Source organism: Monodelphis domestica, chromosome 3 (assembly GCF_027887165.1).
Source record: "Monodelphis domestica isolate mMonDom1 chromosome 3, mMonDom1.pri, whole genome shotgun sequence".
NCBI classification, from domain to species: Eukaryota; Metazoa; Chordata; class Mammalia; order Didelphimorphia; family Didelphidae; genus Monodelphis; species Monodelphis domestica.
In genome coordinates, this window is record NC_077229.1 from 88,852,921 (window position 1) to 88,962,579 (window position 109,659).

The following is a 109,659-nucleotide window of genomic DNA, read 5'->3' on the forward strand; positions in this document are numbered from 1 at the left end:
TACATATCCTGGGTATATCATTCAACCTCCCTATGCCTCAGTTTCCTCTTCTATAAGATGAGTCAAGTTGGGCTCAATGGCTTCTGAGGTCCCCCCCCTCTCTAAACCTATGATCCCAAGTTCCAAGGTCTATAAGCAAAAGGCCATGAAAGCAAAGAGGCTCCAGCAAACTTGTGTCAATGAAAACATCTACGTCTGACCATTTTTTGCCAACTTCATGAAAATGGGAATTGGTGGATTCTGAAACATTTCAGAAATAAAAGCTATCTTGCCCCTTACCACAGCTACCAGTGACTTTGGGCTCTTGGAGGCTGGGCCCTCAGAACCCAAGCCCTGGTAAGTGCTCCCAAGCCAGAAAAGGCTTTGAAGGCTCAGCCTGGATGGTCAATTTTTCAGCTTCACAGACTTGTTTTATGAAGAAAATGTTTGGATAACTTTAAAATATGGAATCATGTTGCCTGTAGAGAAACAGGAATCTTTTGCAGGCTCTTTCCTAAGGAAGTAAACTTGGGCTCAAGTGAAAACACTGTCAACTAGGAGATGATTTTTGGTTTAGCCATGGAAACTCATAAAGACTACCTGCTAAGGTAAAAAGGAACTGAATTGGCCTGAGTAGAAGAAAGCCCAGATCTCTGAAGTAGTAAAACCCAAGGAAAGTCTAAAAGGCTATGTCTACACCTCATAGAGTCATGACATTTGGAGCTAGCCATACTGTTAGAACATAAGCCACAGATTCTCGGTACTGAAAGGGACCTTAAGAGTCTTCTAATCAAACATCCTCTTTCTTCAGTTGAAGAAACTGACATCCAGAGATGGTGAGTTGCCCAATATCATACAGGTCAACAACAGTTCCAGTGCTCCAAATATGGGCTCTTTTCCACTATTCTGTGCTGCTCTTCAAGGACTGAAGAAATAGGGTTTATAGCATCTTGCCATATCTATAATTCAGGCTAATTCATACTCATTATCCTTTACTGTTTGACATGATCAACTAAACTAGTTCTCTTCTTGTGACATTCTGAATTCTTTATTCTAAGGAATCTTTTCACTCAGACATTCTCTGTTGTTCTAAGGCCTCTCCCAACTCTGACATCATCTGTTCTTAGATTCCTGAGTTCTGAGTTCTGACATTCTTGGTTCTAAGAGCCCTCCCAGCTCGGACATTCCATGTTCTAAGGGTCCTTCTACTACTGTCTTAAGGGCCTTCCTAGATCTGACATTCTGTGTTCTAAGGACCATCCCAGCTTGGACATTCCCTATTCTAAGGCCTTTTACAGCAATGACAGCCTATGTTCTAAATTCTAGGATTCCTTCAAGCTCTGACATCCCCTTGTTCTGACATTTCATATTCTGAGATCCCTCTTAGCTCTAACATTGTGTGTTCTAAGGTCCCTCCCAACTCGAACATTCCCTATTCTAAGGCCTTTTACAGCGATGACAGCCTATGTTCTAAATTCTAGGATTCCTTCAAGCTCTGACATCCCCTTGTTCTGACATTTCATATTCTGAGATCCCTCTTAGCTCTAACATTGTGTGTTCTAAGGTCCCTCCCAACTCGAACATTCCCTATTCTAAGGCCTTTTACAGCGATGACAGCCTATGTTCTAAATTCTAGGATTCCTTCAAGCTCTGACATCCCCTTGTTCTGGCATTTCATATTCTGAGATCCCTCTTAGCTCTAACATTGTGTGTTCTAAGGTCCCTCCCAACTCGAACATTCCCTATTCTAAGGCCTTTTACAGCGATGACAGCCTATGTTCTAAATTCTAGGATTCCTTCAAGCTCTGACATCCCCTTGTTCTGGCATTTCATATTCTGAGATCCCTCTTAGCTCTAACATTGTGTGTTCCAAGGTCCCTCCCAGCTCAGATATTCCCTATTCTAAGGTCTTTTACAGCAATGACAGCCCATGTTCTAGATTCTAAGATCCCTTCTAGCTCTGATATTCCCTGTTCTAACATTTCATATTCTAGGATCCCTTCCAGCTCTGAAATCCTAGGTTCTGAGGGCCCTCCCACCTCTCACAAGCTATTGCCATGTCTCTGGAAGACAACGGTTTCCACAACATGATCTAATTTCATCCAACTTGGTGATTTTTAGCTGGGTATATATTTCTTCTTTTTAAAGAGAAATACTTTTGAGGAAAGATTTCACAGTCCTCTGGACATTCAGAATCACTATCCATGGACACGAGGCCACCAACCTCAGCTGGTTCTTTGGATTGGGGGATAACTGGTTATATCATCCTATCCCAAAATGCTGTCCCTTCCTGTTGATAGGTCATTGCATGGAATTTAAATGTCAGTTGTATAATGTATATACTGTATATTGGAAAGTCTAAATGTGTAAGGGAAGGCTTAAGCCTATAATTTTTTTTAAATGTGTCCTTACATATAACAGTACTGATTTTATATTACTCGAAGGTTTACAAAGCACTTTTTGCCTCCCCAGCCCTTTGAGGCAAGGGTTGCTGGGATCCTTAGCCCCAGTGGAGTAAGGATCAGAGATCTATAATGATTTTTTCCAGGCACTCACGGTGGTCTAGCTTGGCTTCTTATCCAAGTTTTGTGAATTCTGGTTCTCTGGGACTCATTCCACTACATGTAGCAAAATTAGAATTAATGATAGAGCAAAGCTCTATCACCAACCCTTTGTGTGACCCTAGGCAGTTCATTTCTTCTCTCTGACCTCAATTTCTTCATCTGTACATTGGGAAGACTGGACCAAATGACCTTTAAGTTCTTTTCCAGCTCTAAATCTGTGATCCTACAATTCTCTCTGCAATAATTCACGATGACAGAGCTCTTTAAGGTTTGCAAAATATTTTCTTCACAAAAACATGCAATATGGGTCATACAAGTCTCATCCCCATTTGACAGTTAAGGAAACAAAGGCCTAGAGAGGTAAGTAACGTTAAAAAAATGATCTTTGGTTTTCGGAATAACTACTTTGAAATAATGCCCTACTGAGTCAGACCCATGGGCTATCCATGACAGTCCAGGATTCCATATTTGACCAAAGCATTAAGAAATAGATTGTAGGAGAGATTAGAGTTTCCCTTCATAACAGTGACCTCAAATACAGGATGTATGTTAGACATCCTTAAATTTCTCCTCAACAAACAACAAATGAGAATTAACCAATACTTAGACATATTAACTCAGATTTCTTTAACACTTTGTGGTCTACAAAACATTTTCTTCACAATTATCTGCTTTACCAATGAGGAAACTGAGGCTGAGATGCGCACAGCCATACAGTAAGGAAATATACTTAAGAAATTCCACCCTTTATCAGAGCAGTAGCTCATTTGTTGAGGGATTTAGTGGCTATCCTATTTTTCAGTCTAAAAGAAATGCACAAGGTAACACAACATATGTTCGGAATCAAGGAATGAAAAAAAGTAGAAACCTGGAAGTTATTTAATCCAACCTCCCTCGTTTTTCTGAGTTCAGATCTAGCCCCTGACACTTACTAGCTATGTAGCCCTGGGGAAGCCACTTAATCCTGTTTGACTCAGTTTCCTTATCTGTAAAATGAGCTGGAGAAGGAAATGGCAAACCACTCCAGTATCTGCCCCCAAAAACCCTCAAATTAGGTCACAAAGATTCGGATGGGACTGAAAAATAACTCTCATTTTACAGATGAGAAAACTTGTCCAGATAGGAGTATGGGGAGTTTGAGGAGGAATGAAGAAAATTAAAATAGAGGAAAAGATCTTTATTCCCACCACTTCCCTCTTCCCCATCCCCCTCTCCTTGTCCTATTTCTCTGTTTCCTTTTGCTCTTTTGTTGTATATCCTTCCTTATGCTTCCATCTGCAAAAGTTTAAAAAGTCTTAAATAAATGTTTGCTGAACTTCTAAGCAAAGCACTTACAGGATATAGGGCAGAGAGTGATTTGGCTCTTGCATCTATCAGGTGGAACCCCCCCTCGCCCCCCAAAAAATTAAACCTCCAAGAACCCTGGCTGTTTTTTACCACAAAGTCACAGCTTAAGCACAATTCTCTACCTGGAAAGAGCAGAAAAATGGTAGGCCCATGAGATCCAGACCAAAATTTCTTCTCCTCCCCTTCTAAACTTTATCCTTGAACCCCATCCCAGAATCTATCCAAATATAAATAGTAAAACAGACTATCACCACCATCCCAATCCAGAAGATGAACAAGATATGATTAAAAAAACTAGAAAACTTCATTTTGGTCCTAGCAGGGAGTTATCATCTTATCCCCAAGACCATGAACATCCCCTGGGTGGGAAGAATGAAATATAATAAGAAAAGAATGAAAAAAGCCTGAAAAAATAGAAACCACCCCCAAGGACAACATAGTACAGGAAAGAGGCAGTGTGGTGTAATGGGACAAAAAGTACTTTGGGGACTGGATGTATTTCAGTCTGGGAAATGACAGGAAGGAGGGACCAGATCACAAGGCAATTGATTGGCCAGGAATGGAAGAGTTGATTTTAAACCTTCCCAGAGTTAAAGGGAATGGAAAGCCAAGAAACACAAGGGAAGCAAATGTGTGTGATCTAGAATGTATTGTGAAGATGGAAAGAGAAGAACAAAATGGGTCTGGCTTTGGCCAAATGTGGTGAGCACTCATCCATCATGTGAACAGGGATCCAGGGATTGACTCCATCTGAGTTTCTGTGAGACTGAAGTTTCATAGAGTGAAGATGACCAGAGAAGGTTTGTTTGCATTAGCCTAGAAATGGGGACCCCTCACCCATCAGGAACATGGTGCACAGAAGAAATTCAGAAAACAACAAAAATGGGGGAAGAATCAAAAGGGGGGGGGGAAGTCACATATCTGGAGGCTGGGATCAGAAAGGGGAACATCCAAATTACTAGTATCCTAGAACACCCCCCCCCAAAAGATAATAGTCTTGGGGGCAGCTGGGTGGCTCTGTGAATTGAGAACCAGGTCTAAAGGCAAGGTCCTGGGTTCAAGTTCAATCTCAGACACTTCCTAGCTGTATGACCCTGGTCACATCACTTAACCCCCATTGCCTAGCCCTTACCACTCTTCTGCCTTGGAGCCAATATACAATATTGATTCCAAGATGGAAGGTAAGGGTTTTTTATAAAAAATTTTTAAAAGATAATAATCTTATTACTATTTTTGAGGAAATAAGATACTCTAGAATCTAGTCTCATTCTAGAATCTTATTGGTGTAGGCATTCCCTTCACTAGTACAGACTATTTCTCTATGCCTTCTCATCCTATGTCATTCTCTTTCTTTTATGTCTTTCTTTCTTTTTTTTTAAACCCTTACCTTCCATCTTGGAGTCACTACTGTGTATTGGCTCCAAGGCAGAAGAGTGGTAAGAGCTAGACAATGGGGGTTAAGTGACTTGCCCAGGGTCACACAGCTGGGAAGTGGCTGAGGTCAAATTTGAACCCAGGACCTCCCATCTCTAGGCCTGGTTCTCCATCCACTGAACTACTTAGCTGCCCCCTATGTCTTTCCATAAATTGCAACATAGGATTATGGTTTAATCAGTTTGACCTGAGCCATAGGGACCTGGAGTGGCCCATGTTTCAGGGATATTTTTAGATAAATATGAGCTGATCTGGGATCTGGCCCAGGAAAACTGATTTCTTACCTTTGGGCAGAGCAGGAGGGCTGGACTCTTACTCCTCTACTCTCCTCTTTCCAAGAGAGATCTTAGGCTACACTTTATTATATCCAGCTCTACTACACATCAGCTATTTGCAGTCTAGGGGTATTGGGCTCTTTTTCAGAGGATAAGACAAGACCAATTCCCTGGTCTTTCAAAAGGGAAGGAAAACAGCTTACTGTTGACCAGCTTAGCTCCCTCTCACCAAATGCAGATTTCCCAAAAGACAATCACAGATATCAAACAAATATATCTATCCAAGCAATAGAAAATTGGACAAAACAGAAATAAGAGAGGGTAAAGATTCAGGTGGATAATAGAATAATATGAATAAATAAGTTCTTCAACTCAAGAGCAAAATCAAATCTCAGTCCAACCAGGGAGATAACTACCTCCCTCAGGCAGTCTGCTTTCAGCAATCTCTAAAGGTACAGATGGCAGAAATAGAAGGTCACATAAGGAGATCCAGCTTTCTTTTTTTTTTTTTAACTCTTATCTTCTGTCTTAGAATCATTTCTCTGTATTGGTTCCAAGTGGTAAGGGCTAGGCAATGGGGGTTAAGTGACTTGCCCAGGGTCATACAACTATATCCAACTTTCTTACAGCTCCAAAAATTCCCCATTTTTGCCATTCCAAAATTAATGCTTTCTCTCTCATCCTGATTCTCTGATTCCTTCCCTCTGAAGTCTTTCTCCCTAATATATGCCATCTGCCATAGACTCAGAAGCCTTTGAGCCAATGAGGAGTCACATCACCCCCACACATATACAGTATCACAGGGCTGACTTTCAGAGGACCAATTAACCCACTTGGGCACAGATATCAGTATAAAATCACAAACTTAGATCTGGATGGTACCTCAGAAGCATCTAGTCCATAAGGAACGAGGGTCCACTCAGGTTTCACAAATGATCAGTGGCAGAACCGGGACTCAAACCTATGTCATAGGACTCAAAATCTTAGAACATTCCCATTAGAAGGTGGTAGGTGGCCTTTCCCTGGTTCTTTGCCTATTTGGGAGGCATCAGGGAAGGACTCAACCTGAACCAAATAAAATGCTCCATGTATAGAATACACATGCACCAAATTATACACCAGTTTGTAGGATTGGGTCAAGGAAAAACTTACATCTTCACATGCTGAAATTGTTAGAAAAAGTAAATATTCTGAAAAGGTTCAAGCAGCCAGCTATGAGAATAGTGTGACCAAGCAAAAATAGATAAGAAATATTACAAATGTGAACAAGTCCTTAATTCCAGCTTGATTTGAGAGAGAGAACAGAGAGGAACAAAAAGAGAGAGAGATCAGGAGAGTGAGAGATGGGGATAATGAGAGAGAGAAGATAGAAAATAGGGAAAGAGATATGAGAAAGAGAGGAAAAAAGAGAGTGGAAGAAAGAAAGAGAGGGGGGACAATAGGAGGAAAGAGAGATAGAGATAAAGAGAGAGAATTTAATGGAAAAAATAGGGAAATATATACATTTATCAAATACACACTGGAAGGTTCACAAAAATTATATTCTTTAGCACACAAGAAGTCCCAGATAAATTTAGAAGGCAAGAAATTTCTTTTAGTATATTAGAGTCTTCTGAAATCAAAGTAGAAATACTTCCATCATCCATTGATCCATGGTGCCTCCACCTAAGCAGATCACATCCATCTGTACCTATTCTTTCTGTGCAGGTTTTGTCCATACCTGTTACCATCTACCCTGTTACTACCCCACTTCCCCTACCTGTGACATCTATCCTCTGTATCTGACCTCTAGATACCATACTTTCACTCCCTCCTTCCAACTACTCCTCTCAGCTTTGGAACTTGGCCCTAAGGCTCAGCTGCCCTAACAGATGAGTGAGGACAAACTCACCTGGCCCACTATATGTAACTGATCCAATATTTTGTGTTACACAGCATGATGTCATTCGCCAATATCTTGCTACCTACCACCCTGCCAGAGAACATACCTTCTCATCTCTTACTCTGGACCCCTTCAGCCCAGTGTTTTGGACACAGTATTAAATTAATATAATATTGTTTCTGGAAAGAATGTGTCATTTGACAGCTCTATGGGCCTCTCTAGCCCTGTGACTTCCAGGACTAAAGATCCCATCTCTGCCCATCTCTCTTCAATATGTCTTATCTCCTACTATCAGAGTGTAAGCTCCTTGAAGACAGGGACTTTTCCATTTTTATATTTGTATTCCTTAGGACAGAGGGGTACATAGTAGGTGCTTAATACATTTTTTTTCCATTCATTCATCTCCCCTAATTCCTCCATAAAGGACCTAACCAACATGATTAGGCCATTTTCTCTGGGGTTTTTTAAAAAATATTTTGTAGACATCAGTACAACACTCAAGCTGTTCATCTATTTTCTTCAGGCCCACTACCTAAACAGCCCACCTCCTTTCTGCTTATCCATGCCCTTGATAGAATCCCTAATACCACCTCTCCTTCACCAGTGATCATTGGGAATAGACAGCTTGAATCTACCATTTGTCCTTTCAAAAATGTTTTATTGGTTTCCTTTGTTACATAATTATTACTAGTAACCACTCATCCCTGAGTCTTTGCTTTGTAAGTAAATCAAAACAATTCAACATATAGGCAATGTCTGAAAATGGAAGCTCCATTCCACACCTGGAACTCAGCACCTCTCTGCAGAAAGGCAGGAGACTTGACCTCAGAAGCCTCCATCATCCATGTTCACCAGTGAGCCTTCCATTGGACAGGGTTCTGAAGTTTTCCCCTGTTGCTTCTCTTTACATTATTGCAGTCATCACAGAAATCCTCCTCCTTGTCCTGTTCACTTTGTTCCATACTGGTTTGTGCAAATCTAGCCAAGTCCCTCTGAATGTCTTCAGTCTTCCATTTCTCATGATTCAATAATATCCCATTGCATTCTCATACCACAATTTATTACCACTCGTCTTTCCATTGCCATTGGATCACCGGCTGTTGTGGTTGGTCTGCAATTATTTGTGATTCCACTAGAAAGAAACAATAATATTATAACCAAAAGGCATTGGCTTAAATGGGAATTACCAAACGATTTGCTCAACAAGAAATGGATTAATGAACGAATTACAAAAATACTAACAAATTACTTAAATGCCACACACAACACAAACAACCAAAGCAAAACTTAGTGGCAACATCAAAGCACTAAATGCCTTGACTGGTAAATTTTTTAAAAGAAAAATTAAATTAATTGAATCTACATTTAGAGAAACTAGAAAAGGAACAAATTAATAAACTAAAAGAAAGCAGAAGATGGAAACATTTTACTAAAGAAGAAAATAAGTAAAAATAGAAGTAACCAGGGCAAGCAAGGTGACTCCGTGGATAAAGAGCCAGACCTGGAGATGAGAGGACCTGGGTTCAAATTTGGCCTCAGACACTTCCCAGCTATGTGAGTGGCCATGTCACTCAGCCTCCATTGTCTAGCCCTCTCTTCTGCCTTGGAATTTATATTTAGTATTTATGCAGAGACAAAAGGTAAGGGCTTTAAAAAATAGATGTATCCCCAACCCCCACCCCCAGATAGTATGACCCCTTGTCAATTGCATCACTCCTACCCACTCCCACCCAGGTACCTGGGACAACTGGGTTAGTCTCTCTCTCTCACTCTTTTTTTTTTTTAACCCTTACCTTATGTCTTAGAATCAATACTGTTTATTGGTTTAATGGTTCCAAGGCAGAAGAGTAAGTCTTGGAAGAAGTCTTTGGAACTCATTTGCCCCTTGCCTCATAGTTTATATGTGTCAGAGGCAAAAGAGAAGTCCAGGGTCTTTCTTAGTCTAGGCTGAGCACTCCTACTGCACACAGGAGCTCTGGACTCATTCCCAAGGAACCCCTTAAACTCCTTAACCCAGAAAGAAAGGACTGTATTAGCACTCACTTGCAAGCTGGGCAGATTCCCTAGAGCTTCAGGCCCCACTGCTGACCTAATCCCCAGCTCAGCACCTGGCTTGCTCTCCAGACTCTGGTTACTTCCACTCTTGCTCCCATCTCTAGTTGCAGAACACACACCCCCTCCAGCCATCCATCAGGCACACCTGACCCTGGCTTGGACTCTCAGCACCCAAGACTCAACTCTCCCCAGCAAGATTTCTGTTGTCCTTTTCCTTTTCAAACTGGGTATGCTAAAATTTGCTCAGCAACATACAGACTTCTGGGGAGAGCAACTGGAGATTTGCATGCTCCAAAATTAATCATGGTGTCCATTTTCCAGGCTTTCCCCTAAAACAGAAAATAAAGTAATAAATGCAACCAAATTTAGGATGTCTTTAACACCAAAAAATGTTTAAATGATTAGTAAATGTACTTTTTTAAGAGGAAAAAACCTCAAATGACCAGAAATAAAAATAAGTAAGAGAAGATCATGATGAAAATAAAATCAAGCAAGAAAATTATCCGTGACTACCATATATATTTTTTTTTCTTTTTTTAAACCCTTACCTTCCATCTTGGAATCAATACTGTGTATTGGTTCCAAGACAGAAAAGTGGTAAGGGCTAGATAATGGGGGTTAAGTGACTTGACCAGGGTCACACAGCTAGGAAGTGTCTGAGGCCAGATTTGAACCAAGGACCACCTGTCTCTGGGCCTGTCTCTCAATCCACTGAGCTACCCAGCTACCCTCACTACCATATATTTTTAAAATTCAATTTTTTTTTTAACCCTTACCTTCCGTCTTGGAGCCAATACTGTGTGTTGGCTCCAAGACAGAAGAGTGGTAAGGGCTAGGTAATGGGGGTTAAGTGACTTGACCAGGGTCACACAGCTAGGTAGTATCTGAGGCCAGATTTGAACCTAGGTCCTCCTGTCTCTGGGCCTGGTTCTCAATCCAATGAGCCACGCAGCTGCCCCCTTTATTTTGTTTTTAAGATTTGACTTCTCTCCCTCTCATCTTTACTCCCTCTTCCCCACCACTGAAAAAGCAAGAATGACAAAACCTGTTTTTTTAAACCCTTACCTTCCATCTTGGAGTCAATACTGTGTATTGGCTCCAAGGCAGAAGAGTGGTAAGGGCTAGGCAATGGGGGTCAAGTGACTTGCCCAGGGTCACACAACTGGGAAGTGTCTGAGGTCAGATTTGAACCTAGGACCTCCAGTCTCTAGGCCTAGCTCTCAACACACTGAGCTACCCAGCTGCCCCCTGACAAAACCTGTTTTACAAAGATGTATATTCAAGAAAAACAAATTTCCACAATGACCGTGTCCAAAAATATATATATGCCATGTGCATATATATTTTTACATATAATTTATATATATAATATATACTCCAAAATATTTGTATGGCACCTGAGCTATCCATCTGTCATTTCTTTCTTGAATCTTCTATAGAAAATTAATGGAAAATATAGAGAATACTGAATACTAAATACTAAAAAAAGTAAACAAAATATATTATTGGCCAAATAATATAACATGATATAATATAGTTATGATAGAATTATAGACAAGTGGGATTTCTTCCAATTCAATGCTGATTCAATATTGGGGAATTTATGAAAATAATAAAACACATTAATAACATTTATATTATATCATATAAAGAGATGCAAAATATGCAGTCCATTTATAATTTCTGAAAATGCAAAAAAAAAAAAGAGTATGCAAATACACATTTTTTCCCTTAAAAAGATAAGTATTGAAATCAAGAACTAGTATTATGTGGAGAAAACATTCGAAGTATTCTGATGAAGAAAGATAAACAGCGTGATTGTCCACTTTCACTCCTTGAATTTAATTTAAGCTGTAATGCCTCAACGGATCCATTGCTTATTGAGACAGGCATTTTCTCCACCTGTGCACATCACAGTCTATCTACATTTTTTCATCCCATTGCAATTCTTGTCTCTGGCTTTCCAAAGATCATTGCATGGATGATGTATTCAACGTGGCAAAGGCCTTCCTCTGGCTCATTTAATATTCTCATCATTACCAGTATAATTACATTACAGACATAGACAGTCTCTTACTTGGACTATTTGTCATTCATGCCGTATGATCCATCACTTCTCCCCTTTTTCCAGTCATACACACTCCTTGCCTTTGAAGTCTTCTGCAGTGCTTTTTATGATCTAAGCTTCCCCAAGAAACAAAACCTATCTTTTTTACATCACTATCATTCTAGTGATATAATGATAAATATGCAAAGCACAGAACACCACAGTCTATAAAGCATAAAAGCTGTGGGTCATCCAAAGCAGCCTCCAAGTCTGGTCCATACAAAGAATATGGACCAATCGTGCTAAAAGCAAGCAAATGACAATAAATAAAAAATTTTTGCAAAAAAGCAAAATAAAAGCAAATGACAAACCATGAGCTCCACTGGTAAACTCAGTGATAAAAAGATCCAAAGCAAGGCCACCAGCATATTCAGGGGGCACATTATGGAAGAATTCTAGGGCATGGAGAATAGTTGTACAAAATAAGAAAATATGGATGGCCTGCAATTTTTGCCATTGGAGGAAGTATCCAAAAGATGAAAACCACTAACCCTTTGAGGTATGGAAGAAGTTCAAAGCATTAAAATTCCAAACTGCCAGACACACTAGTACATTGTTGGCAGAATTGTAAATTAGCTCAATCTTTTTGGAGAACAATCTGACATTATATAATAAGAATTACAAAAGTTATGTCCTTTGAGCCAATGGTCCATGAGAAGGATAATATCCTTGAGATGTAATCATTTAAAGATTTCTCTGCACTAAAATATTTTAGCTAATTTATTCATTATGAGAGAGAGACAGAGACACAGAGAGAGACAGAGACACAGAGAGAGAGGAGGGGAAGGGAAACCCCTTTATGTCCAATGATTAGGAAATAACTGAATAAATCATGGTTTGTAAATGAAATGGAACAATATAGTATTCAAAGCTATTAATCTGAGAAATACAAAGACAACTAAAAATACTTTCTGAAGTTAACTTCTCTTCTATCTTACACAAAACTAGTTATTGACAAGTTGTCTCCCTCATTAGATTGCAAGGTTCTTAAGGGCAGGGGCTATTTTTTGTCTTTCTTTGATTCTCCAGCATTTAGTACAATATCTGTTAGTCAATTGATAAATATTTACTAAGCACCTAATATATTATTAGTGCTTAATAAATGCTGGTTAACTGCCTAAAATGATGCAAATCAAAAAAAATTTTAATACAAGAACAATATTATCCCAGATAAGGGCTACATAAGACTAGATAAAACTTTGGGAGAACTTGAGATTAAAAGGGAACATTAAATTAAGTTTTTTTAAGATATTCTCAATGCAGCTCAGTGGCACAGCAGATAGAGAACCAGGCCTAGAGATGAGAGGTTCAAATCTGACTGCAGACACTTCCTAGCTGTGTGACCCTGGGCAAGTAACTTAACCCGGATTGCCTAGTCTTTATAACTCTTCTGCCTTGGAACCAATCAATCCATAGTATCGATTCTCTTTTTTTAAATGTCAGTAGTATCAGTGTACTTACAGTTTTATTTGGGGATTTTGGTTATGTATAAGTATGTTCTTTTAACAATGACCAATATGGAAGTGTATTTTGCATGATAACAAAAATTAAAAAAAAAAATTTTAATGTCAGTAATTCTGATTAAATTATCTAGAGTGCAAGTGCACTCAACTAGAAATCAGAAGACATGGGTTCTAGTCTTGGTCATGCCACTTATTAGTTCTGTGATTTTGAGCAAATCACTATCCATCTATGAGCCTCAATTACCTCCTCTTTAAAATGGACATGAAGATATTTGTCCTACCAACTTCTCAGGGTTGTTGAGAGGAAAGCAAATAGTTGAGAGAAATGCTAGTAGTATAATGAGCAGTGCTATTATTGAGGCTTTTGTTTCTACACTTCCTCAATTACTTGGCTTGTACCCACGAATTTCTTGTTGAGTTTATAGATTTTTTTTAAGTTTTTATAAAGAAGCAAAAAAACCTAGCGTTCAGGACACCAACGTTCTACTTTAGGTCCCACCACCAAATCCTTCTTTGACTTTGGGTAAGTCATTTCCCCTTGAGTATTTCCTTTTTCCCCTTTGTAAAAGGATGTAATTGTACTACATGAGGGAGAAGGTATCCAACCACCCCACCCCAACCCTCACATCCTACATATGGGATTTGTAGCAGGGAGATAGCCAATCCAATGAGGAGAGGATAGGCAGTAAGATGATCAAGGATTCAGTGATGAGGAAAACCATTGGTCCCAACCCCATTCCATATTAAGGAGATTGGGATGCTAGAGACCCAATCCTGCCCATAGCTTCTGGGCTGGAGAAGGACTGCCAGAGTAAAAGGTTTGCTCAGCCTTGACCTTTTGGCTGAACCTGACTGTCAAACTGACCCAGCAGGATTGTTTACCAAAGCATATTTTCCTTCTAAAAGGGACTGTACCAGATAAGCCTGGAGAAAATATTGTCATTGTTTTTCTGCATCTTGGTTGCCCCCTCAACATGAAACACGGGTTTATTTGAGGAGGAGGGTTGGGGGTGGTTATGGGTAGGTAGGGCAGGGTTTCAGCTTCTAAAGTACAAGCAGCCTATTTTTGGATCTGGAGTCCTAATCCAACCATGTAAACAGATAAGAGAGGCAGTTTGGTTACTGTCCTGTTAATTTTAATAGAGAAAGAGATAAGGACTGAACCTGTGGTTTGTTGATATAAGAAGCAACCCAGTGAAGAAATTCCTTCTATCTGTGCAGGTAGGCACTTCCTTAGCAACTTTAATAGTCAACAGAGTTGGGTTCTAAAAAGCCCTGGATCACATAGCAAATACCTGTCAGAGGCAGGACTGGAACTCTAGGTCTTTCTGGCTTTAAAGCTGATTTTCTCCAATTTGCCACACAGCCCTTCATTGGAATTTAACATACACTGCCCCCCAAAAAAATATTAAACATAGTATTCTCTATAATATTGCTGATGAGGGGTCCTCCAGACTCAAGTCTTGAACTCTGACTGCTGGAGGCAGTCCATGCCATCTTTGGATAGCTCTGACTCATATAAGTTCTTCTTTATGTCAAGCCAAGATCTTCATCCCTGTGACACTCCATATCACCACCCATGACCCTAGTTCTGCCCTCTGGGACCAAGATGAACCTTCGCATACCCTGAAGACTCTGATCATGTCCCCTAAGTCTTCTCAGTTATCTTCAACTGATCCTTGGATAAAATGGTTTGTAATCCTCACCCTTCTCTGGATGAGGTTAGTCCAGCTTGTTCTACCTGAAATATGACTCTCAGAACCCTCCAGATATAGTGTATTCAGAGAAGAAGACAGTGAAACTATCAGTATCCTTAATAAAATCTCCCCACTGACTATGCCTAAAGGTTATAAAACTGTGCATACCCTTTAATCCTATAACATCACTATTGGGTCTGTATCCCAAAGAGATCATAAAAAAGGGGAAAGGACCTACTTGTACAGAAATATTTATAGCAGCTCTTTTTTGTGGTGGCAAAGAACTGGAAATCAAGGGGATGCCCATCCATTGGAGAATGGCTGAACAAATTGTGGTACATGTTGGTGATAGAATACTATGGTGTTATCAGAAATTATAAGCAAGATGGTTTCAGAAAAAGCTGGGGGCATTTCTGAGTCAAAATGGCTCCAGAGTAGAAGTAGAGCTCTTATCCTCTCCATTGATCAAGACATAGTGCCTCAAAATGACAAAACCAAAGTCAAACGAGTGAAGGAGTTCCACAGTAGGGCACAGCACGGAAGGTAGGCAAAGTGAGGGCATTTCCATGCTAAAAGGGAGCAAAATTCCCCCCTCCACCCCCCACCCCCCATCATGGGACAAACTTCTAAGTTCTAGGAGGGAGGCTAACTGAGGTCAACACAGACTTACCCCTAAGAGAAACTAGACTCAGAACACTGGGAGGCAAAGGAAACATGGAGATAGAGGGCAGAGCTTGGGGAGAGGGTGTGGCTCACAGCAAAATACCACAGAGAATTGAAAAAAGCCCTTGGGCAAAAACCTCTTTAACCCTCAATACATAGTCATGCCTACCCTCCACACCCAGACCTCTGTGAGGCAATCTGGACACTGTTGAGGACTGGTAAAAATATTCTCAGGGCAAAAACCTCTCCAGAGCCCAATACAAAGATCACCCACATTCCTCACTTAGACATCTGACCAGGAAGGAACAAGGCAATGGCCACCAACTCCCAGGAACTAAAATCCACAAACACGGGGGGGGGGGGGGGGGGGGGGGGGGAAGAAGAAGAAAACCCTAACCCTTGATAATTTTTATGCAGAAAAACCCAGACTAAAGAAGAGACAGCAGAAGATGACAAATAATTAAATACAACCAAACCTTCAAAAAAATGGAAATTGGTCACAAGTTCTTGAAGACTTTAAATCTGAGATTGTGAGAAAAATGGAAGAGATGTGGCAAGAAAAGTGGGAAATAGGTCAAAAAGAAAATAAAAGTTTAAAAGCCAGGATCTCTCACTTGGAAATTGAAGTCCAGAAATCAAATTAAATAATAAGCAAATTGAAGACCATAAATGACCTGCTGGAAGCCATGAATAGCAGAATAGATCACACCAAAAAGGAAAATCAAAAGATCTTAGCTAAAAACCCATCATTATAAACTAGAATTGGGCAAGTAGAAGCCAATGATCTCACAAGACAGCAAGAACTAATAAAGCAAAGTCAAAAGAATGACAAATTAGAAGGCAACACAAAATATCTCATTGAGAGGGTGGTTGACCTGGAAAACAGATCTCAAAGACACAATTTGAGAATCATAGGCCTACCTGAAAACCTGGAAACAAACAGAAACCTTGACATCATACTACAAGAAATTATCCAAGAAAACTTCCCTGAGGTTTTGCAACAAGAAGGAAAAATAAACATAGAAAGAGTCCATAGATCCCCTGCTACACTACATCCTGGAAAAGACAGCCCCCAGGAAAGTAGCTGCAAAATTCAAGAGCTTCCAAGCTAAGGAAAATATTACAAGAAGCCAAAAAGAGACAATTCAGACAGCAAGAAGCACCAATAAAGATTACACAGGATCTAGTAGTCTCCACACTAAAAGACTGCAAGGCTTGGAATACAATATTCAGAAAGGCAAGAGAATTGGGTCTACAACCCACCAAAATTGACTATATACTTCCCAGGCAAAGTATGGGCATTCAACAAAATAGAAGATTTCCAAATATTTGTAAAGAAAAGACCAGGACTAAACAGAAAATGTGACATTGAAATACAAAAACTAAGAGAAATATGAAAAGGTAAATAAGAAAGAGAGGGGTCTTATTTTTTTTCTCTTTAAGGGCCTCAATAAGGCCAAATTGTTTATATTCCTATATGGGAAAATGTTATTTGTAAATCTTGACAATTGTATTCACTATTATAGTAGTTAGAAGAATTATCCATAGATAGAGATGGGGGTACTAAGTGGTTTAAAATCATATATAAAAAGGAAGAAAGAAAGAGAAGCTTGAAGGAATAAGAAAATTAGGATAATCTATACTACACAAAAAGGTACATGGGAGTGGGAGGGGAAGAATACAACTATAATATGGAGAAGAAGAGAGTGCTAAAAGGAAATACATCTAGATCCATTGGGGTATCAAATTCTATCTTACCCTATAGGGAAGTTGAGAGGGGAAAACTAAGGGGGGAAATGGGGAGAGTTTTTAAAAGTAAGGGAAAGAGAGGGGGAAAGGAATTTAATAGACCCTAAAAAATAAAAGAGAAATAAAAAGGAAGGGGGCAGAAAGGGAGGGTGAGGAAGGAAGCAATACTAGGGAGGGAGAGTGTGTGGGTAGCTTTAAAAGACTCCAAAAGAAAAATAAGAGAGGAATAAGAAGGGAGGGGGGAGAAAGGAAAATTAAATAAGGGTAGGGAATAGGGGAGTTGATTAAAAACAGAACACTGGTTTAGAAGGAAATAATGAAAGAAGAAAGGGCAGGACAAGGAGAGAAAATCAAAATGTTGGGGAATACACAGGTAGTAATCATAACTTTGAATGTGAATGGGATACTCACTGATAAAGCAGAAGCAAATAGCAGAGTGGATTAGAAACCAAAATCCTACCATATGGTGTTTACAAGAAACACACATGAGGCAGGTAGACACACACAGGTTAAGGGTCAAAGGCTAGAGCAAAATCTATTGGGCTTCAAATGAGAAAAAGAAGGCAGGAGTTGCAGTCATGATAGCTGACAAAGCCAAAGTAAAAATAGATATGATTAAAAGAGATCGGGAAGGTAATTACATCTTGATAAAAGGCAGTATAGACAATGAGGAAATATCAGTACTAAACATGCATGCACCAAATGGTATAGCATTCAAATTTCTAAAGGAGAAATTAGTGGAGTTGAAGGAGGAAATAGATAGTAAAACTATACTAGTGGGAGACCTGGACCTTCCTCTATCAGATCTAGATAATCAAACCAAAAAATACATAAGAAATAGGTAAGAGATGTGAATGAAATCTTAGAAAAATTAGAGTTAGTAGATATGTGGAGAAAAATATATAGGAACAAAAAGGAATACACCTTCTTTTCAGCAGCATATGGTACATTCATAAAGATTGACCATATACTAGAGCATAAAAACATTGCAAACAAGTACAAAGAGCAGAAATAATAAATGCATCCTTTTCAGATCATAATACAATAAAAATAACCATTAGTAAGGGTACATGGAGAGGCAAATGAAAAATTAATTAGAAATTAAATAATATGATTCTCCAAAATCAGTTAATGAACAAATCATAGAAACAATAATTTCATTTTTAAAAATGATAATGATGAAACCTCCTTTCAAAATCTATGGGATGCAGCCAAAGCAGTACTAAGGGGGAAATTCATATCCTTGAGTTCATATATTAACAAATTAGGGAGGGCAGAAGTCAAAGAATTGGGCATGCAAATTAAAAAACTAGAAAGTGAGCAAATTAAAAATCCCCAGATGAAAACTAAATTAGAGATCCTAAAAATTAAAGAAGAAATTAATAAAATTGAAAGTAAAAGAGCTATTGAATTAATAAACAAGACTAGAAGCAAAAACAAATAAAATAGACAAAGTACTGGTCAATCTAATAAAAAAAAGGGAAGAAGAAAACCAAATTAACAGTATCCAAGATGAAAAGGGAGACCTCAAGTCTAATGAAGAGGAAATTAAGACAATCATTAAAAACTATTTTGCCCAATTATATGGCGATAAATATGGCAATTTAGGTGATATAGATGAATATTTACAAAAATATAAATTGCCTAGATTAACAGAAGAAGAAATAGACTACCACTACCTAAACAGCACCATATCAGAAAAAGAAATTGAACAAGCCATCAAAGAACTCCCTAAGAAAAATCCCCAGGGCCTGATGGATTCACAAGTCAATTCTATCAAACATTCAAAGAACAACCAATCCCAATATTATACAAACTATTTGACATAATAAGCAAAAAAAGAGTTCTAACAAAATTTTTTGTAACACAAATATGGTACTGATTCCAAAGGTAGAAAGATAAAAAATAGAGAAAGAAAATTATAGACCAATCTCTTTATGAATATAGATGCAAACATCTTAAATAGAATACTAGCAAAAAGACTTCAGCAAATGATCACGAGGGTTATTCATTATGATCAAGTGGCATTTATACCAGGAATGCAAGGATGGTTCACTATTAGGAAAACCATTCACATAATTGACCTTATCAACAAGCAAACCAATAAAAATCACACGATTATCTCAATAGATGCAGAAAAAGCCTTTGACAAAATACAACACTTGTTCCTATTGAAAACACTAGAAAGTATAGGAATAGATGGACCTTTTCTAAAAATAATAAACAGTATATATCTAAAACCATCAGCAAGCATCATGAGCAATGGGGATAAATTAGAAGCATTGCCAATAAGATCAGGAGTGAAACAAGGATGCCCATTATCACCCCTATTATTTAACATTGTACTAGAAACACTAGCAGTAGCAATTAGAGAAGAAAAAGAAATTTTAGGTGTTAAAATGAGTAATGAAGAGACCAAGCTATCATTCTTTGCAGATAATATGATGGTCTACTTAAAGAATCCTAGAGAATCAACAAAAAAACTAGTGGAAATAATCAACAACTTAAGCAAAGTAGCAGGAAACAAAATAAACTTACATAAATCATCAGCATTTCTATATACTTCCAACTCAACCCAGCAGCAAGAGTTAGAAAGAGAAATTCCCTTTAAAATCGCCATAGACAATATAAAATACTGAGGAATCTATCTGCCAAGACAAACACAGGAACTATATGAACACAACTACAAAACACTCTCCACACAATTAAAACTAGGTCTAAATAATTGAAAAGAACATTAATTGCTCATGGGTAAGATGAGCTAACATAATAAAAATGACAATCCTACCCAAACTAATTTATTTATTTAGTGCCATACCCATCAAACTACCAAAAAACTTTTTTTACTGAATTAGAAAAACAATAACAAAGTTTATTTGGAAGAACAAAAGATCAAGAATATCAAAGGAAATAATGGAAAAAAATGCAAAGGAAGGTGGCCTAGCAGTACCAGCTCCTAAACTGTACTATAAAGCAGTGGTCATCAAAACAATATGGCATTTTCTATGAGACAGAAGGGAGGATCATTGGAATAGAGTTGGAGTAAGTAATCTCAGCAAGACAGTCTATGATAATTCCAAAGATACTAGCTTTTGGGACAAAAATCCACTATTTGACAAAAACTGCTGTGAAAATTGGAAAACAGTATGGGAGAGATTAGGTTTGGATCAACACCTCACAACCTACACCAAGATAAATACAGAATGGGTGAATGACTTGAACATAAAGAAGGAAACTATAAGTAAATTGGGTGAATACATAATAGTATACTTGTCAGATCTTTGGGAAAGGAAAGATTTTAAGACCAAGCAAGAGTTAGAAAAAAATTACAAAATGAAAAATAAGTAATTTTTATTACATTACATTAAAAAGGGTTTGCACAAACAAAACCAATGCAAGGAAAATTAGAAGGGAAGCAATAAATTTGGAACAATTTTTATAACAAAAACCTCTGACAAAGGTCTAATCACTCAAATTTATAAGGAGCTAAATCAAATGTACAAAAAAACTAAGTCATTCCCCAATTGATAAATGGGCAAGGGACATGAAAATAGGCAATTTTCAGATTAAAATCAAAACTATTAGTAAGCACACGAAAAAGTGTTCTAAATCTCTTATAATCAGAGAAATGCAAATCAAAATAACTCTGAGGTACCACCTCACATCTAGCAGATTGGCTAACATGACAGCAAAGGAAAGTAATAAATGTTGGGGTAGATTTGGCAAAATTGGGACATTAATTCATTGCTGGTGGAGTTGTGAATTGATCCAACCATTCTGGAGGGTAATTTGGAACTATGCCCAAAGGGTGCTAAAAGACTGCCCTTTGATCCAGCCATAGCACTGCTAGGTTTGTACCCCAAAGAGATAATAAGGAAAAAGACTTGTACAAGAATATTCATTGCCACACTATTTGTGGTGGCAAAAAATTGGAAAATGAGGGGATGCCCTTCAATTGGGGAATGGCTGAACAAATTGTGGTATATGCTGGTGATGGAATACTACTGTGCTAAAAGGGATGATAAACTGGAGGAATTCCATGGAGACTGGAACAACCTCCAGGAATTGATGCAGAGTGAAAGGAGCAGAAGCAAGAGAACATTGTATACAGAGACTGTTGATACACTGTGGTAAAATCGAATGTAATGGGCTTCTCTACCAGTAGCAATGCAATGATCCAGAACTATTCAAAGGGACTTATGAGAAAGGACACTATCCACATCCAGAGGAAGAACTGTGGGAGTAGAAACACAGAAGAAAAACAACTGCTTGATCACATGAGTCGATGGGGATATGACTGGGGATGTAGACTCTAAATAATCACCCCAGTGCAAATATTAATAATATGGAAACAGGTCTTGATCAATGACACATGTTAAATAAACCCAGTGGAATTGCACATTAGATATGAGAAGGGGTTGGGAGAGGGGAGGGCAAGAACATGATTCTTGTAACCATGGAAGAATATTCTAAACTATCTAATTAAATAAATTTTTCAAAAAGAAAAGAAAAGAAAAAGCTGGGGAGATCTTCATGAACTGATGCAGAGTGAAATGAACAGAACCAAGAGAATATTATACATAGTAACAGCAATATTGGGAAATTATTATCTATGAAAACTTGGCTACTCTCAGCAACACGGTGCTCTGGAACAATCCTGAAAGATTTATGACAGGGAATGCTATCCACCTCTAGAGAAAGAACTGTTGGAATTGTCTTTCACATCAGTGTATTTATGATTTTATCTTGGGGTTTGGGTTTTGCATGAGTGTGCTCTTACAGCAATGACCAATATGGAAGTATGTTTTGCATGATAATAAAAATAAAATAAAAATGAGTAATAAAGTCTCACCACCCATACCAGCTCCAAAATATAACTGGAGGCTCTCTACAAGGTTGCAAAATAGGAAACAAACATAGGAAACAAATCACATAATAACTCCATCACCAAGTCTACTTCTGAAGTCTTAGCAGGATGAGTCCCATCACCAGCAGACATCAGAGAAAGACTCTGCTGGAAACAAGATTCCCTTCCTAAACGCAGTGTGTCCATAATGCAATCCAACACTTCCAGTATGGTCTGACCAAGGCAGAGGGCTTCCTTTCTGGATATTAGGCATCTATGAATGGTGTCTATAATACTAATCACTCTTTTGGCTTACAAGCTCACACCATTGATAGCACATTGAGTGTATAGTCTATTTACAAACTCCAGATCTTTCTTTCACACAAACAGCTCCCTAGTCATACCTACCCCCACCCAATATGATTTTTTTTAACCCTTGATTTTTTTTTAAATAAGCCTTTACCTTTCCATCTTAGAATCAATACTGGGTATTGGTTCCAAGGCAGAAGAGTGGTAAGGGCTAGGCAATAGGGGTTAAGTGACCTGCCCAGGGTCACACAGTTGGGAAGTGTCTGAGGTCAGATTTGAACCAAGGACCTCCCATCTCTAAGCCTGGCTCTCAATCCACTGAGTTACCCAGCTGCCTCCAACCCTTGATTTTTTAAAAACCCTTACCTTCTGTCTTAGAATCAGTACTAAATATTGGTTTCAGGTCAGAAGAGCAGTAAAGGCTAAGCAATTGGGGTTAAGTGACTTGCCCAGGATCCAAAGTAAACAACTTTATATTTGCCCCAATGAAAATCTGCTGAATAGGGCCCGTTTTTCTAAATCAGGGGCTTTTCACTTGGGGCTTACAGACTGGCCCTCCTCCAAAGGATACATGGATAGATCTTAGTGGGACAGGTGGAGGGGGCGGAACACTGATTTTGTTTTTTTTAATATTTTATAACTTTTTCCATGTGATTACTTTTCTTTGCAAGCCTATTATTTCTCTTTTTGTATTTAAAAACCTTATTCTGAGAAGGGATCTATAGGCCTTACAAGACTGTTAAATGGGTCTATGACAAAAATGCTAAGAATCCCTATTCTGGTCTTAAAAAAAGGTATTTTTGACTCCTGTTTCTATCACCCAACATGTTAACTAGCCTTACTTTCATTTGACCCAAGAGAAATAGTATTGGTTTGGGAGTCAGAGGACCAATATTCGAATCCAGTTTCTGTCAGTTTAAGTAAACTCTCTGGACTTCGATAACCATAATATCCTATAAAATGAAGGAGACAATTTCAATGACTTCTAAAATCCCCTCTAGCTCTAAATCTATGATCCCAACATTCTGCGATCCCCACTTTCATCCAAGTCACTGGAGTTAAAAAGAGCATTAAGTTGAGATATTTAGTTTGCTTAATTTAAGCTCTAAGCAATATATTTTGAATCAATAAATTTTTCATTCCAGTTTTTTTTAATGCTATGATAATACATATATAACACAGATCAAATTGCTTACAATCTCTGAGAGGAGGTAGGGAAAGAGACAATTTGGATCTTATAATTTTGGAAAAGGTATGTTGAAAATTGTCATTACATGTAATTGGAAAATAAAATCTTTTTTTTTTTTAATGCTGAAAGACAAAACCAAGGCCAAAATCTTATCTTGGGCCAAAACCTCCACAAGGGGGTATCCTGGCTCCACAAATCTGAGCAAGCAACTTTACCCAACTAGGTCTCCATTTTCTCTATATAAGAATAACAACTCCCTTGCTATTCCTATCTCCTACTTCTATAGTGAGGAAGTGATTCAGAGCAGCAAAATAATGCAGTGGTTAGAAGAATACGCCTAGAAGATCTGAGTCAAATGTGAACTCAGACATTCACTAGCTGTGTGACCTTGGGCAAATGATATAATCTCTGTTTGCCTCAGTTTCTTCATCTATAAAATGGGAATAATAACAGAACCTACCTCTCAGAGTTGCTATGAGGATCAGATGAGATAATAATTATAAAGCACTTAGCACAGTGCCTGGCACATAATAAATGCTATATAAATATTAGTTTTTATCATTTGTAAACCTTAAAGTGTTATCAATACAGGCATGGCCAATGAGAAGGAGGCTGATAGGTAGAGCAATGTTTGTCCATAGTGATTATTAAAACAGATATACCCCAAGGCTAGAGGCAGTGGAGGGTTTGTCCAGAGGAAGAGAAGGAAATAAGGTTGGAAAAATAAACAAAGTAAGGCATTTAGACTTCATTCCAAAAGAAAAGAGGTACCTGGAGTTGGGAGGTCCTTGGTTCAAATCTGGCCTCAGACACTTCCCAGCTGTGTGACCCTGGGTAAGTCACTTGACCTCCATTACCTAGCCCTTATCTCTCTTCTACCTTGGAATCAATACACAGGTTTAATTCTAAGACAGAAGGTAAGGGAGAAAGAAAGAAAGAAAGAAAGAAAGAAAGAAAGAAAGAAAGAAAGAAAGAAAGAAAAGAAAGAAAGAAAGAAAGAAAGAAAGAAAGAAAGAAAGAAAGAAAGAAAGAAAGAAAGAAAGAAAGAAAGAAAGAAAGAAAGAAAGAAAGAAAGAAAGAAAGAAAGAAAGAAAGAAAGAAAGAAAGAAAGAAAGAAAGAAAGAAAGAAAGAAAGAAAGAAAGAAAGAAAGGAAGAAAGAAAGGAAGAAAGAAAGGAAGAAAGAAAGGAAGGAAGAAAGGAAGGAAGAAAGGAAGGAAGAAAGGAAGGAAGAAAGAAAGGAAGAAAGAAAGAAAGAAAGAAAGAAAGAAAGAAAGAAAGAAAGAAAGAAAGAAAGAAAGAAAGAAAGAAAGAAAGAAAGAAAGAAAGAAAGAAAGAAAGAAAGAAAGAAAGAAAGAAAGAAAGAAAGAAAGAAAGAAAGAAAGAAAGAAAGAAAGAAAGAAAGAAAGAAAGAAAGAAAGAAAGAAAGAAAGAAAGAAAGAAAGAAAGAAAGAAAGAAAGAAAGAAAGAAAGAAAGAAAGAGGGCACCTTTGAAGATGCCTGACTCAACAACACCCCAGGAATCTCTAAGGACAAACTAAAAAAAAATTAAAATGAAAGCTAACTATCCAATACAAAATTACTTTTAATTCAATATTAATATGTACAATTATGTGTCGTGTTATTTTTCCTTCACTACAATTCAATATTCTTGTATAAGTGAATTAAAAGTAATATATGATTATAGTAACTCAGTAAAACAAAATTACATATATGCCCCAATTAGTCCTTAGTGGTATCTGGTGTCCCCACAACCATCTCACCTACTTAGGATTTTTGTGGGGTTTATATGCCTTCACACAGGTTCTTGTCCCACAAGACCATCCCATCTGCTGGGCAGCCAAGGCATGAGGCTTAGGAATTTGGCAGAGGCGGCCTCACCCAGCAGTCTGACTAATCCTGGTGACTTCATCTACTCGTGAATTTTAGCAATCTCTCATGGCCCAAGCCTCGTGCTCTTGTGAAGAGGCTCTCAGGGAAATCTCCTCTCGACTCTCCCTTCCCTTCTTCATAACTGTGGCAGAGGTCAGAGCTGGGGACTGGAATCTCCGACTTTCTCCTCCAGTGTAAAGCATTGGCTCATAGACCATACAGAATTTCAGAGCTGGAAGAGTTCTTAAAACACAGAACGTAGAATGTCCAAGCTGAAAGGAAGCTTAGGACATGCCAGATCAGAGATGTCAGACCTGGGAGGGTCCTGAGAACATAGAATCGCAGAGCTGGAAAGGAACTTATATCACAGAGCCCTAAATGGTAGAGTTGGGGGGAATCTTAGAGATTATGTAGTCTAAACTCCTCATTTTAGAAGAAACTGAGATCCAGAGTAACCTCTCTGAGGACCAAAGATGAAGTTCCTCATCCTAGTTAATAATAATTAGCAGAGTTCTGATTCAAACCAAGTCTCCTGACTTTAAAATCCAGTGACATTTACAGTACCAAGTATAGAAATGGGGAGAAAGTGATTAGTGAGCTTGGGGGAATTATTTAAAATCTCTGAGAGATTAACTGAGGCTAATAAGCCTCAGTTTCCTTGTTGGCAAAATGGGAATAATGCTCTATACAGTTCCTACCCCTCAGGATGGTTGTCAGAATGAAGTGAGATAATATAAAGGGTGTCCCCAAAGACTTAGGGTAATGTTAACCTCTCACAGCTTAAAAATTGTCCTAAGACTTGAGGAACACTCTATACAGTATAAGTGCTTTGAAACCATTAAAATGGAAAGAGAAGGGGCAGCTGGGTAGCTCAGTGGATTGAGAACCAGGTCTAGAGATGGGAGGTCCTAGGTTCAAATCTGGCCTCAGACACTTCCCAACTGTGTGACCCTGGGCAAGTCACTTGACCCCCATTGTCTAGCCCTTACTGCTCTTCTTCCTTGGAACCAATACATAGTATTGATTCCAGGATGGAAGGTAAGGGTTTTAAAAAAATGGAAGAGAACAGGCATTTATTAAGCACCTTCTATGTACTAGGCACTCTAAGTGCTTTACAAATATTATTTCTTTAATCCTCACAACTCTCCTGACTAGTCGGTGCTATTATGTTCCCATTTTACAGTTGAGGGAACTGGGGTAGACAGAGAATGATCATATAACTGGGATCATATAACTAGGACATATCTGGGGCTGGATTCAGGTCTTCCTGGTCCAGAGTTCTATCCATTGTGCCACTAACTTCCTCAAGTACTATACAAATGTCCACTCTTAGGACTGTGGATCCTGACTAGAGAAAATTTAGGATGTGGACAGTTCCGTGGCCAGCCTGAAGTAGACAAGAAGAATGGAGGAGGCAAAGGTGGTCTTTGAGTACTGGCTTCCCCTTTCTTCCTCATTCTTTTCTTGACCATCATTTCAAGATCTTCCATCACCTTCACTCTCTACTCCTTCCCCTCCCTCTTCCTTCAAAGAAACGGAGAGCTATTGGTGGGGGAAAGAAGGAAGAAGATGGAGAGGTAGGAAGGAATGGAATGGAAGACAGCCACAGGTCAGCGGAAAACCCCCTACGAGGTAACAGCCAGGATACCTGAGCTCCACTCTTGTTCTGCCAGCTCCATGTTCTAAACTCCTCCCTATCGTTCTATTTTCGGAAGTACAAGAAACTTTGGGAAAGCCACTTCCCCTGCCCCCTTTCCTGCCTGTAATATGAGGAGGGATGAGGGTTCTAGGGTCCAGTTCCAATATTCAAAGTTCTATATTCTAAGAATCCTCCCACCCACCCGTTCTAGCATTCTGTGTTCTAAGGTCCAGCTCTAATATTCTGTGTCCTAAGATTCCACCCACCCACCCAACTCCAGCATTCTGTGTTCTACAGTCCGGCTCTACATTCTAAAATCCTCCCCTAGCTTTAGTTCTAAGGTCTGTGCTCCAAGTTCTCAGATCCTCCCTCACTAACACTCTATTTTGGGAGGTGCAAGAGTTGACACTTTAAAGCAACAACCGAAAGGAAACGCTGCTGATGTCCCAGACGGGCTCCCGGGACAAGAAAGGCCAATCTTATTTCTAGCGCCGAGCCTCTGGATGCGATGAGTGAGTTGTGCCACGCTCCCTGCTCCAGTAACCCCTTCTCCCCGAGGAGCCAGCCAGGGTGACTGACATTTCTCCCCTGCCCTGTGACTAATTTAGGCAAAGGGAAGCTATTTCTAAAAGGGGCTGAGGAACAGGTGCAGCTGCCACAAGACATTCTCCTGCCCCCAGAAATGGCCCTGCCTTCCTGATTGGTCAGGAGCAGGAGGGGACCCCCTTCTTAGCTCCGCCCCGCAGAGGCCCAAGGTGAAATTCCTGGAGCTATAAAGTCAGGCCAGGAGGTTTTCTCAATGAAGTAGTAAAGGGGGGGCACGGAGCGGCCGAGGAGAAGGAGAGAAGGCCAGGAGGGGAGCCCAAGGAGACTTCACCAGGAGGACAGGCTTGACAATCTAGTCTTTTCTTTTGTTCAGGTGGCCTCCCACTCCTCCTGCCCCCTGGCACCGCCCCGCTCCATCTCTGCCACCACTCCCCACCCACAGCGGGAACAGAGGATGAAGTACATCATTGGCATTGGAGGGTGAGTGTCGCTCAGACCTGGCTTTTCCCCCTCAGGCATGCTCAAGACTTAGGGAAATTCATGGGCTGGGGTGGAGGGGGAAGAAGAGAAGGCTGGGAAGATGCTTGGATCCGTTAGAGAGCTCCCATCGTTCAGGAGGTCCCGTTCAAGGACCACCTCCGTGTGGTCTTCAGCAAGCCCCTTTCACCCTCTGGACCTCATTTTCCTCATCTGTATAATGAAAAGATTGAACTAAGATCATAAATTTAGAACTGGAGAGGAAAGGGCAAATAGGTTGCTCAGTGGATGGAGACCCAAGACTAGGGATGAGAGGTCATGGATTCAAATATGACCTCAGATACTTCCTAGCTGTGTGACCCTGGGTAAATCACTTCCATTGCCTAGCCCTTGCCACTTTTTCTGCTTTGGAACCACTATATGCTATTGATTCTAAGGCAGAAGGGAAGGATTAAAAAAAAAAAAACTAGAAAGGAATCCAGAGATAATTCTTGTCCAATCCCCTCAGTTTACAAATGAGGTCCCTAGAAGGAAAGAGACTCTCTCCCAAGGTGACACAGAGAGTAAATGACAAAGGTGGGATTCAAACCCAGCTCCTCTGATTTCAGACCTGCCATCCTCTCCACTGCCCCCTCACTCCTATTCCCCACTTACTGACTCTAATCAGAAACTTTCTCAGGCTCCTTCTGGCTCGTTCAAGCTGTGTGTCTTTGGGTTGATTGCTTTCCTTCTCTAAGACTCCATTTTATCACCTACATTAAGGGGATAATAATATCTAGACTACCCAGCTCAGAAGGACCAGGGAAGGAATGAGCTTGGGAAAGCTTTCAGTGCTATAGAGAAAGGTGAGCTGGCATGAAGGCAATCTGCCAAAATGATGCCGGAGCTGAATATCAGGACCCTAGAGAGGGATTTCATTGGAATTTCACAATTCCATTAGGGAGGGTATGCTGGTATGGTTTGGGGGGACTTTTCCCCCACAACTGACACCATCGAGGGCTAAGATAGACACTCTGGAGTCTGGGAAATTATTGAAAGTGGAGGTAATTGGGTGGTTCAGTAGATAGAGAACCCATCCTGGAAACAGAAGTTCAAATCTGGCTTCAGATACTTCCTAGCTCTGTCACCCTGGGCAAGTCAATTTATAACCCCATTTGCCTAGCCCTTGCCCTTCTTAGAGTTGTTAGTAGAATAGAAAGTAAGGGTTTAAAAAGAAGGTACTCTGAGGAGGATAAGAAGAGGAGTGAGGGTCCCGTTGGATCAGAGGAGCTCTTTGGGGGGAAAGAAGAAAGAGTAGAGGGTGGAACAGGAGTCTCACTACAGGGTTGAAGGGGTTGCTCTGGGGAGAATATTAAAAATATCAAGTGGGGAGGGCAGGGGTGCTGGGGGGTCAAGGAAGGGCAGAGCAGGTGATGTGGTCCCCAGACAGAGCCATCTCCTGGGATGAGGAGGTTAATGGGGGAGTCCTTTAGTCTCCAGGAGCCAGAGGATTCAGTGGATGGAGTCAGGGCAGGGGATGCTTTCCTAACAGGGAGACAAGAACCTCTTAGATGGAGAGAGAGGAAGGGAAGAGATAGATGTAAAAGGGAAAGGCTCAGCGGTCAGCCTCACTGAGGCTCCTTCCATCTAGATTCAGAGAAGGCAGGGGGAGTGCTCTGAAAAAGGCAGGAGATCCCAGAGGTGGGGGTGACGGTGTCCCAGTTGGCCATGCGGACTGTTAAGATACTGATCTGTCCCTCCCTGGGACAAGATGCAGCTTTTCACTCTAGTCAGTGCAGCAGGACCAGTGAGGGAAAGGAGCTGAGCTAGTCTCCATTTTTATTTAGTGTAGAATACTAGAATCTAAGGAAAGAAGGGGGAAGGAAGGTGCTCGGAAGCAAGGTAGATAGATATTCAGTCAATCCTTCCTCAGATACTCTAGCTGTGTGGTCTTGGGCAAGTCTCTTAGCTTCCCTCAGCCTCAGTTTCCCCATCTGTAAAAGAGAGTTAATAATAGCACTTAACTCCCAGAGTTATGGTGAAGATCAAATGAGATAATATTTGTAAAGCATTTCATAAAGCTAAAAAATATTTTAAGAAAGAAATAGTTTTTAGGGTAACAGATTCAAATTACACACACTTTACGTGGTGCTGGGCACATAGTAGGTACTTCATAAATATTTGTTTCCATCTTTCCTTTTACTCCATACTTGAAAAAGTACAGTTAGGAGGAAAGAGCACTGAATCCAGAGTCAGAAGTCAAATTCTGGATCTGATATTTCCCATGTGACCTTGGTCAAATCACTTAACTTCCCTGGACCTCAGTTTCCTCATCTGTAAAATGGCCACTTCTGAGACCCTTTCTTTCTAGCTCTAATTCTGTCATCCTATTTTCTCTATGCATCTATAATATCCAATAATATTTTATTTTATTATTAACTTATATATTATATTATATTTTTATTTTATTATTTTTTCTTTTATTATTTGATTTTTATTACACATTATATAATGGCAGTTAGGTGGCACAGTAGATAGAGCTCTGGACCTAGAATCAGGTTCAAATCTAGCCCCACATATGTACTAGCCATGCAGACTTAGGCAAATCAGTTAAACCTTATTTGCCTCAGTTTTCTCATCTGTAAAAACATTTATATAGCCTTTTAAAGTATGTAAAGCACTTTACACATATGCAAAAAATACATATAAAATCTCAATTAACCCTAACAATAACCTTGATTAGTAGGTGCTATTATTATCTTCATTTTACAGATAAGAAAACTGAGGGGGCAGCTGGGTGGCTCAGTGGATTGAGAGTCAGGAGATCCTAGAGACAGGAGATCCTAGGTTCAAATCTGGCCTCAGACACTTCCCAGCTATGTGACCCTGGGCAAGTCACTTAACCCCCATTCTAGCCCTTACCACTCTTCTGCCTTAGGGTTAAAAAAAAGAAAAGAAAGAAAGAAAACTGAGGCTGACAGAGGTTAAGTGGCTTGTTCCATGGCATACAGGTAGTATTAAACTTAATATAAAATAAAATAAAAGTGAGAGAAGTCATCTAAAAAGTGAAAACTTGGTGATGTGGCAACCTTTCCCATCAAATTTGTATGACAGAATTAGAAACAGATTCTTTTTAAGTAGGTGTTGTTCTGAACACAAAAAGCCTTTAGTTAGCTTTTCTTAAACATTTGGCTCAGAAGATGGGATTCTGTTGTGTTGGGTAGCCACCTGTTACTCTTTCTGCTTTTTAATAGACCAATGACTTCTTTGGGAGAGTCGGATAGCAAAGTAGATAGAGTGCTAAACCTAAAGTCAGGAAGACTCATTTTGAGTTCAAATCCAATCCTAGACTTACTAGCTGTGTAATCCACTTACCCCTATTTGCATTAGTTTCCTCATCTGTAAAATGAGCTAGACAATCCACTTAACCCTGTTTGCCTCAGTTTCCTCATCTGTAAAATGAGCTGGAAAATCCACTTCACCCTGTTTGCCTCAGTTTTCTCATCTGTAAAATGAGCTGGAGAAGGAAATGACAAACTACGCCAGTATTTTTGCCAAAAAAACCTCAAATGGGGCCATGAATAGTCAGACAAGTCTGAAAATGACTGACTATGACTTCACTGAGTTTAGGGAGGGCCCAGGAGGCAAATATGTGTGTATTGGGGTTTTTTTAACCAATACAGATTGGCACCTGGACCATAGTTTGTAGTGTTATATAGTTGCTCGAGGGACAATTTGTTCAAGGCCATGTCATCAGTCAGAGATGACACTTAAGCCAAGCACACCTCTACCTCCTGCGCCATTAAACCTTCTTCATTTCTTTTCCTTTTAAATTCATCATATTCTTGCATCAACATGGCCTCTCCCCTTCCTGAGGATCCAGGCTGGACTATTGTTGAGCACCATGTGGTATCATTTTGAAAGAGAATGCACGCTAAATTCAATGCACCAGATGTCCATCCATCTTTAATAAAGGAAAACAGAGAAATTCAGCATCATGAGGGTGGCATCGCTCCATTCTGCTTGCTTATCCTCAATGTCTGGTGTATAGTAGCAGCTAAATAGTCTTAAAATGAATTAATGAATGAAAGAATATCATCCGTTACTGTGTCAAAGTCATTTCCTAGAAAAATGCTAAAGGCCACGATTTCGGTCAGGGCTCATACCAGGCATCTCCAAAGTCTTAGTGCGATCTGAAGCTCCCTTGAGCTTTTGAAGCTTAAGATTTGGGATCCTCTATATGGCACGAGCAATACCCGATTGTAATCCTCTTTCCTTAGTATGACCAATGGTGGAAAAACCACGCTGACCAACAGACTCATCAAAGCATTACCAAACTGCTGTGTGATCCACCAGGATGACTTTTACAAGGTAAGTATTCCAAGCCCAGAGAGGGTCACCTTGTCATCTAGCCTTTAGCCCAGGCTGTGGGAGAGTTTCTCTAGACAGAACAGAAGAAAGGAATGTAGGAGACCATGGCTATTAGCAGTCATATCAAGAGTGTGACAACCTAGAACATGATTGGTATTCCAGTCTAGATTACCATCAGCGTTCTAGCCTAGAACAATGTCAATATTCCATCCTAGAATGTCATCAGCATTAGTAGGAGTCGTAGTAATAATAATAGCAAGCAATATATAGCACTTTTAAGGTTTGTGGAGCACTTTATATTTATTATTTCATTTGCTATCTCATTAGTGTTCCAGATTAAAAAGATGTTAATTTCTTACTTAGAATAAATAGTTTGCTGTCCTAAAATAATGTCAGTTTCATGGGAGGATTTAGAACTGAGTCCATTGGTGTTCCAGCCTAGAGTCCAGGTGCTCTGACTCCAAATTCAACATTTTCCCCATCATCCAAGGCAACCCCCTACCCCTGAACAGGAATCTGCTCTACAGAACCTACAGTAGCAGGGTTAGGTTGGAGGAAAACTGAAAGGCTGACCTAGTGAGAATTTTCCATCAGCAGCTACTTCTAGCAGTTTGAGACTTTAATATAAGGTGGGTTCTGAGAATGGTGTCTGGCTCCATCCCTCCACTTCTAGAGCTAGCCTAGTCATATCTCACCTACACCCCAAGCCCTCCACATGTACACATGCCCCATCCTCAGCCCGGAGCCCCCAAGGATGGGCTTTAGAGAAGGAGCAAAAGAGAGAAGAGGAATCCAGTCAGGGGAAGAGAGTCAGAGAGCCAACAAGAGGAGAGGAGTAGATCTCCTATGGCAGTAGTTGCAGTGAACACAACCTATTGCAGATCTTGTCCCCTCTGGCTATGAGCACTTTTAGCACCTTGCCTCCCCCTAACCACACACACACACACACACACACACACACACACACACACACCCTACTTCAGGGATCTGGCTGTACCTATGATGTTAAAAGGGACTGTGGGGGCAGCTTGGTGGCTCAGTGAATACAGTACCAGAGAAGGAAGGAAGGAAGGAAGGAAGGAAGGAAGGAAGGAAGGAAGGAAGGAAGGAAGGAAGGAAGGAAGGAAGGAAGGAAGGAAGGAAGGAAGGAAGGAAGGAAGGAAGGAAGGAAGGAAGGAAGGAAGGAAGGAAGGAAGGAAGGAAGGAAGGAAGGAAGGAAGGAAGGAAGGAAGGAAGGAAGGAAGGAAGGAAGGAAGGAAGGAAGGAAGGAAGGAAGGAAGGAAGGAAGGAAGGAAGGAAGGAAGGAAGGAAGGAAGGAAGGAAGGAAGGAAGGAAGGAAGGAAGGAAGGAAGGAAGGAAGGAAGGAAGGAAGGAAGATTACAATGCTAAGGCCTAACTAGCTCCTCCAAAGGGCCTCAGGTCATCCTGAATTTCTGTGGTTCCTAGCTCTACCATTTCTACTAACCAATGGCAGAGTCCTAGAGGAAGGTGTCCTAGACCCCAGTTTCAGATGCCTAGTCCCAAAGTCCTGCCCATTCCCCCTGTCCTGATCTGGATACCACGTGGATGATGACTACCACTATAAGGATTCTCTGCCCTTTGATAGCTACCTGTCTGACTCTCCACAAACCCTACAACTTCTCTCTATTTTAGGGAGATAGAAGTGGGCTGGCTTGATATATGAATAAAATAGGCAAACCCCAGAAATATAATCTGAGGAGTATTTCTCTTCCTCCATTTCCCCCCAAAAAAGCCTCCTTTATACAATGTCTGGTAAAATTTCCATTGCTCAGTACTTTAGCTTCTCTGAAGTCCTGTTGCCTTCAACAGCTTTGTCTAGTGACCATCTGATGATGGTCAGAGTTAGCTGTATAGTGATGGGAAAAAATAGATCTAGAATTGGAGGATCTGGGTTTAAATTCCAGTTGTAACTAATTACTTACTAGTTATATGACTATAGAGGAATCCCTTCTCTTCTCTGCTTACCCTCTCTTCTTCACTATAAAACGAGGGGGTACCCATAGAATTTAAGCTCCTTGAGGGGCAGGGCTATCTCATTTTTGTGTTTGGGTGCCCAGTGTCTATCTAGCAAGATTCCTGGTATAACAGGTACTTAATAAATGCTGATTATTTTAAAATATGAGGGGGTTGGACTAGATGCTGTTTAAAGTCCTTTCAAGCTCTAAATCTTATGATATTGTGGTCATCCCGAGATTTTTAGGGGACTGATAATTCTGAGTTTGTAGCAATGTTTTATTGCTCACTATATTTCAGCCACAAGATCAAATAGAAGTCGGGGAAGACGGCTTTAAGCAATGGGACGGTAAGGACAGTGTCTGCTCTAGGAAGTGTTTCTTTTTTTTTCTGTCTTCTTTGATGTGTAGAAATGTTTCTAGCTACTGGTACACATTCTACATTTATGTGTGCCCATGCATCCAAGGGCCTTCACTCATCTCCTCTTTTTCTGTCTTCCCTTTATCTCCCAGTGCTAGAATCTTTGGACATGGAAGCCATGCAGAACACGGTCCTCGCGTGGCTAAATAACCCTATGAAGTTTGCCCGCACACATGGGATCAACATCCTGCCCAACTCCCAGGAGTCTGGCTCCAATGACACCCACATCCTCATTGTGGAAGGCTTCTTGCTCTACAGTTACAAGTAAGAGGCAAGAGCCATTCCCAGAATTCATTCTGTTTCCATCTTGCTTGAACAAGGTCTGTCCATTTCCCAAGCCTTGACTCAGGGATCTAGAATTTCCTCCAGAACACCAACTCAGATCACTATCCATCAACACTTTAGAAGATAATACTCACAAACGGCCACAAACCCCAAAAATCAACACCTGAGAGCCATTCTTTGAGTGGGTGATAAGAACTTTCTCTCCTGGGATTAGCTAGACACAGCCACCACTGACCCCTACTCAAAGCCATTACATCCTGGTAGGAACCTACTAAACCTTCACTGCTATAGCCTTTGAGAATCCCTAGACCTGCCCACAGGCGTACTGGTAAACACTGATTGTTTCCCTTTTTGAAAAAATATGCATAGAACCTACTCATAGTTTCATCTGCATTATTAACATTTTCTCTATCACTTCTTAAGTCTTGACAATCTATCTAATTAAGTCCCGATTTATAAAATTTGCCAATTTCCAAGGTCTAAATGCTCATCCTGAACATTTAACAATCGGCTCTCAAAGAACTGGTTCAAGTTGGCTGCAGTACACTCCTGTCTGCAATGAAGAGGACTTGGGTGACGCTTTCTAAACCCTTTGTACTTGGAGGTCATTGAACAGAGTTCTGGATTTGGAATGAGAGAACCTGGGTTCAAAATTCACATACTATTTGTATGATCTCTGGACATTACCAAACCTCTCTGGGCCTCAGTTCCTCAATTGTAAAATAAGGAATTTGGACTTGATGACTTCCCTTCCAACTGTGACTGTATGATCTGGTGATGATGATAATGATGATGTGTTCTGTATTAGTATTATATTAAGAATAGAACTTTAGTGAATCTCTGTTCAATGAGGCAGCATGGCATGGTGGAAAGAACCTTGGTGGAAAGAACTATTAGAGGACCTGGGTTCAAATTTCATCTCTGAGGCATTGGATAAGTCCCTTAATATCCCTGGGTCCTTAGTTCCTTCATCTGTAGAATAAGAACTTCATATTAAATGGCCTCTCTGGTCCCTTCTAGCCCTAGACCTTTGGTCCTATGATACCAGAGTCTCCTCTGATGCTTCTTCCTAGCATGGAGGTGACCCTAGGTTTGTGGAAGTTGGGCCAGTGGAGGCCCAGCCACTGTGGAATCTACCAAGCTAGAGAGGTCTTAGGTCCAGCCTGGTAATGGTCCACTGTCTGATGCCCAGCCTTGCTAAGTAAGGGGAGTCTCATCAGCTCAGGGAACTATCTATTAAGACAGGGATGAGAGTGTGTCCATAAAGTGCACATCCACACTGAGGACACCATGAAGTCCTATCCCAGAAAAAATTTCAACTAATCAGCAGCACCCTTATATCTCTACAATATCTGCTTTTTTAAAAAACTGGGGTAGTTAGGTGGTTCAGTAGATCGAAAGTCAGGCCTGAAGATAGGAGGTTCTGGGTTCAAATGTGGCCTTGATATTTCAGAGTTGTGTGACCCTGGGCAAGTCACTTAACCCCAGTTGCCTAACCCTTACTATTCTGGAATGAATTCCAAGACAGAAGAAGGTAAGGGTTTAAAAGTAATTTTAAAAATTAAGTCTAAGAATTTAAGAAAAAGACAAAAAAACTATACATTTTGGTTATTGAAAACAAAATTCCTCATCTCAATGGCTTCCAGGAGATGCCTTACATAAGATAAATCATAAAGACCCAAATCCTTCAAACTCTGACTTTATGGCTTAGCCTGTCCCCTTAGGCAAGACCCATTCCCTCTCTGGGCCTGAGTTTCTTCATCCATAAAACAAGGCATTTGGACCTGATTAAGGAGGTCTAAGAGCCTTGCCATCTCTGACATTCTATGGATTTATTTCCCATTTCTCCAAGACCTAAAGAGGAATTCCTCATGGGAGTGAAGCGATGCTGTCCATAAAATCCCAGGGGCAACTGGAGTATGCTCTCTCCCCTTTGGAAACTCCAGCAAATCAAGGAAGAAAGGATTGCTGGTGGCAGCCTGCTTGGAGCTTTTTCTGGGAAGGCTTCAAGACTTACTGGTAGATTTCAGTTAATTGCCTGGGAACCCCTGTCCTTTGCCTATAGCCTTATAATCACTATTTGATGTTCAATACAAGGACAAAACACTCCGCAGAACCTTCAAAGACAGCTTGACTATGTTCACTGTATCTTAGCAAAAAAGAAGAGTAAATTGCTAACTTTTTGAGCAATTATTGAAAAAATAAATGCGACTCCCAATTAATTCTCCTTCAACCAGAAATTTCAATTACCCAGAATGCCTGGTTCCCCAAACACTCTAATCCAAGTTTTTCAAAGCTGCCTATTGAGTTTGCATTTGAACTTGTTAAAAGGCTTTGGACCCTCTGTCAATGAAAGTTCACAATACATCAAGTCGGTGGGCCTAAACCCACTGTAAAGATAGAAAATTGAGACCCAAATAGGTTAGCCAATTTACCAAAAATCATCCAAGAAATCTGTGGCCAAACCCAGTTGCTCCAGTGCCTGAATGAATCCCAACAGGCTGTCTCCTCTCCTCCATAAGGAAGATTCAGCCTCTATTTTCCCATCCTATATCACCCTTGTCCTTGTCCTCCCACAAATCCTCCATAGAGAATGTACTCTATTTGCTAGAGGCCTTCCAATGGTGGGTTTTTAAAATTTTTTTAGTTGACATTTTTATTTAATTAATTAATTTAGAATATTTTCCCATGGTTGCAAGATTCACATTCTTTCCCTGTCCTTCCCCAACCCCCCTCCCATAGCCGATATGTAATTCCTCTGGGTTTTACATGTGTCATTGATCAAGACCCCCAAATGGTGGATTTTTAAAAATGTTTTATAAGATGAAATCCAGTAGCTAAAAAAGATATTTAATTGCCTTAATTTAAAAATTAAAACTTTAGATTTCCTTACTGGTTCATTGATTTAAATAAAAATGTTCCAGTGGCTCAGTGGATTGTGAGTCAGGCCTAGAGTTGAGAGGTCCTGGGTTCAAATATGACCTCAAATACTTCCTAGCTGTGTGACTCTGGGCAAGTCACAACCCCCATTGCCTTTACCACTCTTCTGCCTTAGAACCAATATTGTAATATTTAAAGGGATTGTTGAGATATTGAAGAGGTATAGGGGTATATGCAGAATTGATTCTAAGATGGAATGTAAGGGATTTTTTTAAATTAAAAAATAAATTAAAATGCTCTCCTTTGGTAGGTGGCATAGCTTATCAGTTTTCCCCTAAAAGGAGAAATCCAGCCTCTAACAATAGGGCTCATGTACTAAGCCATGGCCCTAATCACTGGGAAGGACAGATTTGAAATATTCACACTCCCTCACCCAGATCCCATCATGATCATTGATGCATAGTAAGGGTTGAGGGTGCAAAAAAGAGCAAACTCTTCCATAGGAAGCTCCAGGCAATGTCTTTAGCCTTATTAGCTCCAAGCCCTGGACATTGAAAATACTCATCGAAATACCCCAAATCTTACATGGGCAACAGCATTTCCACCCTGTCCAGCCTGACCAAGTATTCAGAGACAATGTGCTACAGTGAACAGTCTTGGTTCTGAAGCCTGGGTTCAAAGCCTGCCTCTGACAATTTATTGGCTGTGTGAGCCTACACAAGTCATTTAACCTTCAAAAGCCTCCGTCTCTCCATCTGTAATCTGTAGAGATAATCCCTCCTGCACCAATTCACAGTCACTGCCAGGATGAATTGAAGTAAGTATACAAAGCACCTTCTAAACATAAAGGAGTTTTGTTTTAATAAATGCCAGGAAGTTACTACTGTCAGTCCACATCCCAAGCTCCTAGAGTGTCTCTGAGGGCCAGAGAAAGGAGAAATATCTTTGCGGTGATGGGCAATCATCATTAGAAATGCTAACCACCAATCTCTTTGTCTCCCTTGCTGCCCAGGCCCTTGCTGGACTTGTACAATCGCCGTTACTTTTTGACTGTGCCATATGAGGAATGCAAGAGAAGAAGAAGGTAAACTGAGGCCCTAAGCATCAGCCCACTGACCAAATCTTGCCCAATGCTTACCAAAGTCAACTGTGGGACTTAAGTACCTAGGGACAGAAGGAGTGAGAGTATTGCAACCAATTCATAGCTATCTTCAAGTGCTGAAAGTCTGTAATGGGACAGAGAGATTAGACTTGGGCTGGGTCCTAAAAGGCAGAACTGGAAATGATGGAGAGAAGTTACAGAGAAGCATATCTAGGCTTGATATAAAGGGAAACTGTCTCAGAAATAGAATTATTCACAAGTAAAATGCATATATATATATATATATATATATATATATATATATATATATACCAATTACATATAATAACAAATTTCCACACCAGTTTTCCTAAGGTATATATGATCGAACTTATTTCCCTCCTAGCGCTGGCAGGTAACTCAATCTAGGTCATACGTGTGTTATTGTACAAAACATATTTCCATATTGGGCATTTTTGTGAGTGGATAATCTTATAAAACCAACACCCCAAAACATAAACCCAAATAAACAATTGAAAAATCATATGCTTCTGTCTGCATAAAATGTACTTTCTGATAAGTGGTAAATTTCCCCATCCCTTGAGGTCTTCAAGTGGTGGTTGGATGAGCACCTGTCAAGGATGTTATAGAGAAGGGATTCTGGCTCAAGTATGGGTTAGACTAGATGCCTACCGAGAGTCCTTCCAGCTCTAAGATTCTATGATCCTATTCAAGCCAATATGATATAACTAATATTTGTGAAGGTGTGAAAGTCCTGTGTACTAGGCTCTATGAACCATTAATCAATATCTGTTGGGCACAGAGCAGTCAACATGCTCACAGTCTAATAGATGAGATGAAACAACCAACTTATATAACCAATTTTCCATGGTGGGGGAAGAGGGGAGCCAAAGGGGAACAGAGAGCCATCGTTCAGGGCAGAGAAAATGTGGCAGCAGCCTCCTTGTCTTCCTTAAGATATGAGACATACATTTCCCCCACCACCATGCTCTCTGTGGTCAGAATCCCAAGCAGTGACTGTAGAGAAACTGGTTGCAGAAAGTACAACTTAGGACTTGTTGGTTAATAACAAGTTTCTCTATCCCCAGGCCAAAATGCTACGTCTAACTATAGAACAATTCTTGAACCTCAACCCAGGATTTATCTGTGTAGCCTGGATTCTAAGGGAGGAAATAATTGAGCTAGGGCAAATTCCTACCCACCTGATATTTTAGGGAATATGTGGAAAAGGAGAAAGGATAAGTGAAGTAAAGAAGAAAGGTTTATGACCCACAGTGACAACTGTGCTGTGGAATAAATTAGATCATTTTGGCCTCAGAATCACAGGATCTCAGCATTGGAAGGGACCTCAGAAGTCATAAGATCTGGCTTAAAGATAGAAAGAACCTTATAGGATTTCTACTCAAACTCCCTCATTTTACTAATAAAGAGAGGCCCAGAGAAATTAGATGGATTGCCCAAAGTCATACATATAGTAAGAAATCAGTCCTCTAACTTCAAATCCAGTATGCTTTTCAACATCTAATTCAACCCATATCTTCTCTCTATAACATCCCCTCTGAGTCATTCAATCTCAAAAGCCTTCAATTCAAAACACAGCTCTCTTCCACTTACTAGGTGTGTCATATCCCTTAACCTCTGTGGGATTCCCTTTTTTCATCTTGATAAGACTTATATAACTTACTATAGCTCTTTGTTGTCAAGAAAATATTTTGTGCACCAAGCCTCCTGAGATCCAAACCAGGACCCATTCTGACACCATCCCCCCAACACAGCCCCATTTAGTCTTCCATCATCCCATTCAGGAGGGATCTGGGTGCCACAACCTCACTCTCCATCTCATTCTTCTCTGCAGTAGTCGCAGCTATAAGGTCCCTGACCCCCCAGGTCTCTTTGATGGCCATGTGTGGCCCATGTACCAGAAATACAGGAAGGAGATGGATAACAACAATGTGGATGTAGGTGAGTTGCATCCCTGAACTTCAGGGAGACTCTTTGTTTTGTCAGATGTGTTAAAACTAGAAGAAGTTAGAGTTCCTTTAGCCCAGTCTCTTGAGATGAGAAAACTAAAACCTAGACTAGAAATGAGATTTGCCCAAGGTCACACAGGTACTAAGTAGCAAAACTTGTCTAGGCTTCTTGACTTGAAGGATCAAATTATCTCTGGATTCAGATAAAGCCAAGAAGACCTTAGAAAATATAAATAATGCATATCCTTACCACTCCCAGTTTGGACAAAGTCCAGCTCCTGACCATGATCTCTCTAAAACCTGAGAGTTAAAAGGGCCTTGAAGTCATTAGGTCCTTCCACCTCCAGCCAACCTGTCCCCACCATCCAAAAGCAGCAGCTCCACCACCCTCACTGGGTAAAGCTAATGCATTACCATCTTCTATCAGAAACATCTTCCTTTCTATATCACATCAAAACCTACCTGTTCCAAGGAATAGCCACCCTCATGTTCCTCAACCTCATGCCTCAAGAATGATGTCTCCAAATCCAGCAACCTGCCCAAAAGACCACAAGCTTAGAACTGGAAGAGACCTCAGAAGCCATTGAACCTAAACCCCTTATTTTATACATGAAGGACTGAGAAGTTAAACTTATTGCCTAAAGTCTACAGGGCTAATAAGTATCTGAAGTGGAATGTGAACCAGGAGCTCCTTGACTCAAAGTCCAGAAGCCTATCCACTAAATCTTGTTTCCTTAACATACCTAGTAACTCTGGAGAGCCTTTCACTGGAAAGGTCTAAGTTTAAAATCATAAGATTTAGAGGCAGCTGGGTGGCACAGTGAATACAGGACCAGGCCTAGAGTTGGAAGGGCCTGGGTTCAGATTTGGCCCCAGGCCCTTCCTAGATGTGTGATCCTGGTCATATCACCTAACTCCATTTACCTATCCCTTGCTCTTCTGTCTTAGAATTGTTAGTATGACCAAAAGTAAGGTTTTTTTTAAAATCATAAGATTTAGTGCTGTTAGCACTAAATTCTAGGGTACCAGTGATAACAAATGCTGCCCTTCAATCAACAGAGAAGAGTTGGACTTAGGGTGCAGAATGAGACACACATTTTTGGTCATAACTAATATGAGAATTTGCTTTGTTTAATTGTGTATAAATGTCCCAATGGTTTTATTTTACTTTCTTCTCCCCTCTACTCCCCAGTTGGAGAGGGAAAAGATAGAAGGGATAAAAAATACTGATGTTTGAAAATAAGATTTAGAGCTGCAAGAAACCTTAGAAATCACTTAATCTGGCATTTACATTTTATATTTGGGTTTTATGAAATTCAGAGAGATTAAGTGATTTTCCCCCAAAGTCACATAGTTAATAATTGGCAGGATCTGAATCCAAACTCGGGCCTTCTAGTTACAAATCCAGTATTCTTTCTATGATACCATTCCCCTGAGGTCCCATTGTTCTAATCCATTTCTTTCTGATTCTAGTGCATCTGGACGGGCTAAAATCCAGAGATGAGCTTTACCGTCAAGTCCTGGAAGACATTCAGAATACACTCTTAAATTGTTCCTAACTTCTGGGAAAAGTGTGAGAAAGGGAGCGGCTCCGACCTGCCCCTCACTGTCTTGACAGGTCTTCATCATGCCAAGGGAACATACATTGGACCAAGTCCATAGGACTGTCCAGGCCCTGGAGAGAGGGGCTCTCTTGGCCCCTGGGGAGTCAGACCTGACCTGAGACCATCTGGGAACCTCCCTCTGGAGCAGGATGGACAAAGCAAGCGATAACTTCTTTCCTTGGTTCAGTTGAAGAAAGGACAATGCCTGCCGGGGATCTCAGAGATGTTTGAAGATATATTTTGTGATGGCCACAACCCACTTGGGCAATAAATACACACATACCTGTTTTTCTATCTTTTGGTGCCAGCTGGTTCAGTTCCATATGAAAGACATTGACAAGTGTCTCCTGGGTGCAGGGAGACATCGCTGAATTCACAGTCACAAGATCCTAGAATGTCAGAGAGCATCCAGTTTAATGCCTACCTAAAGCACAAACTTCCCCTCTCCCCATAGAATGCGGACAGCCACCCACTATCAGAGTTGGAACCTAGGATCTACCTGCCCAGGCAGTGGAGGCCATTGAAAGATGGCTCTGATGGGTAGGAACCTCTTCCTTGTGCGGTGCTGAAATCTGCCTTTCTATAGGATTATTTTGAAACTGGAAGTGACCTTGTGGTTCTCCCCAGAGCAGTTCCCATAGTGGCCCTGGTTCTTCCCTTTAAGAGCAATCTGAAAAATCAGTTCCCTCATCCCTCTACAGGCTCTCAGATTTTTCAAAGCAGCTAACTTGATGTCATTTCAGTAACCATTAAAATACTAACTACAATATATGTTGCTGTTGCTAGGATCTGCTCCTCAGTAATGGCCTCAGCTCCAAGGGAAGCATCCTTTGGACAGGGAAGATGGGTGATCCACACTAAGATATCTTGTTGCTGGGAGTACAATTGTTTCCTCCCACAATGCCCAAGGAAGAAACCAAACTCCCAAACTGGCATGGGATGGAAGGTCAACCAAGAGCCAGATAGATGGCTCAGTGGATTGAGAGTGAGGTCTAGAGACCTAGGAGATCCTGGATTCAAATCCAGCCTCAGACACTTATTAGCTGTGTGACCCTGAACCATTCACCTAATCTCAATTTCCTCATCTGTAAAACATTGATAATGTTAGATAATATTATAATAGATAATATTAGAATATAATATATTGTTATAATATATAGATAATAATATAATAATAACCAGATAATAGTAGCCCCTAGCTTAATTAGCCCTGTTTTACATACAGGAAAACTACAGTTTAGAAAAGTTAAGTGATAAACAGAAAAGTATTTTTCAAAATAAAAATTAATTGATTGTAAAAAAAAAAAGACTAGAGTTCAGAAAAGTTAAGTGATAAACAGGAAAGTATTTTTCAAAATAAAAATAAATTGTAAAAAAAAAAGGCTAGAGTTTAGAAAAGTTGTGATAAACAGGAAAGTATTTTTCAAAATAAAAATAAATTGATTGTAAAAAAAAGGCTAGAGTTTAGAAAAGTTAAGTGATAAACAGTTAAGTATTTTTCAAAATAAAAATAAACTGATTGTAAAAAAAAAAAAGGCTAAGTGACTTTCCTAAAGTCACACAACGATCAAGGGACGCTGCCTGAACATGAACCCAGGTCTACCAAGTACTCTGAATCCAGTGCTCTTTTCACTGGGTTGTCCCATCCCAGTGATTCCAGAAATCCCAGTGAGAATAAAAATGCAGTTCCCCAAGACAGGAGAAGGGGAAAATCCAAGTGGCCTCTTCTTAGTAACATTCTTTAGGCTATCTTTCCTCATCATCTAATGGCAGACTCATTCTTGAGTCCATTCAGACTGCTCAGCAGTAGAGAAGGTGGTAATTACCCTTATGAATTAGAGGAGTCTTTGAGAGCCTGGAAGCTACTCTGTAGGTGACTGGGATCTAAAAGCACATAGGCACCCTCCATAGTACTAGTTTGATGAGATTTTGCCTAGGGTTAAATGAAAGATAAAGAAAGAAAGCCAAGCCCTGAAATCCTGGTTCCAAGGTTAGCCTTATGGGAAAAGAGAGAAGGACACAATCCATTGGGTGCCCCTGTAGAGTAGGTTCTGGTTCTCAAATAGCACCAAGAACTTGTCTGTGATAATGCCTCGTGTTCATAGCCAACCTGCTTTTGGAGTAAAGAAACAAGAAGAGACAGATCATGGTCAGATGAGTCAAGAGAGCTATGTCAAAGGGGCCTTGTGAGTGACAGCACTAGTCATGTTATAGCAGGAAAAAGCAATGGAATTTGAACCAGAAGCCAGTCAGTCAATAAACAAGTATTAAGTGCCTACTATGTGCCAAGCACTGGGGATACAAAAAGAGGCAAAAGGCAGTCCCTGCTCCGATCTGTTGCCAAGAACTATCAATTTCACTTTTGCAATATCTCTGAAATGCACATCCTGATGCGTGTCCTCCTCACTTCATCCCTGGCCTATTGCAATAGCCTGCTGCTGGGTCTGTCTGCCTCCAGCCTCTTCCCATTCTGATCTATCCTCCACTCTGCTGCTAAAATGATTTTCCAAAAGTGCCCATCTGTCCATGTCACCACTCCTCCCCTCAATAAACTACAGTGGCTTCCTATCACCACCGGGATCAAACCCAAAATTATCTTCTGGTGCTCCAAGTCCTTCATAACATAACTCCACTCTCCACCCCCTTCTGCTAAAAGAAAATCGAGGAATCAAGGGGGACAAAGAATAGGGTTTGGTAAGGGAAGGATGGACCAATTAGGTGGCACAGTGCCAGGCCTGGAGTCAGAAATCTGTCCAAATCCAGCCTCCAACTAGCACTAGCGGTGTGACCCTGCACAGTTGGGTCACTTAAGTCTGTTTGCCTCAGTTTCTTCATCTGTAACATGAGCTATAAAAGGAAAAGGCAAACTGCTCCAGTATTGTTGCCAAGAAAACTCAAAATGGGACACCATTGAACACCAAAAATCAAAGTCCTTCATAACATAACTCCACTCTCCACCCCTTCTGCTAGAAGAAAATCAAGGAATCAAGGGATTGGAGAGACGTGGTATGGACAAAGAATAGGGTTTGGTAAGGGAAAGATGGACCAGTTAGGTGGCACAGTGCCAGGCCTGGAGTCAGAAAACTGTCAGGATGCAGAGGCAGAGGGAGGGATGGAAAATCAATCAATTATGGTCATATAAAGGAAATTGGGAATTCTTGAAGCTGGAGATGGTGGATTTGAGGGTGATGGCAAGATCAAGGATGCAATTATCTAGGTATGCATCAAACTATCATTACACTAGCAAACATCCACCTGTTCACCCATCAGGAGCTAACTGTGCCCTGTGCCCAGACTGTCCTCACCCTGAAGGGGGAGGACTCCACCTCCATCAAGACCACAGAATCACCAAATTTCAGAGGTGGAAAGTACCTCAAAAACCACCTTGACCATTGCATGCACATAAAAGAATTCCCACTACATCATATCTAAGCAATCACCCAGCATTTATCTTAGATTCATTGGAGGGGGAAATCTCAGCCTTCTGAGGCAACCCATTCCACTTTGAGGTCATTCTAATTGTTAAGAAGTTTTTTCTCATACCAAACCTAAATCTGTTGAGCTGTTTTTTTTGTTTTGTTTTGTTTTTGTTTTTGCATCTCCCATTCTCCTTCCCAGCTGCTTATAAGTTCTACCTTCTGGGGCCAACAGAACAGATCTAATCTCTTTCACAAGAGATCTTTCAAATATGTCAAGTTCTTGAAGATTATAAGCTCTATGAGGGCAAAGCCTCATCCCCACACCACAGCTTTCTCTTTTCTAGATTAAAGCTCCAGGAATATTAGTTCTTTCAACCAGTCTTCATATAACATGATCTTAAGGTCTTTCACCTTCCTAATTATAATCCTCTCCACGCTTTTCATCATATCAATTTTCTTCCAAATAGATGACGCGCAGAACTGACACAATACTCCAAATGTGTTCTGCCTCGGGTTAAGTGGGACACTGACTTTATTCTGGGAAGCTATGTTTCTCTTAATTAAGCCCAAGATTGCATTCTCTCTCTTTTTTTTTTTTGCTGCCATCTCACACTGTCATAACCTATTCATTGAACCTGCAATTCGCTGAAACTTCATGCAGTTTTCAGACAACTAGCTAACCATACCTCCCCCATACTCTCTAGCCCTAAAAGCCACCCATAGATTATTTTTTTTAAACCCTTACCTTCCATCTTGGAATCAATACTATATATTGGTTCCAAGGCAGAAGAGTGGTAAGGGTTAGGCAATGGGGGTTAAGTGACTTGCCCAGGGTCACACAGCTGAGAAGTGTCTGAGGCCAGATTTGAACCCAGGACCTCCCATCTCTAGGCCTGGCTCTCAATCCACTGAGGTACCAGCTTCCCCCCCCCCCATAGATTACCCTGAATTAAAGACAAATTCCTCTCATTTCAGTCTTCCACTCTTGTTTCATCACAGCATGGAGAGGATCAGGGGTTCTCCAAGGCTAATGTGGAGGAGCTCAAGTCCAGGAGGACCTACCAAAGGACTGTCTGTTGTTTGAGGACCAGCCCACATAAGGGTGAAGAGATTAGTCACCAGAAGACTGGTCACCTGGTGATGCAAGTTTGGGGCAGGACAATTCATGAATATAGTTGATTAAAACATAGAAGAGTGGGTATCTCTGTTAAAGGAATTAGCCAAAACCAAGACCCCAGGATCTACCCACACGGTGTCCCGGTGACTTCAAGAGCAATGGGCAGTCATTTGGATAAATCGTTCCTTTCCATGTATTAGCCATCTTAATTTGGCTTCATTATGGAAGGCTGAGGATTCACAAAAATTGGATAAGCCTTGGATCCCTGACTTTATACAGTTTAGAAGGATAAGACATAAATAGAAAGCTGCCACTTTCTTTGACTCTTGAAATGTCCAAGCCAAAGAAATGTCTTGCCGGATAGCCAGCCTCCTGGCTAGAGGGAAGTTAATGCATTCTACACCCCTTCCATCTTTCATCACTTCCCATTTGTCAGCAGTAGGTCATGCAGCGTGTCCTCAACCTTTGTTGATTTGGCAGAACACTCTGGAACCTCCTTCAAGAGCCCAGGGTCACCTCTGTATCAAGGGGCAATACTGGAGAAGGGCCATAGAGTGGGACACGTATCCCTGTAGAGCAAAATTATAAATGCCTTAAAGTGTCAACAAACAAAAAGGTCTTGTGTGAGACTTGTGATCTCCTGGCTAAGGAGAGGAATATCGTTACCATCTGGAGAACGGAGGCAGATCACAGAATTGAAAGTTAAAGGAATCACCTGTGTGACCCTGGGCAAACTACTTAACCCCCATCACCTTGGCTTTACTCCTCTTCTGCCTTGGAACTGATTCCATACTGATTTCAAGACAGAAAGTAAGGTATAAAAAAATTTTTTTTTCAGTGGGGTCCCTAGAGATTAAATACAATCTCTTCATTTTTACAGATGAGGAAACTGAGTTCTGAAAAAGGGAAATGAATTATTCAGTCATACAGCATTCTCAGTCAGGATTTGAACTCAAGTCTTGTGGTCCACAATTCAGTGTAGTATGGTTTTTTTTTTTTTTAACCCTTACCTTAAATCTTGGAGTCAATACTGTGTATTGGCTCCAAGGCAGAAGAGTGTTAAGGGCTAGGCAATGAGGGTTAAGTGACTTGCCCAGGGTCACACATCTGGGAAGTGTCTGAGGCCAGATTTGAACCTCTCATCTCTAGGCCTGGCTCTCAATCCACTGAGCCACCCAGCTGCCCCCTGTAGTAGGTTTTCTAAAAAGAATTTTCACCCTAGAATTTAAAAACCTGAATTTGACCAAGAATTTGACCTTGCTCTGTTTCTTCCTCCCTGTTTGACTTTCATTTCCCTGGCTTTCAACAGTAAAATGATGGGTTGAACCTTCTCTCTTTCCACCACCATACAACAGCTGACTACTCCAAGAAAGAACTCAATGATTGACACTCAAGTTGTCTAAGGTCATGTGTAGAGAGAACTAACAAACAGGAGTCTGGTTACCAGGTGATGAAATTTCTGGTCCAGCAACAAATTGCCAAAATAATTTTTAAAATTTTAAAAATTAAAAATAAAATAAATAAAAATTTAAATATATATAAAAGCATGGAGGAGTTGCCAGCTATGTAGAAGCAATGAATATAATACTAAATCTGGAGTGGAGACAATTCAGTTCAAATCCTGCCATTCATATTCCCCAGCTGTCCCTTAACTTTTCTCAGGCTCCACTTCTTCAAATATCAAATCAATCAACAAACATTTATTAAGCACCTACTATGTGTTAAGAACCATACTAGGTGCTACTGCTACAAATGAAAAAAAAATGGAATAGTCCCTATTCTCAAAGATCTTATATTCTACAGTATGGGGGGGGGGGGATAATTAGGCTCATTCAGAGTATTTGGAGGTAGCACAGTGGATAGAGAGCCAGGCCCAGAGATGTGAAGTCCTGGGTTCAAATGTGGCCCTGGACACTTCCTAGCTATGTGACCCTGAGCAAGTCCTTTAACCTCCATTGCCTAGCCTTTACCACTTTTCTGCCTTAGAACCAATATACAGTATTGATTCTAAGATGAAAGGTAAGGGTTAAAACAAAAAAAGGAAGTGTACATAACAGAGATTCACAGTTTCATTTTTTTATTCTGTTCTCCTATGCATATTGAAATATTGGGGGGAGGGTTGGCATTTATTACATTTTTTTAAAATCTTCAAAAAGAAGTCACCATAAAAGAGCTACCCTGGGAATAGAATTGGTTTATATTGTCCAGAAGCTCTCCAAACTCATCATTGCCTACCAAATTAAGCCCAAACTTCTTAACTATCCATTGAAGACTCTCCACAATCTGGTGCCATTCTGTATTTCCAGCTATATCTTATATTAATTACTCCCCTCCATGTAGTCTATCCCTCATCACAACTGAACACCCGGTCATCTCTTTTTCTCATTCTGTCCCTTCCCATTTCTCCAGCTGTTCCCTCTTCCTAGAATGCTCTCCTCTCACGGTCCTGTCTTCCCAAAAAGAAGTGCTTTGTAAACTTAAGAGTGCTATAAATATAACTATCCTTCTTTGCCCTAGTATTGATTAAGTAGCTACAGTGTGCATTGGTCCTGTCCTTACTACTGTTAAATGCAGTAGGGGCTATCTTGGCCTCATGGTTGGAGCATATCTCTTGATAGCTCTAGAAACTTGCCTCACCTGGAACCAATGGTTCCAACCAGCTGTCAGTGTCACCCCAGCCTTTGGCCATTTTGCAAAACAACTCCTCCCTGCAGAAGTGTGTTTAGACTTGTCCTTTCCACTCCTTTTAGGCTCTCCTGTTCTTTGGTGCTGTGTGAAGTCCCAAACAATCCCCTTGCCTGGATTAAAGACCCTTGTTGTCACTACATTGGTAGTCCTCTTTATTCAAAGTTGACTCTGTTAAGGAAGATGCAAAAATGAATGGAAGTCCTGACCTCAAGAAGCTTACACCCTAGTAGGAAAAGAGAAAATATAGAAATAGAATATTTTCACACAAGTTAGAATATCTGAGAAGTACAGTATGATGTGAAATAAACTTACAAAGCATTTTACTATTATTCCAAAAGGTCTAAAGAATAATCACTATGAACAGGGGGATGGAGAGGGTGTAAGAAAGAAAGGGAGAACCTCCTGAAAGAAAGGACATTGGACCTGGGCCTTGAAAGATGAATAATGATCAAAGCTACCAATAATCATATGGGAAAATGTTCTAAATTGCTAATGATTAAAGAAATGAAAATTAAAACAATTCTGAGGTACAACCTCACACCTTTCAGATTGGCTAACATGACAAAAAAGGAAAATGGCAAATGCTAAAAGGGATGTGGAAAGAGAGAGGCAATAATGCACCATTAGCAGAGCTGTGAATTAATCCAACCATTCAGAAGAACAATTTGGAACTCAGCCCAAAGGGTTATAAAACTGTCCATATACCCTTTGACCCAGCAACACCACCAGGTCTGTATCCCAAAGAGGTCAAAGGGTAAATACCTATATATACAAAAATATTTTGTGGTGGCAAAGAATTGGATATTGAAGGGATGCCTATTAATTGAGAAATGGATGAACAGTTTGTGGTAAATGATTGTGATGAAATACTATTACTGGGGTGTAATGAATGACAAGAGGGATGGTTTCAGAAAAACCTGGGAAGATTCACGTGAACTTATGCAAAGTGAAATGAGCAGAACCAGGAAAACTTTGTACATTACATAGTAACAGCAATGTTGTCATGATGATCAACCAGCTATTCTGATTAATATAGTGATTAAGACCCATGATGAAAAAATGTTATCCACCATCAGAGAGAAAACTGGTGAATTCTGAGTGTAGATTGAAGCATACTATTTTTTGCTTTGTTTTTTTTTTACTTTTTTTGCAACATAGCTAATATGGAAATGTTTTCCATGACTTCAGTGTATAATTGATATCATATTGCTTGCCTTCTTAATGGAGAAAGGGGAGGGAGAGAATTTGGAACTCAAAAAATGTAGATGAATGTTCAAAATAAATAAATAAGAGAAAGATGAGTAATGATGTCAAGAGATAAACACAGGCAAAGGGGGAAGTGTCTTAGAATGAACTTTTAAAGGTATAAATTTTAGTGGGGAAAGGGTCATTTGGATGGAGATTAAACTATATGAAAGGAATTCATGAGAGAACAGACTGCAAAGACTGAAAGGTGATCTCAAAAGATGTTGATCCCAAGAGACTCAGATGCAAATTCCCTGGGACTGGTAGGGGAAAGGGGAAGAGTTAAATTCCACTTTCTCCTTGTCCCCAGCTCCACTTTTCAATAACATAAATTCTGGGAAGTTCCTGCCCCTAACAGCTGTGCCCACCACACTAGCACCAAAAATATTTCCCAGGCCAGCTGGGGAAAGGTCATCTGACCCATTCTGGACTAGTTAGATGTGGCCAAGAAGGCCCACCTCCCCTCTCCTGACACTGCTGTTTCCAGGGACTGTCCTTTTCCCCAGCGCACGGAGAAATGTAAAGCTGAGCCACCACTAGACCCAAAAATAGAACAAAACAGAGACAGAGAGGCCAGGGGCTAACAAGAACAAAGATAGGGTCAACATACTCTCTCTCTCTCTCTCTCTCTCTCTCTCTCTCTCTCTCTCTCTCTCTCTCTCTCTCTCACTCTTTCCCTTTCGCTCTCTTTCTCTCCTCTCCTTCTTTCTTCTTCTTCTTCTCTCTCTCTGTCTCTCTCTCTCTCTGTCTCTCTGTGTCTGTCTGTCTCTGTCTGTCTGTCTGTCTCTCTCTCTCTCTCTCTCTCTCTCTCTCTGTCTCTCTGTCTCTCTCTCAAAGGGATAAAATGACCTGATTGTGCATTATAGGTGCTTAATAAATTTTCTTAAATGAATGAAATGTTTGCAAACACTTTTATTATAAGCCCAAGGAAGTCTGGAAAGGCAAAAATTATTTCCATAGCATAGGCAGGGAAAGACAGACCAAGACAGGTAAAACAATTTTCCTAAAGTCGGATGGCTAATAGGTGGGACAACCAGAACGCAAACCCCATTTCCATCTTCCAGCTCAGCACTCTCTTTGCTCGACCACACTGTCTGTTCCTTATGTGATCACCCTCAAACCTCTAACAACCCTGTGAAGTAAAAGTTCACGTATTATTGTCCCTAATTTACAGATGAACAAATTGAGGCTTAAGGAGAAAGGCAGGTCTTCTAACTCTGAATCCAGTATCATTTCTATGAAGTCACGCTGCCTGATGATAAGGTGGGGATGGAATTGGAGTAAGAGAATTTCCTAAAATAATCTGAAAACCCCAGTTGGTCTCAATCCCTGCTCATTCTCCCTCTCAACCCCTGTAAAAGCCTCCTCCCCTTTGTGTCTCTGATCATCTTCCCTCTGACTCAATTAATGAATTTAAAAGGGCTGTGTCTGGAAAGCTTTAGGTATCCCTCACGTTCATCAGTGAGCTAATTTTCTGTTCTCAGGCAGACTAATCCCACTAGTTCCCAATGCCAATTCATTGTCAACCACTTGGGCATTTCACTTACAGAATGCTGAAGCCATATATAAGCAAGAATGGAATGAATCAGTGAATGAAATCCCTCTTTTTTTTTTCATTTTTTATTGTTGTGCAAAACACACTTCCATGTTGATCATTATTGTAAGAGCAAAGTCATCTTTAGCCAAAATCCCAAAATAAAACCCAAAATACACTAATGTCAAAGACGACTCCAACAGTTCTTTCTCTGGAGAAATCCCTTTTCATGAGATTTATATGTGACTATCTGATTCAATATACTTAATGGTTCCCAGGCTCTTCATCTGGGGATGAAGGGAAGTGGAAGACTGTAAAATCTTGAATGAGAAGAAACCTAGTAGAGTGTGGAATTCAAGGACCTGAGAAACAATTCATATTCTTCTCCTTACTACATATATGAACTTAGGCAAGATACTTCCCCCTTGGGGGCCTCAGTTTCTCTATCTGTAAAAGGAGGAAGTGGGATCCATATGTCCCAAGGTGCCTCAGAGATAATCTAGTCCAACCCACACACATCTTTCCTATAATACCTCTAACAAGTAAGTGGTCAGGGTAGCCAGATGGCTCAGTGGATGGAAAGCCAGGTCTAGAGATGGGAGGTTCTGGATTCAAATGTGGCCTCAGAGACTTCCTGGCTGTGTGACCCTGGGGAAGTCTGTTAAACCCCAACACCTAGCCCTTACTGCTCTTCTGCCTTTGAACCAATATACAATATTGATCCTGAATTAGAAGGTAAAGGTTTAAAAATAAAAATTAATTTTAAAAAATAAGTAAGTCATCCCCAATGGGGAGCTCACTACTTTCAGAAGTAGTCCATGAAGCTTTAGGTAGGTTCCCTTGTTTAAAAAAACAAAACAGTAAGCAGAAATCTCTACCCATTGCTCCTAATTCTTCCTCTCAAGCCCAAATAGAACAAGTCTAATTCCTCTTTCTGCAAGTCAGCCCTTTAAATACTTGAAGGCTGGTATGTCTTCCTTACTGCACACACTTCCTCCAATTCCATACATCTTCTCTATTGCCACATCAAACATCCCCATTCCTACAAAAAGTCCTTATCTCAAGGCCACCTGCCCTCCTGGTCACCTCCTCTCCACATCCTCCTGCCACCACTGACTGACCTATTCCTCCCTGCCTACAGCAGCACCTTCCACAGTAGACCTGAGACCTGGATCTCCTGACTCACATCCTCCTGGACCAATGCCCCAGTCCCTGGGGAAGTTAATTCACTCATCTTTGGCACTCCCACCCCAAAGCCCAACTCAGTGGATTGTGTGTAATGTGTAAACTCATCTAATCCGTCCACTGTATCTATTGCTGGCCCTAAACACCAGACCATGCTCCAGCTCCATCATCCAGCCATCCAACCATCCAGTCATCCACCCAGGTCATCTCGCCATTTAGTGCCTGCTGCCAATGTCAGCTCCTCTGTCCCTTCCTGCTCCCCAGATCAAGGCTCCCCTCTGGGGCTACCTTTCCCTCGGCCCCGTGCCTTCCCTCTAAGATTGTTTCCCATTTACACTATGTGAATGAATGAGGGAAAGAACATTTATTAAGCACCTGCTAACACTGTGGAGAGATAGATAGATAGACAAATAGATGATTGATAGACAGATTGATGATTGATAGATTGAAAGATAGATGATAGATAGATGATTGGTAGACTAATAGATAGATAGATAGATAGATAGATAGATAGATAGATAGATAGATAGATAGATAGATAGATAGATAGATAGATGGCAGACAGGCAGAAGGATGTGGGGAAGGATGGAGGGACAGATGGATGGACAAATGAACAGACAGATACATATAAACATACATAGATGGATGAATAAAAATATAAATGGATAGATGCAGACAGACAGGTACATACATACATACATAGATGGATAAAAAGATAGATGGATAGATGCAGATAGACAGATGGATGATGGATAGATGGACAGATGGACAGATGGACAGATAGATAGATAGATAGATAGATAGATAGATAGATAGATAGATAGATAGATAGATAGATAGATAGATAGATAGATAGATAGACAAAAAAATGAAGTTCCTTGAGGGCAAGAATGCTTTCTTTTTCAATCTTTGTCTCTCCCCAACACTTAGTAAAATGCCTAGTACATAGAAAATGGTTTTTTTTCATTCATTCATTCATTATCAACGTCCTTCTTAAAATGTAGCTCCTAAAAGTAGATATAATATTCCAGATGTGGTCTGACCAGGGCAAAGAACAACAGAATTATCACCTCCCTTTTTGTTAATACCATGCTTCCTTGAGGGATCTGCAGCAAAGCATATCTAACAGGAGTATTGACTTCTAAACTGTGTGACCGTAGGCAAGTCACTTAACTCCATATGCCTAACCCTTACCTTTCTCTCCTAGAGTTGATACTAAGACCGAAAGTAAGGGTTTTTTTAAAAAAGGAAGAAGATGTTTTGGACTTAGAGTCAGAAGAAGCTCAGGTTTGAATCCCTAGCAACAATAATAATTAATAAAATAACCACAACTAGTATTTATATAGTGTATAATTCAAAAAGCAAATATATTGCAAAGCAATAGTATTTGTAAATATTTAAAATATCTCATTTACAAGTATTATCTCATTTGATCCCCATAATAATCCTGGAAGGTAGGGACTATAATTGTCTCCATTTTATAGATGAGAAAACTGAAGCAAACAGAGGTGAAGTGACGTGCCCAGAGTCACTCAGGGTTACCCATTGATCTTGAGGACAAGATTTGAACTTGGGCCTTCTGGAATCCAGGTCTGGCACCTGCTGTACCACCTGCTGAACATGTATTTACAGGAAGATGATTTTTTTTCATGCCCAGGTGTAAGACATTATATTAAACTCTAGTGGATTTCTAGCTATTAGTACCAAACTCTCATTTCTGCCTGTCAAGATCTCTTCATATCCCAATTCATATTTCCTCACCTCGGTTCTCTCTCCTCATATTCTTTAAGTCCTGTGCCAAGTGAAGGGTAGAAGGATTCAAAGAGCCCCAAAATGGTTATCTGAGAAAGGGGAAGAGAGCTCAAAAGGGATCCGGAAAGAAACTAAACTGATTTAAAAACAAAAGATATCAATAAGAAAAATTTTATAGCATCAACTTAAATCAAACATGTTCAAATCTTATTTGCACTAATTACTACCTGTGTGACCGGCATGATTTTCCTCTATAAAATAAAAGGAAAGCAAGTAGGTAGCAGCACAGTGGACAGAGTGTCAGGCCTGGAGTCAGGAAGATCTGGTTTCAAATCTATTTGACAGATGTGATATGACAGACACTTCCTAGCTATGTGACCTTGGGCAATCACTTAATCCTGATTGCCTGGCCCCTTGCCACTCATCTGTCCTAGAACTGATACTAAGACAGAGGGTGAATGTTTTAAAAAAAGAAATGAAATTAAATTAAATGAAAGGGTTGTACCAGACTTTCTCTAAGATCCCTTAGAGCTCTGATATTCTTTTTCCTATGATCTAAAGACCCTTCCAGTTCTAGAAACCTAAGTGCTAAGTCCTTCTATTTCCTTCTGTGGCTCCTTTGACCCACAATTATTTTTCACTCTGAATTCCAAACTATTTACTCATTCACTCAGATAAAATTTTCTAAGACCTACTATGTGTAGAGCATCGTGATACGAAGTCAGAAGGAGAATGAAGAGGCCATAACGCCATTCCTCTTTGTGCCATTTCATTGTTGCCCAATTAAGTCTTGGTCATATTATCTGAATGCCTGGTATGCTATGAGTGGTTGATCAGCTAAGTAAGTGATTGCAAAATAGACAAGACAGAAAGGGCAGAGAATGGGAAGGTGAACTCAGAGGAGATTTTTGGATGTCTCGTGACCACCGACCCAAGAGGCACATGGCTTGTCCCTCAAAATGTGATATCCCGTGGCTGACACTTTTTCATGCCAAGTCAGCACCAACTCCAGGCACCGACAGGCAAAAAGGTTAGGCTCTGGAGCTAAAGAACTCAACACTCTTAACAGTCTCCTTTCCAGGGCTCTCAAACCCAAGAATGGTACCTGAGTCCCTCTCTCTGGTTCCCAGTTGAACCCCAAATTGTGGTGTGTCAGGGAGTTAATGGAATTCCCTTAACACACTTTGGTGGAAAAGAGGCTCTCACTTGGATCAGCTTGACCCAGTCATTCCTTTCTCCTTTTGGAGGAAAACAACCCCCAGACTCCCATGGCCTTTGACTTCTGACTTAATCCAGCTGGAGCAAGGTCCAGGAAAAGACGTGAGAGGCCCAAGGATCGATCCATCAAGCATGAAATAAATGAGCGGACGTGCAGATCTGGGAGACTGACGATCCAAAAGACATAAATCCTAATCCTGACTTTGTCACTAACTCCCTGTATGCCCTTGAAGACAGTCACTTTTCCTCTATTGACTTGTTCCTCCATTCCTGAAATGAAAAAAAAATATTACCTCACCCCACAATTGCACAGGAGTGGTATGAAGACTAAATGTGAAGGTATTTTGAGATACTAAAAAATACAAGGATACTCTTTTTAATAAACAAGAGAGACTCTCCAGGCTCTTTTCTATGAATCCCACACAAGACACCATTTTATTTTCCTATTCTAGACCTAATCTAGCCCAAATTCTTGGGAAGGTTACCGGGTATAGAGAGAGAGGGAAAATGTTCTAACCTAGACCCACACGCGTTCATCTCTTCCTCCTTTCCAAATTCTCATTTCCAAATACATCTTCAGCAATCATCTGCTGTACATGTCAAGTTCCATTCAACCCATTTCTCCATCATCAGCATTAACTCTCAGGCAGGTGACACCAAGCCCCCTTTCCCCCACCTAGGGGCCACAGTGATTCCCTCTCCCTCGCCCAACCCAGAAAAGCAGTCCAATCACCAGGCACCATCTGGCCACACTTAACTGGAAAGAGGAGGAGGGCAGGGAAGGGGGTATAACTATCAAGCGTGTGAAAATTAATGAACTGGTTCCCTTATACCAGGAGAAAAGCAAAGAGCCCTCAGAGCTCACAACCTCCTGAAGGGATCCGCTTTCCGGTTCATGGGATATAGCTCTTCTTGGTTTATCCTGCCCATGACCTACCGAGCTATTTCAGGATTTGAGGGTGGAGGAGACTTTAACGCTGATCAATCTCCCATTTTAGAGGTGAAGAAATTGAGACCCAGAGAAAGGAAGGAACCTGCCCAAAGTAACAGGTGTAGCAAGTAGCAAAGTCTGCTTCCAAAAACAATGCTTTTTCCACTACACTACTGCCCAGAAACCCAAAGCAGATAATCTAAAATCGAGTCAAATAGACCCAGCTTCCCGACAAGGGAGGATCATTCTCCTACAAATGGGCAGGAGAAAGTGGGGGAATTTCTCAGACTCCCAAGGCCATCAAACTTGGAATTTTCCACCCATGACTAGACTGCCTGGCTCTGCCTTTCGATCTACCCCAGAATTTTGCCTTAATGACCACCTCCCCCAAATAATATAGCCACCCCTCAAAAGGGGCCAAGGGACAACAACGTTCTACCCTTCCCCAAGATGGGACCAACTGGATTTGGTGCCCTAAGGAGAAGGGCTGACCAGCCAAGGGATTAAGGAGCCCAGGCAGGACCATATTCCTGACCTCATCCTCCACCACTTGCCATTGTGAAAAGCAATGATCCTGATCTCCCCCTACTCCCAAGGGAACAGCCAGTGATGGGGCCGACACCAGGGGACAGAAACTAGGCATGCACAAGACCGTCTGAGCAGCTCCCGGCCGTCCAGACAGTGGGGAAAAGATCTGATCTGCCGGCAGTTCCATTTCCTCCCTCTTTCCCCATTCTCACCCCCTGATTTTAAATGAGGCTGGGGAGAGTCGTAGGGGCTCACTGGCCTGCACTGAGCTGCCCCAGGACATTTTAATACCACTAAGGGTCTGTGTGTCCAAGGGCCCTTTAATAGTGTATCTTGTTTCTCCACTTTTCTTCTGACAACTGTTTTTTGCACCTTGAGGGAGGGGAGCAGGGGAAGAATGGTTCTGGTACTTACTTTTCTTTTTTGTCTCACAACATGGGATTTAAAGGTCTCGGGGGCTGAAGAAGACTTTCTGGGTCCTCTGCTCAGGCTTTATGGAAGCTGCCAGCCAGCTTGGGGACAGGCTTACCCAGAGTTATTAATAGTACCACCTGGTGACCCAAGCCTTCCTGCCCAACTTTGGGCAAAACTGAAGCAGCTGTTGACGGCTCCTTCTCAAATGTTCCCCTCCCAGCACTCCACGCCAGGGGAGACGAGCACTCTGCCCTCTGCCTCCCCAGGGGAGGCCATGTGGACTTGGCCCTCCCTCTCTGGAGAGGCTGCAATTCCAGGGGCTCACACTGAAAATGGGGCATTAATCCACCCCCACCCCCACCCCCATCATTTTACTGAGAGAGGAACTGAAACCCGTGAGGGAAAGTCCTTTCAGCAAGTCACACTGAGAATTTGTGGCACAACACAGGACTCTGGAGTCTGTTCTTTCCACCACAGAAGGCTGCCTCCCTGATTAACTGACCATCCAAGGAAACCGCTAAGCCAAATTTCAGAAAATGCCTCAAAAACCAATAACCAGGAAATGGGCTCGGATCGAGGACACACGTGATACCCAGAGGAATCACGCATCGCCAAGGGCGGGGGGGGGGAGGAAAAGAAAATGATCTTTGTTTCTAAAGAATAATGTTTGAAAATGACCAAATAAAATAATGTTTTAAAAAATGCTTCAAAAGCAACGAGACAGCAAGCTCCATACAAAGTCAGCCTCCTACTGCCCAAATAGATAGCATTCTCGGCAATCCTGTCTTGCTGGGTTTGCATGAAAATTGAGGGAGAGAAAAAGCAATATTCAGTGAGCCTCAAAAGGGCTATAAACCCACAAATACCACTATTAGGTCTGTATCCCAAAGAGGTTTCTAAAAAGGAGGTGGAGGGAGAGCCTACTTGTACAAAAATATCTATAGCTGCTCTTGGTGGTGGCAAAGATCTGGAAACTGAAGGGATGTCAATTTGGGAATGGCTGAACAAATTGTGGTAGAGGTTGGTGATGGAATACTCTTGTGCTGTAAGGAAAGAGCTCAAAAGATCTTCATGGGGGGTAGCTCAGTGGATTGAGAGCCAGGCCTAGAGATGGGAGGTCCTGGGTTCAATTCTGGCCTCAGGCACTTCCTAGCTGGGTGACCCTGGGCAAGTCACTTAACCCCCATTGCCTAGCCCTTACCGCTCTTCTGCCTTGGATCGAATACACAGTATTGACTCCAAGATGGAAGGTAAGGGTTTAAAAAAAAAGAAAAGATCTTCATGGACTGATGCAGAGTGAAATAAGCAGAACCAGGAGAACATCATACACAGTAACAGCAATATTGTACGATGATCAGCTGTGATAGACTTGGCTTCTCTCAGTAATGTGATGATCTGGGACAATTCTGAGGACTTAGGACAAAGAATGCTCTCTGCTGCCAGAGAAAGAACCAGTAGAGTCAGAAGGCAGATGAAAGTGTAGGGTTTTTAATAATATTCAAAACTGACCAAATAAAAAAATAAAAATAATTAAAAATTTTTTTAATTTAAAGAAGAAAGTGTGTGATTTTTCACTTTAGCTTATTTGGGTTTTTATTTTGGGGTTTTGGTTTTATATGAGTATTCTCTTACAAAAATGAACACTATGAAAATATGTTTTGCATAATAATACATATATAGACCAGATCAAATTGCTTACCAGTTCCAAGAGTGGGGAGAGAAGGGTGGGAGGGAGGGAGGGAGAGAGAGAATTTGGATCATTTAACTTCAGAAAAGACATGTGGAAATGTGTTATTTCATGTAATTAGTAAAATGAAATCTCTTTATTTTTTAAATACCAATAAAACATAATTAAAAACTGCAATATATACACATATGTATAAATTCGGTGGGCCCACAGTTTGTCACCAACCCCTATGCTGAATTTCTCTCTTAACGATACTGACCAGCTCCTCCCACTATCACCTGGGGTGTGCTCAAGAAGGCACACTCATTTTTAGTTTTCTGGCAAAAAGGAGTGGGAAGGTAAACCTGGCTCTACAAAAAGGAAACAAAGATTATAGGATGTACCAGAATACTAGAGCAGTGATTGGAGGCTTATCAAGGAAATACTGGAGGGAGCTACTTCCCTTCTACCAGCCAATCTCCAGTGAAACAGCTCAGGCCCACTGCAGCAGCCTGGTCCATCACTAAGGAGCCAGATCCCAGGGGGGCTGCCCTCCATGTGAGTGGACTGGGCTACAATAGCTTTTACTTGCTCAATTGCCTGCTAGAACAGCCAGGGCATCGGGCTGCCCCCTATGAGCTTCAGAAAGGTCTGTGGAAAGCCTGCTCAATTTGGAATCCTAAAACCTGAGATCGAATCTCAGCTCTACCTGTGCAGCCTTGGACAAATCATTCTGAGCCGCAGTTCCTTATGGCAAAATGAGCAGGGTTGGACTAGACAGCCTCTGAGATCCAGTTCTAACCATGATCCTATGATTCAAAAACAGAGGCAATTCCAAAGGTAGATGCTCCTTCCCTCTTCTATATTTCATCCTAGGACATTCCTTGGCTGGAGATGTAGGGGGAAGAAGGCAAGTGTTAAACCACCCCACTGCCATTATCCCTTAAGAATTTATTCTCAGGGGGTGCAGCTAGGTGGCTCAGTGGATGGAGAGCCAGGCCTAGAGATGGGAGGTCCTAGGTTCGAATCTGGCCCCAGACACTTCCTAGCTGTGTGCCCCTGGGCAAGTCACTTGACCCCCATGGCCTAGCCTTTACTGCTCTTCTGCCTTGGAACCAATACACAGTATTGAATCTAAGATGGAAGGGAAGGGTTTGTATTTTTTTTTTAATGTGGCCTCAGACACTTCCTAGCTGTGTAACCATAGGCAAGTCACTTGACCCCCATTGCCTAGCCCTTACTGCTCTTCTGCCTTGGAACCAATACACAGTATTGAATCTAAGATGGAAGGGAAGGGTTTGTATTTTTTTTTAAATGTGGCCTCAGACACTTCCTAGCTGTGTGACCCTGGGCAAGTCACTTGACCCCCATTGCCTAGCCTTTACTGCTCTTCTGCCTTGGAACCAATACACTGAAATGAAGGTAAGGTTCTACTATATACATATATATATATATATATATATATATATATAGTATTTATTCTCAGGGGCAGCAAAGTGGCTCAGTAGATTGAGAACCAGACCTAAAGATGAGAGATCCTGGGTTCAAATCTGACCTCAGACACTTCCTAGTGACCCTGAGTAAGTTATTTAACACCCATTGCCTAGCCCTTATCACTCTTCTGCCTTAGACAGAAGTTAAGGGTTTTTTAAATTTTTATTTAAAAAAAATAAAAGAATTTACTCTCCATTGGACCCTGAGGTTGGAATTTGTAACCACTCCCATGTGGTTGTACTTTCCAAAACACTCTCATGTAGGAGCCTCCCCACCCTCAGGGCCCTGTTTCTTCCTCTGTAACACGAAAAGACTAGACCACATGATTTTTAAAGGGCCTCCCAGCGGGAAGATACCAAAATGGTGCCCACGACCAATGCTGCCAATTCTCTGAAGTAGGAAATAATATGCATCTCAAGGCTGCCACTTGGTGGCTGTGTTCTGTAATCAACCTCCACAGCCTGAAGGGCTTTCAAAAGCAGCTGAGGATTGTTGTCCTACCAGCCAATCCTCTGTTTTCAGGACTTGAGATGTGAGGAGTCAGACTGAAAAGTGAGGGCTTCTGTGAGCACCCCAAAGAAATCCCTCAAGGATCACCGTTGACAACTCCCCAGTCTAGCTACCCAGATTCCCTCACTGTTTCCTGAGCATCGTGACATATAGGGCAGGCACCGAATACGCGCCTGAGCCCATCCCTTCATCTGTGGGACACCGGATTGGACGACATGATCTCTAAGGTTCCTTCTAGCTCTCAATCTGTGATTCCTTTCAGGGTCCTGCCTTGGATCTCGCTGCCTAGCTCAGCCCCACTAAATCTAAATACCATCCAATATACAAGATCATGAAAGCTACCTTGACTTTCTCAGCCTTGTAGTCTTTTCTCTGACTACTTCTCATTTTGATGGAGACAGACAGTGGAATAGAAGGGCCCCTCCTACTCTGAAATCTGGTATTTCTTGCCAGTTAGCACTCGATTAAACATGTTAATTAAATTAAATGAATTAAAACAGTCAAACCTGAATCGTAAAATCTGTTGTTTCAGCATTAGACAAGCATAAATTGCAGAAGAATCAGTTACCCATTCTGTAGCATCAATCGCCTCTATGGGATCTAGAATGTTCTATGCTTTGTGCCTACTCTACATTATTAATTACTCATATTGTTCTTTATTTGCCTTGGTTCTGAACTGTTCAGCATCATTAATTACCTGTACTGGTGGTCTACTGTGCTGTATCCTCACCCACCATGTTCCCATTCCAGAAGGGTAGCAAGACATCTCCCACATTGACAAATGGTGCCAGGTGGGACCTTGGGGAAACATGGGACATGTGCACTAAGGGCTCTGGCATTCCAGAAGAATCCCCCAAAACCTGAACAAGATGCTTATTTCCTTTTTGGGTCCCCGAGTTAATTTATGACATGTTAAATCCAAAACCTCCACCTCTACCTGAATTTGGCCATGCCCATTTTCCAGGGTTCTCAGGAAAGGTAGAGATTTTCCTGGAATGGGAGGTGACTAGCCCCCAGACCCTAATAAATATGCAAACCCTGATCTGGGGCTGCTACTCCATTATCTCTTGGGCTACTCCATCACCCTGGGAGCTGCTACTCCATCAGCTCTAGCTAGGGCTGCCACTCCAAGAGGCTACTCTACTAGTACCCAGGCTTATCCATAAGCCCTCAGGCTATCTTATTAGTCCCCAGACTATTCCACCAGCTATTAGACTAGTCCCAAAAACTTCTTCAAATAAAATTCTTTCTTCTGGGTTGAACGGAGTTTGGGCCTCCCATTCTTGGGGCTAGACTCTGCTGCAGACTTGGGTGTGTTTCTCCCACATCTATTTGGTGCTTCTTTATACAAACTTGTATGTTCTCATTTCATGGTCTTTGTCTCATCTTCCCAACTAAAATGTGAGCTCCAGAGGGCAGGCAGGAACCATGTCCATGTCCATGTCATTCATTAACGTGTCTTTCCTAAATACCCACACACTGTAAGCATTGGTAAATATTTTTCTAGTGAAAAGTCAATATTAACTGGCTATTTTGTAATCCCAGAAATCATTTCCCATATACATCAAGCCACGAGATTTGAAGTAGGCCCTTTCTAGGAAGTTCTGAATCTAGAAGATCTAGAAGGAGAGAATCTATCCAAATCTCTCTCAGTCAATGAACTGCATCAATTCAAGAACTTAAACCTTTAAGATGTTATCACATTACAATGTTAATTCATATCCTTTCCCATCCAAGTCACCTAAAGGAAAACCTAGCAACAACATATAACAAGGTAACAATCTAAAAAAAAAATGTAGTGGGGGAAGAGGAAAGAGAGAACTGAGGAAGAATACATTTTCCAAGGGACATAATCCCCACAGAGTGATTCTTATAAGTAATCATAACAGGGGACAACTAGGTAACTCAGTGGATTGAAAGTCAGGCCCAGAAATAGGAAGTCCTACGTTCAAATATGACCTCAGACACTTCCCAGTGTTAAATTTTAAATTGTGGTTGGACTTTGAATATATTAATTAGGTGGTCACCAGAGATTTAATTTCTAAATCCCAAAATGAATTACTAAAGTAAATGGAATCTATGGTAGTTTATTTACAATATTTACAATAGAAGGGAGATATTAAGGGATGAGAGAGAGAGAAAGAGAGAGAGAGAGAGAGAGAGAGAGAGAGAGAGAGAGAGAGAGAGAGAGAGAGAGAGAGAGAGAGAGAGAGAGAGAGAGAGAGAGAGAGAGAGAGAGAGAGAGAGACAGGGAGACAGAAAGAGACAGAGAGAGAGAGGGAGAGGGAGAGAGACAGAGAGAGAGAGAGAGAGAACTCTGGTTTCTTCTTATACCAGTAAGAATCTCTAAGCCCCAGCCAGGGGAAGAGAGTCTCAAGAAGTTGGGTCTTTCCTGGAGGCTTGATGCCTCCAGAAAGGCAGGGTCACTGAGTCAGCTTTTCACTCACCAATGGAGACAGTCTAAAAGAAATCTGGGTATCTGTATTCCAATCACTCCTCCCGAGTCAGTGCCTGAATGTCCGAATGAATGTCTATCTTCCCTTCCCTGAGTGACTGATCCTTCACTCCAAGCCTGGGTCACTGACTGTTTTTACTTCAGTCTTTTTTTTTTCTCTAAAGACCTTTTTCTCTTGTGTCACCTCCTCTAAATTTTCATGTCTACCAATTACAAGACACTTTTCTCCAGGACTGTCCATTCTTTACTTCTCACCTCTGGTTAGATTATATCTTTTTGGGTTACTTAACACCACTTTTGTCAAGTTCACCTTTTGTAGTTACTTAACACCTTTTTGTGATTAATTCACCTTTTTGTAGTTACTTAACACCTTTTTTTAGTTAAAATCTAAAAATAGATTGTAGCTTACAATTCTAGCTTCACTATAAAGGAAGAGCTAAGTACCTTCATTGTTATAATCAGGAGATTACAATTTTATCTTCACAATAAAGAGCTAAGTATCTTCATTGTTACAATCAGGAGATAGCTAAATCCAATCTTCACACCAGCTATGTGACCCTGGGCAAGTCACTTAACCCCCATTGCCTAACCCTTACCACTCTTCTGCCTTGGAACAATACACAGTATTGATTCCAAGATGGAAGGAAGGGCTTTATAAAAAATATTTTAAATTAAAAAATAGAATAAAAAACAAGTAATCATAGCAAATCCATTATTTTTGATGGTGAAAATATAACTGTTTCATGTAGAAAACAAATTTTAGAAAAGGCATTGAACTAAAAGACTAGAGAACTGGCTTGTACCTTAAACAAACTTTTCCCCTCTAAGGCTGTTTTCTTCTCTGTAGAAAGAAGCAGCTGGAGGGCAGCTAGGTAGCTCAGTGGAAAGGCCTCCAGATCCTAAATTCAAATCTGATCTCAGATACTTCCTAGCTGTGTGTCCCTGGGCAAGTCACTTAGGCCAAATTGCCAATCCCTTACTTGTCTTCTGCCTTGGAACCAATACTTAGTATTGATTCCAAGACAGAAGGTAAGGGTTTTAAAAAGGGGGGATAGAGGATTGAGCTAAACTACCTAAAATAATTTCCAGTTCCAATATTATATACTCTAAGAATATTATATACTCTACCTCTGTGTTTTTTTGTTATTTATCCTTTGTTTTTTCAAAAGGGCAATGACATCATGGGGTGATTGATGTCTTGATTTTTGTGTGAATTGGATTTAAGTGAGGTACAATTTCAGTCATCAGCTTCCCTCTCTTTCAGTCTTCCAAATCCAGTGGCACAACAAAAATCAAACAACTGATGATAGCCCAGGTTGCTGCAGATGACCTTCATTATCTAACCAAGATCTAAGTGATCTAGAGCACTTTCTTCCACCTTCATATCTGCCATTGGAACAAATTATTTTCATCCACTCATTCCATTGGGGAAAATCTTCAAATGCTTGAAGTAGACAAACTCCCGATTTGCCAACATATTTGAGACCTGTCATTATCTTTAACTTGGCTCAGCCCATCTGCCAAAATAGTTTATTGAGGTGTGGCTACTGTGCATGCTACAGTTTCTTGGAGCCACAGGTAAGATCTGGTGAGCAGGTGGACACCAAAGGAGGAAAGTAGCCCTAAAAAGGGCTCAGCAAGTCCACACACAAAAGGTATTACTCTTCTCTGAACACCCCATAGACCCCAGTTCTATGTCTATTAGGATGAATAGTAGCTGATATCATCATCATCATCATCAAAGACTTTAAGGTTTTCAAATTACACTAGAATCAGACTTGGACTCAACTCTTAGCCCTGGCACTAAGTATCTCTGTGACTCTCAGGAAGTCATTCAACTGCTCTGTATATCTTTCCTCATCAATAATGGTTACATTTTTTTAAATGTTGGGGGAAAAAAAGGTCAAATGTTATGATCTCTCAGGTCCCATCCAGTTCTAACATTCTATGATTCTTCTTTCTTATGGATATAAAAGTATTAAGGTTTCCCTATTTCTCAAGAATCTCTACAAAACCTTTTATAATAAGGATTTCTGGTGCCAACAGTTCAAGGGGTCCATGAGATCAAAACTTTTCATAATACTTTCATTTGTAATCAGTAAATATTGATAGCTATAATCACATAAATAAAGCTCATGGGGCTGAGGGGAGTCCTTGATAATTTTTTAAATAGTGTAAAGGGTTTTCAGCTTCTACTCTTCTTTCCCCCTGCTTTCCCTCAAAAGGGAATCGTAATGAGCAGTGAAGCAATCACAAGGAAGGAAGCAAAAAATCTAAATAATCCACAAAATAATCAGTTCCTGGACAATAATGAAATGAAGTTTTTTTATAATACAGCATGCCTAAAGAAGATGAAGGAAACTAGTAATGCTCGTGCACTATCGATGGAGCTGATCATTTTGGAGAACAATTGGGAATTATGCCCAGAGGGCTACAAATTACACCTACCCTTTTGATTCAGAAATACCACGACTTGGTCTATATGCCAAAAAGATCAAAGGAAAAGGGCCTATGTGTACAAAAATATTTATAGCAGCTCTTTTTGTGGCGGCCAAGAATTGGAAACTGAGGAGATGTCCATCAATTGGGAAATGGTTTAACAAGTTGTGGTATACAATTGTTACAGAATATTGTTGTGCTCTAAGAAATGACAAAGGGGATGGTTTCAGAAAAAACCGGGAAGCCTTATATGAACAGATGAGAAGTAAAGGGAGCAGAACCAGAACATTGTGCACAGTAATAGCAATATGGTCATGATAATCAGCTGTGAAAGACTTAGCTACTGTGATCAATACAATGATCTACAATTCCAAAGGACTCATTCCAAAAAATGCTCCCTACTTCCAGAGAGAGAACTGACAAATTCAGAGTGCAGAATGAATCTTTTTTTTTTCTTTCTTCTGGAGGGAAGGGGTAACATGGCAAATATGAAAATGTTTTACATGACTTCACGTGTATGATGAGCAGCATATCTGCTTGCTGTCTCAATGGAATACGGAAAAGCTGGAGGAATCAAAAAAATAATAATTCCAAAAATAATAAAGCCTGCCTAAGCTTCAAGGATTGAGCCTCCTCCCTATGAGCTAGAGGATGAACCAGAGTACAATGCAGAGGTCCAAGAAATATAAAAGTTTTTATTTTCTTTCAGTTTGTGACACATTATTGCATATGCATGTGCATTGCAGGCACTCAGGAACATGCATATACAACAGCATTAGACCAGGGCACACTATAGTGGTCCCAGGTTACATATATCTGTGGGGATAATAATATAGCATATGGAAAGAGAGAAAAGGGCATAAATCTTGAGCAGAAAGGGGCCATGTACCAAGGGGGGAGGGGGGTTGAAGCCCCCTCCCCTAGAACCAGATCTCCTGCCCGCTTGCTCTCCAGGCAGCTTTAGATACCTTTGGATACCCACTTGTATCTGGTAGGAAAAATATAAGGTCCTTGAAGGCAAGAACAATTTCATTTTTATCTTTGTATCTCCAGCACCTTTCAGGATGCCTTTCACATACTAACCTCTTAGTAAATAGTTTTAAATGAACGATGGGAGGTACCTTCACCACCACTAGTACGTCAGGGCCCCAGTTCATCATGGTTGTGATTCTTGGGCCCCTCTAACTATTCCTCTATAAATAGCTAGACAGAGAACAGCCCCTCGCTCCCAACAAACTTAATCCCAGAGAAGAAGGTGCTTCTGACACTTTATACCATCTTACTATAATCTTCAACAGTTGTGGTATGTAACACTACCTATATCTTGGGCCTTGAGCATCAGTCTTTGGGGTGCCAGTGGTGAGAAATGACTGCTCCAGATAGCAACAATTCCTTCCACTCTCTGAACCGGTGCTCCCTTCTGCACCAACAACTGATCTAGGAAGAAGCTACATCTCGGATTTGCCCATGCCCCCAGTCCTTCTGTCTCCCCAACCATTCAAGGGACTCAGCGAGGGTAAAGGGAAATACTAATTCATCTCCTCATCCATTAGATAGACCTTCCAAGACCTAATGAACAGATGCAAATACCTTGGAGCTTCAAAAAGTTATATGTATGTAAATATGAAGAGGATAATTTCACTAGAAGTCAAGAAGATCATTTCTACAGTGGAAAAGAAAAGTCCATTCCTAACCCAAATAGAGTGCCCAACCACTCTCTGGGCAACAACTATACAAGTATTTTTAACTTGAATAAGTCAACTTGCTCTGGCGGACTTTCCAAACTTTCAGAATTAGTTAGAACTAAGTTGGGGACTAATTCATTTTACAAAATCTACAGCCTTAAACTTTTTTCAGGCCAGCATTTGCTAGCAGGCAACATCTGGTAGCCAAGTACAGTATTACTGCCTATTACATAACCTAAATTATCCAACCCAAAAGAAGAACAGGACTAAGTTCTAAGAACCAAGACTGGAATTAGGATCCCCAATTGGGATCTGAGGAAAGGCTAACAGGAAGAAAAAAAGTGAAATAAGAGATGCTAGAATTAGAAACATCCAGAATGTCATGAGTGACCACCATATGAACTCATTATTCACCAGAAAAAGTATTTGATTCAATACATTGGATGAACATTCTTCTATATTGGAAACTCCTGGGAAAACTGGATTCCCTTCACAACAAGCTCAGTAGAATAGCCTCTAGACGTTCCATAAAGGGACTCCTCCATTAAGTGCCTCTAATTTGAGGGCATGAGTTTATAAGTGTTCCTTTCTGTGTATGCCCATGCTTTGAGGGCATTACTATGCACCAAATATTTGACATGACCTGCAAAGAGTCCCTAGGGCTCAGTGATCTAGGGTTCCATAGGTTCCAGCAAGTTACCCGGATGGAATCCCTACATTATTTGAGTCCATTTCTTCATGTGAAAAATGGAAGGATTAAACTAACTGACCTCTGAGCCCTCTTCAAGCTCTGCAACTAGGATCCCATGAACAACTCATGCTTTTAAAATGTCCTTTCCCTTCCCCTATGGACATGTCACAACTTTTCTGGACCTGTTTCTTTCTGAATCTGTAAAATGAAGATAGATCAGAGGTATCAAACACAAATGTTGCAGCTTGCAAAACTGGGGTCTGAAACACATTAAAATGTAATTGGGAAATATTTAACAAAATAAATAAAAATACAATACAACATAGATGTTAATATGTTGTTTTCTAAGTCAATATGCAGCCCTAAGAGATCCTTACTTAAGGTTTAGTGGCTCCCTTTGATCCTAGTGAGTTAGATGACTCCTGGTTTTAACCTTTCTCAATATGACCAAAAAGACTGTAAGCTCCATAAGGTCAGGAGCCAGGAATTTCTTTTTATCTCCCTCAGCACTTAGTAGAAATAGGGCTCTACAGAGTTTAAATGTGAAACTCTAGTTATCTAAATACGAAATCAGATTAAGTTTGCTGAATCCTACAATTAGCTGCTCATTCAGGAGCTCAAGAAAAGAAGAAAGTCTCTGAAGCCAAAATACTTGACTCAGCATTCAAAAGAGAATCCACAGCCCAGTATAAGGTAATATGGACACGGTCCCTTAGGGGAAAGCAAGATAATAACTCACATCGATATGGCACTCTAAGGTTTGCAAAACACTTTCCTTCCCCAACAGTTCTGTGAGGTAGGTAGTACAAGTGCGACTACAAATGGAGAAAACCCACTCTAAAAAACAAAACAGTCCTTGCCCTCAAGGAGCTTGCCTGGATACAGCCAGAAATGGCCCAACAGGTTTCTGAAATATAGCTTCAAAAAATACAGGACATCCCAAGAGGTTTAGTGCAGTGTAAATCCCAACAGATTACAACTCTACTAAGATCTTTGGGACATTCTGCACAATAGAACTGCTAGCAGTGAAAGGGAAAGGCAGCAAGAGTGGGCAGACTGGCCTGGGAGATGAAAATAAGGAAGCAGCCCAGATCGTCTTCTCGAAGCGGTCTGGGTAACGAGTCTGAAACAGTCACATCACACTGGACTTTGCTGCAGCCATTGTCACAAAAACCTAAGAAAATTGGATGTTGGCCTGTCTTTTCACCCAGGTACTGCATGAGAAATGGCCCTAGCCAGTAGGCCAAGAGCCAGGCATCAGAAGTAAGGAAGGCGCCAGGATAGTCACTGGGCCTGTACAGTTTGAATGATCTATGTTTAATATCAACTGTGACTTTACACAGTAGCAAGATCTCTTGTCACTTAGTGCATTTACCCAGAAAAGGCTAGAAGAAAATTTGCTAAAATAAAAAAAATACCTAAGTATTCCAATTACGTCTAACTTTGGAAGGATGTCCTATTTTATTCTCATTCATGTTTTAATTATGGCTTATAGCTACAAGTAGCCTGTGCCTCTGCAAGTCTTGGCTAACAGAGGTATCTTCTCAAATAAGGTCAGCTCAAGATAGGAGGGCTCTGTTTAGAATTTCTCTCGGTGCATGTAACAGACTCTGCTGGTGTTGTCCTCCATTCAGAGTCCACAGTGAGGTTCCTCCGGAGTCAGAAAATCGGTCATTTGTCCTGGGGCAAAAGCAACATTTGTACTTTTTCTGAATTACAGGCGAGGGGGTAGTAGTGACAATAGCAGTGACCCTCAAGCCTAGACTATCCCCTCAGTTACATGAAGATGGGAAAATTCTTCAGCCCTGAAGCAGAATAAAGGAAGCTAGTATCTTTCAATTCACCTAATCCAAACTGACTAAGTCAAAGTAAGCAGCAATGTTGCAAAAATCAATGTTGCTCAGTACATTAATTCTTATTTTGCTCTGACATTCCATTTGGCCAATCCCTGCCTCCTATCTCTCTGACCCAGAAATGAATCAGAGCTTCCCAGGGAGGGTAAAAAAAGGAATGTCAGCACTGTCTCTGCTCTTTGCTAGGGGGCCCTAAGAGAGGTAGGGATATATCCCAGACGCTCTAATCTTCATCCAGGTATCAATCACAGTTTCCCTTCGCCTCAGAGGGTTGTTTGGCATTAAGTCTGACTCTTCCCCCCTCTCTTGGCACTCCTCTCCTCCAGTCTGGAGAGCTGCTAACGCACACTGCAGTCCCCATCCTGCATTTTCTCCTGCTCCATGGCATAAACCAGGTCCTGAACAAACCTCATCTCTGATGCCACTTGCTTAACCAGGGCCTCATAGCGGTTCTCTAGGCGGCTGAAGCGGCGTTTCAGCCCATTAGCCCCCAGCAGAGCCCCCTTGGCCTCTTCTTGGGCCTGCCGTTTCAGTGCCTCTGTCTTGTGCAGTTCCTGACGAAGCAGCCTCAGATCCTGGCCAATGCTCTCATTTTCCTCCTTATACCAGGCTTCCTTCTCCTCATAGATCGAAGTTAGGACTTCAATATCCTCACGGAACAGTTTCTTGCTTCGTTCCAGCTCCCGAAGGCCCTCTTCAGCTGCTGCCACCTCCTCGAGAACCTTAGAGAAGCGCTCAAAATTAATGTATGTGTTGTTTGGGGGCATGCTTGAGTGAGACTTGATAGTGTACTCCTTGAGGCGGGTTGTCTTCAGCCGACGCCGCTCTGGCTTCTTGCCACTGTCCTCATTCCGCACATTCCTCCTCTTAATCACCTGCATGGGGTAAGAGAGTAGTTATACATACAAGGACTTCTCCAGGGCAGGGTGACCTACACAGAGGACTGGGAAATGCTCTATACTAATGTCAAAATCAGGCACTAAGGGGGGAAATACTGTGTGATTCTTTTGGTATCAGTTTAATGTGAGGGGAAAATTATCCAGGAAAAAAAAAATCTTCAAGCAGGCCTACTGGGGCTGCATAGGGAAGGAGTTAAGACTTGAAGATTTTCCCAAGTTCCTTTAGGAAACCACAAGACAAACAATACTATTCCTAAACAAAATAAGACTATTAGCCTTGCCCAATGGTGGCCCCTTAGAAAAATACAAGTTGAAGAGTCCTCAAAACACCCTAAAATGAGAAGAGACCATTCTGATCCAATGAACAAAGCTAGAGTTACTACCCAAGGGGCAGCTGGGCATCTCAGTGGATTGAGAGCCAGGCCTAGAGAAGGAAGGTCCTGGGTTCAAATTTAACCTCAGATACTTCCTAGCTGTGTGACCTTGAGCAAGTCACTTAATCTCCATTACCTGGTCCTTCCCCCTCTTTTGCTTTAGAACCAATACATAGTATTGATTCTAAGATGGAAGGTAACGGTTTAAAAAAAAAAGTTATGCTCAGTTCAAACAAGACTGATGAGTTAATCCATGAGAATATTCTGCCAAATTAGTAGCCCAATACCCTATGAACCCAAGGGCAAAGTGGCCTACATTCTACTCACCTTAATCCATGAATGCTCCAGGCTCTGGTCAATGGTCATCCTTTTCCTAGAATAAGATCACCTTTTGTTTATATGGCACTTTATACTTTTCAAACACAATCTTAATTTCAACCTCAAAATCATGCTAGATAAGTATGAAAGGAATTATCTCCACTTGACAAATTTAAAAACTGAGTTATAAAAAAATTAGTTGAAGCAATAGGCCATGGGGTGGGAAGAGAGAGAGAAGGGAACATTATTTCAAGTCATCTGTTAGAAGGAAGGAGAACTTAAGACTCAATCATGACCCAGCACCTGTAGAATATAGAGTTGGAAGAGCCATCCATCCAAAGGCCCCCTTAACCCTAAGCAGGCCCAAAGAGGATAAATAACTATCAAAATTATATTATTAATGAGGAACAGTGTTAGGCTTCTATCCCAAGCCTTCTTACTACCAAGTATGGTCTTTCCACTATACCACAGGTGTCATCCAATTATGATCCTACCCTCTCCCAAAGCCCTAAAACCTCATACTTAGGATCTTTGACAAGCAGTCGTCGGATGAAGTCCTTGGCCAGCTCGCTGGTATTACTGAAATACTCTTCATCAAAGTCATAGTTCACAGCTGAAATGTTGGTGAGAGTCTCCTGCTTGGTTTCCCCCAAGAATGGTGATGCTCCACTCAAACTAGAGAGAATATACATACGCCTCATCAAACAGACCTCAAGCCTCCACTAGCACAAGGCCCAAAGCACCCCAATAACTGCATCATGTAAACAAAGCTCAGAAGTCACAGGAACCAAAACCAGAAAGAATAAACTCATTGTTTTTTCACCTGGAAGAATAAATAATAGGTTTGGATTTCAACACTATCTTTTCCCCAAATACAATTCTGTGCTGCCAACTCTAGGAAGAACAAGGTATAGCCCAAGATCCCCAACACCTAATAACCATTTGGGTTCCACCATTTTATAAGTGAGGGAAATGCGCCTCACCTTCCTGGTAAAAAGTCAGGAAACTAGTGAGCCTTCTGACATTCCTAGTGTTAACCATAGAGTCCCACTGCTTTCTCAAGAATACAGAAAAGCCACCATGTGATAATACAGAGCCAGTCATGAACAAGACAATCAGAATGAGCACACAGAGTCTGTACCACATAAGCCAGAACTCAAGTCTCTTCTATCTGTTACTGTTCCCTAGTTACTTCATATGTATAAGTATTATTTGAAGGCAAGAACCACAGCTATAGCTTTGCTGTACACTTCAATACCAATTCAGAGCAAAGGATTTTCTCAATGGTCAAAAACTGCTTGTTGGAGAACGAGTAGACATAATATCTTTTCCTAACCAAAAACATGAATGAAATATGAAAATACTCACAGAATGTATGTGATCACGCCAATGCTCCTGAGAGAAGGGAAAGAGAAGAAAGAAACCTGGTCACTGTGGAACATTATTTAACAACTACTTAATCACATGGGTTGATGGGGATATGACTGGGAATGTAGACTCTAAATGTCACTCTAGTGAAGATATCAATAATTTGGAAATAGGTCTTGATCAATGACATAAGTAAAACTCAGTGGAATTGCCTGTCAGCTACTGGGGGAGGAGAGGGGAGAACATGAATCATGTAACCATGGAAAAATATTCTAAATTAATCAATTAAAAAAAGAGAGAGAATGAGGCTCATGATCTCAAGCTGGAGTGAAAATCATGCTTTTTCTGCCACACAGCTTAGAGCAAAAGTTTAAAAGCAGAGTAGACTATAGAAAGCAGGGCTTTAGAATATGACAAGGATATAAGGTTTAAAAATTTCAAAAGAACTCCTAGGTTTTCAGAAATATAATCGGAGATCAAAAGACAAAGGCAAGTATGCCACTGTATCACTTGGCCAAGAAACTTCCTCTCCCTAGATCTCAAGTTCCCTTCCTTATAAAATGGGGTAATTGAACTATAAGTCTAGGTTGCCTCTCAATTGCTAATATTGTAGGATTTGCCTAAAATCATCTCCAGAAGCTCAGACCTAATGTCATGAAGCAACCACTAGTTCACCAACCTCAGACTGAGAAAGCCAAAAGATGGATTCCCTTATATTGCAGTGAACATGGACTCCTTCTACAAAAATGATATATTCTGAGATATCTTAAAGCAGGGAGACTAGCTAGAGAAAAGAAGATGGAGGAAGAAGGGAATAAAGGGTCAAAGGCAGGTCCATCTCCCACTCTTAATATGGGGTTTCAATATTTCAAGTGAGGGAAGTCATAAGAACTTGAGTCAGTCTTGATTCACATGCCTTGGCCTCAAGCCTCATAAGACTAAGAGGTAGGGACTGATTAGATGGTCTCCATTCCATTAAGGGATATGCGTAAAGAGGAATGAGAGAGACTACAAAAATAAAAGCTGCCTCATCCCTCTCTACTGAAGGAAACTATAACATTAGACATATTTCCACTAGAAAACTGAGTCCAAGTCAAACTGCTGGGAAACTGAAGGATATCAGAGAAGCTCAACACAATCACCTCCCCTCACTCACCACATATCAGCCTCCAATCCTAATGGTTCATAGTTCACAATCTCAGGAGCTTTAGGAGAGGTAGGAAAATAAGGTGGATCAGTTCTACTATGTACAAGATCAAATTTAGAACAAATACCCTGATATGCAACATGGCTAAGTTAGTTCAGGTATTGGCCTAACAAGACACATAAATTAAGTACTAGAATTTCTATTTGCCCAAAAGAAAGAATAATGTGACAAATTCAAAAATAGGTAGGTGGTTGCAACCCAGAAGGCAATAAAAACTATGTGTAGTATGGAAAGTCAGGCATCCTGGGGTTTTGAGAGATGCTGCAGCCAGCACTCTTAACCTTTCTCCTTGCCAGAAAAAGCAACTTAATTAACTGAGGCTTTTGAATGTTCAGCACAGTACCCTTCCCAGGCTCCTATTACCATCACCACATAGGATGGCCACTCACCCACAAACTCTGGGGTTCCAAAAATGTTCTTGAACTCATTCCCTGCCTCAATTTTATGGGCAATACCAAAATCAATGAGCTTGATTCGAGGGTTGGGCACATTCTTATCCAGAAGCATGATGTTCTCTGGCTGTAAGAAAGGAAGAAAAATCAGGCTTCATGAGGTTTAAGAATAAATCTTGTGCAATAATTATTGTCAAATATGTTCATGTTGGAAAGCCACCTAATCCCCCAAGACATGGACAAAGTACTGACAGGCACCTACCTCTGAAAAGGAAAAACTGAATCTAAACAATTCTACAAAAACCAACAAACTAGAGAGGCCCAAATCCCAAAATGAAAGAAAAGTAGAAAAATGGAACAAATAGGGGTTTAAATACCCAAACCCAAGAAACATCCATTAACTCCTCTCCATAAAATGATATAAAGGCTAAAAAAGGCATATCAAGCAAGTCTGATTTCTAGGACTGGCCAAAATACCAGAGGATCACTTGACTTGAGAGTTTGGACCTTAAAGGCAATCAAGTTCAACCCATTCCTTTTACAGATGAGGAAACTGAGACTGAAAGAGGTTAATTGACTTACTCATGTTAAATGTGGAAACAGGATTCAAACCATGGCCTTCCTTACACCAAGTTTAAGAAAGATCACACAAGCCAGAAAAAGCTGTTCTCTATCCCCTTTAAAGTCCAAGGAAAGCTAAGGCAGAAAAGTAGAGCTCACCTTTAAATCAAAATGGGCAATTCGCTTGGAGTGCAGATAATGGACACCATCTAAGATCTGCTTAAGGAACTGGGTAGCCTCTTCCTCAGTTAGGGACTCCTTTTCAGCCAAGAAATCAAAGAGCTCACCCCCAGAAACCAGTTCCAAGATTAATACTACATCAGTCTTGTTCTCAAAGATGTCATGAAGGGTAATGATGTTAGGGTGCTGGATTTCCCGAAGAATGTCCACCTCCCTTTCTATCTCCTCCCGGCTCACCCCGCGACGGCTGGATGACAAGCGTCGCTTCTTGATAAACTTAGCTGCATACTCCATACCATTGCTCTTCTGACGACATTTCCGTACAATTGCAAACTGACCACTGTAAAAGAAAAGATAAAGGAAAATATGAAGGGAAAGAGAAAAAGAGAAAAGCTCTTAGAAAAACAAAAGACCCCTTCTTAAACCTCCATATGATCAGCCATTTCCATCTGGGTGGGGAAATTCATGTGTGACAAGGAAATCACTTTAAAAGACTGATATATATTAATTTAAGGTCGCCAAGGAATTCAGCTATGTAATTCCTAAATGAAAACTCAAGTTAGCAGTCAACCTTTTATGGAGTTTTTAATTACAAATAGGAGGAAGAAAGGTATTAGAGAGAGAGAGAGAGAGAGAAAGGGGAGAGAAGAGAGAAGGGAATAGGGCTTAAATACCCCCTCTGTTTAGGCTGGGCCAAAAGGCCCAAGCCCTTAGATAGCTGAGGCAAAGAAAAGAGATCAGTCCCTATCACTCACGTGACCAAAATGGAGAAACAGTCTCAGGGGCCTCCACCTCCAGCCTCCTTCAGAGCAAGCTTCTCAGAGCACAACCTCTCAGAGCAAAACCTCTCCAACCTACAACCTTCAGTCCTCAGATCCCGCTATCTTTAAGGAAACCATCTCAGTTCCTTCCCCTCAGTTCTCACATCTACCAATCACTGTCCATGTCTTCCCTGTGCCAATGGTGGCTCTAGCTTAACCCAGGACCGCCCAGAGGTCTTCCCCTTTGCACATGTCTGTTGAAGGTCATATTCTCAATTAAATTTTGATCTATGCTGCAGCCCTTCCTAAATCCTGTTAGGACTGAGTAGGGTGGAGATTGTAAGTTCCAAGACCTGGTTCTGTCATTCCAAGTATCTCTATTGTATCAATTCTAAAATCAATCATGACTCAAAGAACTTCCTGTTCTATGCTTAAGTATAGGTCAAAGCCCTTTCCATTGTTCGGCAAAAGGTTTCTGTCCTAAAGTAATCTTAAGTAGGGAGGAGAAGGACCCTCCCATGCCAAGGGGGGTTCACATTCCAATAGACTATCAGTAGGAAATTTTTCAAGTAGGAAATTTCCCAATGGTGAAATTTCCAACATTTATAAGTCTAAGAAATTTAAAGTTTACACATGTCAAATTACATAAATGTTTCTCCCACAACTCTAGACAAAGCACCCAACACCTGCAGATAGCTGGTATTCTTCTAGACATACACTCTCTAGCAAGGTGTAGAAGGCTACTAATTCAAAGAAAGAATGAGGACAGCTACTGCCAAAGCTATATATGGTAGTATGTGAACCTTAAAAATTCTCAGCCCCTACTTCATAAGGTTGGATTGTGAACCTTAAAAATTCTCAGACCCTACTTTATAAGGTTAGGTTAAGACCATTCCCCATTTTAAACAATGAAGGAACTTAGATCAGGAATGTGAGACCTCTACTTAGATCAGGAATGTGAGACCTCTACTCCACCCCTAGTTAAGCCTGCTTTAGGGGAAGAAACTCCTTGCTGAACAATGAAAGATACTTAAAACCATACTTATAGTAAAACAAAAGTTCTTAAGCTGTGCCTATTTTTAGATCTAATACAAAAGGGTGCTAAGTACCTATAAAGGTCAGGCAACTTGTGAATTTACAAGGAGCAAAGAGGTGAGAAACTTACTCAGAAGTTTTCTGGTGTGAACTTAATAAAAAATTTAAAGCCTTCTTAGGTGTGAACTAAGAATGGTCTGTCCTTTGAAAAACTCTACTGTGATTGGTAGATGGGAGAACTTAGGGGAGGTGACATAGGAGAAAATTCCCTTTATAAGGAGAGGAAAAGCTGAGTCTCAGGGCAGTCAGAAGAATCTCTCTCTGGAGATAGATGGCTGGCTGAACTGGTGTCTCTGAACACTAGAATCCTTGCTTGGACAAATCTTGTGGTGAGTGATTAAAGACTGACTGATCTCTCTCTTAAGACTCAGGTCTAGACCATGTTGGCTAAGGCCCTTCATACTTATTCCTCTCTTACTCTCTCTCACTTTCATTAATTCCTCATCTGTATGAATTAAAATCTCTATAAAACACAGCTGACTTGGGTATATTTAATATTATTTTATTTTATTTTATTTTAATATTAATAATTGGGATTTTTCCCTGGCGACCACCTTATATTTGATTTAAAACAAGACACTGTCTTGAACCATATTTTCTGCCATCACAATTTACTCATCCACTCTTTTAACTGCCTCAGTTTATGTCTTCCACTATTTTATTTATTACAAGTATAACTCAGCTATGAGAAAAGGGTTTGAGTAAGACAATTCTGGGTTGGTCCCTGAAAATAGTAATCCTCTGGGATCAGGCCTAGAAGTCCTCATACTCAGAACCCATACACATAATCACACACTGTCACCAGATTTCCTCTGGATAATGAATGTAGAGGGTTGGATAACTGTCTCCTTAACCTATCAATTGGTGGATGTGAGACAATATGGCCAGAAAGTAGGGAGAAAGGCAATTAGATAACTTTTGAGGCAAGAAAATGGGTAATAACAAAATATATAAATTAAAAAAAAACATGGAATAAAAGTCATAAAAGGATAGGACAAAGTGCTCCTCAATCAGGCCTACCTTCCTCATGCATTATCTTACTTCCCTGAAAAAAATTCTCCCCAGTTTTACTGCCTTACCAACAGTAACTACCCACTCCAATCAAGCCCTTCTCATCACTACACTAAGGCCAATAGGCTCGTTCCAGACTACAAGCCTTTGTCTCTCCTCCACCCCCACATGGAATCCTTACCCACTCCTACCCATTCAAAGCCTACCCATTCTTTAATGGAGGAGGCTCACCTCCTCCTAAATTCTACCTGATCACTCTAAACCATTCCCTTTACCTCCTCCAATCTTATTTTTCCAAGTGTCAGTACCACACAATTTTTCATTTACCTGTTGTTTCTTAAGTTTTGTCTTTCAAACTACACTTTAAACAAACCCCATAAAGCCACCAGCAATTATTTAGCAGCTATAAGCTTCAGAACTACAATTGTTCTATGACCCACCCCTCCTGAAAAAAGCACAAGGCTGGGTTCACAGTAGGGACTCAATATACATTGAATTATTTCTCAGATAAGTGAGAAATCCAAAAGAGGCAGTATGGCATAAAAAGAAAAAACACTGAATTTAGAGTCATGAATCTGGATTCAAATCCCAGTAAATTAAAGTATGCCATAGGCAAGTCACTTTTATTTTTCTAAGCTTCAGTCTTCTTATCTATAAAATAGATAACATTTGTACCACCTGCCTGTTATAAGACTACTGTCAAGAAAGTGTTTTGCAAACTTTAAATGACTACTTAATGTGAGCTACTGTTAAGTACTTTGTTACTTTCAATATACTAATTTACAAGCTCCAACTTGAGGGAATTCCAAAATCAGGATATGATTTAAAGGAACAAAGAGACCCATGTGGTCTAGAGAAACTCTTTTCAGCAGAGCCCATACACAATACTCAGTTATTTACATTTTTATCTGGTGACATCATCCAATTGGCCTATAGGCGGCACTGGCAGAGATGCCTGAACAAAACTCACCATATAAGGTTTGAGACTCCGTGGGAAGAGTGGAGCCCTTGGGACTAACCAAGTACAACCCTTAAAGGAAATCATCTAATTTATTGTATCAGGGGATTTAAACTTTTCTCACAACCAGTAAAAATTGTAGGTGGTGAGAAAGGAGCAGGGAACTTAACTCCTATTTTTAAGCTTGTGGAGGCCTTCCTCATCAGGGTCCCTCCAGTCTCTCTTTATGAAAAAAAAATAAAAGTAATATTAACTTGTTAACCTATCTCCTGGATGAGATGAAGAAAGCAGAAATCCAGTTTATTGTTTGCGAAGGATTGTACAGCTAGCCGGTCCACACAACCGGCCACTCTCTGAGCCCTAGAAACTTACCTGCCCAGCTCCTCACCCATCTCATAGTGGTCTTCCACATCCTCCTGCCTGAACGTAGACATGGCTGCAGGCTAGCCCTGTCACTGTGTTCTCAACTCCAAAGGAAGTCCGACTACTGCAGTACGGCAAGAGAAACCAGGGGCAGTCCCACAAAGCAGGCCTGGAATAGACAAAAGGGGTTCAGGGAAAAGCAAAACGGCTGCAGCACCGGCCATTCTCTTCAAGTACGGTGACCTTAAGGGCTGGCCAACGTCCTAGGAGTTAGGGAGCCTATCCGGCTGGGGATGTTTTTACTGCCTCACCCTGACCCTCGATGACTCCCCAAAGCCCCCTCTACCATGTTCAAAGCTCGCCCCCTCTTCTGGACTAAAGGGGGCCCCTTAACCTCCCCACGACACTCCGAGGCCACGGGCATCCTGCCGCTCATGCCACCCACTCCGCTCCTTCCCAGCTCGCCCATATCCTTTCCCTCCCTGGCCTAGCCTGCTCCTCCAAGGCCTCCAGACCCCCGACCCTAGCCCCGGAAAGCCCAGCGCCCTGCCAAGGGCCCCTCCCCTCCTCCTAGACCCTCAAATGTGAAACACACCCTCCCCCCCCGTTCTCCCCAAAATGGACAATGGTCCCGGCGCCGTCTTTCTCGGCCCGCAGGCCTCCTCCAGTCTCCTACCTGAGGCTTCGCGCCGCAAACGAATCATCGAAGGTCTAAGACGAGGAGGCAAGTCTGCAGCCAGCCGCGGCGCTTACCTCAGCACCGGGTCAGAGCCGCCGCAACATTCCGACATATTCTTCGTCACCGCGCCGGCCCCATCACCAAGCCCCATTGGCCCATCCTCGATAACATCATCGCGCTCTGACGTTCCCCCGCCCACTCTGCACGGTCATTTTCTACCTATCCCTCCCCCTGCCACCAGTTCCCAGTAACTTCTCCGGGAAAGCCCCGCCTATACGCACTCGGAGGGTTAAACTGCTGGCCCGAGAATTGCCTGCCAAGAGGGTGGAGGGGGTGGGGCAAAGACCAGCCGGAAAGGAAGCCGATTGGCTGCTCTGGGCAGAAGTTAGGCACGCGAGGAAAAATACTAGTTTCCCGTTGCTAGTTCTCCATTTGTGGCTTGGATGCCAGTTGGTCTTTCCCCCCATCCAGAATTTGTAAGCCTGCTCCGTGCAGCTAAAAGTGTTATATATAATACAAAACTGCATCCTCAGCATTTTAGGGGTTGAAAAGATTAGGCATAAAATCAGGAAACAGATCATGAAGCTGGGATGCAGGTGCACTTAGATGGAAAAAAACAGGTACTTCAGATATTTCAGTTTCTTAGATATGGAAGGCAAGGAAAAGACAGCTATTGGTGGAGTATATGAGTGATGTTTAAAATTGCAAAGGTTGGTTGGGATCAGGATGTCAAGGGCTTTAAAGCTCAAGAGCTACACAGCTCATAGTTGTGCCCAAAGAAATTTTAAGCAGTAGTTAGTAGTTGGTGGGGCTTACATTCTAGACATATACTTAAAGGCACAGTAAATACAACCTACATTTTTGGAGGACTGGGGAAGCACCCTATAGTGTACCAAGTATTGTGCAAAAAATTTATCAAACCAAGAAAGTTTCACCCCTGAGTTTATATTCTGCAAAGGAAACCTGTAAATAAAAGTGCAAAGCAGTTAATAGAATTCAGGGCAGTGACTAGGTCAGGCCTGCACTTGGGAAATTTAAAGCTAGTGGACCAGATGTGAGGTAATGAGAACCTTAGCAGAATGTGGCGTTGAGTAATGAGACAGATTCAAGATTAACAGAACATAGAGGCATCACCTGGTCCCATATCTTTCTGGCTACAATTTCATTTTGTCAATTAACAGAGATCTTCAAACACAAAATGCTACAATTCAATCAATACAGGTTAATGGTGTATTCCTCTACAAAAAAAAACTAGTATAAATTGCCAAAATTCTGATTTCAGGCACAGCAACAACTAAGGCACATGATCCCTCAAACATTGAAATAGGTTTTTCAAATATTTTAAGACTTGAGCTGAATTTTTTGTCATTAAGTTAAATGGATTTGAAACAAATTGAACAAAGGTACAATGGGCATTTTAACAGAACTTGCTGCCTGTGAAAACTTGGTCAACAAGTCATCCAGAAACAGACATCCCAAGTCTAAATTAGCTTCAATAACTGAAGCCTTTTATTCCAGCTCTTCCTTCTTTTTGTTAAGGGCTAGGCAATGGGGGTCAAGTGACTTGCCAAGGTCACACAACTGGGAAGTGAGTTCAAATTTGAACCCAGGACCTCCCATCTCTGGGCTTAGCTCTCAATCCAATGAGCTACCCAGCTGCAACCCCCCCCCCCCCCAGCTCTTCCTTCATAAGGAAACTTCATGGCAGTTTGCTTACTTCTTTGGTAATTGAGTTTTCTGACTAAATATCTAAATAACTGCTACTCCCACTTTCAAACCCCTCAATACTCGGTAATCCAAGGATTTTCTTTCTACATACTCAAGTCAAATATCAGCTTCCAAGTTGCCAGCTTAAAAATTTATCTAATCCAGGCCATAATCTCTAAATTTAGCAAGAAAGGCAAATACTGTTAAAGACTTCATGAGAACACGTCATGGAAATAGAATGTACAGCCCAACCATAGTATTCATGAGTAAGATTTTGGATTTCACAAGAACTAAATGAGGCATTTAAACACTTGTCAGAAATGGACAATTTTTGTTTTAATTCTTTTTAATTATTTAATTGCAAGCATTAAACGTAGTTATTCTTGCAATACCTATTAAGTTCTCCATATATGCTTAACTATTGGGCTTAAATGGTCCAAGATCCCTGCTCATTTGAGTGTTGAAAATACAAAAGAAAGCACTTGTTAACTGAGTCCCATGTAAATGTCCTGAGAAATCACTTCTAGAAAAGGAATGGCATCCAGAGGTAAAAAAAAAAAGACCCCCATACCTAGAATAAATCACTTTGACACTGCTATTGATATTCATCACCATATCAAATTTATTATTCCAATGGCACTAATACATCTGTAGATGTTCATGATGACAATCACACTGCACAAAATTTTCTTGCCTTCTAGTTTCTGGCCAACTAGAAAATATCTCCTAAACTTTCCCTTCACCCTTTCCTGAAGATCCACTACAGGCCATTTACCCAAGCAAAACCTCTTAATGCACTCATTTGCAATTTTTTGGGCACTATTGTTTCCCTTTGAGAAATGAAAAAAAATGTTAGAGGTACTCATCCCCAACCCACCCCCCTGGCCAAATATACCCTGCAAAGAGACTTTTTTTCTCTTTGAAGTCTTGAATAAATATGGAAACAGGCAACTCAAGTTGCATCAAGTGGAAATGTTTCAAGTTATGGCACCGAGTGGGCCCCAAATGTGTCATGTGCAACACAGAAACCTATAAGGCTGAATATCAATGTGTTTTGAAAGTCTCAAGTTGCTATGAACTGATTAAGTATATGCAAAGAGATGTCACTGCAGTTTTAACAATTTTCTGCATTGGTGTTATGCTAGAGTCCAACAGGAGTTTGAACTGATGTTGGAGAGAGCTTTTACAACTTGTCCAGGAAGTTGTCCAGGGCTGGGATACCTTCCTTCAGCCCTTTACGTTTGCGGGTATCTGCCACAACCTGGCAAGGGCGGCTAGTACTGTCAAAAGGGTCTCCAGGAAGGATCTGCCAATGGTCAAATACACACTGAGGGAAGGCTTGGCCACCTGTATTAGACCTCAAGTCAGCTGTGAAGCCTAGAAGAGAAAGGGGGGGGGGGGGGGGGGGGAAGATAAGAAGAGTTTAGAAACAAATCCCCAAGTTCCAACCAACTTAGCATTACTTATACATTAAAATGATCAACTTGCAATTCAGAAATATTCCCTCAACCCCACAAAAACAGTTGGGTTGATGACAACCCTTAAACCGATGTCTACCACTATGTACTTTCTACGATCATTAAAATTAATCTGATCCTCTCAATCACTCTTGGCTGAAGGGGTCATATTTTCCATTTCAAAAGATTAGGAAAAAGAAATAAAGGCCAAGTTAAAAGTTTCCAAAAGAAGCTGTCATTAATATTGGTATGTCCTCTTTATTAAAAGGTCTCAAAAGAATTTAGTACTTACCAAAAGATTCATTGACAGGCAGATAGGCTTTCACAACAAACATAGGGGTGCCAGCAACCTGGGACTCCTCAAACACATGCCCTCGCTTCCTGTTCAGGACACCATAAATGCCACCAACCACTTGTTCTGGACACTAAATGAAATTTTTTTAGAAGTCAACTTATTAAAATGACAGTGTGTAAAAAAGTCAGACCGACCTATCCCATTTTTTTGCTTCTGAACAAATTTCACGTAACGAATTTCTTTACCTGAATCTCCACAAGATAGATAGGTTCCATAAGACGAGGCTGGGCAGTCAGTACGCAGGCATATAGGCAGCGCCGGGCTGTGGGAATGATTTGACCACCACCACGGTGAATGGCGTCAGCATGCAGGGTCACATCATGTACATCAAAACGGACTGCCCGCATGTTCTCCTCACACAGTGCTCCCTGGAGGGAAAAGACCAAAGTACACTCAAACCTTCCATGCAGGCCATTTTGATACATTTAACAATTTATCTGCTTTAGAGCCTCAGTTGTCCCCAAATAAGTACTTTTCATCGAACCCTTCCCTCATCTCTAACAGAACTATAACTCAGTAACTAGTATGCAATACTTCTACATTTTAAGGCTCCTTACCTCCTTGGTAGCCCACTGAAATCCAGCCACTACGCTGTCCTTGATCTCATTAAGGTACTGTACTCCCTTGGTGATATCAGTAAGAACATTGGGCCCAGTTCCATCAGGGCCAAAGCACCAGATCTTACGGGCTTCAGTCACATCCCACTCGTACTTCTCAGCCAGATATCGAGCCCTTTGTTTGAGCTCCTGGCGAGCTGAGACTTCACCTTTGTCAATATCTTCAGCCAGGCCATCAGGGAATGGCCGAGCCTTCATGTATAGCCTGTTGTGCTTATTGGGAGATTTGGAAAGGCAGAGAACATTTGACTCCTCACTGACTGTCTCACGGTAGGAGACAACAGGGTCCGATTTCTGCATAAGGAAAAATAGTCAGTTAAACCAAAAGCAAATTCATCCAACAAAAAGCACAAAGCATTTTAAGGATATACAAACTATTTCCACATCTATAAAAAGGATAGCTATGTCAAGTTAATGGTAGATTAAATCACTGGAAGATTAAGTTTCTCTGAACTGTATTTGAAGGTAAGTAATCATTTTCCACTAGTCCTAAGTTCATGTGATTCATAAAAGTTGGACATTCATACATCTTACCCCTCCCTCCCCTTCTTTAAGACTAAAGAAAGACATGGGGGAAGGGGGTTACCTTGATGGGAATGCAGGCATGATCTTCTTCAAGATCTTTCAGGCAGATCTCCAGATGCAACTCCCCTGCACCAGCAATAATGTGTTCTCCAGATTCCTCAATGATACACTGGAAAGAGAAATGGGTCAATAAATAGCTGGACTATTTTACCATAGATATTTCCTTTATTATCCTAAAGGACAAGAAAGATTAAATTAAAAGATTTTAATAGGATTAAAACAGTTAAAACTGACCTTCAGGTAATTCAAATAAGTAGATCTCAACTGAGTAAAGATGACCAGTGAAAGAAATTTCATTATTTTAGTCCAAATAAAGACAAATTTACATTGGAAAGAACCTACCTGGACCATAGGGTCAGACTTGGCCAAACGCTTCAATCCTTCCACAAGTTTGGGCAGGTCAGCTGGGTTCTTTGCTTCAACAGCTACTCGCACCACGGGGCTAACGCTAAACTTCATCACCCTCATGTTGTGGGCATGCTCAAAGGTAGTAATGGTACCCGTTTTCACAAGGAACTGATCCACACCAACCAGACCAACAATGTTACCACAAGGCACATCTTCAATAGGTTCAACATATCGGCCCATCATCAGAATTGTCCTGTGGAAAAATTATCAAGTCAAAAACTACTATCATATAATAAAGCCCATTAGTAGTAGTGAATCTTAAATCTCTCCTAGAGGTTGGCTTGCCTATATTTGTTCAAACTGTGAATTAAGAATGGTTTTTATACCCAGTGAATTGTTCCTTGGGGGAGGGGGAGGTGCAGAGTATGAATCATGTAACCATGGAAAAAAATTCTGTGGTAAATTAAATAAACAAGAAAAATTTTAAAGAATGGTTTTTATATTTTAAAATGTAAAAACCAACAAGCAATGCAGTTTGCCAACTCCTAGTCTAATCTCTTTCAGCTACTATACAAATGAAATTATCAAAATGTTCATCTAGGGAAGAGGAGAGTAAGAACTTATTTAAGACAAATAGCAATTATCTTTCTACTGGTCCATGGCAGTCAATACTTTGCTACAAATCTAAAGTGAATTTAGAATATAGTTACAAGGATGACTCTGGGTATTGTTTCATATTCAAATCAAAGAAAAATTTAGCAACATAAAACCCTAGCCTCTATAGTGAGGAAACTGGCCCCAATCCTAGCTCATTTCATCACTGAACAAGTCAAAATTCTGTTAGCTACAGTGAGTTGATTAATCACATTAGAACACAATATGGGATCCAGCAAGTTTATCAAAAAACCTCATCGTGGGCTATTGGAAAAATGCATAATTTCTATTTCTCATTCCTTAAGAGCCTAGAAAGGAGAAACTCCTGACCTTTGAATTGGCTTCAGGTAGAGATCTTCCTTCTTCCCAGGGGTATAATTGGGTCCCATGATTCTGACTTTTAGGCCAGTGGAAACAAGACCAGAAAATACACGGCCAAAAGCATAGAATCTGCCTTTGTCAGAGGTTGGCACCATTTTTGAGATGTACATCATCAGGGGACCCTTGGGATCACAGCTTTTAATACCTGAAAAGCAATGAGAGGCATAACTGGCTTCATGCATAGTCATCAAATTAATACCATAAACTCAACTTCCTAGAGATGAATTCAGGAAAGCCTAATCATATTTTGACCCCTATTCAGAAATTGATCTTGTTGGTTAACATTTCTTAAAAACTTGTAAGCCATCATCATTTAAAGCAACAGTACAATTTGAACTGCTGGTATCTACAATACCTGAATAATATTCAGTTAATCCAACAAAATGAGTCACTGATCAGGAACTAGACACTAGAATGACCACTCCTAGACAGGATGACCCTTGTTGGAACAAGCAATGTTGCCTTGGGGAACCAAGAGATCCACAAGATCTTCCCTTGTGCCTAGGTTAAAAAACATACCCATAGCAGCCTCATCATCAGGGGGACCCTCATATAACAGTTCACAACGGTATTTCTGAGCAGTTACAGGGGAAGGCAGGTGGATGGTTATCATTTGGAGAAGTGCATCTCCAGCAGGCAGCCAACGTCTCATCACAGCCTAATAAGACCAAGAAAGCAAGTTGCAGTTTCAACAAAAGGAAACTCCTAAATTGAGTTGAAAGTTGTCATAGTCCCATCCTCCTCACCTTTAGAAGTGGTTTTCCCTCTTTGTCTTTATCTTCACTGTCCAATTTGATGTCAAGTTTTTCAATCAGTTTTGCAGTTTCCTCCTTCTTAAAGGTCATAATTGCATCAAATACCTAAGGCAAAGAAACCAGTTCACTTAGCCAAAATAAGAAAACCTGCTAAGTCAAAGTTTTTTCAAGTCTAGAGACTAGAAAAAAATAAGATGTATCATAAAGGACACACATTTAGGCAAAGTCCATGCCTGATAAAGGACATGAAGACCCTGTAATGGTTTAAAACATTTTTTGCATTTTTAGATATGCAAGCAGAATTCTTTCTTAAATTCCTAGGGATAATTTATTTTCCCAGAAAAAAAATTTTAAGGATTGTTTTATAAAAATCCCATTTGGCTATCTTGACATTACCAATTACAATGCTTCTCAGAGGTTAGATTTCTTCATTAGACATCAGGTCAAAGTGAAGAAATATTCCATCATCATGAACATAAATAACATCTCACACCTAACAGTCAACAATCAAGTTTTCAAAATATTGAGACTAAATGAGTATTAATTTTATCTTTACCTTGAAGATTGGATCTAAGATGAGTTGGCAGAAAGTTCTAGGCAACTTCTTTCCATCAGGGCTAGTAGCAGATTTGCTAAACTTCCCATTGGTAGGATCAAAATACCTAGAGAAAAAGGATAAGTTAAAGCATACACAATTCCAACTTAAAGTGATGCTGAGCAATTACGTAATATTCTAGGACTCATAATCTTACTTATATAATAAGCCTTACAGGAACTAAGTATCTGCAAAACAGATCAAATAGGGAGCTATTTCTAGAAAACTGACACATTTTGTCTCAAAGCCAACTCACCGGTCACCCCAAAGTTTTTTCATCATGTCCTCTACTTTCTTGGCCCTTTCAGCTGGTCCCAGCTGACCTTCACCCTTGGCTGCAAATTTTGCCACATACATCTCTGCAAACTGCTTCAGAGTAAAGGCCCAACCATGAAGTCCAGAACCAAACCCAACAGTACCAAGGACAGGATCAATCTGAAAGATTAAAGAAAAATATATCAGGTAGTTATCTCCAAGGGTTTTCTGGCCAAAAGAACTCAAATACCATTTAAATCAAACAATCTCAGCCCAGTAACTTCAGAGAAAACAAAAAAAAAACCCTATAGCACTATTCAAAAATGCAGATCTAAGATTCAGTTATAATTTAGGTGACCAGCCTTGGGTAATTCACATAATAGCTAATCTAACTTTTTTTTAATACCCTTACCTTCCTTCTTAGAATCAACACTATGTATTGGTTCCAAGGCAGAAGAGTAATAAAGGATAAGCAATGGAGGTTAAATGACTTGGTCACACAGCTAGGAAGTATCTGAGGTATGAGATTTGAACCCCATCTCTAATCTCTAGGCCTAGCTCTCAATCCACTGAGCTACCCACCCAGCTACCCCCCTCATATGACTTCTAAAATAACTGAGAGATATAATACAATTATCACTATCTCTATTTTACAATATGATACAAGTTTACAGGTCATCTTAATATTTTTTAAGTTTCATAATCACAAAATTTCTCAGTTAACGTGACAATGAAAAGAGCTTCTAATGCTGAAATCAGTAAAAAGGAGATTCATCTAAAATTGTAGTATTAACATGTATGAATGGATCACATAAGACATTCATGTTACCATTTCAGAAAGGGATATATACAAACTAGTTATTAAAGGCAAGTTAGTGACATGGGGCATATTATCATAGTCCATAATCCTAATAGCTAACACCCACCTCCCTTTCTTATCCTCCCAAAGAGGATTCTCTCCCATATTCTATTATACTTCCAATATGTAATTCCTTGCTAATTCTGTACCACTGAGATCTCAATTTGAATCCTTAAAAAGGGTTGATTGATCATTGATCTCAAATAATGAACTTTCATAATTGCCCCAATAGTAACCCTTCACCAAAAAAAAAAAATTATTCCATGCTAGAGAAGAAAAATGTTGACTTGAAAAATTAGTTTAGCAATTGAATGCTTTAACTATAATTGGTTAGGGCATATAAAGTGACAAAGGCAATCTTTTTTTAAGATGTTTTAACAAACCCTAGAGGGCTAGGTCACATGGAAATGAGTCAACTCTAAAAACTCATCTCAATCAGATTAATCACTGGCCTGCACACATTGGAAATCTCTTCAGACTCACCATGATGTTTCCCATAGGGCCACTTTCTCCCTCTCCATAGGTGGAGATGATGACATTCACATTCTCTACAATTCGCTGAAATGTCTGATACAGTTCCTCAGGCTCCAGCTGGAGTTCAAGTAAGGCCCGGTCCATCTTGTTCATCATCAAAACAGGCTTGATTCTTTCAGCAATGGCCTGGCGAAGTACAGTCTCAGTCTGAACACATACACCTGAGGAAAGGGAAGTGTTTTTAGTAGACTGGCCGGAGTCTCTCCCCAACCCAATCTAAACATCCTTCCTTTCTAGTTAATTGCTCCCACTGAGTTGAAAGCAAGCTTACCAGATACACAATCCACCACAACCAAGGCACCATCAGTAACACGGAGTGCAGCTGTTACTTCTGATGAGAAGTCAACGTGCCCAGGTGAGTCAATGAGGTTGATAAGAAAGCCAGAACCATCTTTGCTCTGCTTGATGAAGTTCAAATCATTTTCTGACAGCTCATAAAAGAGGGAAATGGCACTGGAAAAAAAAATCCCTAGATGAGAAATCCAGTTTGGACTTAAGTTTTACAGACAGAGTGCAAAGGGACCTTCACAAATTTAAATTTAATAAAATTTTACATGGTCACACTAAAACTCTTTAAATGGAATTTAAAAGAAACTCAACTCATCTCTAAAAGTTCTTCACACTGACAAGCAAAAATTCTGACACTATAACATTAAATTGTCAGATCATTAGCCATGATGGTATTTTATGACAACTGATGCCTCAGCCTTATTTTTAGATCTTAATTCACGACTTTCTTTTTCCCCTCTCCTCCCAATGACAGATTAGTAGTTTTGGTTTAACTCTCCCATTAAGAGCACTATTAATCCTTTTATCAAGTTTTCAAACTTCTTGGTCACAGGACTCCTTTACACTCTGTGGAATATGTTTAATGATACTTATTAAAGCATCTTAGTAAATAGTTTTTTACCTCAGATCCCCTGCCGGGGACCCCCAAAAAGCCTGCTTTGAGACTTTCTCTAAGGGATGAAGCCTCAACCAGGTCAAAATATTAGTCTGAACCTGCCTATTCCAATCACCAAACATCTTTGTATAAAGCCTCAAAACCCCAGTGGCAAGGTGATTAAGACAGTATAAACTGAGTTGATAGTTGGGCCAAGGGCAGGTTTCTGTCCTTAAGGGATTTACATTCTAATGGGTGAAGGTCAACACATGAAAGAAAAATGAAGAGATGAATCATCAGAATGGCAACTTTCCTGGCATCATCATGGACACCACAGAAGACTTACGTTGACTTAATAGTGATGCACCGTTCCTGTTCATCTTTTCTCGTGTCAGTGAACCTGGTCTCACCAGCACGGGCTGAAGCAATAATACCAGCTTTGCAAACCAGGGAATCCGTCAGGGTTGACTTGCCATGATCCACATGAGCTATTACAGACATGTTTCTGATATTGGCCTTTTTGTCCATGATGGCCCGGATCTGGTCTACTGTAAAGTTCACCTAGGAAACCAGAGGAAACAATCAGGGGAAGTCGGGTACTCATTCCTTCCCAGAAACAGGCAGGAACAGGGCCAACTCAGAAATCGATGGTGTTAGCATGATACACGTCATCTGCTCTCGGGCCCAGGCAGGCAAGACTGGATGAGGCCCCATTAGCAGTCAGCCAACTCGCCAGACCCGCCGTTTCCTTTCAGGCTTCTCTATTCCCTGCAATACTTACTCCCTTTCGCGTCCTCACCCAGACCATTTCCTGAGACTGTCCCCATTTCTTCCTAAAATGCCCAAATTCTCCTCTTCCCCCAAGTCCAAGGTCACCCAGAAGACCTGGGCATTCCCACCACGGGAGGCGGCCCGTGCGGCCAGCGGCCCCCCAAAGCCCGCAAACAGCCTCGGGGGTGTTATCGCAGGCTCCGGGGCTTTCGTCCCCACCGGGCGCGGCCCCGCTGCAGTACCGCCCGCAGCCGCCGCGGAGCCGGGGCCGAGCCTGGGACCGGCACCTCCCTCCCCACCCCCACCCCCGACCCCTTCCCCTCCCCCCGCTGCCACATCACCCGGCTCCCATCCGACCACGCTCCCCCTTGAAATGCCCGCCCGCCCAAAGCAAGGGGACCGAGGCTGGGAGAAGTGACAGGGCTGGCAGGAAGGGGCGTCGCGCGACCCCGCGCGAGACCCAGGAAAATAGGGGGCTGGGCGGGAGCGCGCGCCCGGAACCGCCGGCTGCCGCATCTCCCCGAAATGGCGGCAGCGGAGGCAGTGGCGGCGGCCTCCTCCTCTTCTCCCCCATCTCCTTTCTCCAAGCTCCCCCAGCCCGCCTCTGCAGCCCTGACACCCCAGGAGTGGCTCCTCTCGGCCCGCACGGGTCCCAGCGCAGCTTCGATCCCTAAGGCGGGCGGCGGCCCTCACCATGGTGGCGGATGGCGGTGGATTCTCCGGCTCGCGATCCGACTGGGGTGAGTCGCGCCGAGAATGGCGGCGGCGACGACGGAAGAGGACGCTGACGTCAACGCCCCGTACTTTTATAGCCCGACGCCGGTTGCGAGGTCAGCTGACTCTTGCGAGGGAGGCGGGAAGAAACGACGTAATGCACATGCGCCAGAGTTCCCTTTAACCCTTAAGGTGCTAAGGCTGTTGCAATACCATCTATTTAAGTAGAGCAAGCTAGTTAATAAGCTGGGAGGCGAAATACCTGGTTCCTTATGATAGGATGCTGTAGAATTTTAAGGTTCAAAAAGTTTTTTTTTCCTATCACATTTTACAAATGAGGAAACTGAGCAACATCACCTAAGCACTCGTATTTTTGAGGCCTGTTAATACACTGCATAGTTGCAAGCTATCAGTGTAGCAAGAATTCTGACACTAGGGCAAACCTTTCCACCAAAGTCTTTAATAGGCTATAGTGGTCTAGAGCTAGGCCAAAGGGGAAGGGAAGGGAAGGGCTGAGTAAGGGAAATGAGTATTTATTAAATACCTACAAAATTCCAAGCACTTTACTATACCCTTTACAAATATGATTTCATTAAGTGGCATCAAGTAACCAACCAAATTAAGTTGAGGGAAGGATTCCTCATGTCCCAGTCACATCACATGTGTCCCTTTTGCATTTAAGAGGTTCCTTAGGGTAACTGGGAACTTATCCTGGAAAGGACTTGGAAGAGGTAGAAAAAATAGGGGAAGCAAAGTTAGCGGTCTAACTTAGCTAATGACTAAGCCACACAAATAAAGGTTCTGAAAGGTAAAGGATCACTGCCAAGACAGCAAGGAAGTGGGCCTCAGGAATAACACTCTTTTGTGTCTGTGATCAGGGCATGAGAATCAGAACTTTCTACCACTACTCTTTCTAATTTAACCTCTGCTCCCCTCCTAGCTTATAACAGGGTCCTGTGAGTGGCAGGTTGAGAGGTAGGTTCCAGCCAGAAGAAAGGAATTTATTATGCAAAAGGGTATTAGAGAAGTTGGTATTCATAGTTTATTACCACTTCCCATATATAGAATGAAGGCTCTTCTTTCAGCAAATGAGTTCAGTTGGTAGGACTAATAGATTAACCACCAGGTGACTCATTTTTTTAGCCACACCAATTCTTCCTTTTTTAAAAAACCCTTACCTTCTTAGAATTTATAGTGTATATTGGCTCCAAGACAGAAGAGCGGTAAGGGCTAGGCCATTGGGGCCTTGTCCAGGGTCACCCAGCTAGGAAGTGTCAGAGATCATATTTGAACCCAGACCCTCCCAACTCCAGGCCTGGGTCTCTGTCCACTGTGCTACCTCACTGCATATTCCCCCTGTTTTTAGCCACATCAGTTCTCAAAGACCTATACAAAGATAAGGAAGGCTTATGAATGTTAGCTAAGAAAGCAAAATGGAAAAGTCCAAAAGAATTATTTAATCTATTCTCATTTTACAGAAAGGGGAAACCATAGCCTGGAGAGGGAAAGTGAACTTTTCAAAATCACAAAGCTCAGTGGAAGAACCAAACCTACAACTCAGGTGTCCTGACACTCAGAAACCCAAAATTTAACTGTCTTATTCTTTGTATAGGCAACATGGCACATGGTTGGACAGCCTGAAAAAAGGATTCATATAGCACCTCTAACATGTACTAGTTATATAACCCTCAGCAAGTCACTTAATCTGTCTATATAGATAGGCAACTCCTCAGAACTATAACTTGCTTTGATAAAAAAAGCTTCTCCCTTTTCTATTTTTCTATTCCAATGAAATCACAGGTCCTATTTCTATATAGAGCTTGTTCTACTCTGATGCCAAAGAAATGCGAGGGGAAACAAAACAATAGTGAGTAGAATTCAAATGGAACTGTCCTCAACACTGTGGACCTCCCCTCAGTTTATGCAGATTGTAAATCATTCATGTCTGTCTGTCTCGTGTGATTCACAAAATATTAGGAGTAAATGGAGAAGTTCTGAATCCCATATACTCTACATCTAGGTTGTAATACACTGGAATGTGGGACAGCTGACCCTTGAACCTATCTTAACCTTGATCCATCCATTCTGGGTGATACAAATAAGGCCAAAAAATAGTAGGTGGATACAAACATTGATAAAGGTAATATATTATATGATATCTGCTTTACAGAGATATGAATAAAGTTTTATGGGAGGCCCAAGGTCAGTACTTATTTTCCAGTCCTCCAATCCATTCTTTTTTAAACCCTTACCTTCCATCTTGGAATCAATACTGGGTATTGGTTCTAAGGCAGAAGAGTGGTAAGGGCTAGGCCATGGGGGTTAAGTGACTTGCCCAGGGTCCCAGAGCTGTGAAGTATCTGAGGCCAGATTTAAACCCAGGACCTCCCATCTCTGGACCTGGCTCTCAATCCACTGCCCCCTTCCAATCCACTCTTACAAAAATAAATAACAGATTAAACTTAAAGCAACCCACATCCCTATATCCCCTCTCCTCCATCCTGTCTTTGGGATATGCCTTTCCTCAGAAGGAAACCAGACCTTCTGTCAGATTTAAGGAGATTAACATTCAACCTACAGAGATTTAGAATGTTTAGCCTGGAGGAAAAGAGATTTAAGGGAGATTCAATAACTAGTATTGAAGGCCTCTGATGTGGAATCAATCCCTAAGCATTTATTAAGGTCCTGCTATGTGCCTGATACTGTGTTAGGCATCTGATATAAGGATACAAAAATGAGACAGTCTCTACCCTAAAGGAGCTGCCATTCTATTAAAGAGAAGGTCACGACTGTCTCTGTCCTCAGAGGATAGAACCAAATGGAAGTTGTGAGGGAGATTTCTGCTCAATTTAAAAAAAAAAACCCTTCCTAAGAATTAAACCCATTCAAACAAAGAAAAACTCGCCTTGGAAAACCAACATGCATTTATTTAAGTACCTACTGTGGGTCAGGCACTGTGCTAAACTGGAAATACAAAAAGAGGTCAAAGATAGTCCCTTCTCTCAAAAAGCTCACAATCTAATTGGAGGGATAACAAGCAAATCGGTAAACACAAGCAATATGCAGAATAAACAGGAGACTAGAAAAGGGATTAAGGATTAAGGAATTATTAAGGAACATGGTAAGAATCAAGGAATTAATTGGAAAAGGATTCCTGTAAAAGGTGGTATAGCTTGGACTTGAAGGAAGCCAGAGAAGCCAGGAGATGGAGATGAGGAGAAAGAGAATTCCAGGCATGAGAGACAGAGCAAATGCCCAGAGTGGAGACTGTTTTGTTTGAGGAATCCCAAGGAAGTCAATCACTGCGTTGAAGAATACGTGTTATGTTTTGCATATATAACCTAAATCAAATTACTTGTCAGCCCTGGAAGGGGGGAGGGGTGGGAGGGAGACAATTTGGGTCATATAACTTCAGAAAACTTATGTGGAAATTTGTTACATGTAATTGATTAAACTATATCTATCATAAGGGACTGGGAGGTAAGAAGGCTGGAAAGGGAGGAGGGGTTCTGTTATGAAGGGTTTTGAATGCCAAACGGAGAATTTTTTACATTGATGGGGGCAGGGTGGGGGTCCGTTAGTGATGCGATTAGATCTGTGCCTTAGGAAAAGCGCTTTAGTGGCAGAATGAGGATGAGAGAGGGGACAGGCACAGGATGGCTACTTGTCAGGGGACTTAGTGGAAGGACAGATGGTCTTGGATTCAGGAGAAACATTGGTTCAAATTCTACCCCCCAATAAGGGAGCTGGTTAATTGAACGCTGAAAATATTAGATTAAGGCACAGTTTCTGCTAAGTGGTGCAGTGGGTAGAGTGCCCGGCAGAGCTCGAATCTGGCCTCAGACGCTGGGCAAGTTGCCTCACCCTGTTTGCCTCAGTTTCCTCTTCTGTAAAATGGGCTAGAGAGGAAATGGCAAACTATTCCAGAATCTCAGCCAAGAAAACCCCAGGTGGGTTTAGGAAGAGGTGGACACGATTGAATAACAATCCTATTTATTCTGCATATTGCTTGTGTTTACCTATTTGGGTTATCTCTCCACTTAGATTGTGAGCTTGTTGAGAGTAGGGACTAGGTCCCAGGGTAGGATCCTCTAACCCTCTTTGAAATTCTAGGGTTTTGTTGGACGTGGGTAGGAAGGTCAAAGCAAGGGACGATTGGGGGGGGGGGGGGGCGAGGTTGGGGGGAGGCGACAAGGTCAGCTTCTCGGGGGGAGCCTGGGTTCCAGCTGCAAGCTGGTTTGCTGCCAGATGTCTGTCAATTCTAAAACCACCTGGGCTCCAGATCACCTCCTACCCCAACTCCCCGAGCACCTGGCCCTTAGCACTCCAGGAAGTTCTGAGAAGAGGCCGGAGGTCGGTGCATTAACCTACTCTAGCCCGAAGGAGATGGGGGGGAGGGGCGGCCCAGGAGGAGAGACACGCAGAACCTCTGCAGGGAGCTTCAGTTGCGCCTGCGCCCAGCGCTGCGGAGCGGGAGGGAGCTCCGGGGCGACCCCTATCAGCGAAGTTTGTGCACTTCACGCTCCAGCCCCGACGCTCGCGCCTTCCTCCGCGCTAGGGCTGCGGGTGCTCTCTCAGGTGCGGAGCAGAGGCCGCTGGCGTCCCTGTGCTGCTGCTTCTGGCCTTCGTCACGCTCCGCTCCGTGCACACGGCCCCATAGGCTCCAAAGGTCAGAGTGGGGAGGAACCTCCTAGAAATAAAAAGGGCCGGCACTTCTTTAGGATGCCCGGGCTTGCCAAGCACGTCTTTTACGTCGTGAGACCCTTCCCCTCCCCCACCCCACCTTCGCCACTCCCTTGGAAGGGCGGGTCATAGAGCCGGAAGGTGCCTCACTGGCCCGCTGGTCCAACTTTATTTTACCGGGCAGGAGACTGAGGTCCAGAGAAGCCGTGGAGTGTGGGGAGGAAAGACAAAGCGTTGAACCCAGTACTCCAGCGTCAGCACACTTTTAACCGTTCCAACCTTGCAATCCTTGTACCATACTCATCATTAGTTTCATTTCACAAATAGGGAAATCTGCCCATAGTTACACAGCTAGAAAATGTCAGAAGGGTAATTCAGGCCAGGACTTCCTGCCCCAACAACCAGCTTTGACCATACTGATGACTTCATTAGAAGAAAGGAGAATAAAGCAGAAAAAAGGCAAGAATGTGGAGAATAATATGATGGAGTGGCCTAGGGCTGATTCAGAGAATCATTGAATCCCAAAAGGACCTTTGAAGTCACCTTATACAATCCATACCAGAACTAGAATCCTCCCCTACAGAATCCCCCAGCAAATCACTTCTAGCCTTGTGTTATAGAAGTGACTTAATTTAGAAATACTTGATTTTTCAAAACGGATGCATGATCTAGAAATAAGGAATACCATAAACAAATTGAGAACATAGAATAGTTTACCTGTCAGATCTATGTTGAGGGAAGAATTTCTGACTAAACAAAACATAAAGGGCATTAAGATGAAGTAAAATGGATAATTTTGATTACATTAAATTTAAAAGGTGTATACAAACAAAACCAATGCAACCAAGATAAGAAGGGAAAAAATAACTGGAAAAAACTTTATAGCAAATATCTCTGACAAAGGCCTCATTTCTCAACTGTGAAGAGAACTGAGACAATTTATAAGAATACAAATCATTCCCCAGTTGATATAAACTGGCATTTCTTAAATGAAGAAGTCACAATCATTTATGGTCATATTAAAAATGCTCTAAATCACTGTTGCTTAGAGAAATGCGAATTTAAATAGTTCTGAGATACCACCTCACACTCAGATTAGCTAATATGACAAAAAAGGAAAATGAGAAATGTTGGAAGTGATGTGAGAAAATTGGAACACTAATACACTGCTGGTGGAGCTTTGAACTGTTCCATCCATTCTGGAGAACAATATAGAGACATGACAAAAGGGCCATAAAACTGTACATATCTCTTGACCCAGCAATACCACTATTAGGTCTATATCTCAAAGAGATCAAAGATGATGGGAAAGGACAAAAATATGTATAGCAGCTCTTTTTTTGGTAGCAAAAAATTGTAAATAGAAGGGATGTCATCAATTGGAGAATGGCTAAACAAGTTGTGGTATATGGTTGTAATGGAATATTATTTTACCATAAGAAATAATGAATAGAATGATTTCAGAAAAACTTTAAAAGGCTTGTATGAACTGATGAAAAGTGAAGTGAGTAGAACCATCCTGTATATATAATAGAAAATGATCAACTGCAAAGGATCAAACTACAATCAACAATGTAAGGATCCAAGACAATCCCATTGGACTCATGATGAAAAATGCCATCCACAGCCATAGAAGGAATTGTCAGAGCATGAATTCAGATTGAACCATACCGTTTCTCACTGTATTTCCTTCATGAATTTTTTTTTCTTGCATGTTCAATATATGTCTTCTTTCATAACTTCAGGAATATGGAAAATTTGTATTACAGAACAACACTGGAAAAACCTGTATCAGATTATTTACCATCTGGGAAAGGGGGAGGAGAAGGTGGGAGGGAGAGAATTTTGTTTGCAAAAGATCAGAAAGCAATTTCTACATCTAATTGGGGAAAAAGGAATAGGCAACAAAAAAAAATAAAGAGAGAAATAGTTTTTTTAAAGACCATCCTATCTAAAAAACTTTAAAAAAACTCCCAGGGAAAAAGTTCAGCCACCATTTTATCTCTCTTCTGAAATTTAAGCTCTTTGAGGACAAATACTTTATTTTGGTCTTTGTAATGAACATGTCATAGTGTAGTGCTTTGCATATAGTAGGTGCTTAATTAAAAATTTTAATTTAATAAACTGTTCCTTTTTAAAAAAATATTGAAATCTTTGTTTTGATCTCAACCTCATATAAACATGTATATCTCTACCACCAAGCCACCTGTTATAGCAGGGAATAAAAAAGAAAGGTTGGGGAAGCAGTTTCACAAACTAACCAACACATCAATCAATATGCACTATGCCATATCCATAATCCCCCACCACTGCAAAAGAGGGAAGGAGGTATGTTTTCTTTTTCTTCTTTAGGAGTCAAATTTGATTATTATAATTATACAACATTTCCTTTTCTGTTGTTGTTTTTAACCCTTACTTTCTGTCTTAGTAACAACTCTAAGACAGAAGAGTAAGGACTATACAAATGGGGTTAAGTCACATGCCTAGGAATTGTCTGAGGTCAAATTTGAACTCAGGTCCTCCTAATTCCTGACCTGGCTCTCTATCCACAGTACCACTTATCTTTTTTTAAACCCTTACCTTCTATTTTAGAATCAATACTGTAAATTGTTTCCAAGGCAAAAGAGCTTTAAGGGCTAGGCAGTGGAGGTTAAGTGACTTGCCCAGTCATATAGCCAGGAAGTATCAACGGTCAGATTTGAACCCAGGATCTCCCATCTCCAGACCTGACTCTCAACCCACTAAGCCACCTAACTGACCCCCCTCCTTGTTGTTCTTACCATCTACATTGTTCCAGGCATTTAAAATATTATATTCCTAGTTCTGTTTACTTCATATTAGTTCCTATAAGTCTTCCTATGTTTCCCATTCTGCATTTGCTATACTCTAAGTCAAGAAAGTGAGTATCAGGGGCAGCTGGGTGGCTCAGTGGATTGAGAGTTAGGCCCAGAGATGGGAGGTCCTGGGTTCAAATGTGGCCTCCAATAATTCTTACCTGTGTGACCCTGGGCAAATCACTTACCCACTACTGCCCAGCCCTTACCACTCTTCTGCCTTGGAACCAATACTCAGTATTGATTCCAAGACGAAAGATAAGAGTTTAAAAAAAATGAGTAGCCTATGCATATTCAAATTTAACATTGCTACCTAAACTAATTATATTTATGAACAAGTAAACATTTATTAAACACATTTTATGCCAGACACTGTGCTAAGGGAAAATCAAAGAAAACCCAAAAACAATCCCTGTCCATAAGAAGCCTCATTCTAATGAAAGGAGTAATATATGCACATATTGATATAAATCTATAAGGGCATCTAAGTGGCTCAGTGGATAGAGAGCCAAGCCTGGAGACAGGAGGTCCTGAGTTCAAATCTGGCCTCAGATACTTCCTAGCTGTGCAACCCTGGACAAGTCACTTCACCTCCATTGCCTAGCCCTTGGAACCCATATTTAATATCAATTCTAAGACAGAAAGTGAGGGTTATTTTTTTAAGATATATATATATATAGATAATCTATCTTCTATTTATCTGTCTGTCTGTCTGTCTCTATCTCTATCTATACATCTATATATTTCTAGATTGATAGAAATCTTTAAATACACATACAAACAGATGAGAAGGGAAAGGGGAAAGCACTGGTGGCTGGGGAACTGGGAAAGGCCTCCTCCAGAAGATGGCGCTTGAGCTGAGCCTTAAAGAATGCCTAGAATTCTTGAAGCAAAGGGGAGAAGAGAAAGCACCCCAGGCCTGGGGACCTGCTTGTGGAAAGGGTTGGAGATAGGAGATATATTTTGTGTGTGAGAAACAGCAAGCAGGCCAGTCCAGCTGGACCATTCAGGCTATAGAGGGAAACACTGAGTAAGATGACTGGTCAAAAAGGAAACAACCTGGTTGTGAAAAACTTTACACACCCAAAAGAGGAGTTCAGATTGGATTATAGATTTAATAGGGAGCTAGTGGAGTTTATTGAGTGGAGGAGTGACAGGATCAGGCCTACAGTTTAAGAAAATCCCTTCATCATGTTGGTGAAGGGCACATTAGGTGGAGAAATCAAGTAGGAGGCTGTTGCCAAAGTTAAGCTGAGAAGCAATGAAGCCCTGCAGCCCCGGTCTGGTGGCATACATGGAGAGAGAACCAGAGAGGCTATGGAGACAGAAATGACAGGATTTGAATAGAGAGCCAGGGCTGGAAACCAAAGGTCCTGGCTGACACATTCTAGCTGTGTGACCCTGGGCAAGTCATTTAATCCCCATTGCTTACCCCTTACTGCTTTTCTACCTTGGAACCAATATTTGATATCAATTCTAAGACAGAAGGAAAGGGTTTCAAAAAGAATAACACAAGTTCTGGTTGGGAGTATATTAAGTTTGAGATGCCTGGAGGACATCTGGTTCAAAATTTCTAATGTGTATTTTGTGATGTGGGACTGGAGCTGGGGAGAGACTATGATTGGATCTATAAAGCTGTGAGTCATCTGAAGAGAGATAATAATACCACAACCCTGGTACAGGACTTTATCACTTCTCATCTTGACTTTGGCAACAGCCTCCTACTTGTTTTCTCTACCTAAAGTCTCTCCCCACCCTAATCTATCCTTCACCCAGATGATTAAGTGAGGAGAGAGCTGATGAGCAAGACAGTATGAAGAGAAAAGAGAAGTAGGTCCAGGAAAGAGCCTTGGGGAATACCCACAATTAATGGGAGAGACATGGAGGAAGATCCAGCAAAGGAGACAGAAGACACAAATTGTTACTTGAGTTCTGCTTGCTCTATTGATCAATCTCTTGGTTTTATTATTAAATTAATATATATGAATAAATATGGTCATTTCAATAGGTATAAAAAATCAAATGCCTTGGCTTGTTTTTTTAGTGTCTTAGATTTAGCTCGTGTGTATTTGTATGTGTTGTGTGTGTGTGAAAGAGAGAGAGAAAGAGAAAGGAAGAGAGAGAAAAAAGGAAGAGAGAGAGGGAGGGAGGGAGGAAGAAAGAGAGAAAGAAGGAGGGGGGAGAGAGATAGAGAGGGAGAGAGAGAGAGAGAAGGACTGGGCTTTGAAGGAAACTAGAAAAGCCAGGAGATAGAAATGAGGAGGGAGAGATTTCCATGCATGGAGGACAGTCAGAGAAAATGCTCAAAGAAGAAAGATGGAGTGTCTTGTTTGAGGAACAGTTAGGAGGCCAGTGCCACTGTATCAAAGAGTGTATGTCAAGGTATAAAGTATAAGAAGACTGGAAAAATGGAGAGGAGAGGTTAGGAAGGGCTTTGAATGCTAAGCAGAAGACTTTATGGTTGATCCTAGAGGTGATTAAGAATGGTATTGATTTATTCATTACTATGCTTTAAGTCCAGTTATTCAGTTTGGCAAACCTATAGTAAGTATCTACCATGTGAATTTAGGGTATTGAGAAAGATAATGAAAATGGGCTATCCAATTAGTTGAGGTGGGGAGCTATTGCTCCCTCATAGGGGTTCTTTGAGTAGGATCAGATGACTCTTGTCAAGTATATTGGCTTGTTCAGATATGGGTTACACTAGAGTGGAGTCTCAGGTCCCTTCCAACTTTAATAATATTTGAGTTCTGTTTTGAATATGTTGAATTTGAAGGGCCTACTGGGAATTCTAGGAAGAGTGTCTAGCAAACTATAGAATTCAAGAAAGCATTTAGGGTTAGATATATTAATGACAGTAATCTGCATAGAGATGATAATTGAGTGCAAGAAATTCAATTCAACACACATTTACTAAGCACCAATTTTATGCAAGGCACAGTGCTGGGCCCTGGGGATTCTAAGGCACATACAATAGTGCCCTCTTCAAAGAGTTTTCATTTTCCTCAGGGTATATGACTCTATGGCTTCTAAGATTCTTTCTAGCTAAAAATGTATTGCTATGAACATGTGTTCAAATAAGTATAACACGAGGAAAATTTAGGAGAGATTGAGTACTAACAACTGTAAAGGATCAGGGGAGGCTTCCTGTAGGAAGTGGCACATCAGACAAATGGAATCTTGAAGGAAAATAAGGTTCTGGAGGCAGTTTATCCTAAGAGTGAAGAAGAGTGAAAGATGAAATAGTATAGTATGTTGAAATCAAGGAGCTTCTAATAGGCCATTTTGGCTAAAACTTAGAGGGAGGGAAGAGATGAGGCAACTAGGAGATCGTAGATAAAGTACTGGATGTGGAATCAGGAAGACCCGAGTTTGAATCCTGACTCAGACATTTAATCAACTGTTTGACCTTGGTCAAGTTATTTAACCTCTCAGCCTCAGTTCCCTCATATGTAAAATGGGGATGATAATATATTGTAGATATATCATTATAATGTGATAATAAAACACTTCTTTCAGAGGGTTGTTGTACAAACCAAATGAGATAACATATATAAAGCATTTTTAAACATTAAAATGATATATAAATACTAGCTTTCATTTTAAAAATATAATTTCATTTTATTTTCAGATCTATATTCTCGTCCTCCAGTCCACCTCCCACCCTCACCCTCACTCAATAAATAAGAAAAATTAAATTCCTGTTACAAACGGATATAATCAAGCAAAGTAAATTCCCATATTGGCCATTTCTTCCAAAAAAAAAAAAGTCTCGATCTGTACTCTGAGCCTATCACTTCTCTCTTGGAAAGCAGATAGCATGTTTCATCTTGCATTTTTGGAACTGTGGTTGGTCATTGGGTTGATCAGTGCTTGAAAGCAGTCTTTTTAGTAATATAGTTATTAGGGGTAGCTAGACAGCACAATCTATAGAATTTCAGGCCTGGAGTTGAGAGAATCAAATTTTACCTTTGACATTTACTAGTTGTGTGACCCTGGGCAAGTCACTTAACCCCAATTGCCTAGCCTGTGCTGCTCTTCTGCCTTAGAATAGACACTAAGACAGAAGGTAAGGGTTTGTTTGTTTGTTTGTTTTTTAAGCAATATTGTAGTTACTGTATAAAGTGTTCTGATTCTCCTCATTTATTCCACATCAGTTCATACAAGTCTGAAATGATCTCTCCTCATTTCTTGTAGCATACAAGTATTCTACTACGTTCCTATACCATAACTTATTCAGCTGTTTCCTAGTTGATGGGTATCCCACCAGTTTCTGATTCTTTGAACTCTACAGAAAGGGCTGCTATAAGTATTTTTGTACATGTGGGTTCCCTTCCTCTTCCCCTGATCTCTTTGGGATATAGAGCAAGGGTATTGCTAAGTCAAAGGGTATGTGCAATTTAATAGTTTTGGGGGCATAGTTCCAAATTACTTTTCTAAATGGCTTAGACTAGCTCACAGCTTCACCAACAATGCATGAATGTACCTCTTTCCCTATAGCCCTTACAGCATTTGTCATCTTCCTTTCTTGTCAGCTTTGCCCATTTTAGGAGGGTGTGTTGAAACATCAGAGTTGTTTTTAATCTAATGCTAGCTATTGTTATAAAGGGAAAGAGTCTCAAATAAGGTAGATTGGGGCCAGACTGGAAAGGTCCTTAAAACCCTGGCTATGGAATTTGTATTTATTCTAAAGTCAATGGGGAGAGCACACTTTTTTTTTTCTTCAAGAAGTGGCATTTTCAGACTTGTGTCTTCACAAGGTTATTTTGGAAACAGTGTGGAAGTACTTTTAGAAAAGAGAGAGACTGGAAACAGGGAAAGTAATTAGGGGAGAGATGATTTAAGCCTGAACTGGAAGGGTAGAGGTTAGATCAATAAGATAAGGCAGCTGATTGAATATGGATGGTGAAGGAGGGAAGTTTAAAGTAACTCCAAGGTTACAGAGCTGGGTGAATACTAGTATTCTGAGCAGAAAAAAAGGTAAATTTGGAGGACAGATGCATTGTGGGAAGTAATGAGTTCTATTTTAGAGATGTTGAGTTGGAGATATGTATAGGATATAATAACATTAGCTATTATTTAGGCAACTCTTTAAGGTTTTTGAAACACATTACAAATGTTTTTACTTTGATCCTCACAATAACTCTTTGAGGGTAGATGCTATTATTATCCCCATTTTTGTAGATGAAGAAATTGAGGTTGAGAGGTTAAGTGAGTGCCCAAGATCACATAGCCAGAAAGAGACTAAGGTCATATTTGAACTCAGGTCTTCTTGACTCTAAGTCCAGGGCACTGTTCATGGTGCCAAGCAGAAATATCTATTACCAAGTAGCTGGTAATAGAGGACTACTAATGTCCAGGTTGGAAGTAAGAGTGGATATGAATATTTGGGCATCATCTGCATTGAGATGATAATTGAACCATTGGTAGTTATGAGATTATCAAAAGAGGAAGTATAGGGAGAGAGGAGAACTGCCTCCCTTTTCTCCATTAAGCCTTAGGGGACACCAACAGTTTATTCATAGAGATAGATGATGATTCAACAAGAGAAAACAGAGAAGGAGGAGAGAGAAAAATATCAGGGAACCCAAGGAAGGAAATGGTGGCCAGAAGGAGAGGTTAATCAATATGCTGAGGCTATTGGATTTTGGCCAAATTTTCTAGGGTGACTTTTCTGATGTGTCTAAAGGCAGCTAGGTAGCCACACTCTAGAGATCCGAATTCAAATCTGACCTTAGACCCAATTCAAATTAAGCTCTTTCTGACTCAGTTTTCTCAACCATACTATGGAGATGACAATAGAATCTACCTCTTAGAGATTGTCCTGAGGTCTAAATGAAGCATTATTTATAAAGTTATTAGCACACTGGCACAGAGAAAGTACTTAGTAAGTGCTTATTTATTTCCTTCTTTATCCCAAAGCCAGTCCCTGTGCTTATCCCTTGGTCACATCTTCTCCAACTTCCTCCATCAGATTTTTTAAAGTCTCTCCCCATCTCCTATTTCTTTTCTAATCACCAACAAATATACCCAATCCTTGTCAACTTTTGCCAGACTCTGCTATCCCCAAAGGTTATATCCTACTATATCCTTCCTCTCTTTCACAAGTCAACTCCTAGAGATACCCTCTCCATTCCTTACTTCTTACTTCCCTCACCTCTTCCCTGCCATCTGGTTTCTGACCTTTTCATTAAATTGCAATGTCTTTCTCCACATTACAAATGTCTTCCTAGTTGTTATTCTGTCTTCACCCTTCTTTCCTCTCTACAGCATTGACACTATTAACCAGCCCCCCTCCTCTTGTATAGTCTCTCTCCCTGGATTTTCATGACACGGTTGTCTCTTGATTCTCCCCTTACCTGTCTGGCCAATCCTTCTCAGTCTCCTTTTCTACATCATCGACCAGATCACACTCCCAAACTGGGATTATCTATAAGGCTCTATCCTGGGCCTTCTTTTTGCTCTCTACATCTACTTTGGATGATCTCATGATCATGTCAATGGCTCCCATAACTTACATTCTCCTTGGAGGGAGACAACACGTAAACAGGGAAGAACGAGTGTATGTACATATGCATATATGGATGCGTTTATATATATATATACGGATGTCTATTTTTTATATATGTATGTTTGTTTTTGTATATGTGTATGTCTATGGCCTATGTGTCTATATATACATTGTGTGTATATATCTATAAATATGTATATATCTTTTTATATATGTATATATCTTTATATATATACATATGTATAGAAGAATATACATATATATGTGTGTGTGTGTGTGTGTGTGTGTGTATATATATATATAAAACTTATTCTGATTCACTTATGGATATTAGAACCAGAGGAATCAGAAAAAAGTTTCTTTTAGGAACTGGCATCCAAACTGAGCATTGAAGGCAGTGAGAAATGTTAAAAGGTAGCAGTGAGGAGGATGGACGCCCCAGGAATGGGAGGTTGCTTGTGTAAAGGCAAGAAATCAGGAGGTGGAAGAGCAAGTATTCCAGTTTGGATGGAACGTAGAGTACATGAAGGAGAGTTATATAAGTCTAGAAAGGCAGGTTGGAGTCACACTGCGAAGGGCCACTTGAAGGACTTTGTGTTTTTATCAGAGAGATAAAAGAGAACCATTGAAAGTTCTTGAACAAGGGACATGGTCTGACTTGTGCTTTGAAAAGATTATTTTGGCAGCTGTGTGGTCAGTAGATGGAAGAGAGGAAACAGAAGCAGGGAGACTAGCTGGAAGGCTGCTGAGTGGTAGCAATGTGAACGGAGAGCATAAGATGCCAGGGAGGAAGAATCAGCAAGATTTGACAACTGGTTGGGGATGAGAGGTGAGGGGCAGAGAAGAGTAAAGAATTGAGAACCTGGGGACCTAGAATGGTGCCCTTAATGGAAACGAAATTTGAGAATGGTAGATTTATTTCCTGTTATCTGAATTTGTTGAGTTTGAGATGCCTATGAGAAATCTAACTGCATACATCTAGAAGGGAGATGGCAAGTCAGGACTGAACTCAGAAGAGAGATTAGAGCCAGATGCAATCAGTCAGTCACTGTCTATCAACAAACCTTTATAAAATGCCTACTATGTGCTAGGTATGGTGCTAAACAATGGGAATACCAAGAAAGGCAAAAAATAGTTCCTGCTTTCCAGGAGCATCCTTTCTAATGGAGGAAGTAAAACATAAGTAGCCAAGCACATACAGAAGGGGACAGATGGAAGGTAATCTGAGAGGAGAAGGCACTAAATGATGGAGGTACAGGGATATCCTCTTACCCAAGGTGAGCCCTGAGCCGAGTCTTGGAGAAAGGCAAGGAAACCAAGAGACACTGTACAGTCAGTGCCAAAGCACAGAGAGAAGAGGCGGAATGTTATGTCTGCAGAGCTGCAAGTAGGCCAATGTGGTTGAATCCTGGCATGAGCTAAGAAGAGAACACAAGAAGCCTGGACAAGGAGGAAGGGAACAGGTCACAAAGAGCTTTAAATACCAAACAAAGGTGCTGCTGTTTGATCCGGGAGGGAGCCTTTAGAGTTCATTGAACAGAAGCAGGTGAGGGATCACACCTGTGCTTTAGCAAAGTCTCCTTTGCAGTCGAGTAGGGGATGGATTGGTGTGGGGAGAGATTTGAAGGAGGAACAGTTAAAAGATGCTATAATAATCCACCTGTGAAGTGATGAGAGCCTAAACTAGGATTCTGGTTGTATGAGTGGAGAGAAGGGGACCCGCATCAAATATGCTGTGAAGGTTGAAACATCAAGGTCATCTCCGTAGATATGATCATTAGCCCCTGGGGGGGGGGGGGGAAGGGGTTGATAAGATCACCAAGAGAAAGCCTGTAGGAAGAAAAATCAAGAGAACCTAGGATAAAATTTTGAAAGGTAGCAGGATAGGTGCAAGAAAGGAGATAGAAGCAAGAAAGGAAATAAGCAGTTATCAGGTACCCATTATGTGCCATGTCTTGTCTTGTGCCAAGTATTTCATAAATATTCTGTCATTTAATTCCCACCATAACCCTGGGAGGAGTAGGGGCAATTATTATCCCTATTTTATAGTTGAGGAAACTGAAGTCAAGTGACTTAGTCACACAGTTAGTAAAGTGTCTGAAGTTCTTCTTCTACCCATTTTCACCTCCATTTTCTCTGCAACTTAAATAGTTTAGGACATCAAGAAATCAAGTAACTGGCTAAAGGCCACCTAATTAGTAAATGGCAAAGGCAGAACTTGAACTCAGGTCATCTTGAATTCAAAGCCAGTGCTCTAACTACATGGCCTCTCTCTTTGGTTCAATTCAATTTAACATGTATCAGGCACCAAGGTGAACCTGAGACAATATACAAAATGTAGATGAAATTGCTGATAACTTATATCATTTTAATTCTCTCAACAGTCTTGTCAGATAAACATGAGAGTCAGAAAAGTTCAAAAACTTGCCCTGTCACCCGGGCATTAAATGTAGTGGCAAGATTTGCTTTTTAAACTTTTTTTTTTTGTCAAATAA

General features: G+C 41.0%; 3 protein-coding genes, 1 long non-coding RNA gene and 1 other non-coding gene across 7 annotated transcripts; 1 reads left to right on the plus strand and 4 right to left on the minus strand.

Moving 5' to 3' along the window:
- Window positions 1-8,118: 8,118 nt before the first annotated feature.
- LOC103105998 (uncharacterized) lies at window positions 8,119-58,897 on the minus strand. Of its 2 annotated transcripts, XR_001629281.2 has the most exons (5): window positions 58,708-58,897; window positions 42,960-43,065; window positions 41,535-41,607; window positions 9,682-9,865; window positions 8,119-8,613 (listed from the first exon to the last, which is right to left on the minus strand). It is a non-coding gene; the product is annotated as an uncharacterized LOC103105998 (long non-coding RNA). The 2 variants fall into 2 exon arrangements; XR_008917394.1 differs by lacking the exon at window positions 9,682-9,865 and having other exon boundaries at window positions 58,708-58,857.
- On the plus strand, window positions 27,847-42,970 carry NMRK2 (nicotinamide riboside kinase 2). The gene is made up of 7 exons (XM_003340723.4): window positions 27,847-28,094; window positions 32,351-32,441; window positions 34,716-34,764; window positions 34,928-35,099; window positions 39,013-39,084; window positions 40,958-41,064; window positions 42,546-42,970. Exons 1-7 carry the CDS (start codon window positions 28,069-28,071, stop codon window positions 42,629-42,631), a joined length of 603 nt encoding a protein of 200 aa, XP_003340771.1. The 5' UTR covers window positions 27,847-28,068; the 3' UTR covers window positions 42,632-42,970.
- A 9,049-nt stretch (window positions 58,898-67,946) lies between the features above and the next one.
- DAPK3 (death associated protein kinase 3) lies at window positions 67,947-82,012 on the minus strand. Of its 2 annotated transcripts, none has more exons than XM_001374025.4 (9): window positions 81,664-82,012; window positions 80,997-81,156; window positions 76,779-77,139; window positions 76,056-76,185; window positions 75,616-75,664; window positions 74,460-74,486; window positions 73,614-73,766; window positions 73,101-73,146; window positions 67,947-72,375 (listed from the first exon to the last, which is right to left on the minus strand). In XM_001374025.4, exons 2-9 carry the CDS (start codon window positions 81,056-81,058, stop codon window positions 71,839-71,841), a joined length of 1,365 nt encoding a protein of 454 aa, XP_001374062.1. In that variant the 5' UTR covers window positions 81,059-81,156; window positions 81,664-82,012; the 3' UTR covers window positions 67,947-71,838. The 2 variants fall into 2 exon arrangements, with proteins under 2 accessions (XP_001374062.1, XP_007488967.1); XM_007488905.3 differs by having other exon boundaries at window positions 77,037-77,139; window positions 81,664-81,930.
- A 1,962-nt stretch (window positions 82,013-83,974) lies between these two features.
- Window positions 83,975-93,175, minus strand: EEF2 (eukaryotic translation elongation factor 2). Its single transcript, NM_001252603.1, is given in 15 exon segments — window positions 83,975-84,750; window positions 85,123-85,255; window positions 85,371-85,553; window positions 85,743-86,096; window positions 86,389-86,496; window positions 86,730-86,988; window positions 87,720-87,915; window positions 88,290-88,428; window positions 88,517-88,630; window positions 89,082-89,187; window positions 89,377-89,555; window positions 90,718-90,929; window positions 91,040-91,221; window positions 91,998-92,212; window positions 93,116-93,175. Coding segments are annotated over 15 exon segments (2,577 nt in total). The 5' UTR covers window positions 93,119-93,175; the 3' UTR covers window positions 83,975-84,556.
- On the minus strand, window positions 88,935-89,000 carry LOC130458659 (small nucleolar RNA SNORD37). The gene has a single exon (XR_008918066.1). It is a non-coding gene; the product is annotated as a small nucleolar RNA SNORD37 (small nucleolar RNA).
- Window positions 93,176-109,659: the final 16,484 nt, after the last annotated feature.

What these genes read in the sequence shown, in the direction of transcription:
- DAPK3 (XM_001374025.4), bottom strand. Translation starts at nt 81,058, where the DNA reads ATGTCTACGTTCAGGCAGGAGGATGTGGAAGACCACTATGAGATGGGT. An exon ending in TGGAACCCCAGAGTTTGTGG is followed by an intron (nt 75,665 to 76,055) that starts GTGAGTGGCCAT and finishes CCTCTCCTAAAG; the next exon opens with CTCCTGAGATTGTGAACTAT. An exon ending in CTGCTTGTCAAAGATCCTAA is followed by an intron (nt 73,147 to 73,613) that starts GTATGAGGTTTT and finishes ATCTTATTCTAG; the next exon opens with GAAAAGGATGACCATTGACC.
- NMRK2 (XM_003340723.4), top strand. Translation starts at nt 28,069, where the DNA reads ATGAAGTACATCATTGGCATTGGAGG. An exon ending in CGGCTTTAAGCAATGGGACG is followed by an intron (nt 34,765 to 34,927) that starts GTAAGGACAGTG and finishes TTTATCTCCCAG; the next exon opens with TGCTAGAATCTTTGGACATG. An exon ending in TTCTTGCTCTACAGTTACAA is followed by an intron (nt 35,100 to 39,012) that starts GTAAGAGGCAAG and finishes CTTGCTGCCCAG; the next exon opens with GCCCTTGCTGGACTTGTACA.